Source organism: Neofelis nebulosa, chromosome 3 (genome assembly GCF_028018385.1).
Source record: "Neofelis nebulosa isolate mNeoNeb1 chromosome 3, mNeoNeb1.pri, whole genome shotgun sequence".
In the NCBI taxonomy this organism is placed as follows: domain Eukaryota; kingdom Metazoa; phylum Chordata; class Mammalia; order Carnivora; family Felidae; genus Neofelis; species Neofelis nebulosa.
The window spans coordinates 120,982,003-121,103,898 of NC_080784.1; the positions used below are offsets into that span (position 1 = coordinate 120,982,003).

The 121,896-nt window shown below is 39.2% G+C and overlaps 1 protein-coding gene across 4 annotated transcripts; it reads left to right on the forward strand.

Moving 5' to 3' along the window:
- Positions 1-5,664: 5,664 nt before the first annotated feature.
- On the forward strand, positions 5,665-120,208 carry MANBA (mannosidase beta). 4 transcript variants are annotated; one of them, XM_058721778.1, is made up of 17 exons: positions 5,665-5,913; positions 23,879-23,973; positions 27,888-27,993; positions 28,825-28,995; positions 36,406-36,529; positions 52,503-52,678; positions 53,977-54,087; positions 71,738-71,889; positions 76,387-76,504; positions 77,748-77,834; positions 81,144-81,311; positions 90,655-90,873; positions 97,935-98,099; positions 110,681-110,825; positions 114,666-114,808; positions 115,605-115,862; positions 118,889-120,208. In XM_058721778.1, exons 1-17 carry the CDS (start codon positions 5,737-5,739, stop codon positions 119,111-119,113), a joined length of 2,640 nt encoding a protein of 879 aa, XP_058577761.1. In that variant the 5' UTR covers positions 5,665-5,736; the 3' UTR covers positions 119,114-120,208. The 4 variants fall into 4 exon arrangements, with proteins under 4 accessions (XP_058577761.1, XP_058577763.1, XP_058577762.1 ...); XM_058721781.1 differs by lacking the exon at positions 5,665-5,913 and adding an exon at positions 13,847-14,618; XM_058721780.1 differs by lacking the exon at positions 90,655-90,873.
- The last annotated feature ends 1,688 nt before the right edge of the window (positions 120,209-121,896 follow it).

Sequence of the window (121,896 nt, forward strand, 5' to 3'; positions counted from 1 at the left end):
GGTATATATATTGCTTTTTTAGATATAATAGTGTTGCATATAAAATAGACTACGGCATAGTGTAAACATAACTTTTATATGCACTAGGAAACCAAAAAGTTAATTTGACTTGCTTTCTTGAGATACTAACTTTATTGTGGTGTTCTGGAACAAAACCCACAATATCTTTGAGGTATGTGGTGATAACTAACTGAGTTCCTTTAAGCATTTCTCCTTTAAAATGAAAATGTTAAGATTTCTCAGTAGAGGGTATTGGAGGGATATTGTGGGAAAAAAGAGGCTCTCTAGAAATTCCTGGTGTGGGCTGGTGGTTGGCTGGTATGGATGTGAAGACATTCACATTTCGTACAGGGCTAGAAACAATTCGTACGTGACCTTGCAGCCTTGGCCAGTGATGATCTTTTTGCAGGCCTCTTGACATGGAAACCAATATTTCTGTATGGCCTGTACACAGCTTCCTGTGTCCTGGAGGGTCATACACCAGAACTCACTTCTACAAGTCTCTGCACAGCCTGTGTGCATCCCCCCTGTGGTCCAGGGGTCCAGATAGAGCTGCTACTCCCTCTGTTGTAAAGTAGATTACTGCAAAGAAACAATAAGTAGACTGACTCAAGAGCAAAAATGAAAGATTTCTCAATAAATCTTAGAAACAGAAGATGGTGGAATATTATCTTCAATGCACTGAGAAAAGATAATTATCACCCTAGAAGACTACACCAAGAAAAAGATTTTTCAAGAATAAGAATGAATTACATGGATAGATTTGAAGAACATTATATTGAACAAAAGAAGTATATATATATATATATATATATATATATATATATATATATATATATATATAGTGTGTGTGTGTGTGTGTAATTCCATTTGCAAGACATTCAAAGAGAGACAAAATTAAACTATGGTGATAGAAATCAGAAAAGTGGCTACCTGGGATGGGGAGCATTTGATTAGAAAGAAGCACAAAGAAACTTTCCAGGATTAAATGTCCTATATCTTAATGGGGGTAGTGATTATACAAGTATATACATTTGCCCAACTCACTGAACTGTGATGGTTAATTTTATGCATCACCTTGACCAGGCCACAGGATGCCCACATAACTGATTAAACATTTTTTCTGGGTATGTCTGTGAGGATGTTTCCAGAAGAGATTAGCATTTGAATCGGTAGGCTAAGTAAATCAGATTGTCCTCCTGGATTTCAATCAGCATCATCTATTCCACTGGGGGCCTAAATAGAACGAAAAGGCATCTATTCCACTGGGGGCCTAAATAGAACAAAAAGGCAGAGGAAGGGAGAATTTGCTCTCTGCCTGACTACCTGAGCTAAGACATGGACATCCTTCTTCCAAGGGTGTTTGAAATACAAATATCCTTTCCAAGATAGTCCAGAAACAAAAGTATCTAGTGCCATTGCTCATAAGATGTTCAGAAATGTGAGATCCATGGAGAATCATCCCCCAATATTTCAGAACAAATTTGGTATGTGAATTTTTTTTAGGGTAAAACATAGGAAATTGAATACAGATGAAAAGTCAGCATTCAAATTGAGATGTGCTGTAATTATAAAATGCACAAAAGATTTTAAAACCTTATATTAGGGGCACCTGGCTGGCTCAGTTGGCAGAACGTGCAAGTCTTGATCTCAGGGTTATAAATTCGAGCCCCACGTTTGGATGTAGAGATTACTTAAAAATAAAAATTCATCAAAAAAAAAAAGAAGAAGAAATGTGATTACAGACATTGTAAAATTACTTATGAGTTGTACATTATATTTCTATTGAATAGCTCTGGATGTCTAATTTTCATTGGACCCCCTAGAATGATTGAGTAATCTAATGAATAGAAATTGGGAGAGAATATTGTCCTTGTTGGAGTTCCCTAGCAAACAGAGATGGAGGCAAAGCTTAACTTTTAATGTTTTGCAGGGAGGTACAATCCCAGAATAGTGAGAGTGTAGGAAAAAGGAAGTGAGTCAGAGACAGTGGGAAAGTACCTTTGGGCAGATGCTGGGAAAGTCTGATGCTAGGTTCTGTGGCATGATGTCTCATCTGAGATTTAAAGTGATGATAGGAGCCAGAATAACCATGGGACTGATTGGATTTGGCCTCAGTCCTGGGGCTGCAAGGCCCATGTGGGTTGCCATGCTAGGCTGTTTTGGTTCTGTTCGATTATGGTTACTGTAATTTCCCATTGATAATTAATATTGGGCATGGAACTGGTAGAAGATATTCCACTGACTACTCAAGGTTCCAAACATAATCCTCCCTGCCTTCATTAGGTTGTAGCAACTCTAGCTTCACCTGGTAATCAGAATTCATTACCCCAGCCAGTACATTAGCTCCATTTTTTACCTGTTTGTCCAATAGAGTAAGGAACCCAAAATGACTCCAAAATACTAGTCACAACTTCCAATTGGGTGGAACCCTGTATATTCCCTACATCTGGAACCAAGACTTCTGACCTAACAGAGTCAACAGTTTCAGGGATAAGAAACACAAATTCCATTAGTGAGTCACTGATAATGATGACAAGAGAGGCAACAGCTATTTCTACATCTGGTTCCTATACCTGTATACTCTAGTTCTGGGGCACACACCACTTTATATTGGCCAGAGTTTAGTGCATATACTGCATTCTAAAGGAAGGGGTCCAACCCCATTAGGTGCTGCCCTCCAGCTGATACCTAAGCTGAGACTTCCACCGGCCATTGCACTGTTTTGTTATTATTGTTATTGTTTGTTTTGTTTTAGGTTGGCTGCTCTTGGGTGATTGGGTACTCGGTAAAACCAGTGATTCTCAAGTTCATGAGCTCATCTTCACATTTCCTTTGACATCGAGTGGATCTATTTTCCTTTTAAATTTTATTTTATTTTATTTAATTATTATTTTTTGAGTGGGTCTATTGTTTAAGACAATGCTGTAGGGATACCATTTCAAGAGAATGAATTCTATAACTCTAGGATGGTGCTAGTGGATACACTGCAGTCAAGGAAGGCAGAACATTTTCAGAATATGTATTAATTTCAGTAAATCAATTTGATGGCCCCACCAAGGAGGAAGGGGTCCAGTGTAATCAATCTGCCAACAGGTGGCTGGCCAGTACCATTGTCCAGAGCTCAGCAAAGAGCATTGATAAAGGATGTAGAAGGCTAGACCACCTATTCATATAGTTTACTCTAGTTTACTGTCTAGAGCTCAGTAAGATCGCCCTTGGTGAAAGAAATCCCATGTTGCTGGGTACGTGCATGCCTTTCATCTTTGCTACTGTGGACACTTTCCTCATGTGCTCAATGCCAAATACTGGAGTGGTGCACAGACAGGCTGGCTAAAATCCACCAGAGTGGATCAAGTATATAGAAAGGACCAGTCTTTCTATATACTTGATTGTCAAGACCCTCCTCTGTGGTACATGTTCTCTTGTGAGCCTTCACGTGAGACACAACAAAACTGCATATGTTGTGTCCACTCCTACAGGGTCCATCCACATATTATCTACTCAGACCTCCATATCCCCCATCTTCCATCTTCATTTCTTTTAAGGCTGTTTTAAGCAAGACTTGACTCTACGCAGCTGTCAATATATAACTGTATCTCAGGCTACCTCTCCTTTCACATGAGGTGAAAAATCCAACATAAGTCTCCTAACTCTGTGTGCTGAGATTTTCTTTTACTAAATGTCATTCAGGGCCATTCCGGAATGGGGCTGTAATGTGGCAGCTAACCTTTTATGGCTATTTCCAATATATATTGCACCAGCCTACATGTGAATCAGGCCTCTGTCAGTTGATCATAAGGGACTCCCCATGAGGTCATCAGTGCAGCACTGATTCATGATGTAGAAGGCTATTGTAGTTTACTTGAGTCCTCTGGGCTTTGCTCAAGTTTGAATATATCACTTCCTACATACAATGGGACATTGGTGCCCCTGCCCAGTTCTATGACTTGGTTGATTTGATAATCCTCAGTTGAGGCTTCATAGTCCTTTAATGTACCACAGTCAGGTGTTTGGTCTTTGTTAAGACCTAGTAGCATACTAGGACCTATTTTTCAGAGTAGTTCTTTATGGTGAATTGCATAGCTTTGTTTTAGGATATAAGGATCTGTACTGTGACTCTTCTATTGGAGTTTGCCCCAAACTCTATATAACCTCCATGGATAAATCTCTAGCACTAGAAGATCTGTTGGATCACATGACGTAAGTGTAATTTTTCAGGTCTGACTATAGGCAATTACAAAGGCTTTACCTGACAGGTGTTGTGGGAAAAAGCCATCCCTTCATCCCATGCTTGGTATACAGCCAAAGTATTACAATCTCTAAAAGAAGTTGCAGTGAAGGACTGATGTCCCTCTGGCTCTTCATGCTCTTCACATATTTACATTCCTAGCTCCAGTAACGTCATTCCTAGTCATTCCTAGGTCTCTTTATCTGAGGCCTTGGGCAGAGATCTTGTTCAGGTGACTCTGCTCCTATCTCCTTCCTTATTGGGCAGGACAAGTGGGAAACCTTGAACACATTTATTCCTACTCAGGCTCAGTACCCAGTAACTTCCTATTCCCAACCCTTCCTCCACCCCATCATCTACAGGGTCCATACAGCAGCTAGAGCCTTTTGTTCAGGGTTCCCTCAACAGTGAGACAACCCCACATCTCTGCTGATCCACCTGACCCTCAACTGGCATGTCATTTTATGGGGGAAACGAAGCAGGGGGGAGTTGACATCTGGTCTCTTTTAGCCTTTTGTTTATACCATCACAGTAAGTGATTAAAGGCTTCACTGTTACCTTCATTATGGCTCCTCTCCTTCTGGTATTCAAATGAAGTGTTTGTTCCACGTTTTTAAGTTCTCCCACAGTCCTCGAATACATGTCAACTCATTTTATGCTTATAACAACCTGAAAACAAGGTGCACTGTCCACATTTTTTAGTTCAGGACACTTTCCAGTTCAAGTCCCACACTTGGTGAGCAGCAGAGAATTTTACATTTGCCTGCACATTTAGTGCAGGTTTCTGAAACCTCAGGAGGCCGCCTCTGTGAGGCTTTATAAAACACAGGGTCGTAGTCCACTAACATTAACGAAGGTGCTGTTCTATCTCTGGGCCAGGCTTTATGCTGCACGCTGTACATGGATTTTCTCAGCGCTCACAATGACCCTACGAATTAGGCAATTTTAGTTATTGTTTACTCTTTGAAGGGTGGGAGTACGCCCGGAGACCAACCTATGGAGGTGCAGGAGGTGAGCGTTACCACCTCCAGGCAGACACCTGCAGCGTGGATGAGGGTCTGGGGAAGTTTGGGGGGAATGAGGTGGTGAGTGTCTCAGGGTTTCGGTTCTCTGAAGCAGTCAGGAGCCTCTCTAGCTGTGTCTTGTCATCCTACTCTGTGTTCTTGAGCTTTCCGAGGCTTTGCGCGCCACTTTGTGCCCAGGAAACTGGGTGTCCCAATTACCGTGCACAGTTCTCGCCTCTCGTTAAGACACCGGAGCGGCAGGTAAAAGCGCGGAGCAGTGCTCAGACTGTAGAGGTACCAGCCCAGGACCGGCTTCTGCCGGTCTGCCGGGGATCTGCGCTCTCCGCCCACCCGCGTTGCCGCGGGAGCCGGGGCGGGTCCCCATAGCTCAGCTGACCTGGGGGCGGGGCCGGGCGGGGGAGCGCCAGAGCCCCGGCCTCTTCCGAGGGGACCCGTGCTTCCGCGGCCTCCTGTCTGGGGATCGCGGCTGCTGCTCGCGGTATGCGCCTCCGCCTGCTTCTGCTGCTCGCCCTGTGCGGGGCGGGGCCCACTGCCGCAGCCCGCAGCCTCAGCTTGCGGGGAAGCTGGAGGATCCGCAGCGGGAACGGCTCGCTGGAGCTGCCGGGGAGGGTCCCCGGTTGCGTGCACAGCGCCCTGTTCCAGCGGGGCCTCATCCAGGTACTGCGTGCGGCCGCCCCGCCAGAGCCAGCACCGCGTGCCCCTCGTGGTGAGAGGGGCCAAGGAACCGCTTGGCAGCCCCCAATCCTTGGGCTTTGTTCCCGGGTTTAGATCTAACTTTACTTTTGCCTCTTCTGGTCTGTGGCAGGGAAATGCTGAAGCAGTTTGCCTTCTGTTGGCTCTGTTGGCAGAGAGCACCGTTGGCTTCCGGGCTTGGTGGAAATGGGCTTGGTGGAAATAAGACGGAGCCAGTCAGGCACGTCGATGATTCTGGAAAGCGGAAGTTCATACAGGGCAAACAGAATTTCTACTGGCGGTTTTCCTATTGCCATAGCTCTCCACTGAAGAGTGTGTAGAAAGGTCCTGTTACTGACAAAGCATAAGGCGGGGATTCCTGTTTTACTGTGTGGACACTTCAGGGGACAATAGTTTTGCCAACTGTTAACTATATTGAGTAATGTCTCAGTTTTTCTCTTTTGCTTGTAGGCCTCAGGGAGTCAGATTTGGGAATGATGCAGCATGTTGGGTGAGGAGAATGAGAGATGTACAAGTAAGTGTAAGGTTGGATTACTAGTGCCAGTGTAAAGGCTAAATAATTTTTAAGGCTGATTGGGATATGAAGAAAGATGTTTCTTAGGGCATGTGATGCGTGTGTGAGTGTGTCTTAATAGTTGCTCCAATTTATAGACCACTTGTTGAGGACAAGAGGTTTGTTGTGTGTAAACAACTTTTCCACCCTCTGCTGTTTTTATGGTTCCGTCAGCTGCATGTGGCTTTCCCATTCTTTAATTGTTCTTGCTCTGATAGAGGGTCACCTGGGGGGCTCAAATCATGATCTCATAGTTGGTGAGTTCCAGCCCAGCACAGAGCCCACTTCAGATCCTCTGTCCCCCTCTCTCTCCACCCCTCCCTCTGCTTGCTCTCGCTCTCTCTCAAAAATAAATAAAAACATTTAAAAAATTAAAATCGTTCTTGCTTGGGAAAAGATGTACTTGATGAATATCTTTCAGTTGTGTTTACCTGGGACAAGATGTACTTGACGCATTGTCCCAGTTCCCATAACAACTCTACAGAGTAGATCTTCTTATTTGCATTTTATGGATGATATGGAGTTATGGAGCCCAGAGAAGTTAGAGGATTTACCTAAGATCACACAACAATTAGGTGGCAGAAGTAGAAATCTATCCCAGGCTGGCCTGTCTCCCTTTCGTAGCCTGGATTCTCAACGGTGCTACTCTTACCGCAGTGTTTTGAAAAATTGTTTTTGAAGCACTGTGGTTGACTTTCAGGAGTGTCATTAACAGTATACTTAAATGACGCGATTGTCAACTGGGGTTATGCAAAATTTACGATCTGGTACACATTAGCTTTTTTTCAAGAAATAAGTATCAGAAAGGAAGTGAATGTTGTAAATGAATGACACTGACCACAGTCCAGTTTATTTTTTAAAACAAGTAATTCTCAAATTTAGGTACTTCCACTATTTTTAGTTAACAAACTGCTTGTGACATAGACCACAGCCTACGTTGGTACTCTGAGGCTTCACTCATATATCTTGAGAATTCCTGTGTCTGTTTGGCAGGGTCTCCCCTTGCCTCATTTCACTGATAAAATTAAGGCAATGGGAAATACTGGTTTTAGCAAGTAGGATGATTGTTCCATTTTATGAGGCTACATATTAAGAAACAATGTTTGGTTACCAGCTAATGAGAAGGAGGTTGCTCACAGCGTGAAATAACTGACTTTTCCTCCTGAAAATAATTTACATTGTTTGCCAAATATTTCAAATTCGTAGAACTTTAAGTTTAGTAAGGTGGATGTGGGTTTTATTTATTTATTTTAAATATTCATTTATTTATTAAGTTTTTTAAAATGTTTATTTTATTTTTGAAAGAGAGAGTGTGAGTGGGGGAGGGGCAGAGAGAGAGAGAGAGAGAGAGAGAGAGAGAGAGAGACAGGGAGACACAGAATCTGAAACAGGTTCCAGGCTCTGAGCTGTCAGCACAGAGCCCGACACAGGGCTCAAACTTGGGAATGGCAAGATCATGACCTAGGCAGAAGTCGAACACTTAACCGACTGAGCCACCCAGGTGCCCCTGTTTATTTATTTTTAAGAGAGAGAGAGAGAGCACAAGCAGAGTAAGGGGCAGAGAGAGAGAGAGGGAGACGGAATCTGAAACAAGCTCCAGGCTCTGAGCTGTCAGCACAGAGTCTGATGTGGGGCTCGAACCCATGAACCATGGGCTGAAGTTGGATGCTCAACTGACTGAGCCACCTAGGCGCCCCTGGATGTGGGTTTTAAATGGTAGTGGGATGAGAAATGGGGAAGGCTTTTGGGAATTGGAGAACTCCAAGCCTAATCATCAGCAACATCAGTATTATTACTGAATAATATGCTACTTTTATTCCACCTGCTTTATTACAACATTGCCATCCTTTTTTGGTGTTGGCCCTCAGGAAATATTCTATAGTTTAGAGCAGGCAGTGGCCCCCATACTGTGTTTACACAAGAACTTGAAACATATCTTACCAAAGTCACTTACTTATTCATTTACCTAATTATCTCATAAGTCTTTATTTAGTACTTCCAACATAGCAGGCACTATTCAAAGTGCTTGAAATTGTGTGGTGAAGAAACAAACTCTGTGCCAATAGACATTCTAGTGGAGGAGATAGACAATAAGCAAATTAATAGGTAACATAATGTCGCGTGGTGCACCTAAGAGAAATAAAGCCGATTAAAGGAAGGGAGCGTAGGAGGCTGGTTGGGAAGGATTCCTATTAAAATAAAGTGGTTAAAGATGGCCATTTTGATAAAGTGACTTTTAAACAGAGATCTTTTTGATAAGGTCTGTTTTAAGAAGAAGTGCATTCTCAGCAAAGAGGGAAAAAAGAGTGGAGAGGGGAGAGGCCTTGAGGTGGAAGCATGCTTGACAAGTTCCAGGATTAGTGAGCTGGCCAGTGTAAGCCAGAGAAAGGGAATGTGTTCAAAGAAGGCATCAAGGGCAGACCATGCAGGGCTTATAAACTATGGGAAACACCTTGGATTTTATTCTGCATATGATGGGACTTTATTGGGAGTTTTGAGCTTAGACTTGCATAAATGGATCTGCCTATTAGAAAATCATTCTGGCTATGTGAAGACTGCTGCAGAATGAAAGCATGGACACTAAGTACAGGACTATTACTTTTGAATGGACAGGAGATAACTTCCTGCTTGGACCAAGGTGGCAGCAGCAAACTGGTGAGAAATCTTGGGAGAACACTTTTTTTTTTCTTGGTGTAGAATCTTAGTTTATCTGTTTACACATGTGGCTTGTATGAGTGTAGATATATTTTTTTTTTTTTTGCATTTCATAACTTGTTTTATTTTTTATTTTTTAAAATTTACATCCAAATTAGTTAGCATGTAGTGCAACAGTGATTTCAGGAGTAGATTCCTTAGTGTCTCTTACCCATTTAGCCCATCCCCCCCACCCACAACCCCTTCCCGTAACCCTCAGTTTGTTCTCCATATTTATGAGTCTCTTCTGTTTTGTCCCCCTCCGTTTTTATATTATTTTTGTTTCCCTTCCCTTATGTTCATCTGTTTTGTCTCTTAAAGTCCTCATATGAGTGAAGTCATATGATTTTTGTCTTTCTCTGACTAATTTCACTTAGCATAATACCGTCTAGTTCCATCCACGTAGTTGCAAATGGCAAGATTTCATTCTTTTGATTGCCGAGTAAATACTCCATTGTATATATATACCACACCTTCTTTACCCATTCATCCATCGATGGACATTTGGGCTCTTTCCATACTTTGGCTATTGTTGATAGTGCTGTTATAAACATGGGGGTGCATGTGTCCCTTTGAAACAGCACGCCTGTATCCCGTGGATAAATGCCTAGTAGTGCAATTGCTGGGTCATAGGGTAGTTCTGTTTTTAGTTTTTTGAGGATTGTAAGAATACATTTTATATATATGTATGTGTGTGTGTGTGTGTGTGTGTGTGTGTATGTATATATATGTGTGTACGTATATATATGAATATATGTATATATTTTTTGTAAGTTTATTTATTTTAAAAGAGAGAGTATAGGGGAGGGCCAGAGAGAATGGGAGAGAGAAAATCCCAAGCAGGCTCTGCACTGTCAGCGCAGAGCCCGATGTGGGGCTCGAACCCACAAATAGTGAGATCATGCCCTGAGCCAAAATCAAGAGTCAGATGCTTAGCTCTCTGAGCCAGCCAGGTGCCATGAGAACACATTTAAATGTAGAACCAGTAGGATTACTTCAGTTTGATTTGTTGATGGATTGGGCATAAGGTGTGAAAGAGGAGTCAAGGAAAAGTTAAGGATTTTTCGGTCTGAACAGTTGATTAAATGGAATTCATATTTACTGAGAGGCTCCTGTGGCCAGCATGGGTGTTTCATAGGTGACTGTATTTCCTATACAGAATCTAAATCTTAGGTGTCTTGGAGAGTCTTTTGAGCTTCCTGCTAAAGGTTATCATTCATCATTCAGCCTACTATTATACCACACACTAAAGTGTGCATTACAGTAAAAAAGAAATGAGTAAGACTCAGTTCCTATTTTGTAGGAGGTCACATTCTTGTGAGGCAGATGATAAGATATAAGTGCTTAGATAAGGGGACTCTTGTTAGGAAAGGTCTCAGCTTTCCTATTCAATTCCTCAGTAGCGCAAGTTTGAAAAGCTTTTTTTTTTTTCCTTTTTAAATAAAAGATACTCTCAAATTAGAGAGTCTGTGCCAAAATTAGAAAATATAGGTAGTAAGAAGAAGAAAACTTGGAAACCTGGCTTTCAGAGATAACTATTAAAATTTTTAAATGTACTATATCCATTCAGAATTTGTCTGTATGCACTTTTGATAATTATTTAAATACACAGTTTAACAACTTTTTTGTATAGTGTTTTTGATAGTTTTACATACAATAAACATATTTCTAACAAACCATATTTAACGGCTTTTTTATTTCATTGTGTACGTTTGCTACCATTTATAATCAGTCACTTACTGTTGGATTCTTATCTTACTTATTTTTTTCTATTCTTTGGTGAAGATCCTTTTAGCTAAATTTTAGTTAGTGTATATCCTTATTTTCTTAGACAATTCTTAGAAGTGAAATTGCTGATTCAAAGGGTATGCACATTTTTAGTGTTATAATATGTACTTCTCAGTTTTTTTTCAATAAAAATTGTAATAGTTTTATGCTCCCATTATTATTTTATCCCAGTGCTCATTTTAAGTGCTAGATTTGGATATTATTTAAAAAAGCAGAAACAGGGGCACCTGGGTGGCTCAGTCAGTTGGGTGGCCAACTTCGGCTCAGGTCATGATCTCAACAGTTCGCGAGTTTAAGCCCGGCTTTGCGCTCTGTGCTGACAGCTCGGAGCCTGGAGCCTGCTTCAGATTCTGTGTCTCGCTCTCTGCCTCTCCCCACTCTCGCTGTTTCTCTGTCTCTCAAAAATAAATAAACATTAAAAAATGTTTAAAAAATAAAAGACAAGAACAATTTACTTTGTAGTAAGGTTGAACAATTTTTATCATGTTTATTGGTGATTTGCGGTTATTCATGTTCTTTATTTTTCTATTAGCTATTAATCTTTTAAAATATAGATTTGTTAGACCTCTTTATTTGTTACATATTTTCAAAAATGTCCCATTCATTAATGATGTATTTTATCACATAGATGTTTTAAAGTTTTATATATTGAAATCTTATAAGGTTTTTTCCTTTTATGATTGTTTCTTTGTTTGATATTATGCTTTCAAAGTAATTCCCTCTCTCTCAATTAAATAAATATTTACAAATATTTCTTTTTTTGTAACTTTATAATTCCTTTTCATATTTAAAATATTGATCCATTTTAATTTTTTTCAAATGGTTAATTAGTTTTTTATATCCCATAATTTAACAATTTCTCTTTTGTTCATTGATATAAAACATTAGTTTTTCATGTATGAAATTCTCATATACTGATACTTTTCTCATTCCCTCTTTTAAAATTACTTTTTAAAGCATTATAAATATTTAATGCTTAAAAAAATTTTTTTAAATGTTTATTTTTGAGAGAGAGAGGGAGAGATAGAGCATGAGCAAGGTGGGGCAGAGAGACAGAGGGAGACACAGAATCTGAAGCAGGATCCAGGCTCTGAGCTATCAGCACAGAATCCGATGCAGGGCTCAAATTGATGAGCTGCAAAATCATGATCTGAGCCGAAGTCAGATGTTTAACTTACTGAGCCACCCAGGCACTCCAAATATTTAATGCTTATTGAATAACAACAACAAAATTGATGCACAAAAATATAAAATATAAAGAACAAGGAAAAAATAATGAAAAGCATACTACAAAGCAGGAGTAATCACTGTAAAATTTTTCATGTGTATCTTTCCAGATTTTTCTAAGTATATACAAATACAATAATATAAAAATTAAATCAATTTCTGAAATAGTTTTGTAAGTACTTCATTTAAAATATATGGTGAACATCTTTCTCCATCCACAAGTGTCTATAAATATAGATCTAGAATAATTTTTAATAACTATATAGATTCCATTTTGAAGATGTGTTCTACACTTAAATCTACACTTAAAAATAGAAGAAAATATATTATAAATATATGAATATCTACATGTACTAAAAAATGGTAGACACCAAATGCTTAGAACTTTTTCTCTAAATTTTATTACTGCCTTCTATCCTTCATAATGTAACTGGGACAGATGGTCAGAGAAGAAGATTTTGTATATTCTTGTACTCTGAAAGTAGCCAAGAGGAAATTGCCATGTGAATATACTTCTAAAGCTTTTTGTTATGGTGAATTTCAAACAAACAAGTAAAAAAAAAAAAGTAACTCAATGAACCCCCATTTATCCATCACCTGGTTTCAGCACAGTCCATTTTGTTTCTTTGTCCAGTCATTATACTACCCCTTACTTGAAGCAGTCCCAGATATCACATCATTTCATTCTCAAACATTTCACTGTGGGTCTCTAACTATAATACCATTATCACCATTTTAATATTTTTGTTGGGTTTCAGAGAAGGAGTGTCACAATGATGGTCCAAAATGGCCAAACATAATTAAAGAAGAGGTACTTTTTCTGGTTGCCGTACTCACCTTCTACAAAAGATTTAAAAATGGGATACTTGGTTTTATTGGACCATTTTATGTGAAGTGATTTCAAAATCTTTTAGAAAGGAATCATTTAAAGATCTATAGGGTTTCTAGAAGTTCGACTGCTTAAACAATGTGTGGCATTGAGGAGATAAATTAGCTAAGGACTCTGCATTTGAAGTTTAAATTTGAGCAGAAATAGTCATTCAGTTTTGAGGAAGAGAAAATCACAAGGTTTTTAAGCCTTTTTTCTTTTATTTTTTAAGCCTTTTTTTTTTTTCGTTTTTTTTAAATTTATTTTTGGGACAGAGAGAGACAGAGCATGAACGGGGGAGGGGCAGAGAGAGAGGGAGACACAGAATCGGAAACAGGCTCCAGGCTCCGAGCCATCAGCCCAGAGCCTGACGCGGGGCTCGAACTCACGGACCGCGAGATCGTGACCTGGCTGAAGTCGAACGCCCAACCGACTGAGCCACCCAGGCGCCCCTTTAAGCCTTTTTTTTTTTTTTTTTTTTTTTTTTCAACGTTTTTTATTTATTTTTGGGACAGAGAGAGACAGAGCATGAACAGGGGAGGGGCAGAGAGAGAGGGAGACACAGAATCGGAAACAGGCTCCAGGCTCCGAGCCATCGGCCCAGAGCCCGACCCGGGGCTCGAACTCACGGACCGCGAGATCGTGACCTGGCTGAAGTCGGACGCTTAACCGACTGCGCCACCCAGGCGCCCCTAAGCCTTTTTTTTAAAGTTTATTCATTTATTATTTCTGAGAGATAAAGAGAGCACAGTGGGGGAGGGGCAGAGAGCAAGAGAGGGAAACACAGAATCCCAAGCAGGTTCCAGGCTCTGAGCTGTCAGCACAGAGCCTGATGTGGGCTCGAAGTCAGATGCTTAACTGACTGAGCCACCCAGGTGCCCCAAGCCTTTTTTTTTAAAGATAGCTTTAGAAAATCCTGATTCTTGGGGTGCCTGGGTGGCTCAGTTGAACACCCCACTCTTGTCTCACAATTTGTAGGTTCAAGCCCTGCGTCCAGCTCTGCACTGACAGCACAGAGCAGAGCCTGCTTGGGATCCTCTCTCTCCTTCTCTCTCTGCTTTTCCCCTGCTCATGCTCTCTATCTCAAATAAACTTAAAAAAAAAAAAAAAAAAGAAAATCCTGATCCTTAAACCTGGACACATGCTTCCTCGTTTGATGCCTTGTCAAGTGTATTTAGGGCATAGGAGGATTTGCTTCTCATGGCCCAACACTGGGAATCAAAGCATCATCTGAGAGTTCAATCTTTAGGCTGGCTGGTCTTCATCACCCATAGGTATATATAGTCAACCTAGACTGTGAAATTCATCTGCATGTAATAATTATTTAATATTTTCCATGTGCAATGCACTCTCTTTGACCCTTTCAGGTGCACCTGTTCACATAATTCCCACCGCAACCCTGTAGAGAAGGTATCATTACTTATACTGACTGAGGGTCACACAAGTTATGGCCTAAGAGCATGCATGTAATAAATGGTGGGACAAGGATTCAACCCGCATCTTTTCATGGCCCACGCTGCCTGTTGGCAAGAATAAATAGTAAGCAAAGAGAATAATTACTGTTTTAATTTAAAGATGTCCAGTAAACACAGTGATGAGCACAGCATACTACTGTTCAAAATATATCACTAGAAGCATCCCATTTGCCCGAAGTTCTTGATAAATGCAATAATTCCTGAGGGTCAGTCCACACATCACTTCCTTATTCTCTGTGTCTCAGAAGTCTCTGAGTTTCAGCCATTACCTCTGTGCCACAACTGGTCCAGTGCCTTCATCTCTAACTCTGTCCTCCTGATTTGTGTCTGGAGATTTGGCTCCACTCTTCTACCTGAATGTCTTCATGGAGTATTGAAACTCGATATATGCAGATACCTCTTCTCTCAACTCTCCCAATCCTTAGTTTTTCTTCTTTTATCTATTTCCTTTTTTTTTTTTTCTATTTATTTTTGAGACAGAGACAGAGCATGAACGGGGGAGGGGCGGAGAGAGAGGGAGATACAGAATGGGAAGCAGGCTCCAGGCTCTGAGCCATCAGCCCAGAGCCCGACGCGGGGCTCGAACTCACGGACCGCGAGATCGTGACCTGAGCCGAAGTCGGCCGCTCAACCGACTGAGCCACCCAGGCGCCCCATCTATTTCCTTTTTTTTATGTTTACTTATTTATTTTTGAGACAGAGAGAGAGTGGGAGAGCACAAGTGGGGAAAGGGCAGAGAGAGAGAGAGGGAGGGAGAGAGAGAGAGAGAGAGAGAGAGAGAGAGAGAGAGAATTTGAAACAGGTTGCAGACTCTGAGCTGTCAGCACAGAGTCCAATGTGGGGCTCGAACCCACAAACCATGAGATCATGACCTAGGCTGAAGTCAGATGCTTAACCAACTAAGCCACCCAGCCGCCTCTACCTATTTCTGGTAAGAGCACCAACATTTTCTCAGTAAATGAAGCCTGGAATTTTGGTGCCATTTTTGTTTCTTCTCACATATGTTGCAACTTGTGCAACTTGTAGGTCCAGCCTACAACAACATCTTATAACCATTCTGGCCAAGTCATTTGTACTGTTATCAACCTCGCTTATTGTTTTCTTTTTAAAAAAGAGGTCAACTGATTTTAGAAACAGATAAAGGAAATACAATTGATCCTTGAACAACGTGGGTTTAAATTTACACATGAATTTTTTTCAGTAAATACAGCACAATACTATAAATGTGTTTTCCTTATGATTTTCTTAACAACATTTTCTTTTCTCTAGCGTAGTTTATTGTAAGAATACAGTATATAATCCACATAACATACACAATATGTTAATTATGTTATTGGTAAAGTTTCTGGTCAATAGTAGGCTATTAGTAGTTAAGTTTTTGGGGAGCCAAAAGTTAATCAGATTTTTGACCATGCAGGGTTTAGGGGCACTTATTGTTAACTGTACCCCTGAGGGTTAACTGTAATGATAAAAAAAAATTTGAAGGTAGGGGGCACCTGGGTGGCTAAGTCGGTTAAGAGTCTGACTCTTGATTTCAGCTCAGGTCATGATCTCATGGTCATGAAATCAAGCCTGGGATCAGGCTCTGGGCTGGGCATGGAGCCTGCATTAGATTCAGTCTCTCTCTCTCTCTCTCTCTCTCTCTCTCTCTCTCTCTCTCTCTCTCTCTCTCTCTCTTTCTCCCCCTCTTCCCCCTCCCCTGCTTGTGTGCATGATCTCTTTCTCAAAAAAAAAAAAAAAAGAAAAAAAATTACAAGTGGGAAACATAATCAAAGCAAGTATCCTTCCGTCCCTGTCTCCTAGTTTTCTAGTTCCCTTCTACAGAAACAACTACAGTTAACCAGATTCTTGTGTATATTCATGTATCTTATGATATATGTCTATATACATATAGAGTTATCTGTATTTCCCTTCATAAATGATAGCATTCTATGTATGTTGTTTTTTCTTTCACTTGACATCTCATAGAAGTCATTTCAGATCCGTACGTGTAACAGTAATGACAGCTATCATTTGTTGAATGTTTGCAATGAGTAATGAATGGTTCTGAGCACCTTCCACATGTTTCCTCTTGCAATGTTCATCCTGATCCTGGGAGGTACTATTATTATCTCTGTTCTAGAACTGAGAAAACAGAAGTATAGGGGTGTTGTATGAGCTTCACAAGCTCCCACAGGTATTAGGGCCAAGCTAGGGCTTGAACTCATGTGAACAAGATTGCTCCCCACTGCTGCTCTTACCTGTCAGCTCCATCCACACCCCTAGCTTCGTCTCAGAGGCAAGAACTATGGTTGCGCAGCTGTTCAACTGCCCACCCTTGCTCCTGAGCAAGTGTGATTTCCAACTCCTCTGACCCTCATGTCAGTCAAGAATCTCTCTCCAGGCATTTATGCTAATCTTTCATGAGTGCTACCCTGCACTGTGGAGTGGGCTAAGCAAATCATTTTGTTTCTCCTTTTAAATTCCCCTTTTAATCCTCTTTGGTCAGGAAATAAGGAGTTTCCTTAACTCACAACCCCTTTTTACCTAGAGCTGTGTTAGTTGTGAAGCAGTATTTACTAGTTTAAGGATTTTAAGCAAAAATAACATTAAGGCCAATCAAAATGTTTTGACTTATGAGGGTGCTTAGATGGCTCAGTCGGTTAAGCGTCCGACTCTTGATTTCAGCTCAGGTCATGATCCCAGGGTCGTGAGTTGGAGCCCCACGTTGGGCTTTATGCTGATAGCACGCGGAGCCTGCTTGGAAGTCTCTCCTCTCTCTCTCTGCCCTTCTCCTTGCTCGCATGTGTACTTTCTTGCTCTCAAAATAAATCAACTTAAAAACATGTTTTGACTTATGGATTTGGGATCTCTTGTATATATGAAGCTGCTGAAGTAAGAATCATAGCTGAGCTCATTTTGACAATGAATAAACAAGTTTGGAGAGTGCAGCTTCTTCTGAATGGAACACATCAATATCCCTATGTGGGTTAGGGTAGATCAGCTTCCTATGAAAGTCTGTCTTCTTTTTCTTTTTATTATATGGTATCTAGTACATGGAAAGTTTTATGCACATGTGCATTTGTGACTTTTAAAGCCTATGATTAAATGAAGACCCATGCACCTGCCATCCAGTTTATGAACCTGCACATTGCCAACACTATTGCAGTTACCTTGCCTCTCCCAATCCTATCACTTGCCTCCCCCTAAGGTAACCGCTATTCTGAGTTATCACTTTCTTGCTTTTTACAAATTAAGGTTTTATATATCTGTGTATCTTTTTTAAAAGTTTATTTATTTTGAGAGAGAGACAGCACGAGTGGGGGAGGGGCAGAGAGAGGGAGAGAGAGAGAATCCCAAGCAGGCTCCGCACTGACAATGCAGAGCCCAACGTGGGGCTCAAACTCACGAAACTGTGAGATCATGACCTGAGCTGAAACCAAGAGTCAGATGCTTAGCCGACTGAACCACCCAGGCACTTCCAAATATCTGTGTATCTTAATATATTGGTTACTTTTGCTTATTTTTAAATGAATGTTTTCTTAAACTTTATTTATTTTTTTTGCCTAAGTGTCCAAGAATATATCTGTGTGTGAAACAGTTGCGAAGACTTCCTTTTCTGTATTTAACTCCATTTGAAGTAATTATGTCTGGGATGGAATCAGGCATTGGATTGAAGCAGAACTGGGGAGTGGAAATGCTATACCTGGTTAAGGAATTTATGTATCTCTAAATGGATGTAATAGATGAAGTTCAGAAGCTTACAGAGAAAATGGGACTGATAATGTTGTTTGCATGGCGTGGGGCCACATAGTCTGTTGATGTACAGCAGGTATGGTAAATGAAAATGATAAATAACCAGCCCTACATAGCATGTTTATCCCCTGGTTCCCACTTGGTAGTAGCACTGACTTTGTAACTGTTGATGACGTTTGTGACATTAATGGCAGTATTAGGGAATGATTGAGAGTGTGGACTCTGGAGCCAGATGTCTTGGGTCTGAATCAGTGCTGCACCACTTCATAGCCATTTGACTTTGAGCTTTGGACTCTTTGTCAGTAAAGGGGAATGAAGATAATACCTGCCCCATTGGGTCATGGGCAATAGGGTAGCTATCAGCTATTGTTGCTGTGATCATCTGGTATAAAAGTGTACATGTATTTGGCATGAGGCATTGTAGAATAGTTGAAAAAATGTTAGACTGCCTTGATTTAGTTCCTGGATGTACTGCTTAGTTGGGGGACCTCAGGAGTGGAATCTTTTGGAACTTTCGTTTCTTTCTCTATAAATGTACTGCATGTGTTGGTTATGAAGACAAAAGCATGTGAGTGGCTATCTCGGTTAACAAATGATACTTCTGTTGTTTTTTAGGGTTCGTGGGTTTGCGTAACAACTCAGTGACTTACGTGGTTTCTTAGTCATCAGGTGTAACACTGAACTGCTGTTAGCTTTATTTTATTTAATTTTTGTTTGTTTTCAGGTTTCAACTTTTTAAAGTTTATTTATTTATTTATTTATTTATTTATTTATTTATTTATAATGAGAGAGAAAGAAAGAGAGTGAGCATGAGCGGGGGGGGGGGGGGTGGTGGGCAGAGAGAGAGAGGGAAAGAGAGAGAGCAGGCTCTGCTCTGTCAGCGAGAAGCCCCATGTGGGGCTAGAACTAACGAACCGTGAGATCATGACCTAAGCCGAAACCAAGAGTTGGGCGCTTAACTGACTGAGCCACCCAGGCACCCCCAGGTTTCAACTTTTTAATAAGTTCTGTGAAGGATATCCTGAATGCTGGATAAGACACAACAGAGTATTTTTTTTCTTCCAGTATTAAAAAAAAAGTGACATTCACAAATGTCATTTTTTAAAGAAAGTTTTATGTAGTTAAGGTGATGACCTTGAATTAAAAAACACCTCTAATCATGTTCTTGATTTCTTGTAGTTGCATTTGGAAATTGCTTCCTGGTCATGATAAACATTATGTACAGGCTCTTAAAATGTCTCTAAGTGTACATTATTATTATTATTATTTTTTTAATTTTTTTTTAAGGTTTTATTTATTTTTGAGACAGAGAGAGACAGAGCATGAACGGGGGAGGGGCAGAGAGACAGGGAGACACAGAATCGGAAGCAGGCTCCAGGCTCCGAGCCATCAGCCCAGAGCCCGACACGGGGCTCGAACTCAGGGACCTCGAGATCGTGACCTGAGCCGAAGTCGGTCGCCCAACCGACTGAGCCACCCAGGCGCCCCTATTATTTTTTTTTAAAAGCACTCTGGCCAAACTTTTTTTTTTTTTTTACCAGAATCAGTAATCCTGAGAGCCCAAACTAAAAACGTGGTAAAAGGAAAATACCCAAACTTAATAAATGTCCTAGGATTTGTCTTTAAGTGGGAGAAGATTTTTAAAAAACACATGAAGCTTTCTAAAAGGTCTTTAACAAGCTACCTTGGGAGCTCAGTTTAAAAATAGAAGTTGATGCACTAACACAGATGTTTCAGTGCAGCTCTAAAAATCTTTATAAGTACAGCCATTTGGAAGGATGATCCTGGATCAGAAGTTTTATTCCTTGTGTCGCTACCACATTAGGTGCACATGCCTGAACTTGGAGGTCAAAATTGTCTCTGTCGTTTCCTCCTGAGTAGCGGTCATAACCACCCGGCTTCTACCACCAGTCTCTGGGCCTTCCACATCCATATCCATATCCTCCAGGCCGCTGTCATATCTGCCACTCCCATAGCTCTGGTCCCTACCACCTCTAGAGTAGCTGCAACCACGCCCGTGGGCCCCAAAGGCACCGCCTCCAGTTCCCCTAGCTAACTTGCCCAGGTGATCCACACAGATCTGGCGACCATCCAGAGACTCTCCATTCATGGCTCCCATGGCATCTGAGGCATGCTCTGGACTGGTGAAGGTGGTAAAACCAAAACCCCAGAATCGCTGAATCTCACGGCCCTTGACAATGACCCCCTCAGAAATAGGACCAAACCGGGGCGCCTGGGTGGCGCAGTCGGTTAAGCGTCCGACTTCAGCCAGGTCACGATCTCGCGGTCCGTGAGTTCGAGCCCCGCGTCAGGCTCTGGGCTGATGGCTCGGAGCCTGGAGCCTGTTTCCGATTCTGTGTCTCCCTCTCTCTCTGCCCCTCCCCCATTCATGCTCTGTCTCTCTCTGTCCCAAAAATAAATAAAAAACGTTGAAAAAAAAATTAAAAAAAAAAAAAAAAAAAAAAAAGAAATAGGACCAAACCTACTGAAGTGGTCTTCCAGAGTCTGCTCGTCAGAGTTGAAGTTGAGCCCTCCCACAAAAAGCGTCCCTTGTTCAGAAGACATGGCAATGAGTTCAAGTACGGCAAATTAAGCGAAAGGACCAGAAGAACAGCTACCATCGAGGAGCTTATGAACGAAGGGAGTCAAACCATTCTAGAATCAAATTAAGTTGGTTGCTTAGCATTTGGAATAATGATTAGAAAGATAATATAAGCTTCTGCAACCTTTATTTTAGGGAGGTTAAAATATTTTCCCTTAGTAAGAGGAACTTTTGTTAGTAGACTTTATTTTTTGGAGCAATTTTAGGTTCACAGCAAAATTGAAAGAAAAATACAGACGGCTCCCATATATCACCCCCACCCCACATGCACAGCCCTCCCATTATCAACACCCCCCTGCCCCCGCCACCAGAGTGGTACATTTGTTATCATCAGTGAATCTATACTGACACATCATTATCACCCAAAGTCTATAGTTTCCATTAGAATCCACTCTTGGTATTATATATTCTATGGATTTTGACAAATGTATAATGATATGTATTCACTATTATAGTATCATTTAGAGAAGTTTCACTGCCTTCAAAATCCTCTGTGCTCTGCCTATTCACCCCTCTCTCCCTTAATCCCTGGCAACCACTGATCTTTTTACTGTCACCACAGTTTTACCTTCTCCAGAACACCATGTATTTGGAATCATGTAGTATGTAGCCTTTTCAGATTGGCTTCTTTCAAGTAAAAGAAAAATTTTAACCTCTAAATTCTGTTTGTCTAGGGGTGCCTGGATGGCTCAGTCGGTTGAGCGTCTGACTCTTGTTTTTGGCTCAGGTCATGATCTCACAGTTTATGGGATGAGCCCTGTGTCGTCAGCATAGACACTGTTTGTGATTCTCTTTCTCCCTCTCTTTCTGCTCTTACCCTGCTTGCACACACATGCGCTCATTCTCTCTCTCTCTCTCTCAAAAAACAAAATAAACATTTAAATTCTGTTTGTCTAGAAAAAATATATCTCAGCAGCTTGCCCTCTCGAACTCAATAGGCAGTTTCCTTCAAGGGGCTGGGAGACAGGAAGGGGAATTGTGCCCTGCAAACCAGATCATCAGCCGGCTCCAAGGCTTAGCAGGCTGACATGTTGCAACCACATTCGCCTTCACACCTTCCTTCTCATGATATTTTTAACTGTATTGGACTAAGTCCACAGTGTAGAGTTATAAATAAGGCTGGGTGGAGACACATGGACAAGCTAATGATTAGGTACCTCTTCAAACCTGTGTCCTTAAATATTTATTCCATGCTTATTCATTGGAGAGGCTGAGTGGTGTGTGTGTGTGGGAAGACAGAAAAGGAAGCAAGTTGGCTGGGCCTGGCACAGCCCATTTAGCAGGATAAAACTCACTGTTAATCAGTCCTTAAAAATCAGCTTGGCGATATCAGTTGTTACTAAATCTCATCAACTACACCCTCCCCTGGTAGCTTATTAAAACATTTCTTCCAGTCAGGAGCAATTTCTGACTTGATATACACCCCACCATCTTGATATACATCCCACCGTTTTATAGTATGTCTTACAGATTTGTGCTCCCAGCAAGTGCCCAACCGACTATTGCTCACCCAACGTGGTCATTGGTGGAAGTTAGGCAAAATTGGCTTTTCTTTCTCTATCTGGAGTTGCAGTGCAACTTGGCCCTGTCCCAGTTGGAGAAGACCGCACTGTTTCCATCTAGGTGGCTGTGATGTTGTTCACAGAAAGATGACTGAAAAGCTTCACTTACCACTTTCTTTTCTGCCTCCTCGTCTGGGAGATAAAGGGTGGAAAATGAGTAGGAGAAGAAAGACCTAAGTATTACAAAAGGAAGGACCTGGGGCTGGACGCTCAGCCAGAACAGTATCTCTGAACACCCGGCAGGCCAGTCGCCTAGGGCAGAGAAATTGGCAACCATTTTCAGTAAAAGCCTGGACACTATTTTAGGCCTTATGGGTCAAATGGCCTCAGTCACACCTACTCAACTCGGCAATTTAAAAAAAAATTTAAATGTTTATTTATTTTTAATGTTTATTTGTTTTTGAGAGAGAGAGAGAGGCAGAGCGTGAGCAGGGGAGGGGCAGAGAGAGAGAGAGAGAGAGACAGAATCCGAAGCAGGCTCCAGGCTCTGAGCTGTCCGCACAGAGCCCAACGTGGGGCTCGAACTCACGAACCATGAGATCATGACCTGAGCCAAAGTTGGACGCTCAACCGACTGAGCCACCCAGGTGCCCCTCAACTCTATTATAGCATGAAAGCTGCCATATATGATTTGTAAAGGAATGGGCATGGTTGTGCTCCAATGAAACTTCATTTATTGACACATGTCCATTCTTAGCTCCCTGGCCAGACGAAATCAGGCAATGAGCTGCATTTGACCCATGGGTTGTAGTTTGCTGACCTTGTCTAGGAAAATATAGGCAACCTGAAGTTGGTCAGTGTGACAGTGTCTGTGCTGCCTGCGTATTCTCTGCGGAGATCCTTTTTGTGCTCACTTGGTAAAGCTCAGTGGAAAATAACTTTGGAAATGCTAGGTGAATCCAAGGAGTGGGAATTTTGCTGAGGTTTGGGTAGTACAGGAGAAGCATTCCCCCTGGAGGCCAGCTGGGATAGTGGCAGAAATGAGCACGGCGAGGATGACAGGGCTATGGGAGACTGAGGGCCTCACTCGGGAATTGCTGACTTTCATTCTCTGCTAATACCTCGGAGGTTCTGTGTTTGGTTTTAACAAAGGCAGCCGGTCTTAATCTCCACACATGTTCTTACTGATAATGAAACTATATGATTTCTATCTCTAAGAACTTTCATTGAGGCATTTTGTTGGCATTTTTAAAAAACATTTTTTGGTATATTTTAGTTATGTGAATGTTGTTAACTTTGTTGGAAGGGTAATGGTCTCTTAAATGGATGGAGCTTTTAACCTTGAGGATGAGATGTGCCTGCAAATGCATACTCCTAGGCCCACGATTCATTAATTTTTAGGTGGCAAATAGTTATTGTTAATAATTTATTTCATGTTTATTTATTTTTGCATATTTGATCATCTGCCATGATTTTGATCACCAGGATCCTTACTACAGATTTAATGACCTTAAGTACAGATGGATCTCCTTGGATAACTGGACCTATAGCAAGAAATTTCAAATCCCCTTTAACATTAGGTATGTATGTGTGTGTGTCTATATCTACATCTGTATTTATTTAGTTATTGTTATTGAGCTTTCCTTCTTTCTGTCTCTGGAATAATCTTTTGTTTGTTTAGGCTGCATGTAAGAGAATTGTCAGACTAAAGCCTTGACCTATAAAAGTGAATATATAATTTATGTTTTGATTTGTATATAATGGTGCCACTGATCATTAGTCATGAAATTATGTCTTGTTCAGTGGTTTTAATGGAGTCACCTACACCTAGTCAGTTCTCTTATTTGCATTTCCTTCTATGTGTACCCTCCCCTCCCTATGATCAATAGAATGTGTATATTTACAATTTGTCAAGTAGGATCAGAGATCCGTCATTTATTCCATGTGGTGTTAACCAGCCATCAAGGCCGTGGCATTGGCCTTATATTATGTTGTGAAGCCACGAGGAAAAACAGTATAATTTCAGTAATGTTCCACGTAGCAGAATGTAACCCAGTTATATCTACCACCATTATTGCTAAATAAAAAAAAATCCTCTGTCCCTTTTGTATGACTTTTTTTGGGTAATTATTTAACAGCCTGCTAAAAGAGAAATAAAACCAGAATATGGTGCTCAACATCAACATTGCTGTGCTCCATGTTCGCGTTTGCAGATAATACTTAAAATATCTCTGTTAAGGGTCCTCTTTCATTTGAATTCAGCATTTCCAAAATGTAAGCAATTGACTGTCCCACTTAAAGCTTCCTTTATATTCTAACAGTCTCATTGCTTCTCTTAATGTAACAACCCTTTTCTGATCCTCTATGCCTGAGGTGTTTTGGCTTATAATATCTTTTCTGCATCTCTGTATTCAATCTTCTTCTGCGTTCTGTTAATTTCTGCCTATCATTTCTCTCTTTAAGTTTATTTATTTATTTTGAGAGAGACAGAGACAGTGTGAGCAGGGCAGGCGCACAGAGAGAGAGAGAGAGAGAGAGAGAAAGAGAGAGAGCCCCAAGCAGGCTCTGCACTGCAACACAGAGCCTGCTGTGGGACTTAAACCCATGACACCCTGAGATCATGACCTGAGCCGAAACCAAGAGTCAGACGCTTAACTGACTGAGCTACCCAGGGACCCCATCTTTTAAAAAAAATTTTATTTTAGAGAGAGAAAGAGTGAGCAGGGGAGAGGCACAGAGAGAGAATTTTAAGCAGGATCCATGCTCAGCATAGACCCTGACTTGGGACTCGATCCCACAACCCTGGCTGGAATCATGACCTGAGCTGAAATCAAAGTCAGATGCTCACCCGACTGAGCCACCCAGGTGTCCCTCATTTTTCTTGATTCAGCCCCTTTCTCCTCATTTCCAGTTACCATGTTTGCCTAGGCCTTTGTTAGTAAGTGCCTGCAGTTAGGCCAAAGCTGCATAACTAAATTTCTTGCTTTGTCTTTTTATTCTTCACTCTTTTTTTAAAAAAAAAATTTTTTTTTAACGTTTTATTTATTTTTGAGACAGGGAGAGACAGAGCATGAACAGGGGAGGGTCAGAGAGAGGGAGACACAGAATCTGAAACAGGCTCCAGGCTCCGAGCTGTCAGCACAGAGCCTGACGCGGGGCTCGAACTCACGGACCGTGAGATCATGACCTGAGCTGAAGTCGGCCGCTTAACTGACTGAGCCACCCAGGCGCCCCTATTCTTCACTCTTGTATATAGAAACATTAGACTTATCTTCCCCAAATATTGGTTTTGCCCATGACATTCTTGCTCAAGAACGACAGTGTCTTCCTTTTAATTGGTAAAGCCAATTTAATCTTATTTGCTTGTGTGTGAAAATACTGCTTAATGTTGCCTATTCCTGTTCCACTTCCTGTGCCCTGCTGCCCTCTTGCCCTGCTGACTTGACCAGATTTCTCCCTTTAGCGCTCCTAGCACAAGTCCTGCACCTGCACCTACCATGTTATCTTAATGTTGATGTCGTTTGCACTTCCTTGTTTGGAGTTTGCTCTTCCTCCAGGGTCTACCTTTTACCTAGACATTTTCTACTCATTAAAAAAAAAAAAAAGGAACAACTTTATTGAGACCTAATTCACACACTATACATTCACCCTTTTAAAGGATACAATTCAGGGGTGCCTGGGTGGCTCAGTCAGTTAGGTGTCTGACTTAAGCTCAGGTCAGGATCTCATGGTTCATGAGTTTGAGCCCTGTGTCGGACTCTTGCTGACAACTCAGAGCCTGGATCCTGCCTTGAATTCTGTATCTTTCCCTCTCTCGCACTTGTGCTGTCTCTTTCTCTCAAAAATAAATAAACCTTTAAAAAAAGTATACAATTCAGTAGTTTTTAGTATATTCAAAGAGTTGTGCCACCATTGATCACTATAATCAGTTTTAGAATTTTCCTCACTTCAAAGAGAAAATCGTACCCATTACCAGTCATTCCCCATTCCCAACGTCCCCACCCCCTCATCCCTATCCCAGCACTAGGCAGCTGCCAATTTATTTTCTGTGGATTTATCTCTTCTGGAAATCTCATATAAATGGAATTATACAATATGTGGACCTTTGTGACTTCCTTCTTTCACTTAGCATAATGTTTTCAAAGTTCATCCATGTCGTCACATTCACCAGTACTTTATTTCTTTTTATTGCTAAATAATATTTTATTGCACGGTTATACTACATTTATCCTATTCTTTAAGTTCTTGTTTCTTTCTTGAAGTCTTTCCTTGTGACATAAGCTCCGATAGCACATATAGTCTGTCCAACAAGACTGTACTATAAACCAGAAGAGATGGAAAATTTTCTCTTTTTTTTCCCTGTGTTTTTGGCTTGAATGGCAACTAGACTGCAGATTCCTTAAATTCAGAGAGTGTTTTAGTTCCCTGTAAAGCTTAGCAGAGTGCCGAGCCCATAATAGGTATTCATAGATACTTGTTAGTTTGTTAATGTTTTCTCTTAGTGTCAGTAAATGTAATGGTTTGTGAAAAAAAATTTTTTTAATGCTGATTTTTGACAGAGGGAGAGCGTGGGGAGGGGCAGAGAGAGAGGGAGACAGAATCCCAAGCAGGCTCTGTGTTGTCAGCACAGAGCCCGATGCAGGGCTCGAATTCATGGACTGCGAGATCATGACCTGAGCAGAAATCAAGAGTTGGACACTTAACCGACTGAGCCACTCAGATGCTCCTGTGAAAATGTCTTATGTCTACTATTTAACTTGATTCTCATAAGTACTTTGTGAAGTCCTAAAAAAAGTCAGTGCATTCGGAAATTATAAGCTATGCTCGTGACTTTATAAGGCAATTGAAACATTATGGAGAAAGATAAACCAGAGCACTCAACAGAAAAATGTATTAAACCAATACTTATGAAAATTTCATTGAAAATTGAATTTTAAGAATGTGTATTTTCAGGGGTGTCTGGATGGCTCAGTGGGTTGAACATCCGACTTTGGCTCAGGTCATGATCTCATGGTTTGTGAGTTCGAGCCCTGCCTTGGACTCTGTGCTGACAGCGCAGAGCCAGGAGCTTACTTCAGATTCTGTGTGTGTCTCTCTCTCTGCCTCTCCTCTGCTCTGCCTCTCTCAAAAATAAACATTAAATTTTTTTTAAAAAAGAATGTTTATTTTCTGTGAAATATTTATACCTTTAGTTTTAACCAATAAAAAAGATTTATCAGGGCACCTGGGTGGCTCAGTCAGTTGGTTAAGCATCCGACTTTGGCTCAGGTTATGATCTCGTGGTTCGTGAGTTCGAACTCCGCGTCAGGCTCTGTGCTAACAGCTCAGAGCTTGGAGCGTGCTTTGGATTCTGTGTTTCCCTCTCTCTCTGTCCCACCCCTGCTCATGTTCTCTCTCTTTCTGAAAAACAAATAAACATTAAAAAAATTAAAAAAAAGATTTATCTAAGCTAATGTTTTACACATCTTGTTTAAAATTTTTTCTCTTTTTTTAGCAAATGGCAAAAAGTAAACCTGATTTTTGAGGGTGTTGATACAGTTGCAAAAATCCTGCTAAATAGTGTTCCTATTGGGAAAACAGACAACATGTTCAAAAGATATGTAAGTATACAGTGACATCAAGTTAAAAGAAACCTCCCTGTATGTGTTTGTGTGTTAATTGTTGTGAGTAGAGAAAGGTAAGTGCATAATTAATTGCCCGTGCAGGTAGGTACAAGCTCTTTGAAGCACTGGGTAAATTACCTTCACACTTGCCACATTGTAGAATGATGAAAACACCACAGACCCTATAGAGTTGTGAAGATTTAATAAGCTAATTATATAAAATGATTGGCACAGTTCTTGGTTCTTGGCATGTGAGAAGTGTTCAACAAATGCTGTTCCCTTCTCTGTTATTTGGTGATCCAGAGTTTCATGAGAATTGACAATCGACAAACTATTAAAAAAGAAAATTCTCCATCCTGTCTGGAATGCTTACATTAAGGTATCATGTTCTCATCTCCCTGCAAGGGTCAACTTTTCAAAACAAAAATAACTTATGACTTAGAAATACATGCTGTTCATACCAGAGAGTCAGGTTGTCCTGAAGCATCTAGGAAATCCTTGGCAGTTCAAGGCCATATGTAAATAGCCAGAGCAGACATTCCAGGGCTAAAGATATTTTCTGCTTGCTCTCTTTGCCTAAGACCATTATCTGTCAGTAAAAATAGAAGGAGAAACCTAGAAATCTACTTTTGGGTAGGAGAATGTGCTCAGTTGTAACCGTAAGCAGGCAACTAAGTTACACTGTTTCAGTGAAGTGCTTTCTTCTGCAAAAAAGGCTAACCCTAAAGATTTCAATTATTTTATGCATCTTTCATACATTTTTGCATATCTATATCTAAAATTTTACACACGGGCCTACTTCCACATCTGTTCTTTCCTTTAATGCAGAGCTTTGATATTACCACTGTGGTTAGAAATGTGAACTCCCTTGAGCTGCGTTTCCAGTCCCCAGTGTTGTATGCGGCGCAGCGGAGCAAAGCTCACACTAGCTACTGGGTGCCTCCAGACTGCCCTCCGCCTGTGCAGAAGGGCCAATGCCACGTCAACTTCATTCGAAAGGTAACAGTCTTGCCAATGGAGGGGGCTTTAGCCTTGATGATGGGAGGTGCTGGTGTGGAAAATGCTTGTTTGAAGACACCCGTCGTATTTCAGAATTTGGGCATCTCTTTCCTGTCTGCTTCATGGTATTGAAAACTTGAAATCAGAACCAGAAGGTTTATGAATTTTTGTGGAGAATCTTTGCCTTCCTAGGTTTCCATCCTGAAGCATGCTTCAGAACTTAGGTAACAACAGAAAAAGAAGAAAAATAGGTGACTGATACTGTAAGTGCACAAAGTATTTTTTAACATTTAGGTTTATCAAACTTTTCACCAGAATGTGAGGTTCATATGTATTAGTGACTCTTGTTACTGGGAAGCCTTCTGCAAATATTAATATATTTGCTGATGTATTCCACATTTTAGTGCTAGGTTCTCATATAATCTAACAAAAATGACAAAATCCACAAGGTGATTATTATTATTATTTTTTTTAGTTTCATCTGACTTTAAATGACTTGAGTTTATTCCAATATGTAGTTGGATTTTCTATGTGGCATTTAGTTTTTGGTTTTTTGTTCTTTACAGTTTATTTATTTATTTTGAGAGAGACAGAGACAGTGCAAGTGGAGGAGGGGCAGAGAGAGGGAAAGAGAGAATCCCAAGCGCAGAGCCCGATTCAAGGCTCGAACTCATGAACTGTGAGACCATGACCTGAGCCGAAACCAAGAGTCAGACATTTAACCAACTGAGCCACCCGGGCGTCCCTGTGGCATTTAGTTTTTGATTTTATTTTTATTTAAGAAATTTTTAATTGTGGTAAAATACGCACAACACACAGCTTGCCATCTTAGCCATTTTTAAGTGTGTAGTTCACTAGTATTAAGTATATTCACTTTGCTGTGAAACCAATCTCAAGAATTGTTTCATGTGGCAAAACTGAAAGCCTATACCCATTAAAAACAGCTCCTTATTTTCCCCTCCAGCCAGCCCCTGGAAACCACCATTCTTTCTGTTTCTGTGAGTTTCACTACTCATCTAAGAGGAATCATACTGTCCTATTCGTCACACAAATCCTATTTGGCTTGTTATGCCTGGCTTATTTCACTTAGTGTGCCGTTCTCCATGTTGTAGCATGTGTCTGAATTTCCTTCCTTTTTAAGCCTGAATAATATTCCATTCTATGGAATGGGTCACTGGAGCCTCCGGTGCCCCAGTGCCCGCGGGTCTCTTTGAGACCCTGCTTTCAGTTCTTTTGCATATATCCCAAGAAGTGGGATACTGGAGTATATGGTAATTCTATTTTTAACTTCTTCAGAAATTGGCATGTAGTTTTAACAACAAATATAATCCTTGGTTTCATTGTGAAGATACAAACTGTATTTTTCCAGTACTTGTTGGCAAAAACCTCAGTTGATAAATTCTGATTATTTACATTAGGTGGCTCTCTTCAGAATGGATGGATTAATCATTAGGTTGTGTTTCCGTAATATAAGTACTAAGGTCAAAATTATACCCCCTCTTGTTTAACTCAACCTAGCTAAAGTTGTGTCAGTACCTTTTTTTTATTTTTTATTTTTATTTATTTATTTTTAAAATTTACATCCAAGTTAGTTAGCATATAATGCAGTAATGTTTTCAGGAGTAGATTCCAGTGATTCATCCCCTATGTATAACACCCAGTACTCATCCCAACAAGTGTCCCCCTTAATGCCCCTTACCCACTTAGCCCATACCCCCCCACAACCCCTCTAGCAACCCTCAGTTTGTTCTCTGTATTTAAGAGTCTCTTATGTTTTGTCCCCCTCCCTGTTTTTATATTATTTTTGCTTTCCTTCCTTTATGTTCATCTGTTTTGTATCTTAAATTCTCATTTGAATGAAGTCATATGATTTTTGTCTTTCTCTGACTGACTAATTTCACTTAGCATAATACCCTCCAGTTCCAGCCACGTAGTTGCAAATGGCAAGATTTCATTCTTTTTGATTGCCGAGTAATACTCCATTGTATGTATATACCACATCTTCTTTACCCATTCATCCATCGATGGACATTTGGGCTCTTTCCATACGTGGCTACTGTTGATAGTGCTGCTATAAACATTGGGGCACATGTGCCCCTTTGAAAGAGCACACCTGTATCCCGTCTTTAAGGACACTTTTAAATTTCAGTTCTGACCTCTATATGGTCTTTCTTTAATCACTTCAAATATTTGGTAGCAATTTGCTTGACTATTTTAGGTGTAGTATCAGTCTCTTAATATAAGCATTTGCTCCTGTTACTATAAAGGAATCATCTGTAACTGAATACTCAGGTATTCAATGGAATACTATGTACTTATACTTCTGTTTATAATTCATCTCTTGTTTCTGGTCTTCGGCATCAAATGGCACAATGGTTTGAATACTTAAGTTTGCACTTTTTCTCTCTCCTTTTCTATCTCTTATCTTCTATCAGAATGAGGACTTCCTGAATCCTAATTTACTTTTCATGTCTTCAATAAAATGATATATATGTTATGCATATATCCATGTAGTATTTTTCCTCTGCCCCTCATTCAATCTGTGGCATTTAAAACACACAGTTTCAGGCTATCCTGATAGAACAAAGCCTTCGTCACTTAAATCAAGAATCAGACCCATGACTCTGCCCTCACAGTGTGTGGAGCACTAACCCTGGGGCAGACTTGCCAGAAGAGTGAATTGTGTCTTATTGTTTCTGGCTATACTGACATGGTCCAGTGGGAAGAGACCTGAATTGGGAGAGCAAGGCAGGAATCTTAGATCTGAATTCTGGATTTATGACCCATAAAGATCTTAGGGAAGTCCATCGTTTGTGAATGGAGCTAATCCCTTCTCTTCTTGACTGTGTCGGTAAGAGCATATAGTGAAATAATAATGTGAATGCACTTTGCATACTGTAGAGTGCTATACAGATATTCAAAATGTAGAGTGGGAGGGGGCTCCTGGGTGGCTCAGTATATTAAGCATCTAATTCTTTATTTCAGCTCAGGTTATGATCTTGCAGTTGTGAGATCCAGCTCCATGTCAGGCTCTTCACTGACAGCGCAGAGCCTGCTTGGGATTCTCTCTCTCTCTCTCTCTCTCTCTCTCTCTGTCCTCTCTCTCCCTCTCTCTCTCTGCCCCTCCCCTGTTCAAGAGCATGCTCTCTCTCTCTCTTTTTCTCTGTCTCTCTCTCAAAGTAAATAAACATTAAAAAAACAAAATGTAGGGTGGTGTTACTACTTATTTTGGAGACTTACTTCTATAATTATAGACTTCTAAGTGTGTAACTGATTATATGCAGTTAGTGGAGTAGAGATATCAGCACAAACCCCCTCTTGTCTCTGCTTCCTTCTCTGTCCTGCCTGGATGGTGGGACCTCTCACTTCAGCTACTCTCTTAGCTATATTCTCCACCATCCTCCTTGTTTTCTACCTACATCTCTGGACATTCCTTCTAAGTTGCTTTATCCAGATCAACCTCCCCCTCTTGGAAGTTATATTATTCATGATTCTTTCTGTTATAGACACTTTCCTTCTCTCATTTTATACCCTGTCTAGACTATCTCATTTAGCTTCACTTCTTCAATAACCAGTCGAATTTCTAATGACTTCTAATATTGTATCTTCAGTCCAGACTTCTCTTCAATTCCAGACCTTATACTGGATTGCCTATCTGGCATCTTCACCTGCCCGATTCCCGGGGACCTAAAGATTCAGGATGTCCAACACTGTGCTTGGATCTAAACCCTTCTCCCAGGGCTCCCTGTCTGGCTGAATGGAATGCCATCCAGAACAGTTGCTAAAGCCAGAAACCTAAGAGTTATTTTTGGTAACTCCCTCTCTCTCTTTTCCCTCCTCCAACACACCACTGAGTCATTTTGACCATGTGGACATTATGACTTTAATAGTTCCTAAATCTTCCCATGCTGTATTTCTACTACCATGCTTGAGTTCAATCTATAATAATTTCTTGCATGAAATATTGCCCTGACCACCTAACTGGTATCCTGCAACCTCATTTGCCTTCCTCCAATTAATTTTCTACAGGACAGCCAGAATGTTCTTTTCAGACAAAAATCATTACAGTACTCCCTTCTTAAAACTCTTCAACAGCTTCTCATTGCCTTTAGGCTAAAGTAATGGGTCTTAGTTCTGTCTGGCTCATGCCCACTTCTCCAGTTTTCTCTCTGTCTCTTCCCATCATTCCCTCTTCATCTCTTGCAACGTACCATAGTTTCTTGCACCTCAAGGCTTTTGTACATGCTGTTCCTTCTGAAAAGGATGCTTTTACTTCCTTCTCCCTTAAACACACTGGACAAATGGTACTTACCCTTCAGATCACCATGTAAAAGTCACTATTATTCAGGGAAACTTGTTCTGACACCCCCACCCCTGCCATTATACTGTCCCCTGTCGACGTCTTTTGCGTTTGTGATTGTTTATTCAATACCTGAGTTTCCTGCTATACTGTGAGCACTGTAAACAGAAGGACTGTCTGTTTTGTGTACTGATGTACTTCCAGCCTGAAACAAAGAAGGCAGTTCACAAACATTTTTTGAATAAGTGAAAACTTTTATTTGGAGAAGTTGTATGAATAGGAGTGATTTGTAGCCCTTGGTGGGGAAAATAGTCTGCCTTATAAGATGTTGAATATTTTTGCCCTCCTCCTTATTCCTGTCTCTAAGAAAGGAATTGTGTACCTGAATGAACTTATAAACTCTTCAGTAAATAACCCCAAGATGATTTTCATTCCAAACATGAGAATCTGATACAAATGTGGATGCTATGAAGTAGTTTTAATTCTTTGTTTGTCTCTGTAGTGGAAACTAATTTATCTCTCTCTTAGATAAATACAGATCTTATGAAATAATACTTTTTTTTTTTTTTGAGAGAGAGAGGGCGCAAGCCAGGGGGAGAGTGGCAGAGGGGGAGAGAGACAGAGACAGAGACAGAGACAGAGAATCTAAAGAGGCTCAGTGCTGAGCATGGGGCTTGATCCCACTACCTTCAGATCATGACCTGAGCTGAAATCAAGAGTCAGAGTTGGATGTTCAACTGAATGAGCCACCCAGGCGCCCCAGCAAATAATACTTTAAATGAGAACAGTTTGCCAATTCCTCGGGCTCTGTTCTGCAAATGTTCCATTCAGAAAAATCTCAGTACTCCCTCTTCCTCTGGTGCTTATTTCTTTTTATTTATTATTATTATTTTTAATTTTTTTACACTTTTTATGTTAAATATAATTTATTGTCAAATTGGTTTCCATACAACACCCAGTGCTCATCCCAACAGGTGTGCTTATTCCTTTTTTAAAGCTGAGCTCATAACCTCACATATTTGATTATCTTTATTTTTAAATGTTTCCTCATTTTTTTTTTTTTTAATTTTTTTTTTTCAACGTTTTTTATTTATTTTTGGGACAGAGAGAGACAGAGCATGAACGGGGGAGGGGCAGAGAGAGAGGGAGACACAGAATCGGAAACAGGCTCCAGGCTCCGAGCCATCAGCCCAGAGCCTGACGCGGGGCTCGAACTCACGGACCGCGAGATCGTGACCTGGCTGAAGTCGGACGCTTAACCGACTGCGCCACCCAGGCGCCCCAATGTTTCCTCATTTTTTATAGTTATTGCATTTAAATAGAATATTCTTTATGGTATTAAATTTAAATACAATGCTAGGTTCAGAGATATTTTGGAGAAGTTTAAAGAGTGACTAATTGTGTTGCTTCAGTATCATATGCTTTTGAAGAATAAATATACATAATCAGATTTTATGTTCTTAAAACATTTCTGCCAAATTTAACTATGTTGCATAGGTTCCTATATGAGTTATTGTATTAGTTACCTACTGGTGTATAACAAATTATGCCCAAACTTACCAGCTTAAAATAACATTTTTTTTTTTTTTTTTAATTTATTTATTTTTTTTTTATTTTTATTTTTTTCAACGTTTATTTATTTTTGGGACAGAGAGAGACAGAGCATGAACGGGGGAGGGACAGAGAGAGGGAGACACAGAATCGGAAACAGGCTCCAGGCTCTGAGCCATCAGCCCAGAGCCTGACGCGGGGCTCGAACTCACGGACCGTGAGATCGTGACCTAGCTGAAGCCGGACGCTTAACCGACTGCGCCACCCAGGCGCCCCTAAAATAACATTTTTTATCATAGTTTCTATCAGTCAGGAATCTGAAAGTGACTTAGCTGGGTGCCTCTGGTTCAAGGCCAGTCATGAGGTTACAGTCAAGCCAAGAAAGGACCAGGGCTGTGGTGATCTCATGGCTCTACTAGGTCTGAAGTGTCTGTGCCTAAGTTCACACATGTGGTCATCAGTAGGCCTCAGATTGGCTTCTAAACTCGCCATGTGGGCCTCTCCACTGAGCTGCCTCACAACATGGCAGCTGGCTTCCCTCATGGCTAGGAGAGAGCAACAGTGAGCACCCAAAACAGAAACTGCAGTTTTTTTTATAACTTGGTTTTGGAAACGATGTCACCTCTGCTGTATTCTCTTGGTTGGAAGTGATTCACTAGGTCTAATCCATACTCGAGGAGAGGGGATTGCATAGGGCATGAATACCAGGAGGGAATCATTGTAGGCCATTAAAAAAATTTTTTTTTAACGTTTATTCATTTTTGAGAGACAGAGTGTGAGGGGGTGGAGGGCCAGAGAGAGAGACACACACAGAATCCGAAGTGGGCTCCAGGCCCTGAGCTGTCAGCACAGAGCCCGATGCGGGGCTCAAACTCACAAATTGTGAGACCATGACCTGAGCCGAAGTTGGACGCTTAACTGACTGCGCCACCGAGCACCCCAATTGTAGGCCATTTTAGATGCTCCATATGGGACACACACATGTACACAGAGTATGGACTTAATTGTATGTCTCCCCTGAGTTTTTATGTTGAAGTCCTAATCCTCAGTGGCTGAAAAATCTACCTTGTTTGGAGATAAGGTCTTTAAAGAGGTGATGAAGTTAAAGTGAGACCTTTAGGGTGGGAGATAGTCCAGTATGAATGATGTCCTTGTTTGGAGATAAGATCTTTAAAGAGGTGATGAAGTTAAAGTGAGACCTTTAGGGTGGGAGATAGTCTAGTATGAATGATGTCCTTGCAAGAAGAGGAAATGCATGTGTGTGTGTGTGCATGGAAAAAGACTGTGAAAATACAGTGAGAAGGTGACCCTCTGTAAGCCCAGGAGAGAGGCTTCAGAGGAAACCAAAGCTTCCCCCACTTTGATGTTGGATTTGCCAGGCTCTAGAACGGTGGAAGAGTAAATTTCTGTTGTTGAAGCCACTGGTCTGTAGTATTTTGTTATGGCCACCCTAGCAAACTAATATGCATGCATATAATATTTTAAAAGAAAAAGCTTTTCACAGTTGTTTAAATGTCATGGTAATTGGAATGCATCTTTTCCCCCCCTGGAAATTACAGGAGCAGAGTTCCTTTAGTTGGGACTGGGGGCCGTCCTTCCCTACCCAGGGCATCTGGAAAGATGTCAGAATCGAAGCCTATAATATTTGTCATCTGAACTTCTTCACGTTTTCCCCTATCTACGGTAAGCTAAGAGATGTGCTTTCTTGTTTGTCTTTTTTGAGCCTCCTTTATGTTATAAGAATTGGGTTTATAATCTGAAGATATAGATATACTTTCCAGAAATTCATTTAAAAAGAATTGGGGGGCACATTAAATTTCTATGTGTGAAAAATATACACAGACTGTGATTTGTCATGAAAATTTACAGTATAAAGCAGGAAGGAGGTAGATAGATACTTTTAAACATATTTTGAAAAGAAGATGAGAGAAAGCCAGAGTAGCTCTGGGTTTTTCTGAGCTAAGTGTTCCTTCTAAAAGGCCTGCTGTTTTGTGCTCCTCCCTGCGGCCTCTGTCCCCGCTTTGAGAACTTCACTGTGCTGAGGTCTTGATTTGCTTCGATCACTGCGCGTTTTCTCCTCTGAAGGCCATGCCGCACTAGCCTTGTTAAGAGTTGAAAATAAACCGGTATGCACACAGAGCATACAGAAAATTTTGTAAGATAAAGAATACTACTTTCTCAGCCAAAGGAATGATTCCCAAGACAGGAGCACTGAATAAACTGTCAGAAATTTCACTGAGGTCCACGAATCCATGAAAAGCCGGTCAGATATTTTTGTTGTAGTGTTTGCCCAGCACTGTGTTTGTTTGTTTGTTTGTTTAGAAAGGAACTAGAGTTAGTATACTCGTGCCTGCACATTGGTGGAGATAAGGGAGGGAAGATATGAACAGTTACACCAAACAAGACTGTGTAATAACCTTGTGGGGTGGGACGCTGGTAGTTCAGAAGATCAAAGATCAGTGAGGATTTGAGAAGTCAGGGAAATCGGTGAATGGGGATCTTGAGTGATACCTTGCGAGGCTCGGTCCAGTTACGTGCAGGCCTAACTGGATGGAATCAGCAAGCAAGAATGTGGCGGTGTGTCCGTGTAAGAGTCCTGGTAACCTGACATTGCTGTTCCATCCAGCCAAATCAGTCTTGTAAAGGCAGAAGACAAAAAAAAAAAAGCAAATCAGAGATGGTTGATAATTGAGGTTGTTAGGTGCTGCTGGCATTTTTAAATGTTAAAAAGGCATGAAAAGCGGGGCGCCTGGGTGGCTCAGTCGGTTGAGCGTCCGACTTCAGCTCAGGTCACGATCTCGCGGTCCATGAGTTCGAGCCCCGCGTCGGGCTCTGGGCTGATGGCTCAGAGCCTGGAGCCTGCTTCCGATTGTGTGTCTCCCTCTCTCTCTGCCCCTCCCCCATTCATGCTGTGTCTCTCTCTGTCTCAAAAATAAATAAACGTTAAAAAAAAATTTGAAAAAAAGGCATGAAAAGATGCAGTTTAAATTGTGCGTGCAAATGTGGCTGCCCACAGCTCTCTAGTTTAGTGCTTCTAAAGTATTCAGAGGTATGACTTGAACTGAGTTCTGCTACTAAAATCAAAGGATGGTTCATTCTTCCCCATCCCCACCAATATTTTTTTCTCAGGTATATAATAAAATCCAGTGTGAGGAGAGGTCTGATTTCTCAAGAAGTTATTTATTTCATTGTTTTGAAGCTTAATCAGTGTTTTGGGTGGTTTGCAAGAAGTGCTATGAATACTAAATACCCTGATATCTGAAAACATTTGAATAACACTGCTCTAGTTTAATTTAAAATTTTGAATATGAAGCTAAACATTTCTTCCTGAGTATGAGTCATTAGAGTTCAGTTTATTAGTCACTAGCGACTGGGTGAATTTTGTCTGGATTAAATCAACTTAAATGAGGTTTAAAATTTCATTTAGATTCAGTGTAATCAATTCCCCGTGTCAACTACATTTTTCCTGTTTTGTGACTGCAGTATATTTTATACTTAACATATAGAAAAATGTTTCCTGTTCATAGGATATGCCCTGTGCATATGAAGCAGTAATTCTTATATTTCTGATTAATTTTATAGACTTCAATTTGGTTATTTGATGTAATAAAGACAATTGAAGCATAAACACGTAAAAGTGAGGTGAAGAACTTCCTTTAGGAATTTTTTCCAGAATTTTTTTTTTCAATTTTTCTTTGAAAGACAGCAATCATCCCTGAAACCAATAGATATTTAAAAGTTGAAAAATAATGGGATGCCTGGGTGGCTCTGTTGGTTAAGTGTCTGACTTCGGCTCAGGTCATGATTTCATGGTTCGTTTGTGAGTTTGAACCCCATATGGGGCTCTCTACTGTCAGTGCAGAGCCTGCCTGGGATCCTCAGTCCTCTCTCTGCCCTCCCGCCCCCCCCCCCCAATCATGCACACACACTTTCTCTCTCTCAAAATAAAAAACACGTTTAAAAAAAGAGAAAGTTGGAAAATAATAAAGAGAATAAGCTAATATTTTTATGCATTCATTTGGTACATAATTTGAGGCAGGCATTGTGAGAGGCACTAAAAGTTTTTTATATTTATTTTTAATTTTTTAATGTTTTATTTTTGAGAGAGAGACAGAGTGCGAGCGGGGAGGGGCAGAGAGAGAGGGAGACAGAATCTGAAGCAGGCTCCGGGCTCTGGGCTGTCAGCACAGAGCCTGAGGAGGGGCTCAAACTCACGGACTGTGAGATCATGACCTGAACTGAAGTCGGACGCTTAACCGACTGAGCCACCGAGGCGCCCCAAGTTTTCTTAAAAGGATTAGTTTGTAGTTAAAACCAGATACATGTATTTTTTCTTTAAAATCACATCTGTTAATTTTTAAAATTTAAGCATGAAATGAGGTTGGTCAGAACCAAAGCAAACAGTGGCTATCTCTGGGTAATAGTGCTACACACAGTTTGTATTTTATTCTTCTGCTCAACTGTCTTTTCCAGATTTCTATGCTGAGCTTATATTGTTTCTGTAGTAAGGGAAGAAAGCAGTTAAAAGACTCTATTTAGTAATTTCAGCCAACTCATTAGGAAACGCTAAACGAATTTGACTGTGTGGCACTTTCTGCTTTCTCCCTGCTGAGGCTACAAAAAGATCACCTTTTTGCTTCTCCAAATGTTCAAATTATTTCTGAATTTAAAATTGGTGAGTTTACCACTGAAGAGCAAATGACCAACCACACTCCCCAGTTTAACTGTGTGCAGAAAAAAGGCTCTTTGATTTTTTGAAAATTAACTTGAAATTCTTGTGAGTTAACTTTATGTATATAATAAATGTATTGTTATATATATATTTTTTTCTTCTCTGCATTCTCAGTCCTTATGATGGAGGTTTCTAAACTTTTCATTTTTCAGTATTCTGTAGTCATTTGTTTGATTTTGCCCTAACCTCAGCTTCCTCAATGATTTTCACATATTCTTAATCTTTAAGATAGTAAGAACAAATTTATATTTGAAAAAAATACTGAGGTCAAAGGAAAGCAAGAATTACTCCTGTTATATCTTAACTCTTGCCAGTTGTCTAGATATTTAGAGATACCAATTCATTGATGTGACTTTCTTTAAAACCTTATTAGAAAATATTTATTTGAATAATTCCTCCTTAGCCCTGAAATATTCTAATTCAGGTTTTATTATTTTTTTATCATTAAAAAATATTTTTTTCAATGTTTATTTATTTTTTTGAGAAAGAGAGAGACAGAGTGTGAGCAGGGGAGGGGCAGAGAGAGAGAGAGGGAGACACAGAATCAGAAGCAGGCTCCAGGCTCTGAGCTGTCAGCACAGAGCCCAATGTGGGGCTCGAACGCATGAGCTATAAGATCATGACCTGAGCTGAAGTCGGCCGCTCAACCACTGAGCTGCCCAGGAGCCCCTCTAGCTCAGGTTTTAAATAGCAGTAGCTGTTCTAGGCACCCACATTTTCAGTGTTCCGGTGAACACTGACTGACGGTGAAAGACTGACTCTGGTACAGAAAAGAGAAGCTCAGATGTTTTTTACTGGGTGTAGAAACCCAGCAAGATTCTCCTGTTCTTTTCTCTAGGGAAGGGGTGGAAGAATGCCCTGCTGGGGGAGGGGAGGGGAGGGGAAAGTCTGGCTGGACCTGGGTTTCCAAGGGGTGTGGGAAGGAGAGTTAGGGAGAAGATAGCTGGTAGGGGTGGATGCCCCAATTCCAAAGATTAGGACATTTATAAGCGAATGATGTGGCCCAAACTGCAGGCCCTGCGTGGCAGCGGTGGGTGCTGGTGGTGGTGTCTGTGCAAGAGACCCAGAGACAAAGTGAGAGAGGGGGAGAGAAAGAGATACATATATTCATTTGTTGATCATCTTCTCCATGCTAGGTCTTTCATATGTGTAATCATATTTGTAATATTTGTGAATCGTTCCCATTATGCCCCAAAATTTATTAGGCAAGGATGATCATCTGGTCTTACGAGCTTTTCATAAGCTTACTTACACACATTAAGTCCAAATTATATAAGTGTGTTCTGGTGAAATGCTACATTGTTTAATCTTTCATTACCACAGTCAGAAAAAAAAAAAAAAACAAACAGCACAGAGGTGTTTTCAGTATGTGAACCCTCCTCTTGAGCTGAGGTGAGCTGTACATCTTTGACCTGTGTGTAGGCGGTTCCATCCTACCCAGAAATACTGCCATCTCCCACCCTATCCAAATTTACTTGCTGCCTCAGCCTAAAGCACCCACTCCTTCCAACTCAGAAACCTAGCCTGTGAGTTGGAGAGGTGAGTTTAGCTTTCGGTTTGACCTCGGCCTGCCCAGCAGAAGCCTGTGTTGAAGGTCATTGCAGCCCTTTGCCTATAGTGAATATAATATTGCAATAAAGCAAAGATTTGTCAATCTTGGTTAATGCAATCTTTTTGAATGCATTCATTTTGCATCACTTTCTCATTCATCTTTGAATTACTTTATTCATCAAATAACAGCATTTACCCTTGAAAATATCTTTATGGGTAGGTAGGTTGCTTGAATGATCTCTCCTGTGATTAGCTACCTTGTTGCCTGAGTAGATTTTTTTGCCCTGGAATTTACCAATTTATCCTTGTTTGGGGGAGATTTTGCTTTGCGTCTCTTTTGCTTTAGTTTTTCCTCTTTGAGGATTTTGTCCTGCTGAGTAAGCAAGGAGATCTTGCTGCTTGGTAAAGAAGGGGAAGACAGCTGTTGTAACTAACTGTGAGCCTGCCTTTCTGGCTAATGCAAGCTGTTCGCTCTTTGAAAAGCAGCTGCGGAAGGCTGTCCTATAATCCTAGCAGGAACACAGGAAAATATCCTATGTTTGAATTTAAATATTCGGCGGCTTGGTCATTTCAGCTTGTTGTCATTACTGTTTCTTCACTGCAGCTTTTCATCACCTATTAAAGATGTAAGGAGCAAGCGGGCAGAAGGAGGAGCTGTTAAATGCTCAGCAGGGTGAAGCTAATCAAGGCAGCTATCTTTGAATAGCTTTTTCCCCCCAATGAGATGAAGCATCGTTTTTCATCTTACATAAGCAACCTATCATCCTTTGCAGATCCTTCCCATGCTGACCCGAATGTTCTCCCACTTCATTGCTAGTTCTTAACCCCCCAGATGCCATCGTGTGTTCCTAACCATGACCTTTGGATATATTTTGTTCCTCTAAGTAGGTTTACCATCTTGCATTTTTTGGTTGGGGTGTAATTTATAGGGCCTGTCAAGGTTTGCAGACAGTACATAATTCAAGAAATATACTTCTACTGTTGGATGCTCCCATAACTGTTGTTATGCTTTTATGAGATAGTTTAGGTTACAAAGATGGTATTTTGACAAATGAAGAAACTGTGGCAACATGTAATTATGAATTAGGAGAGGGTCAGACACATTCTCTATGTTTGTAGATTTCAGTGTTCTTTTTCACAGACCCTTTTTTTATTAAGAGGCTAACATTTTAATGTTACATTCTCCCCCAAATGCTTTGTTTCACATTGAATGTACCTTATATCTCGACTTAAGATTCTGAAAGGCCTTTGCTTTGTTTTTTTTATCATTTTATTTTATTTTCTTCATTATGATAAGTGTACTCTTTAATCCCCATCACCTATTTCACATATTCCCCCACCCACCTCCCCTCTGGTAGCCATCAGTTTGTTCTTTATAGTTAAGAGTCTGTTTTTTGGTTTGTCTCTCTCTCTCTCTCTCTCTCTTTTTTCCTTTGCTCGCTTGTTATGTTTCTTAAATTCCACATATGAGTAAGATCATATGGTATTTGTCTTTTTCTGCCTGACTTATTGTGCCTAGCTCCATCCATGTTGTTGCAGTTGGCAAGATTTCATTCTTTTTATGGCTGAGTAATATTCCAGTGTGTGTGTGTGTGTGTGTGTGTGTGTGAGAGAGAGAGAGAGAGAGAGAGAGAGAGAGAGAGAGAGAGAGACCACCTTTTCTTTATTCATCTGTCGATGGACACTTGATCTGCTTCCATAGTTTGGCTGTTGTAAATAATGCTGCTATAAACATAGGGGTGCTTGTATCCTTTGAATTAGTGTTTTTGTATTTTTTGGGTAAATACCCAGTAGTGTGATTCCTGGATCATAAAAGTACTTTTGCTTTTGGTTTTCCTCATTGCTCATATACAGATTTCAATCCGTGCGTGCCTGCTAGTGTCTTTCTCTTTGGCAGGTGTTTCTGTGAGAGATGTATGCAAGGTGGAGAACATTATACTAGGAAACATGGGCCCTCTATTTGTCCTTTGACTCTGGAGCTTTTGAGCTAGGTTCTACAGGTCTCAGGAACCTCATCTACAAAGTGATGAGGAGATTGCCAAGTTTCTTCTGCCTTTAACATTCCATGGTTCTTTTTCTGTGATTTGTAAGTTATGGCAGTAATTACAACCAAGTGAGGGTATAAGTATGGAAGAATTCAGTTTTTCTTGAAGCTAGACACATAACTACATAAAGACATTGATACTTGCAGCTTAATTATAATCAGTTAAAGTTTAGGATATGGTTTTAGAATCTTTTTGGTAGTTGTGTACGCACTTGAATTAAAATAACTCAGCTATCTCTTATTTTTCTTTTTTTAAAAATGGTTTAATGTTCATTTATTTTTGAGAGAGAGAGAAACAAAGCATGAATGGGGAAGGGCAGAGAGACAGAGAGGGAGACACAGAATCTGAAGCAAGCTCCAGGCTTTGAGCTGGCAGCACAGAGCCCGATGTGGGGCTCAAACTCGGGAACGAGGAGATCATGACCTAGGCTGAAGTTGGACCCTCAACCAACTGAGCCACCCAGGCGCCCCAGCTATGTCTTATTTTTCTACTTCCATGTCGTGTTATACTTCTTTTTCCCTCTTAGACAACTGTGAATAAAGCTGTTTTCTTGCTTTTTTTAAAAAAAAGATACTATTTTTAAGTAATCTCTACACCCAACAGGGGCTTGAATTCACAACGCTGAGATCCAGGGTTGCACGCTCTATTGACTGAGCCAGCCAGGCAACCCAAGCTGTCTTCTTTTTTTTCTGACCACATCTTGACAAAGAAGTAGACCATATAGGAATATAAAAGGAGCTGGCATATTTTAGAGAATTTTAAGGTTAACGTATTGGCCACGTTTACACAAATTGGAGTTGTCTTGAAGGTTGTTTGCATGAAGAAGCAGCACACATCATTCTGGGTGTGTAGCTGCCTATGCTTTGTACAAATTTCCACCCAAATCAGACTCATGTTTGTTTTTTTTTTATTAAAAAAATTTTTTTTAGTGTTTATTTTTGAGAGAGAGAGAGAGACAGAACACAAATGGGGGAGGGGCAGAGAGAGAGGGAGACAGAGAATCGGAAGCAGGCTCAAGGCTCTGAGCTGTCAGCAGAGAGCCTGACACAGGGCTCGAGCCTGACACAGGGCTCGAACCTGAGCCATGAGCTCAAGACCCGAGCTGAAGTCAGCCGCTTAACTGACTGAGCCACCCAGGTGCCCTGTTTGTTTGTTTGTTTGTTTTTAAAGAGGCCTCCCCGGGGGCGCCTGGGTGGCTCAGTCAGTTAAGCGTCTGACCCTTGGTTTCTGCTCAGGTCATGATCTCATGGTTTGTGAGATTGAGCCCTGCATTGGCTCTGTGTGCTGACAGCATGGAGCCTGCTTGGGATTCTCTCTCTGTCCCGCTTTCTCTGCCCCTCCCCTGCTCATTCTCTCTCTCTCTCTCAAAATAAATAAATAAACTTACAATAAAAAGGTAAAGAGACCTCGCTGAATCAGCTTTGGAAAAATTTGAAAATGAGGCAGTGGCCAGAACCACACTGCCTGCCATCCTCTGGGTTGCTGCCTGATTGAGGTTACATGGAACACACCCTAGACTGCAGTCTCTTCTTCAGGGAGCAGGACATCAGCGAGGGCATCACTGAGTCTTTAGGCCTGGGAAGGCCTCAAGTTGTAGAGAAAACAGGTCAGTCTTGCCTGTCTACCCTGTTTTAATAGAATTCCCCTATTGTTTGGGCCCAGAGTTGATTCGTCAGGATGGGGAGAGGATATACAACTGACTTGGTGTGATAGGGAAGGAGACCTGATTTGGAGGCAGTTAATAGTTTTTCTTCTTAACTGTCCCCATCCCGGTACTTTCCGTTTTTGGAATTATTTGCATTCCACTTCAGGAGAGCTGGGGAGTCATAGGCATCGTTCGGCATTTTTTTAGTCTCCTTCTTTTGTTGATTTTTGTTTTACTTTTTATTTTATTTTTTGATCGGAGTATAGTTGACACACATGTTACATTATTTTTACGTGTACAGCATTGTGATTCAGTAAGTCTGTATGTTATGCTATGCTCCCCACAAGTGTGGCTGCCATCTGCCACTCTTCCACACTATTACAGTACTATTGACCATATTTCCCATGCCGTACCTTTTCTCCTGTGACTTACTCATTTTATGATGGGAAGCCTGTCTCTCCCACTCCCCTTTATCCACTTTGCAACCCCCCCTACGCACCCCTGCCCCTCTGGGGACCATCAGTTTGTTCTCTGTATTTATGTATCTGTTTTTGCCTTTTGTTTTGTGTTTTAGATTCCACATATAAATGAAGTCATACAGTATTTGTTTTGCTCTGTCTGATTCATTTCACTTAGCATGGTGCCCACCAGGTCCATTCTTTTTTGTGGCTGAGTAGTATTCCATTATACACACATACATACAATGTCTTCTTTGTCTATTCATCCATCAGTGGACATTTAGATTGCTCCCATATCTTGGCTGTTGCTCCCAATGCTGCAGTAAACATAGGGTGCATATATATTTTCAAATTAGTGATTTTGTCTTCTTTGGGTAAATACCCAGTAGTGGAATTATTGGATCTTATGGTATTTATATTTTCAACTGTTTGAGGAAACTCCATACAGTTTTCCACAGTGGCTTCACCAATTTACATTCCCACCAACAGTGCACGAGGTTCCTTTTTGTCTACATCCTCACCAACACTTGTTATTGCTTGTCTTTTTGATTCTAGCCATTCTGACAGGTGTGAGATGATACCTCATTGTGTTTTATTTGCATTACCATGGTGATGAGTGATGTTGACCATCTTTTCATGTGCCCATTGGCCATCTGTATGTCTTTTTTTGAAAAATGTCTGTTTGGGTCCTCTGCTTGTTTTTAATTGGATTATTTCTTCTTTTTTGGTGTTGAGTTGTATATGTTCTTTATATATTTTGGATATTGACCCCTGATAGGAGATTTCATTTGTGAATATCTTTTCACATTCAGTAGCTTGCTTTTTTATTTTTGTGCAAAAGTTTTTTATTTTTATTTATTTTTCCAAGTTTTTATTTAAGTATTAGTTAACATGTAGTGTAATATTAATTTCAGGAGTATTATTTAGTGATTTATCACTTACATGTAATACCCAGTGCTCATCACCCACTTAGCCCATCCCCCACCCACCTCCCCTCCAGCCCTCCAGCAGCCTTCAGTTTGATCTCTATAGTTAGTGTCTTGGGGTGTCTGGGTGGCTCAGTCAGCTAAACGTCCAGCTCCTGATTTTGACTCAGGTCAGGATCTCAGGGTTGTGGAATTGAGCCCTGCATCTGGCTCTGCACTGAGTGTGGAGCCTCCTTGGGATTCCTTCTCCCCCTCTCTTTCTGCCCTCCCCCCAAAATAAATAAATAAACACTAAAAAAAGGAAGAGTCTCTTATGGTTTATTTCCCTCTCATTTTTTTCCTTTCGCCTACGTTCATCTGTTTTGTTTCTTAAATTCCACATATGAGTGAAATCATATGATATTTGTCTTTCTTTGACTGACTTGTTTTGCTTAGCATAATTTACTCTAGCTCCATCCACATTGTTTCAGATGGGAAGATTTCATTCTTTTTGATAGCTAAGTAATATTCCATTGTACATATATGTGTATGACTGAGCCACCCAAGTGCCCCTAAAAATGGGTCTTAGTTTATAAAAGGGAGCTCCTCTTAACTAGAAAGTTTCTAGAAACTAGAAACAGGATTATATATTTTTAAAGTAGCAAGTAGGGGCACCTCGGTGGCTCAGTTAGTTAAGTGTCTGACTTTGGCTTAGGTCATGATCTCACATTTCGGGGGTTCAGCCCCCATGTCGGGCTCTATGCTGAAAGTTCAGAGCCTGGAGCCTGCTCTCCTGGAGCCCGGATTCTGTGTCTTCCTCTCTTTCTGCCTGTCCCCTGATTGCGCCCTGTCTCTCTCTCTCAAAATCAAATAAACATTAAAAAAAAAAAGTTTGTTTTTAAAAAAAATTTTTTTTTAAGGTTAATTTATTTTTGAGACAGAGAGAGACAGAGCATGAACAGGGGAGGGGCAGAGAGAGAGGGAGACACAGAATCTGAAACAGGCTCCAGGCTCTGAGCTGTCAGCACAGAGCCCAACGCAGGGCTTGAACTCACGGACCGTGAGATCATGACCTGAGCCGAAGTTGGACGCTTAACCGACTGAGCTACCCAGGCGCCCCAAAAAGTTTTTTTTTTTTAAAGTAGCAAGTAAAAAGAAGTGACCAGGTAATACCAGGAAAATTATTGATGATTTAAGACTCTACATGTGCTTTGTGAAACTAAATTACTTAAATTCTCCAGGGCTTCTGGAAGGAAAGTTTGTATTCCATTTGTAAGAAAAGGAGAGGGCAAAATATGTTAGTATAGTGTATCTGCTGATAACACAATAGGCTTGTAAGTCTTCATATTGGGTTTTTACATTCTGCAGCCTTAGTTTTTTCAGTTAGTGGCACCTAAGGAACTTAACTAGATGAGCCCCAGAGAACTGATGATTTACTTTAGAGCTTTCTGTGTTAGAAGCAATAGAGACTGCCAGTAACCTTTGGGAATGACACTATTTGTCTTCCTGTCAGAGGCCCTTACAAGCAGCTGATTTTCCACTGAACAGGAAGTAATAGGAAATGTCCAAGGAGTCAGCTCAAACTTGGTGGTTATTAGTTGGTAGGAGGTACCTAGAGGGCAGAACTAAAATCTTCAGGTGGAAATTAAAGAAAAGGGGATTTCAAATCAATGTGAAGAATGACTTTACAATAGTCAAGGCTAGCAAAAGGGAAGGCTATTTTGTGAGGCAGAGGCTTTTTTTTTTTCATTACAGATATTAGATTAGAATAGTCTTTTGGGGGAAATATTTTAGGTGAACTTTTTCTGTAAAGATTCAGATAGTAAACGCTGTAGTCTTTTGGGGGGCCAAATGTCTTTGTTGTAACTACTTAACTCAGCCATTGTAGTGCAAAGGCAACAGAAGACAACATGTACACAAATGAGCGTGGCTATTGTCATAGCCTGCTTGGCCTGTCTTAACAAAATACCATAGACCGGGTGGCCTCAACAAGACATTGAAAGCTGGGAAAGTGAAGATCAAGGTGCTGGCTGGTGGGTTTGTAGCGATGGCTCTCTTCCTGGTTTGTGTCCTCACATGATTGGGGTGCTGGAAAGAAAGGAAAGGAAGGAAGGAGGGAAGGAAGGAACGAAGGAACGAAGGAAGGAAAACGAAGGAAGGAAGGGAGGGAGGAAAGGAAAGAGGGAGGAAGGAAGGAAGGAAGGAAGGAAGGAAGGAAAGAAGGAAGGAAGGAGAGATGGAGGGAGGACAAGAAGGAGGTAGATCTTTTTCTCTTATAAGGCCATAGACCTATCAGATTAGGTCCTCAGCCTTGTGACTTCATTTAACTTAATTACTTCCTAAAGACCTTACTTCCAGATACAATCATATTGGGGGGTTAGGGCTTCCACCTATGAATTTTGGGGAGGTGGGGAACACAATTCAGTCCAATAAAGTTTTATTTTTAAAACAGGAGGTAGGTTATATTTTGCCCAAGGACCAGTTATTTGCCAGCCGGTAGTCTAGAGGGAATCAAACACTAATCAGAAAGTAGACTAGGTGATCTGTCAACATATTTCTAGTTCAAAAGTTTTATGAATCTGTGCTGTTATGGTTAAAGACTCACCAAAAGATATATTTGCTGTCTATCATCACTTGATATCATTAAAAAAAATGCTCCCCTATATAATTAAACCTCCTCCCTACTGTAAAAATCTTGAACACCAATAAGACATGGTTTTTGGGGAAATTGTTTGGATATGATTGGCATAACTTAGAGGTTAACTATATAGTCTCTATATAGACTCTCTATATAGACAGTTTCAGACTGTCCATATCCAAGCTCTGCAGCTTACTAGCTGTGTGACCTTGGGCAAGTTACTTAACTCCTCTGTGCTTCAGTTTTCTCATTTATAGAATGATTATAATAATAGAGTTTACCTTATAGCAGTGTTGTGATGTTTAAATAAGTTAATACATGTTGAGAGCATAAAACAGTGCCTAGTTCGTAGGAAGTGCTGGGTCAATGTTATCTGTTATTATTTCTTGAAATAAGAGATAGTAAGGGAAGCCAGACGGAATATGATGGGGAGGTCATGTAGTTGTCAAAGATTTAGGGATATTTTAGAAAATCAATATATTCAGATAAGATTGTAGTGTGTGGTTCTGTTTAAAAACAATAAAGGTGCTGTAAAGGGAAAATTGAGAGACTTCATATGTTCTTGGTAGGAGAAAAGTATCTTTAACAAATAAGCGTGGTTGTCTTGATATATTTTACTGTATCTTAGAAAAACTTGGAGGCTGTGGGTGTGTAAACTACAGAATTGGCTGGATCAGAACAAATTAATTCAGGGCTCATTGAGTAATGTTCCTAAGAATGAATCATTTAATAAGTAAAAATAGTTCTTAAGTCCAGGATTAGTTTTACTTCTGTGCACATCCAACCCCTCTGTACTTTAGGCTGATATGAGATGCAGATGATGAGATGTGGTATGACCATCTTTACAATAGGTCTGGTGTGGTTGTACATTTGTAAAGAATGTCAGTTATAGAGTCTTTGGTCATTGATCAGCATACATGTTTTTTCTTCATTTGTGGCAGAGCCATGATTATCGAACCCTCCTCCTTATTTGTGGGAGAAGGGTCTCTAAGATATTTCTCAGCTGATAACCTTTTCCTGGCCCTTTTTCACAGAGGAAAACGGAAGCCCTCAAGCAGGAACTTCTTCAGTCTCTTGCCATAGATCATAGAAAGCTAATTGCATCTGTACCAGTCATGTCCTCCCTTTCTGTGGCAGGAAGGAATGAGAACTTTCGTTGGTGGCTCTGACAGCCTGCCTATCCAACCTTTTTGGATACTTCATCCCTGGTGTCTCCTGTGTAACCAAAAAAATATGGGTCTGCTTTTCTACTTTGCTCTCGCCCAAACCCTGCTTTGGCATACTGTCTTATTTTAAAATGCACAGATTCAATTCTGGAGACATTAAACAATATGAATTTAATGGATGATAGAGGAAGGTGTTATATTGCACATAATATAACATGCTACTTCTAAACCTCCTGAAACATTCTAACCCATTCTCAGACTCCACTCCCTAAGTCTCATTCCTCAGGGCAGCTGTCTCATCTTTTCTCCCCATGACCTTCCTTTTCAGCCTTGCTACCTTTTCTTTTTCTTTTCCTGGTCTCCATTCCAAGATTTTCCAAGTGGCACTTTCTATCCCTTTCGCACAGATAGAAATTTCACGTCTCTCTGCTTCTTCCATTTTTATCCTGCTGTATCATTGTCATTTTTTAAAAAGATTTTTTTAAATGTTTTATTTATTTTGGAAAGAGAGAGAGACAGAGTGTGAGCAAGGGAGAGGCAGAGAGAGAGGGAGACACAGAATCTGAAGCAGGCTCCAGGCTCTGAGCTGTCAGCACAGAGCCGGACAGGGGGTTCGAACTCACAAACTGTGAGATCATGACCTGAGCTGAAGTCCCGCGCTTAACCGGCTGAGTGACCCAGGCGCCCCTCATTGTAAATTAAAAAAAAAAAATTTTTTTTAACGTTTATTTATTTTTGAGACAGAGAGAGACAGAGCATGAACGGGGGAGGGTCAGAGAGAGAGGGAGACACAGAATGTGAAACAGGCTCCAGGCTCTGAGCAGTCAGCACAGAGCCTGACGCGGGGCTGGAACTCACGGACCGTGAGATCGTGACCTGAGCCGAAGTCGGATGCTCAACCGACTGAGCCACCCAGGCGCCCCATGTAATTTTTTTAAAATGCAGATCTGATCGTGTTACCCTTTTTGATGAAAAATCTCCAGTGGGTCCTCATTGATCTAGGGTGAAGTTCCCAAACTCCTCACACGACCCAGCATGAGCTGGACCCTGCTTACTTCCTCAGTCACACTGATCTCCCTTACCAGTTTCATTATTGCTCAAGTTTTTGTTAATGGCATTGTTCTTCCTCACTCATGGCTCTTCACCCTTGCTTCTCATAGTGCCTAGAATACTTGTCATCTGCCTCTGAGCTTGACGTACTTCTGGGCTCTGCTACATACTGCTTTTTCACAAAGGCCTTCCCTCACCCTCTATAAGTTAGGTGACCTTTCTTCCTGTGAATGTTTTCTCAGAATAACCTCATATTTCTCCCATCCTGGTATAATCTCACCATTGTACTTGTCTATATCCCATTAGACTCTTAGACATGAAGACATGTCTAAGACATGAAGTCGAAGACATGAAGACCCATTAGACATGAAGTCAGGGGCCATATTTATCCTGGCCACGATTTAATTCTCATCACTTAGCAGAGTACATGGCACATACAAATATTTCTTGATTAAATAACACTTGACCATTGAACAACATGGAGACTAGGGTGCTGACCCCCCTGCACCGTTGAAAATTCACATGTAACTTTTTTTTTTTTTTTTCACATGTAACTTTTTAAAAAAGTAATCCCTAAGCCCAATGTGAGGCTTGAACTCACAACCCCGAGATCAAGAGTCACATGCTCTATTGACTGAGCCAGTCAGGAGCCCCAGTGACTCCCCCAGAATTTCACTACCAATAGCCTAGTGTTGGCCAGAAGCCTTACCAATAACATAAAGAGTTGATTAAAACGTATTTTGTATATGTATTATATACTGTACTCTTACAATAGTGCCTAACTTTTTTTTGTATTTCTAAGCTGGTTCAATTATGAGTTTTTTCAAATTGTCACAAATCTCAAAAACATTTTCCAATATATTTATTGAAAAAAATCCTCATATAAGTGGACCCATGCAGTTTAAACCAATGTTGTTCAAGGCTCAACTGTGTATCTCTGTTTTTTCACATTTGGTTAATTCTACTACATCTAAGTTTATACCTTATTATATGCCTTAAGAAACTCTGTATTTTTACTTTATAAAAAGGAGCAAACATGTATCAGTCTTAGAAAATTTATGTTATATTTTCATTTGTGATACTCTATTTATAAAGTTTTTTATGACTTATGATTGTAACATTTTTAGAGGTATCTATAAAATCTATAATTTTGGTTATTCTTCAAAATGAATGATGAAAAAAAACCAAAACTGAATGAATGAAGATCAAATGAGAATTTCCACTGAACTTTTTATCATGACAGCATCTGTGGAATGCTTACTAGTTTAGAAGCTGCTTTAGTATTTTCTTCAGTGAATCCTAAGGAGTACAGCAATAATGCTTAGCATATTATTTATATATATTCATATATATATATATAAGTGTTATATATATGTGTGTGTGTGTGTGTGTATATATATATATATATATATATATATATATATATATATATATGTTTCTTTTCTTTTTTTTTCTCTATGTCTTAGATAACCATACCCAGGGGTGGAATCTTGAAATAGAGTCTTCTTTTGATGTTGTCAGCCCAAAGCCAATTTCTGGTCAAGTGATAGTAGCCATTCCTAAACTGCAAACACAGCAGACGTACAGCATTGAACTTCAACCTGGGGAAAGGATTGTTGAGCTATTTGTGAAAATTAATAAGGTGAATGATGGTACTTCCTCAGAACCACTAGATGAAGAGCAATACTGTTCAGAAGAAATGACTAGAAAGAAGGGACTGAGTATGAAAGAAAAATGTACTTTTCCCATTTTTCCTTCACTTTTAACCTCTCACATTTGTGTGTGTGTTATGAGCTAAGGAATGATTTTTCCAAATTTTAAGATTAAGAAAATGGAGAATATGTGATTTGACATCCTTTCCTCTCAAGAAGGCAAGTGTGTTGTGTTTTAACTTTTCTGCACTGTTTGTGGCATCCTGAATCCAAAATACATTCTAAGCATTATATTTATTTAAAAAAATTTTTTTTTCAACGTTTTTTATTTATTTTTGGGACAGAGAGAGACAGAGCATGAACGGGGGAGGGGCAGAGAGAGAGGGAGACACAGAACCGGAAACAGGCTCCAGGTTCCGAGCCATCAGCCCAGAGCCTGACGCGGGGCTCGAACTCACGGACCTCTAAGCATTATATTTAAACACAGTGATTATAATTGGTACTTGTAAATTATTTTGAATATTGGCGCTATTTTACAAACAGAATTTTAATTCTAAACTCATGATCTTTCACCAGTAAAAGTGGGCTGTTTTTTTTCCTTTTCTTTTTCCTTTTGTTATTACTGGAATTGATCATTGTGAACTGAATAGGATGGAGTAAATCAACATTCAGTTACTGTTTGGATACAGTAAGAACTCAAAACAGTTTCTAGTTCTGGGTTTAAAAGGAGAGTCAACCTCAAAGTCCAGTTCTAAATGTTAAGAATACAAAATAAAATAAGCTTCAGTATTAGAAATGAAAAGAATTGTTTTTCTGATAACCCATGTTATTCTGTTATTTCCTTTCCTTTCTGTAATATCCTTTGGTATATTAATCCATGCTAAACACCTAGCACGTTGATTTTTTTTAATTTTTTAAAAATGTTTATTTATTTTTGAGAGAGAGAGCGTGAGCGGGGAAGGGGCAGAGAGAGAGGGAGACAAGAATCTGAAGCAGGCTTCAGGCTCTGAGCTGTCAGTACAGAGCCTGACATGGGGCTTGAACTCATGAACTCTGAGTTCATGACCTGAGCCGAAGTTGGACACTTAACTGATTGAGCCACCAAGGCGCCCCTAGCCTGTTGATTTTTAAGTATTATCTATGGGTTGGTATAATTTGGCATAACATAGAACCTAGAATTTCTGTGCTTGACTCTATGATACATTGATATAATGTTCTGAATGACTATATTATTTTGCTGAAAATATGCCACAGATTACTTAGAATGACTTAAATTGTTTCTTGAAAGAATGCTACTGTAGAAACTTGGTGGCCTCATGGACATGGAAACCAGACTGGATATAATATGACAGTTCTTTTTAAGTTGGATGGAGGCTTAAGTATTGAAAAATCAGCTAAGGTAAGCAAATACTTTAAAATATTTTGTCAAGAAAAAGTGTATTTCTTGTTAAAATAACAATACAAATCTTTGTAGGAAAAGAAGAAACCAGCAAAACTCCTATAACCTTATCACTCAGAGAGAGTCACTAGTAACAGTTATATGCATTCCAAAACTTCTCTGTGTGTATATTTATATATTTATAAATGGATTAGACTTTACAAATTATTTTAATATAAATATTATATAGTATATATATAATATATAATATAAATATTCTATTGTTTTTAAATTGCACAATTATTATATCAAAGTAATACATATGTATAATTTTAATTAAAAATTTTTTTAATGTTTATTTTTTGAGAGACAGAGCATGAGTGGGGGAAGGGCAGAGAGAAAGGGAGACACAGAATCTGAAGCAGGCTCCAGGCTCTGAGCTGTCAGCACAGAGCCCAAATTGGGGTTCGAACTCACGAACCACGAGATCATGACCTCAGCTGAAGTCGGACGCTTAACCGACTGAGCCACCCGGGTGCCCCACATATGAATAATTTTAAAGCTCAGATATTACCAGAAAGTAATAGAATCCCTTGCCCAGCTCTTCCTATTTCTATTCCTATTTTCTATTCCTCAGAATCAATCATTTTTAACTTTTACTTATTTCTTCTATTTATCTTTATTTTCCCAAATAACATGCTTCTACTGATGTTTTCTAATTTTGCAGTTTGATGTATTGCCTATTGACTTCAAACCTAGAGGATGAGGATATTTCTCTTCTACATGATTCTCTCTGATGACCCCTGCTTGCCCCCCAACACACACATTTTTGCCTCCCTCTGCCCTTGCAGTGTTGTCCAATGGCCATTTTTGTTAACTCAGTATTCAGTGTTTACATTTAATATTATGAAAATACTACTCAAAGCTGAATCACATAGTATGCTGAAATCATATTTCCTTTCTTGTACAACTTTCTGTATTACTCAGAGTAATAATTGCTTCATGTACCGCTTGCTTTGTTTTTCTTTTGTCTTCCTCTAAATCCTGTACAAACTTTCTGACATATTTGAAATACCTTTTACATTTAGTCACACTCACTAGGTGTTCTATCCCTTGTTTATTGTTACTATTATTATTCTTTTAATTTTTGCTATCTCCCAAAACGCTCTCTCCTAGAGCCATTTTTTTTATCTCCCTGATCTTGCTAGTCACTCTCTAGAACTTCTACTTAGCTGTTGACCTGGAACTTCCTTTTATTATTATTCTTGGAATTTTCTTCATCTGTCTTCTAGGAATTCTAAGTATTCCCTTCTTTTTTCTTCTGGATTAAATATAGAACTCTGTTTCTTTGGACCCATGTTTTTCTTTTTTTTAATTTGACTTTCCACTTTTGCTGATATACTTTCTCCGATAGATTCCTGAGAATGGGTATGTAGAAGATAACATTTTGGAGAACTTGTAAGCATGCAAATACATAAAGTCTGTCTTCACAGTTACTTGATAGTTTGGCTGTGTATGGAAGTCTAGGTTGGAAATCATTTTCCCTCAGAATCTTGAAAACATTTTTTCATTATCTTTTAGCTTTTAATATTTTGTTTTAAAATGTAATTACATTCTAATTGTTGTTTTCTTGTATAGGACTATTTTTGTTTGCTTCTGGAAGCTTTTAGGATTTATTTCTGATAATCTAAAATTTAAAAATTTGAAAATGAGTGGATTTTATTGTGGTTATTGTTGTTATGCTAGTTATACTTGTGAGCACTTCCAATCTAGAAACTCAACCTGGAAATTTTCTTTTATTATATCTTTTATAATTTTTCATTTATTATCTTTGTTTTATTATTTTTTTTTTTGATACAACTGTTAATCAGATATTGGACCTCGTGGATTGAGCAATATTCTTAGGTTTGCCCTTCCGCATTCCATCTTGTCTTTTTATTTGGTCTTTTGGGAGATTTACTTAATTTTATTTTCAGTTTTTAAAATTAGATACTTTATTTTTGTTATCACCTAAAAATTTTCTAAAAAGGTTTTTTATTTTTAAATTGCATCCTATTTTAATTTTATAATTATAATATTTTCTCATTTCTCTTGGAATATTAATTATTACTATAAGTATTTTTGAAGTTTTCTCTGCATTGTTTTGTTTTCCGTATTTCTTTATTTTTCTTATTTGTTTTGGTTTCTGTCTTGGTGTCCATTCATTCTGAAGATTAAGTCACAAAAATGCAGATAAGAAATCCTAGATGAGGTTCGATATTCATTATATAGGTGGAAACCCAGCTCTATCATGTAGTGGTGCCCACATGTCAGTAGCTATAGATCGTGAGTGTGTGTGTGTGTGTGTGTGTGTGTGTGTGTGTGTTTAGCTTTGCCAGTGAGGACATTCTCCACTCTCTTGCCTGAGGAATATAAGATTGGTTGTTACCATTCAGGGCGTCTGGTGGCAGAAGGGGACTAAAATTCTGACCATTGAGCATACACTTTCATCCATTTCCCCTTTTGCAGTGTGCTTTATATCCTCAAGCCTCTCTGATTCTGAAAGGCAAAATGATAGGTGAGCCTCAGGATCCCTTTTCCAAAGCAGTGTACTTGAGTTCTGCTTTTCGAATTAAAACATATTAGGGACTCCTGGGTGCCTTGGTCAGTTAAGCATCTGACTCTTGGTTTCAGCTCAGGTCATGATCTCATGGTTGTCAGATGGAGTCTCACATGGGGATCCCTGCTGGGCATGGAATCTGCTTAAGAGTCTCTTTATCACTCTCTCTCAGCTCCTTCACCACTCATGCTGTCTCCCTCCCTCCCTCCCTCCCTCCCTCCCTCCCTCCCTCCCTCCCTCCCTCTTTTTCTAAGTAAAAAATAAAATAAAATCTCTCTAAAATAAAAAAAAACAACAAAACATCTTATACATACATTATATGTACATATACATCATACCTTATATTGGTCATATATATTTATATATATATGGGTGTATACACACACACATACACACACACACACACACACACACACACACACACACACACTATATGCCTTTCCATATCACTTTAAAAATTCCAAAATTGAGTCAAGATTGAAACTGGAGCTATCTAGAGAGGACAATGGGAAAAAATAGCCCCTGTACTCCAACGTATTGCAATCAAAGTACCTGTAGAGAGAGATCTTGCCCACCCCCATCTGTCAGGGACCATTAATTAAAAAAAATACAATAAAAATATTTCCCCTTGAAGCCATAACCATCTGTTTTATTTCTAAATCTGTGAATAAGCCTTATGGTAACCTCAGCTAGAGGATATTGAAAAGAAAATTTGACTTTAAAGGAATGACTAAGTCCTGCCTGGTTTGGGGTACAGCACTAAGGACTGGAAAGAACTACACTTTGGTATTTATTAGCTGTAGGCTACTTATTTAGTCCTTTAAGTGCCATTTCTTTATATATAAAATAGGACAGTGAAGATGAAGTTACTTGAATCTGGCTTATAATAGTGTATAGTAAGTAGTAGCAATCTTGATCCCCTTCATAGGTTTTCTCCTTTCCCCAACATCAACCTTTGGTGTTTGCAGTTGGCTGGGGCTATGCTCTGGTGTCCTCTCTCACATTTGGTGTTACCTCTCCTTTGGGCCAGACACCATGCTAAATTTGGAAATATACCTTTTAAAGGCTCATTATCTATTTTTCCTTTGTTTAATCATGCTCTATATTTCCTGAGACACTGTGTATGTGAGTGTGTGTGCGTGTGTCTGTAGCGTAGATAGGGAGAATGTCCTAGAGCTGTCTAAAGGGCCAAAACATTCATGCTTATTCTAACCCTTTTGGTAGAAGATGTCTGCTCCCTCAAATGTTGAATTTGTTGTGTGTTATTTTCACGAAAGTGTGAAAAATAATGAGTCATTTCAACTTACTTTAGAGAAGGAAAAGGAACTTCTGTGCTTTTCTAACTGTGGGAAGTAATTCTTTTCATTCAATCTGGTATGGTTGCATTATTGTTTATTACATTTAAAGATGCCATTTTTTAAATTGACCAGCAACAGGAGTGAAGGAAGATGTGTTTCCCCATGCCTGTGTTAATGTGTGTCTGTGAAGTGTACCATTTGGTTGTGGCTGCTATAGAGTTTGTTACTTTTGAGAGTCATTCATTACTAAAAACTTAGGGAGCATCTACTGTGTTTCAGCCACTTTTCTAGGCTCTGGTGATAGAGCAGCGAATAAGACATTTCTCTCTGAAGCCTTAATGAAGCTAATAATTTGGTTGGGAAATTAAATAAGTAAGCAAGCAATTGCAATAAAGTGTACTAAGGATTCTAGAGAAATATGGAGTACTGTAGAAGCACAGAGCAGGAGCATTCTGGGGAGATTCCAGAGGAGGTAATGTCTATGGTCTAAGGGATGAGTAGAATTTGACCAAGCAATGTAGCAAAGAGGCAGAAGGACAAGAATATGTCAGGGCCCAGGGACTCAAAGGAATATGGTGTGTTTTTGGAGGTGAAAGTCATTTCACTGTGGCTGCATTTGAGTTTAAAGTAGAACAGGAGATGGTATCATAAAGGTAGGCTAAGGCAAGATCATGTAGGGCCTAGTAAGCCGTGTGAAGGAACTGGGCTGCCCTCAGGGCCGTGGGAATTCTCTGAAGGGTTTTAAGGAAAGAGCCATAATGATATTTGTTTTACAAAGATTGTGCAGATCAGATTGGAAGAATGACAAGAATGGGGGCCAGTTAGAAGACTGTGATGGTGATTGAGTGAGGCCCAAAATGATGATGGCTCAGTCTACAGAATTGCTGAGGAAATAAGTTTGAGAGGGATTTAGGAGTTGATACCATCAGACTTGTTGATGTGAGAATGGGAGAGAAGAATGAATTAAGAATGGTTCTTGGGGCACCTGGGTGGCTCAGTTGGTTAAGCTCCCAACTCCTGATCTTGGCTCAGGTCATGATCTCACAGTTTGGGCTCTGTGCTGACAGTGTGGAGCCTGCTTGGGATTCTTTCCCTCTCTGTCTGTCTCTCTCTCTGCTCTTGCTCCTCTCTCCCTGTCTCTCTCTGTCTCTCCCAAAATAAATACACTTAAAAAAAAATAAAGAATAGTTCTTAAGTTGTTGGTTTGGCCCACTGAACAGGTTGTATTTATGGTCTTTGAACTCAATTACTCAGAAAGAAGAGGTTTGAGAGATGGGATGGAGTGGAAATTATTTCTGTGTTAGATGTGTTTTGTATGGAATGATTGAGAGATAGCCAAGGAATAACATTTGATGGGCATTTCATTATATAGGTCTGAATCTTAAGAATTACATGTGGATTAAAGACAGAGATGTGTAAGTCAACAGAATAAGTTCATTTTAGCCATGGGAGGGGATGAGCTACTTGGGGACTGCATGGGGAGGAGTGCTAAGACAAAACCCCAGGGAATCATGATAATTAAATGTGGGAGGAGAAAAGAAGCCCATAAAGGAATTGAAGAAGAAATGACCAAAGAAGGAGAAGCAAAACCAGTTGAGGGGGGAGTCACAGAAGCCAGAGGAAGAAAGTATGTTCAAAGAGTGTCAAATGCTATAAGGAACTCAAGTTGGAAAAGGAGTAAGAAATATTCTTTGGATTTGGTAATAAGGAAATGACTGTAAGACCTGACCAGAATGGAAGTCAGATTGCGGTGGGTCAAAAAATGACTCAAGGTGAGGAAGTAGAGCCAGTGAGTATAGGAGACTCTTAGAAATGGTGTGGGACCCACACCTGAGCCAAGTGGTAATGATGGCCGGTTGGGGTCAGAAGATTGGTTACATACAGGAGAGTGTGCACATAAGTAAGTATATTGAACTACTGAGATCCAGCTTTTTCATGGATGGAGGAAGGTGGTATAGATACAGAAAAGAGAAAAGCTAGAATGGGTTGGAATTGGAGCTAATAGTATAAACTCATGATTTTCAGCATACATAGAGAATAATAGAAATAAATACAGATGTAAATGCATGTGTGTGTGTTTATTTTCAGTCAGACACACACACACACACACACACACACACACACACACACATTTCCTAGCTCTTTCCAGGCCTTCCCACAGGTACTGTAACAGTGGTGCTATAGTAACAATCAACAGAGTAGTGTTCAGATCTTGGTAAAGCGGTCTACTTAAAGGGATCAGGGCTCTTCGGAGAGCTGAGTAATGCTGGGGCTGGCACTTAAAATATCTTGCTGCACTACAAAGTAAGAAGGTACTCAACAATGATGGGATAAGTCAGAAGGACCCAGGAACCAGTTTAATGTGCTCCTGGTGGCCAAATCTGAGAATACTTGAACGTTAAAATGAAGAGTAGTAGAGCTGAGGACATGTTTGCTAATTCTGTAACTTGTTATTTATGAAATTTTTCCTTTACTGTAATAGGATAGAGGTGGAGAATGAAGAGAACTTAAGGTAGAGCATGTGAGACCAAGGTCACCCACAGGAGAGGTTATGTGGTGGTCAAGGTTGTGCACGCTAGAATGAGCAACTGAGGAACAAACACCTCAGCATCCATTTGCAGTGGGGACTTTGAAGAGTATTTATGTCCATTTGTTCACTTGGCTTGGAAGGTAGAAGTTGGATCAGATGATCTTTGTGCCTCCCCACAATTCTGTGTTTGCCCAAAAGAGGAAACTAGAAGGAAACAAAAATTTGAGCTCTTTGGAAGTTTCAGGAATCGGTGTTTGTTTTGAAATTTAGATTATAAGTATAGATTAGTGACAGATTTGGTAAGTGAGAGATAATACCTGATTCACCTTTGTTTCCAGGGTAGTTCTTACAGGGAATTCGGTATCTTGCCAGTCCTAAAGTTCTTTATGTTTTCGGATGGTTTCAGACTTACCAGTGTTTCAACAAGCAAAGAATTTGATAGCTACTTGCCATCATTATCTGTGTCTTGGCAGGAATCTCAGTCTTATTTCTTCCCAGCTTTTATGTGGTGGGAGTATGTCAGAGTGGGACTTCTTTTCTTTTCTCCTTTGTTCTTAATTGAAGAATAGTTGACACACAAAGTTACATTAGTTTTAGGTGTACAATATAGTAATGGGACAACTATGCTCACAAGTGTACCTACCATCTGCCACACTATTGCAAAACCATTAACTATATTCCCTATGCTGTGCTTTTTATGCCCACGACATACTTATTCCATAAGTGGAAGCCTATACCTCCCACTCCCCTTCCACCCATTTTGCCCAACCTCACACCCCCTCCTGACTGACAACCATCAGTTTGTTCTCTGTATTTACGGGTTTGTTTCCGCTTTAGTTTGCTTTGTTCTTTGGATTCCACACGTACGTAAGTGAAATCATATGGTATTTGTCTTTTTCTATCTGACTTATTTCACTTAACATAATGCCCTCCAGGCGCCTGGTTGGCTTAGTTGGTTAAGCCTCTGACTGGCTCAGGTCATGATCTTGCAGTCGGTGAGTTCGAGCCCTATGTCAGGCTCTGTGCTGACAGCTCAGAGCCTGGAGCCTGCTTCAGATTCTGAGTCTCCCTTTCTCCCTGCCCCTCCCCAGCTCGTGCTCTGTCTCTCTGTCTCTCTGTCTCTCTGTCTCTCTGTCTCTCTCTTTCTCAAAATTAAATAAACATTAAAAAAACACGCATAATACCCTCTAAGTCCATCCATGCTGTCGGATTGGAATTTCTTTTATTTTCTATTTATCGTGAAGTATGACACATATATAGAAAAATACACAGAACATATGTGAAATGCTTAATGAATGATTAGAAAAAGAACAGTCATCCTGATTAACAAATAGAGCATTGCTAGCACTTCAGAAGCTCCCCCCATCCTCTGTGAGCCTCTCCAATCACTGCCCCTTCCTCTTTCCCAAAGATCCACTGTCCTGCCTTCTGACACTATAGTGTATTTTTGTCTGCCTGTGTACATAGAACCACATAGCGTGTATTCTTTTGTGTTTAGCTAATTTGGCTCAACATTATATTTGTAACATTTACCTAGGTTGTTGTGTGTAGCTATAGTTTGTTTATATTGGTGTATGATATTTCATCGTATTATACATTCTGCTCTTGAAATTTAGGTAGTTTCCAATTTTGGCTACTCTGAATAATGCTACTATGAACATTATTGATTATCAGTTGGAGCACATATGCTCCCAACAGCATTTCTGCTGGAAGTGGTATCACCGGATCATAGGGCATGTGTAGGTCAGCTCTGATCGAGCATGTAAACGTGCCTGCCAGAGTGCTTATATTTCACTTTTACTCCACATGCCCACATGCTCCCCAACACTAGCTTTTGTAGCAGGACTTTTTTTTTTCTCATTATTGGCTCCTCCTTATCTCACCTCTCTCACTCTTATATTCTGATGGTTCCGTTTGTATCCTGGGCTTGCCTTATGTAAAACTATTCCGATTTTTAAAACATCTCATTTGAAATCTATCTTGCTTCAGTTTTATATCTTTCTTGTCTCTCTTCCATTGAGGTTAGACATACACATTTTAATTTTTTGTTTACTGAGTATGTCCCAAGACAGCAGCGCAGTTGACTTAGGCAAAAGGTGTTGGGGGAGTTACAAATTGTGGATACGGCCAATGCAGCAGAGATGGACTGGATCTCGTAAGAAGGGACTACATTTCTTTGTGAACAGGAAAGTGTATCTTGATGACTGAAAAAAAAATTTTTTCATTGTTGAAAGAAGTAACTTTGAGGCACATACTGTAAGTATGAAGGGAGGTAATATAAAAAAAGTAGCAGGTCCTTTAAAAATAAATTAAAAAATAAAAAGATAAGTGTTGTGATATTATAAATTCTGTCCAACAAGTCCTTTCAAACGGACCCTAGAATGCAAGTCTGGTGGAGTCAGCTTTCTTTTAACAAAGAAAGTTTTGTGTATAAGTGTAGTGGGGGAGGCTGCTTGGGGTAAATGGAATAAAAAAATCTTCCTAATCACTGTTTTGCCATTTTATGCCCAGGTTAATTGATTATTTTTATCCTACAAATTGATTATACTTGAATTACCTACCTAATATGTGTTAAAGGCACAATAAGTATTTTTGAAGGGCTACCATGGTTTGCCTTTCTGGAAAAATAGGAAATCAATTAGTTGATATTTCTCTTTAGCGTAATTTACAGTAAAACCTTGGATTGTGCGTAACTTGTTCTGTGAGTGTTCCCCCAGACGAGCAAACATTTCTAATAAATTTTAATTTGATGAATGAGCGATGCCTTGCGATACGAGCAGTACGTGATGCCAAATGTCCCATGATCACAACTGAGCCAATGGTTCTTGAAATTCGCTTTGACATACAAGTGCTTTGGATTACAAGCATGTTCTCAGAATGAAATTATGCTTGCAAACCAAGATTTTACTGTATTGTATAAGATTCTCCCATGTATTCGCCCCCAAAACTAAATCTTCTTGCTAAAAGCAACAGAAGGTAGTTGTTTGTATTTGACCTGGCATCAAGATTCTCCAATTAAATTATTGTAGGGAAATAGAAAAAATAATGTAATAATATGTATTCCACAATTAGAAATTGCGTTGCATATTTCCCAAGCAAGAAGAGGTTAATGATTGCCTCTAGCTAGTATAATTAGAAAAATAATGGAAATTTATTCCTCTCTCTTCTTTTTTCAAACTTTGCTTTGTTCTTTGTTTCTTAAGTTCCCAGTTTCATCTTTGCAGTATCTACAGGGCAGAAGGAGAGCACAATGCCAGTGAGATTTCTTTCTTTTTCTTTCTAAGTGCTGCTCTTGGCTCTCTAAAGTCCTTAAAAGTACATAGCCAAAAAAATAGGGAAATCAGAATAATCACGCTATATTTCTGACCGCTCTGTACTTCTGATCAATACAGAGAATTCACAGAGATTGTCAAGTGTGTCTCCTTCTGTATGTCCTCTGTTCCCTAGGGCAGCCATAACAAATGGAATAGCTTAGAACAAAAATAACTTAACTTTCTCACGATCCTGGAGGCTAGAATTCCAAAATCAAGATGTTGGCAGGCCATGTTCCTTCCGTGCCTCTTCCGGCTTCCGGTGGTTGTAGGTAATCCTTGGCATTTCTTGGCTTGTAGATGCGTTACTTCAGTCTCTGCCCCTGTCATCATATGGCCTTCTCTCCACGTGTGTCTCTGCTTTACTTACATAGATGCCAGCCATTGGATTAAGGCCCATCCTAATCCAGTAAAATTTCATTTTAATAACTAATTGTCTATGTAAAGACCCTATTTCCAAATAAGATCACATTCTGAATTTCTGAGTGACAGGAATTTTGAAGGACACTGTTCATCTCAGTACATTTCCCTTTTGTCTTTCTTCCTGTCGAATTTTAGTCAAACATTTCCAAAATGGCTATGGGCAGTGGCTTATCCAAGCTGGGCAATGGGAGCAGTTAGCCCTGCTAACTATCTGCAGGCAGTTAAGTGGGTACACTATGTGTAGACTACAGATTGGCCTATATTTTATTAGTAGTATGTCTGACAATTCTATATAATGTCAGTGATTAAATACTCCTCCCCACAAAATGTTTTGTTGGTCTAAGTTTTACCCATCTGTGTGATTGTTCTTGAGTTTCAATAACATATATGTATGCTTCAATTTAGCACATTTTTATTATTAACCCTTTAATAAATGTTATATTCTACATGGAAGTAAATTTGGAGAACTCTTAGTTATATAGTTGTCCCCAGGTTCATGGAGACTCTGCTGCATATAGTCATTTTGAAAGTAAGTTTATAACAGTTTAAAATAGTTGTGCACATAGTTTACACCCTCAGTCCCTGTCTTATTACTATTGCATTTAGAAGTAGATTAGAAACAGCAACAGCATAGTGATTATAAAAAAGAAAAAACTCAGCATGAGTTACTTTACTGTGACCTTTTTGGAGTTTTATTTTTATGCTTAAAGTTGTAAATAGAAATAATTGATAGGCTGAACTTTATTAAAATTAAAAACTTCTGCTCTGCCAAAGACAATGTCAAGAGAATGAGAAGACAAGTCACAGATGGGAGAAAATAGTTGTAAAAGATATATCTTGTTACATGAAATACAGGAAAGGGGAGCCTGGGTGGCTCAATTGGTTAAGCATCCAACTCTTGATTTCAGCTCAGGTCATGATGTCACAGTTCATGGTTTGAGCCCCGCATCAGGCTCTGCGCTGACAGTGCAAAGCCTGCTTGGGATTCTCTCTCTCCTCTCTGCTTCTCCCCCACTTGCACGGGTGCGTGTCTGTCTCTTTCTCTCAATAAATAAATAAATAAATAAATAAATAAATAAATAAATAAACTTTAAAAATATATCCAGGTAGAACTCTTAAAATTCAATAGTAAGAAAATAATTCAATTAAAAAATGGGCCAAAGACCTTAACAGAAACCTCACCAGTGAGGAGATACAGATGACAAATAAGTATATGAAAAGTTATTCATATCACATGTCATCAGGAAATGAAAATTAACACAAGATGGCACTGCACACCTATTAGAACGGCCAAAACCTGGAACACTAACAATTCTAAGTGCTGACAAGGATGTGAAGCAACAAGAACTCTCATTCGTGCTGGTGGGAATGCAGAATGGTACAGCCAGTCACTTCGGAACACAGTCTGGTAGTTTCTTACAAAACTAAACATACTCCTGCCATATGATCCAGCAATCAATTTGCTCAGTATTTACCTACATGAGTGAGAACTTACGTCCACACAAAATCTGTACATGGATGTTTACAGCAGCTTTATTCCTAATTGCCAAAAATTGGAAGCAATCAAGGTGTCCTTCAGTAAGTGAGGTGGTAAATAGACCTGGTGGATCCAGACGGTGGAATATTAGTGAATGCTGAAAAGAAATGAGCTCTGAAGCCCTGAAAAGACTTGGAGGAAGCTTAAGAAGCCAATCTGAAAAGACTACATATGGTATGATTCCAACTATATGACATTCTGTGAAAGACAAAACTTTGGAGGCAGTGAAAAGGTAAGTGGTAGCCAGGGGCTGTGAAGAGGAGGGACCAATGAATAGGTGAAGCATACTGGATTGTGAGGGCAGTGAAATGACTCTGTATGATACCGTGATGATACATACATTTCAAGTTATACGTTTGTCCAAACCTATACAGTGTAACGCACCACAAGTGAAGTATGATGTAACGTATGGTTCTTGGGTGATAATGATGTGTCAGCCCAGGTTCATCAGTTGGAACAAATGTACCACTGTAGTGGAGGATGCTGGTAATGGGGGAGGCTGTGCATTTTGGGGGCAAAGGGGATATGGGAAGTTTCTGTACCTTCCCCTCAATTTTGTTAAGATCTCAACTGCTCTAAAAAAATAACCTATGTTAAAAAAAAACTTAGAGGACAGTGTGAACTGTGATGTGCAGTATGTAATATTTTGTTCAGTAAGTGCATATTTGAATTCATATATGAAATATTTTACTAATCTTAATGTCTCTGGAATTGAAATTCTTGATTTGTTGTTAATTGTTTTAAAATTAAAGAAAGAATCAAAGTGAAACATGACACCAGTGGTGTGCTTTAGTTGTGGCAGATATTAAACAAAAACCCCACATACCTTGGATTTCTTTGTTGATAGCACTTCAGATGTTTCATAGAAATTAAATATGTCAGGTAATCAGATTTGCTGTGTAAAAGGTGGTAAGAGTTGAAGTAAAGAAGTCCTTCTTCTATTTCTGGAAAGACTGCAGCTGAACTCACAGAAGGTATCTTGAAACAAGTGGATGGTTGTTTCATAAACCTCTGTTGTGGTCAGCAAAATAAGAGTGCTGCATATCTGGCCAGTATTCACAGCGGAATTCATACAAAAATCAAATAGATTGATCTCAGATTTTATTTCTGTCTTCTGGAAATCATTCTTTCAACCTTGTGGAATTTTCTTTTTTGGAAAGATTTCTTCATGTGTGATGTTTTCTGGAACTTTGGAAAAATTTTATTCATTCTTTTTAATCTCACCTCATTGTTGGAAAAAGCTACAGAAAGTCTTTCCTAGACAAGATGGAATGCTCATTATGAAGCTAGGGCACAGTAAATTTTGAAAAGTTGATCTCAACTTGGAAGTACTGTGTGATACAAAGAAATGTGGACAAATGAGAATCAACTCAGATTATGTTCTTGGCTACCGCAGTTTTTCCCTTTTCACTCATCTCCACCCCCCCCCACCCCCCCACCCCCGTATAGAAGTTTAGATGAGGTTAATCAGATACAAACATATTTTCAGATAGCCAGAATCTGCCTTGAACAATGTACAGTGAAATACCAAGCTTTCAAACTTTTCTTTGGAGTGCACAGAAAGGCAAAGCCTATTTACTATGCAACAAAAAAATGAAAGGAAATGAACATTTACATAGAAAAAAAAATCAAATTCTGAAGAAGAGTGTCAAGAGGAATAACAAAAGATTCTAGTCTTACAAAGCAAAATAACAATGTTGAATAGCCCAATCATTTTCTTTTCTTTAAAAAAAAATTTTTTTAATGTTTATTTTTGAGAGAAAGAGGGAGAGAGAGAGAGAGAGAGAGAGAGAGAGAGAGAGAGAGAGAGGAGAGAGAGCGAGCAGGGGAGGGGCAGAGAGAAGGAGACACAGAATCTGAAGCAGGCTCCAGGCTCTGAGCTGTCAGCACAGAGCCTGACGCGGGGCTTGAGCTCACGAACTGCGAGATGAGCTGAAGTCGGACCCTTAACGGACTGAGCCACCCAGGTGCCCCTAGCCCAATCATTTTCACCAAGAACTGGACAGTTGTTCTAAAGCCATGGATCAAATAATGTCTGTGTTCACTATCATTCAGCCATTCTCTCTAATTCTGTTACTTTCAGAAGACATACTTGGGATGTGGAAATTTTTCACTCCAGAAGCATTTGTAAACACTTTGAGTGGATCTAAATAAACAAAGGCATGGGTACTACTGCATTTTTTGGGATTTAATGAGAAATGGAACTTTTATAAATCTCTGTCAAACTTGCCTTTATGTCTAATACTTTCCCAAAATATTTGTATATTTTGGGCTTCATTTGAAAAAACATGTTTCTAGGGGTGCTTGGGTGGCTCAGTTGGCTGAGCATCTGACTCTTGATATTGGCTCGGTTCATGATCCCAGGAGTTTTGGAATTGAGACCTGTTTTGGGCTCCACACCGAGTGTGGAGACTGCTTAAAATTCTCTCTCTCTCTCTCTCTCTCTCTCTCTCTCTCTCTCTCTCTCTCTCTCTCTTTTCCTCTGCCCCTCTTCCCCACTTGTGCTCTCTCTCTCTCTCAAATAAAAAAAAATACTAATAATTTAAAAATTAAAAAAAGAAAACATATTTCTAAATTAAATTATAAAAGGGGTTTTTCTATCAACTATGCAAGGATAGATTGACAAATCTGGCTATAGTCTTTATAAAACATATACATACAAAGAAGATCAATTTTGACAAAGTTCTTGACATGTTTAGAAGTTAAGACTCAAAATAGCAAATATTCATGTCTATAATGAACCAATATACAGATACATTATTTACTTTTTTTTTTTTAATTTTTTTTTTCAACGTTTTTAATTTATTTTGGGGACAGAGAGAGACAGAGCATGAACGGGGAGGGGCAAAGAGAGAGGGAGGCACAGAATCGGAAACAGGCTCCAGGCTCCGAGCCATCAGCCCAGAGCCTGACGCGGGGCTCGAACTCACGGACTGCGAGATGGTGACCTGGCTGAAGTCGGACGCTTAACCGACTACGCCACCCAGGCGCCCCATTTACTTTTTTAAAAAACACATTAACATAATCAAATACATGAATCCATTACTTTTCCTTTTTTATACTCTAATATTTATTTTATTTAAAAATGGCATGATTGTTCATATAAAGTTAAATGAAAGAAAACTTTCAGTATCTGCATTTCTTTTTTGGATATTATCACTATTTCATTTCGTTATTATTACTGAAAATCATTTTGTCATATAGAAGTGGAGGGTTGTTCAAAAGTGTTTCTGTTGGGGTGCCTGGGTGGCTCAGTCGGTTAAGTGTCCAACTCTTCATTTTGGCTCAGGTCATGATCTCATGGTTCATGAGTTTGAGCCCCACGTGGGGACAATGCAGAGCCTACTTAGGATTCTCTCTCTCTCTCTCTCTCTCTCTCTCTCTCTCTCTCTGCCCCTCCCCTATTCATACTGTCTCTCATTCTTTCTCTCAAAATAAATAAACATTAAAAAAAATGTGTTTCTGTCTTCTGTCAGTTACAGTAAATACACCTCTGGTTACCAAAATACCAAATAGCTCTGCTGGTGTAAACTTTAATCTGTTAACTTCTGGTTGTGCTATCTGCACATTTTAGGGCACAACAGAAAGAGACTCTCCTGTCTAATCTCAATTCATCCTTAAGAAAAAGTGTATTATAAATAATTTTTTAGAATAAAATAAAACATTGAACTCTAAAATGAGTTTCAATTAAAATTTATTTTCATTTGAAAAATTTAAAATACCACTGTGAAATAAATTTTAAAAAGGTACCTAATACTTTTGCATTTCCGTGTAGCTTGCAAGGGAAACTTTGAGATTCAAAAGAAGAATTTATTGAACGACAGTAGGTTACAGAGATTATAGTAGAAATAACCAGACACCGCTACTAATAACACAGTAGAAGCTGAGAACAAATGGAGTTAATCTCTGAAAACACATCTTTTTATTTTTTTTAATTTTTAAAATGAGTTTTATTTTTTAAGTTTATTTATTTATTTTGAGAGAGATAGAGCATGTGCGTGTGCACGCATGAAGGGGGAAGGGGCAGAGAGAAAGGGAGAAAGAGAATCCCAAGCAGGCTATGTGCTGTCACTGTGGAGCTGGAGGCAGGGCTGGATCCCACGAACTGTGAGATCATGACCTGAGCCGAAATCAAGAGTTGGATGCTTAACTAACTGAGCCACCCAGGCACCCCAAAACACACTTTATATACTAGACCTCTACTGTAGAATTAGAACACACCAGAGTATGCAAGCATGCATTCTATTGACCAACAGAGTGATGATGTCATCACACACATATAACTTCTGGAAAATTCCATCATATAGTCAAAAGAGAGTGACAGTGAAAAGGGCAAATGATGTTGTAGGTTTACTATGAAGATCGTTTTGAACACAAGGACCCCCTGCAGGATGCCCGGGGATCCCCTTGTCCCTGGCCACATGTAAAGAATTACTGTTCTAGATGTTTGGATCTATGTTAAAAGTTATCTGTGAAAATCATTGTACACTTTTTACATTTTGCAACCCTAAAGCAGGTATTGGTAATTCCACATCAAGATCTTCCTCAGCCAAGACTTAATCTGTGTCTTCTCATAAAGTTAACTCTTATCAGTTTGTCCTGTCATATTAATAATGGCAAGGGTAAGAAAGTGGAAGAATGGTGGGCACTTTGATTTCATGAAATTAATTAATTAATTAAAATTAGAGAGGAAATACACAATCTTGGTTCAAGGCTAGACTTTGTTGGTGTAGAATCAAATTCCTCATTCCTTGATCCAGTTTATGACTGGAAGGAATGAAGATTTGGATGAGAACATCAACCTTCCCTATCTAGGGTCTTACTGCTCCAGCTTAATTATGGGAAAACCTAGCTAAAGTGTCACAGGGACAAAGGTCTCAGCTTCCTCTCACATTGCAATTATAACACTGCAGGGTGTGTTCCTGTTCCGTCTTCTGGTTGGAACTGCGCGTCTCCAGAGCTCTCTCAAACATTGGGTTTAATGTGATAATTAGCTACAATTACATTGCCATTTAACAAATCACTACTAATGTGCACTAATGTGCCATTAAGATTGGAAAGTTGTTAAATTGTGAAATACCTTGTGCTGAATGTCTTTGATTCTAAGATGCACATTTGGACACATTTTAACAACACTGAAATGAGAATGTGTTTTTCTTTCTTTTTTAAAAAATTTTTTTAAAGATTTATTTATTATTTTTGAGAGAGAGCACACAAGCAGGGAAGGGGCAGAGAGAGAGGGGGACAGAAGATCTAAAGCGGGCCCTGTGCTGACAGCAGTGGGCCCCATGTGGGGCTCGACCCATGAACCACGAGATCATGACCTGAACCGAAGTCAGACGCTCAGGTGCTTGAGAATGTGTTTTTCAATCAAAGATGCATCAGTTTAACTGGTGGGATTTCCTCCCCCATTTTTGTGAAATATGTTTTTGTTTATATTTCTTTTGATATAATTACAAATGCTTATTTCATGAGGAAGACTAGAATGTATTTCCTCTTTAATACTTTCTATATTTTTTCTATTAAAAGATTTACAGAATCTGGTGATAATTTATTTTATATATATATATATATATTTTTTTTTTTTCTGAAATGTGCATTTCCACATTAAGTGCCTCGTAGCAAATAGGAAATCAACATTAAATTATTTTCATGTAAATTGTTCAAAAGTTTGCTTTCCTTTTCAAAAAAAATCTCTTTTGGGGCTCCTGTGTAGCTCAGTGGGTTAAGCATCCAGCTTCAGCTCAGGTCATGATCTCATGATTGGTGAGTTCAAACCCAGCGTCAGGCTCTGTGCTGACAACTCAGAGCCTGGAGCCTCCTTCAGATTCTGTGTCTCCCTCTCTGTGCCCCTCCCCTGCTCCCACTCTCTCTCTTTCTTTCAAGAATAAAATCAACATAAAAAACCCTCCAAAATCCTCTTTTGCTTATGTTTTCAATTTGATATTGAGTATTTAATTTTGTTCATAATAGGTTTATTTTAGGACAGTGGAACTTATAGAAGAGTCCATTGAAGGGTCTCAAGGTCTGAGTTTCTACTTCAAAATTAATGGATTGCCCATATTTCTGAAAGGCTCAAACTGGATCCCAGCAGATTCATTCCAGGATCGAGTAACCTCTGACTTGTAAGTTATTGTTTTTTTGTTTCTTCTTTTTCTTTTTATTAACGGTCCCACAAAGCTAAAGAGTTACTCATTTTTTACTTTCTTTGGTTCCAGTGAAAGGAACTCAGAGAAAAGACAGAATTCTGGGATGGTGGAAACTTTAGAATGGAAAGGATTTTTAAATCATATATTCAACTCTCATGAGCTATAGATAGTCTTAACAGCTAAACTACTAGAGACTGCTGAAACCATCCAATTTTTAAAAAACTATTATATATTTCCTCTGGAGGAACAAGAAAGTGTCTCGTGCACATTTTGGATAGTTAGTTCCTGGAAAAAAAATGATTAAGTTTGGCTTTTTTTAAAAAAACAAAAACCTTAAATATTTCTGTGCATTCTTTTTAAAAAATGGAAACCCATATTTACCTCTTCATTCTGAGCTCTTTGCATATTCTTTTACTTTTACCTTAATAAAAAGAACATTAAAAACTTTACAAATTGAAATCTAGAAAAAAAATGTAAAGTGTTTATCTGAAGCTTTGAGAAGAGCATTTTACAAGAAAATATTTCCTGATTGTGATTATAAGCTTTGTGATAGTAAAAATGAACTTTGTGAAGTGAGAATAAACACATCTAACTTACTTACATATGGATAGATATGCATTGTAGCGTATTATTCGGTGTTTAGAATTTGCCAAAAATTGTAGTAATTTGCTTTTACTTTAAACTGTGTAAAAAAAAAAGAGAGAGAGAGAGAGAGAGGCAAACTGTAAGACAGACTCTTAACTATAGAGAACAAACTGAGGGTTGCTGGAGGGGAGGAGGATGGGCTGGATGGATGAGGGATGTTAAGGAGGGCACTTGTTGGGATGAACATTGGTGCTATATATAAGTGATGAATCACTAAATTCTATTACTGAAACCAATATTCTTTTATATGTTAGCCAACTAGAGTTTAAATAAAAACTTGAAACAAGAAAAAAAATAAAAATAAAAAGATAGAGAAAGGCAAACCTAGAATCAGACTCTCAACTATAGAGAACAAACTGATGGTTGGTTACCAGAGGAGAGGTGGGTGGACTCACGGATTAAATAGTTGATGGGTATTAGAGAGGGCACTTGTGATGGGCGCAGGGTGTTGTACTTTTTTTATAATTAATTTTTTTTAATGTTTATTTATTTTTGGGGCGCCTGGGTGGCGCAGTTGGTTAAGCGTCCGACTTCAGCCAGGTCACGATCTCGCGGTCCGTGAGTTCGAGCCCCGCGTCAGGCTCTGGGCTGATGGCTCAGAGCCTGGAGCCTGTTTCCGATTCTGTGTCTCCCTCTCTCTCTGCCCCTCCCCCGTTCATGCTCTGTCTCTCTCTGTCCCAAAAGTAAATAAAAACCGTTGAAAAAAAAATGTTTATTTATTTTTGAAATCAAGAAATGTGAGATCATGACCTGACCTGAAGTCAGATGTTTAGCTGACTGAGCCACCCAGGAGCCCCAGGGTATTGTACTTAAGTGCTGAATCACTATATCATAAACCTGAAACTAACAAGACACTGTATGTTAACTAACTAGAATTTCAATAAAAATGTATACAAAAAGAAAAAAGAAAAAGAAAGCCCAGAAATGGACTCACGACTGTATGATCAACTAATCCTTGACAAAGTGGGAAAGAATATCCAATGGAAAAAAGACAGTCCCTTCAACCAATGATGTTGAGAAAACTGGACAGCAATGTACAAAAGAATGAAACTGGACCACTTTCTTATAGCACACACAAAAATAAATAAATTCAAAATGGATGAAAGACCTAAATGTGAGACAAGAAACCTTTAAAATCCTAGAGAAGTCAGGCAGCAATCTCTTTGACCTCGGCCATAGCAACTTCTTACTAGACACATCTCTGGAGGAAAGGAAAACAAAAGCAAAAATGAACTATTGTGACTTCATCAATATAAGAAATTTCTGCACAGTGAAGGAAACAATCAGCAAAACTAAAAGGCAACCTTTGGAATTGGAGAAGATATTTGCACATGAGATATCCGATAAAGGGTTAGTATCCAAAATCTGCCATCAAACTCAACTCCTCACACTCAACACCGAAAAAACAAATAATCCAGTTAAGAAATGGGCAGAAGACGTGAATAGACACTTTTTCAAAGAAGACATACAGATGGCCAACAGACACATGAAAAAATGCTCAGTCACTCATCATCAGGGAAATACAAATCAAAACTATGATGAGATATTACCTCACACCAGTCAGAATGGCTAAAATTAAGAACATGGGAAACAACAAGTGTTGGCGATGATGCAGAGAAACGGGAACCCTCTTACACTGCTGGTAGGAATGCAAACTGGTGCAGCCACTCTGGAAAACAGTGTGGAGGTTCCTCAAAAAGTTAAAACTAGAACTACCCTATGACCCAGCAGTTGCACTACTAGGTATTTACCCAAAGGATACAAAAATACTGATTCGAAGGGGAAACATGCACCCCAATGTTTATGGCAGCACTATCGACAATAGCCAAAAAATGGAAAGAGCCCAAATGTCCAAATGTCCGTGGACTGATGAATGGGTAAAGAAGTGTGTGTGTGTGTGTGTGTGTGTGTGTGTGTATGTGTATGTGTACATATATATAATGGAATATTAAGGAGCCATAAAAAGAATGAAGTCTTGCCAGTTGAAATGACGTGGATGGAACTAGAGTATATTTTGCTAAGCAAAATAAGTCAGTCAGAGACAATACTGTATGATTTCACGCATAAGTGGAATTTGAGAAACAAAATGGATGAAAGTGGAGGGGAAAAAAGAGGCAAAGCATAAAACAGACTCTTAACTATAGAGAACAAACTGAGGGTTGATGGAGGGAAGTGGGTGGGAGATGGGTTAAATGGGTGATGGGTATTAAAGAGGGCACTTGTGATGAGCACTGGGTGTTGTATTAAGTGATGAATCACAAAATTCTACTCCTGAAACTAATATTACACTGTATGTTACCTAACTGGAATTTAAATATAAACTTAGAAAAAAAGAGTTAAAACAAGCAAACAGACAAAAATGAACTGTGTATATCGTCTTGAATTTCATATGAAAGTGAAGTTATTCTCCAGACATAGACACAGATAATTTACTGCCTCTTTTGCTTTTCAAAGTTCCTCTCCTAGCTGGCTTTGGCAGTGGCTGTTCACCATAGCTACGCCAGTTAGTGAACCTGCCCATGGATGCCTTTGCTGAAGCACAATGCTCTGGGTTGTTGGTCAGCCTGTTATTGGGCTTCTTGGTTCCTCCCTGGGCTCTGTTCTGGAAATGCAGGTAGATGTTCTCAAAGTAGCTGTTAATTGCTAGATTTTCCTGTGGCTCATGTAAATAGGAATTGGAAAGATGAGAAAGGAAACTTACTAGAGAAAGAAGCATAGCAGGTGCCCTACTTATGATGGTTCAGCATGATTTTTTGACTTTACCATGGTGTAAGAGTAATACACATTCAGTAGAAATTATACTTTGAATTTTAAATTTGGATCTATTCCTGGGCAAGTGATCTGTCCAACAGTAATCTCTCATGATCCTGGGCCGTGGTGGCGGCTTCAGCTCCCAGTCAGCCACATGACACTGAGGGTGATCAACCGATACACTCACGATCCTTCTGTTCCCATGTAACCATTGGTTTTTCACGTTCACTATAGTATTCAGTAAATTACAGGAAATATTTAGTACTTTATTCTAAACTAGTCTATGTGTTAGATGATTTTGCCCAACTGTAGGCTAATGTACGTGTTCTGAGCACATCTAAGGTAGGTTAGGCTAAGCTAGGATGTTCAACAGGTTAAGGTGTATTGAATTCATTTTCTAATTAACAATACTTTCAACTTATGATGGGCTAATTGGGATATAATCCCATCATAAGTTGAGGAAGATATGGACTCGAAGAATTGAAAAAACAAGATAAAAGTAAGCTAGGTACTGGGATGCCTGGGTGGCTCGTTTGGGCGTCCGACTGTTGGTTTTGGCTCAGGTCATGATCTCATGGTTTGTGAGATGGAGCCCCACTCTGACAGCACAGAGCCTGCTTGGGATTCCCTCTTCACCCCACCCCCCACCTCTCTCCCTTCCCTGCTTGTGTTCTCTCTCCAAATAAATAACCTTAAAAAAAAAAGGCATGCCAGGAACTAATATGCAAAATTTGATTTTTTGTCTTATAATTTGCAATGGTTATATAAAATTAGCTCATACTTTCTAAGATTTTACAACTATTTTAAAAACAGTATAATAATAACTGTTAATTTAGAAGGCAGAGAAAAGGTGTAGCCCATAATTTTTCTAGATTTGCTTATGTGGTTACAGTTAATGTGTATATAATTTCCACTTTCTCCACTTAGCACTGTATCCAAACCATCAAAATTTCAAAATGTGTTTTTCTAACAGAGGTTTGAAATGTATTTATCAACCAGGATGCGTTTTTTAAAATATTTTTTTTAGCACCCCCAGATTTCCAAATTAACATTTGTTTTTTAAAATTTCTTCTATAGGCTACGGCTCCTTTTGCAGTCTGCTGTGGATGCTAACATGAATACTCTCCGGGTTTGGGGAGGAGGAATATATGAGCAAGATGAATTCTATCGACTCTGTGATGAACTGGGAATAATGGTGGGTAGCTGACAGCATTTTATTGGTTGATATGTTACTGTATCCTCACTTTGACCTCCTGTGTTCTAAGTGGGTGATATTGCTCGTTCCTTCTTTTCTCAGAGCTGGAAATGATATTCCACTTTTTGTAGAGGAATAAATGGCATCTTGCAAGACCTGAACCATAGCTGATGGCGAATATCATAATTATGTAATTATTTTTAAGTGGTAGACATTCTATATATTTATATATTTGTAATTTTCTTTGTGATATGAGGGTATGATTAAATCTATTAAAATGTTTTACTTTAAGGAGATCCAGCAAGACCTATAGAGAAGAAAAATAATAAATGAAGAAAAGCTATGTTTCATATTGTATTTAAGTATCCCAAGGATGTTTTGCATTGGTGAGGGTTAAGCAAAGGAAATACATTCTTTTAGTTCTAGTATTACAGGTCTAACATAGAAAGCACTCCAGAGAGGAATAGTAATTATAATAATATTGAAAATACTGATGGTCATAATATGACAATATTCTATCATATTTATTGAATGTCAAGCATTGTTCTCAGTGGTCTGCATTTATTATTTTATTTCATATTCATGTCTATCCTATGAAGTAATTTCTGTTGTTCTCCATCCCCAACAACCGATAAGGAAACTGACACGTGGAGGAGAGGTTAAATAACCTGAAATCAAGGTTGTGACTCAGGTTGACTGGTTTGGGGCCTGTGCTTTTAACCACCGCGTCATAACAACCTCCCTAGAAATGAACTTATGTGGTTTCATTATGAAAATGTCCATGTAGCAATCCTTTTGGCCATGAAAAGTTAATTCCTTTATAAACAAAGACTGTTTCTTAACAGTCTGGTCCATCTCTCGATATCAAATTCCCAGTGAAAATTAGAGTATTGCAGTGTGGAGGGGCAGGGGGGAGGTTCTTTTTTGAATTTCATATTCCTCTCAACACGCTCACTGTTTCCTGAGTTGAATACCCCTCTCTTCACTTTCTTTTCTCCCTACTTAACACTTTCTCCTCTCAGATTCCCACCCCCCCAGTTTTGTGCAATTCTGGAAGGTCGTGCAGTCTATGAGAGACTTTCCCACTGCTTGAATCGCAGTATTGCTCAAATGATCCCACTCATCAGGCTAACTTGATTTTTCATTTGCCTGAAGGGTAATTCCCAAAGTTCTAAATGAAGAATTTCTTTCAGTGTAATAAAATTTATGGAAGTGCTTCATTGCCTTTTATTTGATTTGATAGGTATGGCAGGATTTTATGTTTGCCTGTGCTCTTTATCCGACTGATCAGGGCTTCCTGGATTCAGTGAGAACAGAAGTTGCTCACCAGGTATGTTATTACCATTCCAAGAAGAAGGAAAATGCTCATGTTTCATTTTGCTTTTTATTAAAACTCTCTTTGTTTTTTCTTTTTCTTTTCTTTTCTTTTCTTTTCTTTTCTTTTCTTTTCTTTTCTTTTTCCTTTTCTTTCTTTTTTGGTTGTTGTTCTCTTCACTAAATCGCATGAAAATCACAATCATATAATTGACTTCCCTGGTCTAATAGCTTTAACATCACTTACATGCTGATAACGCTCAGGTTTATCCCCAGCTCTGACTTCTCTGCTTGAATTCCTAGTTCTTCTATCCCGCTGCCTGATTGGCACTTCTACTTGTAGGCTTCAGAGTCCTCTCAAATGTAACATGTCCAAACCAAATTTGCATTACCTTCTCCAAACCTGCTTTTCCTGCAGTTTTCCTCACCTCAATAAATGGCAAAGCCGGTCTTTGCAACTCTCAGGTCAAAAAGTTAAAGTGATTCTTGACTCCTTGATTTCTTCTGCATTCCATATGTATACACCTATATTTATAGATCTATAAGTGCAAGGAAGTGATTGTAATGTAACTCTGTCCGCTGAAAAGGACTAGAAACAATGAACAACCTAATAATACTGAGTATCCTTTTATTGAAATAATTTTTCCTATTAAGAGAAGGGCTTTGGGGGAGGGGCCAACATGGTAGAGAAGTAGGAGGATCCAAACTTTCCTCATCTCTCAAACAAAATAGTGTTGAAGCCAAAGGACTTTGAACCCCAAGGGTCCGGGAAGAAAAGAAAAGTGCTTCTTAGAGAAATGGCTGATTCCGGGTCTGAGACAGGAAATATACTAGATAATCCCGGAATATTTTGACATAAGATAACAAGGAAACTATCAAAGATATGTCATAAAGAACTTGGACAAGGTTATCACCAACCAATAGCAGTACAATTTGAGCTCAATAAGGATAAGGGCGTCAGTGGATTGAAATCCATCAAGTATGTTAAATTCCGTGATTTCATCATTATAATGTCTGTGGATGTACATTTGTGTGGAAAACCAAAAGAAACGCAAGGAAGTGATTAGTATAATACTCAAGATAGTGGTTACTGTTGGAAGGAGGAAAGCATTGTAATTAAAAGGAGCGCACGAGGGAGGTGCCTGGGTGGCTCAGTCGGTTAAGTGTCTGACTCTTGATCTCAGCCCAGGTCATGATCTCATGGTTCCTGGGTTCGAGTCCCACCTCGGGCTCTGCACTGATGGTGACGGCACAGAGCCTTCTTGGGGTTCTGTCTCTCCTTCTCTCTGCCCCTCCCCCACTTGTGCTCGCTCTCTCTCCTTCCCTCTCTCTCGCTCTCAAAATAAATAAACTTAAAAAAATAAATATAAGGGGTGCATGATGGCTTCTGGGTTTCTCTTTCTTGGTCTACCTTGTGGTTACAAGGCTGATTGCCTTATAATAATTCACTGTGTCATAATTTTTTTTTATGTCTGTGTTTTATTTTTTTAGAAAAAGATTTAGAAAGTACAAATGAATCCTCCCTTGCTCCGAGCCCTCCAGATAAAGATCCTCATCATGCCCTATCCTGTCTCTGCCTGCCTCCTGGCCCCATCAAGCATTCTCTTCCTGTGCCATCCTTGCTCTGGAGTACTTTCTCCCTGTGGACCTCTCATTTTTTTCTGGCACACTTGAGCAGGACTTTCTCTGGGAAGAAAGCCTTTCTATATTTGCAAGTCTGGATCATATCATTTGCCCTTTGTGACATATATCACACTTTGAATTTCTTGTTCCATGTTTTGTTTTCCCTGCAAGACTGTAGTCTCCCTGAGGCCCAGGGGCTTGTTCCTCTGTGTATCCCCACTAGCTGGGTTATTTATCAGGAACATAGATAGATGGATGAATGAACTTTAGAAATATTAATTATAGTTATGTAGGTTGCAAACATTTCAGTTTTTTAAACTTTTTTCATACAAATAAATAAAATATGATATCAGTGTGCCTTCCTTTCTTTTATGTATTATTAAAGAGAAGGAGAACATTTTTTTGCAGAGTTCGTTAAAATTTTAAAGCAGAGCTTGCCACAAAATTCTAGGTCAGCTTGAAGGGTATGTGTAGAACAGAGTCACTGCAGCTTTTTGCCTCTTCAGTATTTGTGTTTTCAGTAGCACCATAAACATGCCATTCATAGTTGGTAGCAGCCCTCACTTCCTGGGGATGCGCAAAGGCAAATAAAGGAAATAGTGTTTGTAAGGCTAGTTTAGAAAAACACAAGACTGTAATTTTTGAGAATGAGATAAATCTCTTTAATGCATCCTTAATGCATCTCTGTTTCGTATAGGAGATACTTAGCATCTTGAATGGAGGCCACACGGAGAACATCAGCTGGGATCCATCACTGTAACCATGTGTTACATGGAAGAGAAGTTATAAATACCAATGAGGTTATATTGCTAAAATGAGTTCGAAAGGAATTTCTCTTGATCATTGACTCACTCCGCTGTCAAAGAGATTTCATTACCTTCTTTTGATGGAGTCCATCTTCTAGTGTGTCAGAAGAAATGGATCCTTCCACCTTTATGTAGGGCTGGTCCACAGAGAGCCCAGTTCATGCAGGTTCAATTCTTAAGGCTGGCAGGATTTTTAGATAGATTGCTGATTTCTTCCTCTATGTTTGGATATATTCAGTAACTTGCATAACCTTAGTTGATTTCTCAAGGCATAACATTGATAGTTATTTCTGGAGCTGTCCTCTTGATGCCCAAATCCTTTTTCCGTTAGAATATTCCATATATTTGTCTTTAACTTACGGAATATCTCTGGGACTCACTTGCTTTGTGAAACCCTCTCTAGTTGTCTTTGTGGTTTTCTGAATTCAGGGGAGACTGTGACAACCTCAATCCCTCTTTCAGCAGAAGTGGTCATTCTACCTCATTTGTTTCTTCACACAAAACTCCCAACTTGTTCTTGAGAAACTCCTCTGTGATTAATGTCTCCTGCCTTTTGTATTTCTTAGAACCTTTTTGTGGCAAGTCAGATAATGATGAGGTTGATTTATTTTTCTTTTTTAATAAAAGGGATTATGTTTTCTTCAGTTTTTATACAATAGAGGAGAAGAACCCCATCTTATTGGTGTTTATAAAATCTAGGCAAAAAGAATCAGAGATTGCTTAAAATGTATCCCTATAGGTAATGTTACAAGCCATTTTCTAATCAGTTTTCTGACACATAAGAATTTATGTGCAGAAATGCAATGGCTATACTTTTGTGAATAATTATATTTCTGAGGTTTTTTTTTTTTCGTATTGGTCATTTGAAAATTATTTTATGTTTTTTGAAATTTTAGATCAGGAGACTGAAATTTCATCCTTCCATCATCATATGGGGTGGAAATAATGAAAATGAAGCAGCGCTGATGATGAATTGGTTTAATATACACACCAGTGAACTGCATACCTACATCAATGACTATGTGGTTCTGTATGTGAAAAATATTCGACAGATTGTTTTGGCAGTAAGTAATGATTTTTCATGCAGTAGAATTTAAGAAACTCTTTTGAAAGTGGATCAGTTTGAATATTGGTATAGTATACTTTTGTGTCCTTTTTTAGGTCAACCTTCAACATTATCATTTTAATACAGAGCTGCATGTGAATGGATTATAATGCTGCAGCATGTGAATGGGCTCGTGGGTTATGGACTTCTTTAGGAATTAACTTATCTATGGAACTCACCACACATACACCAATATTGTGTTTATACTTGCATATTGTCATAGACTCTTTCTGGAGCCCATCCATGGAACCCCAAAGGTTGAGAATTTCTACTTTAGATGGTTTACTGATATGCCACTTCTTTTTTTCTTTCTTTCTTTTTGTTCCTCAATATATTAATATGGTGAATTCTGGGAATTAATTTTCTTTTTTTTTTTTTTTCTTTTTTTTAATTTTTGAGACAGAGAGAGACAGAGCATGAGTGAGGGAGGGTCAGAGAGAGGGAGACACAGAATCTGAAACAGGTTCCAGGCTCTGAGCTGTCAGCACAGAGCCTGACGCAGGGCTCGAACTCACAGACCGCGAGATCATGACCTGAGAAGAAGTCGGATGCTTAACCGACTGAGCCACCCAGGCACCCCTGGGAATTAATTTTCTAATAATAAACTAGTTCTAGTATAAGCTCTGTTTAGTTACAACTTCTTGTTCTTGTATTCTGTGTTAGATTTGGTTTGCTAATATTTTAGTTAGACTTTAAAAATTTATATTCATGAGCAAATTTGGTCTGTGGTAAGAATGGTAAACTCAAATGCCTAGAGGAGCCAAATTTGTTTTAAAAAAGTAAGTAGAGTAGATGAGGCTCACAGAGAGAAGAGGGGACTGTGGTAATAGGAAAATGGATGTTGGGTCTCATTTATATTGAGAGTTTTTTCTTAAACCTTATTTATTTATTTTGAGAGAGACAGTGACAGCACAAGTGGGGGAGGGGCAGAGAGAGAGAGGGAGAGAGAGAATCCCAAGCAGGCTCTGCACTGCCAGCAGACAGCCTGATGCAGGGCTTGAACCCACAAAGCTGTGAGATCATGACCTGAGCTGAAACCAAGAGTTGGTTAGTTAACTGACTGGGCCACCCAGGCGCTCCAGCATTTTTTTTTATTAGAGACAGAGCACGAGCTGGGGGAAAGGAGCAAAGGGAGGAAGAGAGAGAATCCCAAGCAGGCTCCAGACTCGGTGCAAAGGCCAACATGGGGTTTGATCCCACCACTTGGGATCATGACCTGAGCTGGAATCAAGAGCCAGATGCTCAATGGACTGAGCCATCCAAGCACCCTTCTTATCTTTTTGATGATAGCCATCCTCACAGGTGTGAGGTGATCCCTCATTGTGGTTTTGATTTGCATTTCTGTGATGATTAGTTAAGCACCTTTTCATGTACTTATTGGCTATCTGTATGTTTTTGGAAAAATGTTTGTTTAGATCCTTGACTCATTTTTTAGTTGAATTGTTTGGTTTTTGCTATTGAATTGTATGAGTGCTTTAATGTATTTTGGATATTAACCTGTTAGCAGGTATATGATTTGGAAATATTTCCTCCCATTCAGTATTTTGCTTTTTCATTTTATTGATGGTCTTCTTTGCTGTGCAGAACCTTTTTAGTTTGATGTAGTCCCACTTGTTTATTTTTGTTGCCTTTGTTTTGGTGTCAAATCCAAAGAATCAAAGCCAAGACCAATGTCAAGGAGCTTACCACCTGTGTTTTCTTCTAGGAGTTTTATGATTTCAGATCTTACATTCAAGTCTTTAATCCATTTTGCATTGATTTTTGTGCATGATTGAAGAGAGTTGTTCAGTTTCATTCTCTTGCCTGGGACTGTCCAATTTTTCTAACACCATTTATTGAAGAGACTGTCCTTTCCCCATTGTATATTCTTGTCTTCTTTGTCATAAATTAATTGACCATGCATATATGAATTTAATTTCTGGGTTCTCTGTTCTTTTTTTTTTTTTTTAATTTTTTTTCAACATTTTTTATTTATTTTTGGGACAGAGAGAGACAGAGCATGAACGGGGGAGGGGCAGAGAGAGAGGGAGACACAGAATCGGAAGCAGGCTCCAGGCTCTGAGCCATCAGCCCAGAGCCCGACGCGGGGCTCGAACTCACGGACCGCGAGATCATGACCTGGCTGAAGTCGGACGCTTAACCGACTGCGCCACCCAGGCGCCCCGTCTGGGTTCTCTGTTCTATTCTATTGATCTATGTGTCTATTTTTATGACAATACCATAATGTTTTAATTTTGCTTTATAATGTATTTTGAAGTCAGAAAGCATGATGTCTCCAGCTTTGTTCTTCTTTCTCAAGATTGCTTCGACTATTCTGGGTCTTTTGTGGTTTCCTAAAAATTTTTGGATTATTCATTCTGTTTCATTGCAGTTTTGATAGGGATTGCATTGAATCTGTAGATAGGTTTAAATAGTATGGACAGTTTAGCAATATCAGTTCTAATCCATGAGCACAGAATATATTTCCATTTACTTGTGTCTTCTTCAGTGTCTTATAATTTTCAATAATAATTTCAGTTTTTCACTTCCTTGGTTAAATTTATTCCTAGATATTTTATTCTTTTTGATGCAGTGGTGAATAAGATGGTTTTCTTAATTTCTCTTTCTAATAGTTAATTATTAGTGTACAGAAATGCAATAGATGTCTGTGTATTGATTTTGTGTCCTGAAATTTTACTGAATTCATTTATTCTAACAGTTTTTTGTGAAGTCTTTAGAATTTTCTACATATAATATCATGTCATCTGCAAACAGTGCCAGCTTTACTTTTTCCTTTACAATTAAGATACCTTCTGTTTCTTTCTCTTGTGTAATTGCTCTGAGTAGGACTTCCAGTACTATGTTGAACAAATATGGTGAGAGTGGACATCCTGGTCTTGTTCCTGATTTTAGAAGGAAAAGTTTTGAGTTTTTCACCATTGGGTATGATGTTAGCTATGGGCTTGTCATATATGGCCTTTATTATGTGGAGGTATGTTCCCTCTGTAGTTACTTTGTTGAGAGTTTTTGTAATAAATGGATGTTGAATTTTGTCAAATGCTCTTTCTGCATTTGTTGACATGATAATATGATTTTTTAAAAGTAGGCTTCACACCCATCAAGGAAGCCAATGTGTGACTTGAACTCATGACCCCTGAGATCAAGACCTGAGCTGAGATCAAGAGTCAGACCCTTAACCAACTGAGTCACCCAGGCACCCTGTTCATGATTTTTATCCTTCGTTTTATTAATGATACAAGATGTGGTGTATCATCTTGATTGATTTGTAGATGTTGAACTGTCCTTGTATCCCTAGAATAAATTCCTTTTGATCATGATATATGATTTTTTTTACTTATATGAGTTTCTTTGTTAATATTTTGTTGAGAATTTTTGCATCTATGTTCACCAAGGATATTGGCCTGCAATTTTCTTGTGGTGACTCTATTTGGTTTTGGTATCAAGATAATGCTTGCCTTGTAAGATGAGTTTGGAAGTTTTCCCTCCTCTTTTGTTTTTTGGAAAAGTTTCAGAAAGATTGGTATTAATTCTTCTTTGAATGTTTGGTAGAATTCACCAGTGAAGATGTGTGGTCCTGGACTGTTGTTTGTTGGGAGGTTTTTGATTATTGGTGCAATCTCCTTGCTAGTTAATTGGCCTGTTCATGTTTTCTGTTTCTTCATGATTCCATTTTGGAAGGTTGTATGTTTTTAGGAATTTATCCATTTCTCCTAGGTTGTCCAATTTGTTGGTGTATAGTTGTTCACAGTAGTCTCTTACGATCCTTTGTATTTCTGAGGTATCAGTTTTAACATCTTTTTCATTTCTGACTTTGAGTCATTTCTCTTTTTTTTTCTCAGCAAGTCTAGCTAAAGTTCTGCCATTTTGTTTGTCTTTTTTTAAATTAATTAATTAATTAATGTATTTATTTTAATGTTTTTGTTTTTTGGGTTTTTTTGAGTGAGGGAGAGAGAAACACAATGTGTGAGTGGGGGAGGGGCACAGAGAGAGAGAGAGAGAGAGAGAGAGAGAGAATCCAAAGCAGGTTCCAGGTTCTGAGCTGTCAGCACAGAGCCTGATGTGGGGCTCAAACTCTTGAACTGCAAGATCATGACCTGGGCTGAAGTCGGACATTCAACTGACTGAGCCACCCAGGCGCTCGTTGTTTATCTGTTTTAAAGAACCAGTTCTTGGTTTCATTGATCTTTTCTATTGTCTTTTTAGTCTTTATTTCATTTATTTCTCCTTTGATCTTTGTTATATCCTTCCTTCTACTAACTTTGGGTGACATTTGTTCTTTTTCTAGTTTATTAAGGTGTAAAGTTAGATTCTTTCTTTATTTGAAATTTTTGTTTTTTTGTTTCTTGAAATGGTCATTTATCTCTCTTATCTTTCCTCTTAAACTGCTTTTCCTGCATCTCATAATTTTTGGTATGTTGTATTTCCATTGTCATTTGTCTCAAGGTATGTTTTAATTTCTCTTTTGATGTCCTTGTTGATTCATTTGTTGTTCCGTGGCATATTCCTTAATCATCACATATTTGTCAATTTTCCAGCTTTCTTCTTATAATTGATTTCTAGTTTCATACCCTTGGGGTCCAAAAATCTGCCTGATGTGAGTTCAGTCTTCTCAAATTGGTTAAGATTTGTTTTGTGGCCTGACATATGATCTATATTGGAGAACGTTCAATGTGCACCTGAGAAGAATGTGTATTCTGTTGCTTTTGGATGGTATGTACTGTGTTTATCTGTTAAGTCCATCTGGTCTAAAGTGTCATTTAAAATTCTATAATTATAAATGCTAAAACAGAACTTGATATATATCATATATGAATATGTTCATAGGTGAAATAAGGGAAAAGGGAGAGGAAAGAGCTTGTTCCCAACTCCACTGTAGAGCCCTTCCTTTATGGTGGTTCTTTTTGCATTACTGCATTCTAATAGGCATATTATACTTGTATTTACTACATGCATAAACATTATATAATAATATAAATTAGCTTTTTTTTTTGCAGGGAGAGGAAGCAGCACTTTATTTTTTGTAGTAATGTAACTTTTCAAAAGATGAAACTTTTAAAAGCTTTAATGGTTAATATGTGATTTAGTAATCTGATTGTCTTTATAATTTTTTGATCTATAATTAGATATTTTAAATATTTGGGTATCTCTTGAACCAACATAAAAAGGGACATATTTAAAAGAATAGTATGTGATTTTGGCACCCAAATATGTTCAGTTCATGAGACTCTTCATTTATGTGAAGAAACTTCAGTGAGAATTCATGAAAAACTTAGGTTCACATTTTTTTAGCTTATCTGATATGCTAAGTCATGTGTCATGAAGAATTTTTTTATCCACAAATGGTGATGGTATAAGCTTTAATTAATATTTATAGAACATTTATTTTATAATCTTTTTTCTCATAGTGTTGGTATTACATTTTTCATATCTGATGGATTTAAGAAATGGATTTTAATATTTGAGGATTTTCATTTCGCAGCTCAGTGGTTGAGAGCTTATAATTCCAAGAGGAAGCGAATGAGGCATGTGGCCCCATAGTGGTGCAAATTGGTTAGGAAACTACTTCCTAGGAACAGCTCTGTATTATGGAAATGGGAACATGAATTTTGGTGGATATTTAGCCATATCTTCCACACATGGGTTATTTACCATTTACTGTGGTCCTATGAAGGAGTAGTTATTATCCCCATTTTGCAGATAAGTCTATTGAGGCTTAGACCTGTCCAAAAATAATAAGGTTCTGATATGATATTTAAACTCAGCCCATCTGACTCAATAGCCTCTATTCTTTTCTTTTTTTTTTTTTTCTCCTGCTGTGCCTTTTATTCCCATGACCTGTCCATTCCAGGAACTTGTATCTCCCGCTCCCCTTCTCCCATTTTGCCCAACTGCTGACCCAACCCCTTCTGGCAACCATCAGTTTGTTTTGTGTATTTATAGGTCTGATTCTGCTTTTTGTTTATTCATTTGTTTTTGTTTTAGATTCCACTATGAGTAAAATCATATATTATTATGTGTTTCTCAGTCTGACTTATTTCACCTACCATAATATCCTCTAGGTGCATCCATCCATAATGCCCTCTGGGTCCATCTCAAATGACACAATTTCATCTTTTTTTGGCTGTAAAAGATTCCACTATATAGATATAGATATAGATATAGATATAGATATAGATATAGATATAGATATAGATATATAGATCTGACATCTTCCTTATCCATTTGTCCATTGATGGACACTTAGATTGCTTCAATATATTGGTTGTTGTAAATAATGCTGCAATAAACACAGAGGCACACATATCTTTTTGAATTAGTATGTTCCTTTTCTTTGGGTGGTAGATATCCAGTAGTAGACTTACTGGATTATATGGTATTTCTATATTTAGTTTTTCAAAGCACTTCCATACTGTTTTCCACTGTGGCTGCACCAATTTACATTCCTACCAGCAGTATGCAAGGGTTACCTTTTTCCCATACCCTTGTCAACACCTGTTTCTTGTCTTTTTGATTTTATCCATTCTGATAGGTGTAAAATGGTATTTCATTTTAGTTTTGGGTTGCATTTCCATTATGATGAGTGATGTTGAGAATGTTTTCATGTGTTCATTGGCCATCTGTATGTCCTTTTTGGAAAAATGTCTGTCCAAGTCCTCTGCCCATTTTTTAATTGGATTATTTGGTTTTTTTGGTGTTGAGTCGTATATGTTCTTTATATATTTTGGATATACATTTATATATATCCCCTTATCAGATATATCATTTGCAAGTATCTTCTCCCATTCAGTAAGTTGTCTTCTTATTTTGTTGATGGCTTCCTTTGCTGTGCAAAAGCTTTTTTCTTTTGATGTCCTCCAAATAGTTTATTTTTGCTTTTGTTCTTCTTGCCTGAGGGGACATATCTAGAAAAATGTTGCTATGTCTAATGTCAGAGAAATTACTGCCTGTGTTTTTTATGGTTTTTAGGATTTTTATGATTTCAGCCCTCACATTTAGGTATTTAATTCATTTTGAGTCTATTTTTGTTTTGTTTTTTTTGTGTGTTTATTTTATTTTATTTTTTCCAATGTATGAAATTTATTGTCAAATTAGTTTCCATACAACACCCAGTGCTCATCCCAAAAGGTGCCCTCCTCAATACCCATCGAGTCTATTTTTGTTTATTGTGTTAAAAGGTGGTACAGTTTAATTCTTTGGCATATAGCTGTCCAGTTTTCCCAGTACCGTTTATTAAGGAGACTGTCTTTTTCCCACTGCATATTCTTGCCTCTTTTGTCATATTAGTTGACTGTATAGTTGTCGGTTTATTCCTGGGCTCTCTATTCTGTTCCACTGATCTATGTATTGATTTTTATGTCAGTACCATACTATTTTGATTACTACAGCTTTGTAGTGTATCTTGAGTTGAATTTTTATAACCTCCAAACCTTGTTTCTCTTTTTCAAGATGTCTTTGGCTGTTTGGGGATCTTCTGTAGTTACATACAAATTGTAGTATTATTTGTTCTAGTTTTGTAAAAAATGCTATTGGTATTTTGATAGGGATGCATTGAATCTGTGGATTGGTTTGAGTAGTATGGACATTTAAATAATACTGATTCTTCCAATCCACGAGCATGAATATCTTTCTATGTGTTTGGGTCATCTCCAGTTTCTTTCACCAGTGTTTTATAGTTTTCAGAGAGGAGATTGTTCACCTCTTTGGTTAAGTTTATACCTAGGTATTTTATTCTTTTTTTTTTTTTTGGTGTAATTGTAAATGGTATTGTTTTTAAATTTCTTTTTCTGCCATTTTATTAGTGTATAGAAACACTACTGATTTCTGGGTACTAATTTTGTATCCTGCAACTTAGCCTCTTATTCTTAAGCACTACATCTGTGTTTCTTAAGTGGAGGAAATTTTGTCCTCCAAGGGACAGGGGAACATTTGGCACTGTCTGTAGACATTTTTTGGTGTGTGTAGGGGTACCACTGGCATCTAGTAGGAGAAGGGCAGGGATGCTGCTAAACATTCACTCTCCTCCTGCCCCCTTTCCAAAACTTATCAAGCCCAAAATGTCAGTGTTGCCAAGGTTGAGAAATTCTGCACTAGACTTTGTACTACCCATGTTGGTAGAAGGTAATGTAAAGGCATGACATGATGGGAAAAGAGTAGGAGAAGGTGCTGAGGAATAAGCTGAGTTTTAATAATGACAGGATATAAAGGATTGGCGAATAGCAGAAAGGTGCTGGTGGTTGTTGAATGCAGAAGGCAAATGGTTCTTTTTTTTTCCTATCAGCCACTTGGCATTTCGGAGACTTGACAATATTTTTTTAAAAAAGTAAATGGTCTGACACAAACAGACATTTCTCCAAAGAAGACATACAGATGGCCAGACGTGGGAAAAGATGCTGAACATCACTCATCATTAGGGAAATGCAAATCAAACCTACAAGGAGACATCATCTCCTTCTTGTCAGAATGGCTAAAAGTGTAGGTGAGGATGTGAAGAAAAGGGAACCCTTGCCTACTGTTGTTGGGAATGCAAACTGGTGCAGCCACTGTGGAAAACAGTATGGAGTTTCCTCAAAAAGCTAAAAATAGAACTACCTTAGGATCTAGTAATCACACTACTGGATGTTTGCCCCCAAATTACAAAAACACTAATTCAAAGGGATACATGCATCCCTGTGTTTATAGCAGCATTATTTACAATAGCCAAATTATGGAAGCAGCCCAAATGTCCAGCAATAGATGAGTGGGTAAAGAAGATGGTGTGTGTGTGTGTGTGTGTGTGTGTGTGTATACATAATATTCCATTGTTAATGGAATATTACTCAGCTATAAGAAAGAATGCAATCTTGCTATTTGCAACAATGTGGCTGGATCTAGAGAGTATAATGCTAAGTGAAATAAATCAGTTAGGGAAAGACAAATACCATATGATCTCACATTTATGTGGAGTTTACACAAACAAAAAAAACAAAAAAAAATGAGTAAAGGAAAAGAAGAGAAAGAGAGAGAGAGAGAGAGAAACCAAGAAACAGGCTCTTAACTATAGAGAACAAACTGATGGTTACCAGAGGGGAGGTGGGTGTGGGGTGATGGATGGAGTAGCGATAGGATTAAGGAGTACACTTGTCATGATGAGCACTGGGTGGTGTTGAATGAAGTGTTGCATCACTAGAGTGTACACCTGAAACTAATTTTACACTGTATGTTAACTATGTTGAAATTAAAATAAAAACTTAATTTAAAAAGGTAAGTGGTTTGTATTTTACTGAGTGAATATGCCTTTTAAACCATTTTATTTCTGAACTCAGAGAGACAAGACTCGTCCTTTTATCACATCCAGTCCTACAAATGGGGCCGAATCTATTGAAGAAGGCTGGCTGTCTGCCAACCCCTATGACGAGAATTTTGGTGACGTACATTTTTATGACTATAGCAATGATTGCTGGAATTGGAAAATTTTCCCCAAAGCTCGATTTGTATCTGAATATGGATATCAGTCCTGGCCTTCCTTCAGTACATTAGAAAAGGTAAGCCACTTTTGATTTCCCAGTGATTCAAAATGGTAGGCTGTGGGCCTATGTCACTTTCTCAACAGTGGTTCAGAAAGTCAAATGAAATCTACTTATTTAAATGAAAGTTTAGGAAGATCATAGAACTTTTGTTTCTTTATACTTTGGGAAACTAAATTTCTTGCAGTCATCATTTTGGGGGTTAATACTTTTCTATATTGCTTTTAATTATGTTCCTTCACAAATACTTAAAAATTAAATGGGAACCAGGGGTTGCTTAAGCCTGACTTCTTATCACGCATGAAAGTAACTCTTACTTGCTATTTTCCCTATATCCTACAACTGTTTTTTTTTAAAGCTTATTTACTTATTTTGAGAGAGAGAGAAAGAGAGAGAGCATGAGCACACGTGTGTGTGTGAGAAGGGGCAGAGAGGGGGAGAGAGAGAATCCCAAGCAGGGGGGATTCTCACGTGGGGCTCGATCTCATGGACCATGAGATCATGACCTGTCCTGAAATTAAGAGTCAGATGCTTAACCAGCTGAGCCACCCAGGCACCCCTAGCCTACACCTGTTTTATCATTTATAGCTATTCAGAATTGGATGGTTTGCTACAGTAAGAAAAAATAATATGATAAACTTTCGTTTAATGTTATCAGGTCATATTATTTCTTTTCTTTCATCTCCTCTTCTACCTCTTCTATATCCTCCTCCACTTCCTCCTCTTTTTATTTCATGTTGGTATATTTGATTTTCACTATGGCATTTCACTTTCCTTATTCCTACAGATTCAGTTGCACAAATGGATTCAATTTCAGAGTTGTGTGTATTCTTTTTTGAAGAATTTTATTGAGATATAATTCACTGACCATACAACGCACCCATTTAAAGTATATGCTTTAATGATTTTCAGTATATTCACAGAGTTGTGCAAGCATCACCACGACCTAGTTTTGGAGCATTTTCATCACCCCAAAGAAACTCTGTTCCCACTAGTAGTCACTCCCCACTCTCTCAGTCCCTTCTCCCCTGCTCTAGGCACCACTAGTCTGCTTTGTTTGTCTATTTGTTTGCCTGTTTTTCACATTTCATATTTTGGAATCATAAAATATGTTATCTTTGTAGGCTGGCTTCTTTCCCTCATCATAAAGTTTTCCAGACTCATCCATGTTGTAGCATGTCTTAGTTTTTATTCTTTTTTATTGCTGAATAATATTCCATCGTATGGATATACCACATGTTTATCCATTCATCAGTTGATGTACGTTTGTGCTATTCCCACTTTTTTGGCTATTATGAATAATGCTGCTGTGAACATTTGTATACATTTTTTTTGGTGAACATATGTTTTCAGTTCTATTAAGTATATACCTAGGAGTGGATTGCCCGGTCATATGGTAACTGTTTAACATTCTGAGGAATTGCCAAACTGTTTCCCATAGTTTGCAATGGCTGTGCCATTTTACATTCCCACCAGAAAATGTATGAGGGTTCCAATTTCTCTACATCTTTACCAACACTTATCCCCCCCCTTTTTCACATTTCCCTGGAAATTTGCATTTACAGGAAATTTGCATTTCCTTGAGAGCTAATGATGTTGAGCCTCTTTTCATGTGGTTGTTGGCCGTTTGTATATTTTCCTTAAAGAAGTGTCTATTCACATCCTTTGCTGATTTTTTAATTGGTATGTTTTATATCAGATATATGATTTGCAAATATTTTCTCTTAATTTGTAGATGTTCTTTTTACTTACTTGATGGTTTCATTTAAGACACAAAAGTTTTAAATTTTCAAGTTATCAAAAATACTTATCAATCTTCCCTGTTATCTCTTGTGCTTTTGGTATTTTGCTTTCTTTCTAAGTTTTTAAAATGTTTATTTATTTCTTAGAGAGAGACAGACAGAGTGCAAGCAGGGGAGGAGCAGAGAGAGGGAGACGCAGAATTCGAAGCAGCTCCAGGCTCTGAGCTGTCCGCACACAGTCCAACGTGGGGCTTGAACCCACGAACTATGAAAACATGACCTGAGCCAAAGTCGGAGGCTTAACCAACTGAGCCACCCAGGCACCCCTAAGAAAACATTTTCTAATCTAAGATCACAAAGTTATATTCCCGTGTTGTCTTCTAGTTTTAGCTCTTACATTGAGATCTGTGATCTGTTTTGAGTTAATTATTCTATATGGTATGAGGTAGGCATCCAGGTTCATTTTTTTCTGCATGTGGCTATCCAAATATCCAAACACCAGTTATTGAAAACATTATTCTTTCCTCCATTGCTTGTCTTGACCCCTTTGTCAAAGTCAATCAACCATAACTTTTAAAGTTTATTTCTGGATTCTCAATTTGTTTCTAATTGAACTGTCTCTCTCTTTTTTTTTTTTTTTAACGTTTATTTATTTTTGAGACAGAGAGAGACAGAGCATGAACGGGGGAGGGTCAGAGAGAGAGAGGGACACACAGAATCCGAAACAGGCTCCAGGCTCTGAGCTGTCAGCACAGAGCCCGACGCGGGGCTGGAACTCACGAACTGCGAGATCATGACCTGAGCCGAAGTCGGACGCTTAACCGACTGAGCCACCCAGGCGCCCCTGAACTGTCTCTTTTATGCCAGTATGCACTGTCATCCTTACTGTAGCTTTGTAGTAAGTTTCGAAAGCAGGAAGTGTGAGTCCACCAACTTTGTTCTTCTTTTAAAGATTGTTTTGGCTGTTCTGAGTGCCCTCCACTGACGTACCAATTTTAGGATCACCTTCCCAGTTTCTGCAAAAAAGTCAGCTGGGATTTTGATAGGGTTTGTGTTGAGTCAGTAGGTCAGTTTGCAAAGTATTGCCATCCTAACAATATGAAGTCTGATCCACAAACATGTAATGTCTTCTTTCATTATTTTGTAGTTTCAGTGTACAAAGTGTATACTTCTTTAGTTCAATTTATTCCTAAGTGTTTTATTCTTTCTGTAAATGGAATTATTTTCTTAATTTATTTTCAAATTGTTCATTACTGGTATATAAAGAGACAATTGATTTTTTTTTTATTGAACTTATATTCTGCAACCTTGCAGAACTTATTATCTTTAGTTTTTGTGAATCCTTTAGAGTTTTCTATATATAAGAGCATCTGTGGATAGAATTAGTTCTACTTCCTCCTTTCCAGTATGGATGCCATTTATTAACTTTTCTTGACTAATTGCCCTGGCTAGAACCTCTAGTACAATGTAGAATAGAAATGGTGAGAACAGACATCTTTGTCTCATTGCTTATCTTAGAGAGAAAGCTTTGAGTCTTTTACTGTTTAGTAAGATGTTAACTCTAAGTTTTTTGTAGATGCCTTTTTTCAGGTTGAGCAAGTTCTCTTTTATTCCTAGTTGGTTGAGTGCTTGTATCATAAAAGGGTATTGGTGGGGCATCTGGGTGGCTCAGTCAGTTAAGTATCTGACTTAGGCTCAGGTCATGGTCTCATGGTTTGTGGGTTTGAGCCCCGCGTTGGGCTCTGTGCTGACAGCTCGGAGCCTGGAGCCTCTTCAGATTCTGTGTCTCCCTCTCTCTCTGCCCTTCCCCCACTCACGCTCCATCTCTGTCTCTCAAAAATAAATAAATGTTAAAAAAATTATTTTTAAAAAAAACGGTGTTGGATTTTGTCAAGTGTGTTCTTTCTTCATTTACTGAAATAATCATGTGCCTGTAGTTTTTGTTTCCCCTCGCCTATCACTTGTGTCAAGTAACCCCCCAAAATTTTAAGACAATTTCAAAATCTCCCTCAGTTTTGCCACTTAAACCCAACTATATTTGCTTCTACACATTGAAGTTACGTTGTATTTTTAATTGTAATAAATAATGTTATCACCTTAGATCTACCCTTATTTTTTTTTATTACTCCTATATTACGGGGTAGACTTTGGGGGAATACTCTTGTTTCAAAATGAAGGAGGATGCAGTTGAGTGTCCTGAGTCAGGTAGGAACAAGTATTAGAAAAGGAAGGAAGGAATGAAAGAGGCAAAAATATTTACTGAGCAGATGCTCTGTACCAGAGACTCATTGTTTCATTTAACAATAATCTCCCCCACACCCCCACTTTGAGGCCAAGAAGGAAACAAAGGTCCTAGAGGGTGAGAGTTCCATCATTATCCCCAGACAGCAAGTAGCATATGTGGATTCAGACTTATTATCTAACACCAGAGCTGATCCATTTTCCTTTCACTACATTTCAGGAAGGTGAGTGTTATGAATTGCTAAACCTTTTTTCTTAAATCTGTTAACATTTCTATTTACATCCTGACAATAATGCAATTGCTGTGTTTTTGTGAAATGCCTGATGTTGTTCAAAGATACTAAACACTATGTTTTAAAATAGGAAAAGGTGAAGCCAAGTTCTATAAGTTCTGTTCATTATGAATCCTTGATTTAGTTATTACCTCTTTTTGAATTACATTGCTCAGTTGAGGTTGAATTGGGTAATTGGGAAAATAAAAGAAACCAAAAGAGTAACTTTACATAAAGCTTAGGTTCTTTGATTTAGAGTTTTTTCATGTATTTAACAAAAAATTAAAATGTCCCTTTCTAGTTTGGGATGCATCACTTCTTTGTAAAATAATTATGTTTTCAACAGGCCATTATCAATATTGCACACCGATTAAAAGCTTGGGCTATGGAATAAACAGATCTGGATTTGAATACTAAGAACTGCCACTCACTAGCTATATTGCCTCGGACAAATTAGTTAATCATTTTGAATGTTAGTGTCTTCGTCTGTAAATTGGGTTTAATAGTAGTAAAATACCTCTTAGGGGAGGGTTGGGGGAAGAGAGAGAGAGAAAAAGAATGTGTGTGTATGTGTTTGTGTGTGTTTCTACATGCAGGTACTCGTGTGTGCATGTGATCACATGTAAAGGTTAAGTTAATTTATACATTGAAGCACTTAGCAGCAGTTCCTGGCACATAGCAACAGGCCATAAAATGTAAGCTGTTGTTAGTATTGTTGTTAGTATTGATGATCCATTCTAGCCATAGGATTTGTATGAAAGTTTTATTTTCTCCAGAGCCATCTAGGTTTAAAGAACTAGAAGCTGGAGCTGGACTGTGCCAAGTAACTTAGGAACTTGGGCAAGTCACTGAACCTTTCTGAGCCTCATCTCTAAAACAGAGCGATAATAATACCAACTCATAGATTGTTATGAGGATTAAATGAGTTAATATTCTTTTTTTTTTAAGTTTATTTATTTATTTTGAGACAGCAAGAGAGAGCAGGGGAAGGTCAGAGAGAGAGAGAGAGACAGACAGACAGACAGACAGAATCCTAAGCAGGCCCTGTGCTGTTAGCAAGAAGCCCGATGCAGGGTGCGAACTCACAAACTGTGAGATCATGACCTGAACTGAAATCAACAGTCAGACGCTTAACCAACTGAACCACCCAGCCGCCCCTAAATGAATCGATATTCTTAAAACAATTAGAGCCCTACCTGGCACTTTCTAATTCCTTTTGATAACATTGTTAGAGCTGAAATGTATAAGACTCTCAAACCATGGCTGTTACAAGTTAGAAAGCTTTCTGCATAACAGATCAGGTTTACCAATTGTGGGATACATTCAAATCATTACCCATCATAGGGCTGAGAAGCCTGAAGGTGTGGTTTAGACTTTCGAAAGGAAGAAACATAGAAAGCAGGGGAAGGCTGGTAAAGGTGTGTACGTCTCAAATGTGTACAAGATGACTGTAAATACTAATACCTGTATTTTAAGAAACTGAAGCAATTAGTGTTCTCTAAACTGTCTGGTGGTAATAGTTTTGAAAAATAGACATAATAATAAGAAATAGTAATTTGGAAAAACTTCCACTTTAAACATGGCTAATGTACACTACTTACATTTTAGTATAAATAAATTCCTAAAGAATGTTTTTCCTTTGAAGGTGATTGGTCTGTGCATTGCATGATTATAGGGAATTAAAGTCATATTTTGTGAACAGAGATAAGATTTTTATTTTTTATTTAAAAAAATTTTTTTTTTACATTGATTTATTTTTGAGAAACAGAGTGAGACAAAGCGTGAGTGGAGGAGGGGCAGAGAGAGAAGGAGACACAGAATCTGAAGCAGGCTCCAGGCTCCGAGCAAGCGGTCAGCACAGAGCCTGATGCAGGGTTCGAACTCACAAACTGTGAGATCATGACCTGAGTTGAAGTCGGACGCTCAACCAAATGAGCCACCCAGGCGCCCCAAGATTTTTAATTTTCAAGGATTTTTGAGGGTGGGGTAGACTATGTTTTTCAAAGTTTCTGTGTAACTTGGATTAAAACTGATGTCTTCAAATGTAGGCAGCAATTGTCTTCTATCCTTCTCAAATGCTAACAGAGCATTAAATCATAAAAGCCAGAATTATGGTCTATTTTTCTGTAAAAGGTACAGTATTAACATATGCATGGTACTTGTTTTTGTTTTTTACTTTGACCTGATGATAGCTTCTCCAAGAGATGAAGGAATAAATAGTATAAATTGTGCCTAGTTAAAAAAAAATTATTATTAGGGGAAAAGAATATCATTGTTTGGTTTGTGTCTTCAACTATATAAAAATTAAACACATGTGTAGATCAAATATATTTAGTAGTCATTGAGAAACAAATGAGCAAGTGACCACAAAACATTTACCATCACAGCAGTGATATTTTAGTTTTGTTAAAGAATTGACAGTTTTAACAGAATGCTGATTTCAGTCCATTGTTCAATTTTGACAATTTATTTACCTGAATAAATAAAATGGCATTGAAAACTAAACATAATAAATGTTTTAAAAACAGGAATAATGTTTTGAGAAGACAAGACTTTTGACAGAAATGCCAAAGTGTAACTTTCTAAAGGTTTGAGTAAGAGGACTGTGTAGATGCCAAGTCCTGGATTTGTGATTCAGCTTTGCACAGGGCTAGTCTTTCACCAATAATAAGGATGATGGCAAAAACATCTCACATCTGTGAAATTAGAGTCGCAGAACAAACCTTGAGCTCTTTTCCAGTATGTAGAATACTTTTCAAGTTTGTCAGAAATGTTGTTTCACTCCTGACTTCCCAATTTGTACCTCTTATTCTCTGCTCCAAAGGTTTCATCTAAAAAGGACTGGTCTTACAACAGCGAATTTTCACTTCATCGACAACATCATGCAGGTGGAAATAATGAAATGCTGCTTCAGATTGGATTTCATTTCAAACTCCCAAAAAACACAGATCCATTACAGACATTCAAAGATACCATTTACCTTACTCAGGTAAGGCATTTTCATTCTGGAGTTCAACAGGTTCCTGCAGTTAACATAAGGGATCATGTAGAGTCCGTAAGCCTTACGTGGTGAAAAAATACTCAAGTTTTTATTTCGCCAGTTGAGATTATCTTCTTCAAAATAGATACATGATGACATGCAGTGCTTTTGCATTCGCCTCTCTTACAAATTCTTGGCATTTGCCTCTCTTACAAAGAACAGCTCACAAAGCTCTACAACAAATTGTGCATTAAAATGTTCCCTAGCTCAAGATTACTATAAAGGTTTAGTAATTAAGACAATAGCATTTTCCAAGGACAAAATGGAACAATAGAACACAATAGAGTCCAGAAACAGACTTGTGTGTAATATAGTTACTTGACTGATGGCGATGATGCCATTGCAATTCTGTGGGAAAGGATAGTTTTATCAATAAACAGTGCTGTATCAAGTGGGTATCTTTATAGGAATTTAAGGAAATGAACTTTGATGCCATATACAAAAATTAATTGGTCAGTGATCAGAGACTCAATTGTGAAAGGTAGTATAATAACACTTTTAGGAAAAAAAACTTATTTTCATGATCTTGGCAAAGATTTCGTAAACAGGACATTTAAAAAACACTAACTGTGAGGGGTGTCTGGGTGACTCAGTTGGTTGAGCCTCTGACTCTTGATTTCAGCTCAGGTCATGATCCTGGGGTCATGGGATTGAGCCTCTGTGCTTAGTGTGGAGCCTGCTTAATATTCTCTCTCTCTCTCTCTCTCTCTCTCTCTCTCTCTCTCCCTCTCCCTCTCTCCCTCTGCCCCTCTCCTCCACTCTCTCTGTCTCTTTCTCTCTAAAAAAACAAAGCAAACAAGCAAACAAAAAAATCACTATGAAAGAAAATAATGATAAATTGGACTTCATTAAAATTACAGACTCTTGTAAATCAAGTCACAATTAAGAGAGGGAAAAGACAAGCCACAGATTGGGAACCATATTTGTAATACATGTATCTGCTAAAAGATTTGTATTCTGAATAAAGAACTTCTATAAAGTAACAAGAAAAAGACATAACCTATTAAAAACGGACAAAAACCTTGAACAGGCACTTCACCAAAGAAGATATCCAAATGGTCAGTAAATATATGAAAATGTGTTCGATTTGATTCTGAATCGAGGAAATGCAAATTGAAATCATGCCAGGGTACCCCTACGCAAGGCACACGATGTCATTTTAGCACAATGGCTAAAATTAAATAGACTAACAATACCAGCTGTTGGTGAGGATGCGTGACACCTGGAACTTTTAGACATTGTTAGTAGGAATAGAATTTTTTAAACCACTTTGGAAAATTTTATGGCAGTTTCTATCCAAGCTAAACATTTGCTTCCTCTTTGAATCAGCATTTGTACTCTTAGCTATATACCCAAGAAAAATGAGTGCATATGTCTGCCAACAGATATCTAAAATATGTTCATAGCAGCTTTATTCATAATAGCTCCAAAGTGGAAACAGCCTAGATGTTCTCTAACAGAAGAATTTATAAACAAATTATGGTATATTTCTATACCATAGAAATATATTCTATGGTATATTTCTATAATAGAATACTCCACAGCAATACAAAAGAATAAACTGCTGAAATCAGAATCAATTTGGATGATTCTCACAAACATGTTGAGCAAAAGAAACACTGACATTTCAGTATAGACTAGATAAATCGATTAGTGGTAACCCCTGTTGTGGAGGGCGTGATGAATTATGGTTAGAAAAGGGTATAAGAAAACTTTCTGGATTGCTAAAAAAAAGCTTTATATCTTGATCTGGGTGCTGGTTACATGGGTGTATACACATGATAAAAATCACTGAGGCGTACATGTTCCATTATGCACTTTACTGGATTATTTTTTAAAACAGCTCTATTGAGATATTGACATACCATAAGATTCACTCATTTTAAGTGTAGTATATTTATCAAGTTATGCAACCGTGACCATAATCCAATTTTAGAACATTTCTGACATTCCAAAAAGGTCTCTTGCACCTATTTGCAGTTACTTTCCTTTCTCACCTTCAGCCCCAGGCAAACATTAATCTCCTTTCTGTCTCTATAGATTTTCCTTTTCTCAACGTTTCATATAACTAGACTCATACAATGTGTGATGTTTGCATCAGCCATCGGGCTTCTTTCACCTAGCACGCTGTTTTTGAAGTGCTTCCATGTTGTGGCGTGTACCTGTACTTCATTCCTCTTTCTTGCTCGATGGCATTCTGTTGTAATGGATATACCATGTTTTATATATACATTCATCAGTTGGTGGACATTGGATTATTATCAATCTTTGACTTACGAATAGCACTACTGTGAATATTTGCATACAAATCTTTGTGCACGTATTTTCATTTCCTTTGGGTTGAAATACACAAGTGAAATTGCTCAGTTATATGGTAAATTTATGTTTAACTTTGTAAGAAACTATCAAAACTGTAAGACTGTATTAAAGCCACTGCTTATTAAAATTTTGTAAATATTTATTTATTTTTGAGAGAGAGAAGCAGAGCGTGAGTGGGGAAGCAGCAGAGAGAGAGGGAAACGCAGAATGTGAAGCAGGCTCTGGCCTCTGAGCTGTCAGCACAAAGTGCGACGTGGGACTTGAACTCATGAACCATGAGATCATGACCTGAGCCAAAGTCAGACGCTTAACCAACTGAGCCACCCAGGTGCTCCAAGCCACTGCTTTTTTATCTGATGTTTTTTCCATACTTGTTTCAAGTTTGGAGAGATAAGGCAGGAGCCTAATCCCAATCATAAGAGTTGATCTGAATTAGATTAGAGGTTTTTGTTAAATATGATCACATTTTAAGTTTTGCATCTTAACACCCAAAAATATGCCAGTTTTTATCCAGACTCTTGCTTACCCTCATCAGTTTTCTCCTGTATAAAAACATAAAATTCTGGATGGAAGCTGAAGCAGAAAACTGTTAGCCAAAAGAACACTCTTTTTTGGAAGGTGATAAACCGATAAAGAGAATTTTATTGTTTTATTAAAAAAATTTTTTTTTTTAACATTTATTTATTTTTGAGACAGAGAGCATGAATGAGGGAGGGTCAGAGAGAGAGGGAGACACAGAATCTGAAACAGGCTCCAGGCTCTGAAGCAGTCAGCACAGAGGCCGATGCGGGGCTTGAACTCACGGACTGTGAGATCATGACCTGAGCCGAAGTCGGCCATCTAACCGACTGAGCCACCCAGGCGCCCCTGAGAATTTTATTGTTTTAACCATCAGCTTATCAGTTAGGGAAGTTTTACCAGTGTGATGTGTAATTTGTGAACTTACCTCACAGAATACAAGTTAAAAGGTAAAGTTGGTATCTGTCCCTTTTAAAGTGTTGAAGTTCATCATGATTAGCTTTTCACAGCCACTATTCTATAAAAGTGTCTCAGTTTTGGTATATGAAATAGGATGATCCTTATTTGTGTGTATACACATGTGAACCTTTTCAGCTGCTGTTTTTCATGCTGGCTGTCCTCCTCCCAGCTGTTCATTTTATTACTATTACTATTACTTTATTCTATTTCCTCAAAACCACGTTCAAGGTAAAATTTTTTAAGTTTGTTAATTAATTAATTAATTTTTATTTTTTATCTTTTATTTTTTGAGAGAGAGTGTGTGTACGACCAGAGGGGAGAGGCAGAGAGAGAGGGAGAGAGAGGGATTCCCAAGTAGGTGCCATGCTGTCAGCACAGAGCCCAATGCAGGGCTCTATCTCATGAAGTGTGAGATCATGACCTGAGGTGAAATCAAGAATCAGTGCTTAACCAACTGAGCTACCCAGGCGCCCCCTCCTCAAAACCACATTCAGAGAACTGAGAGAAATAATTGTTCTTTTTGAACTCATTAGCATCAGAGGCACATATTAGGAGCTGGTTTTTGTTGGTGATGGCTTTCATCTGATAATTTAGCACCTGGATGGCTCAGTTGGCTAAGCGTCCGACTCTTAATTTTGGCTCACATCATGATCTCATGGCTCATGGGATTGAGTCCCAAGTCAGGCTCTGCACTGACAACATGAAGCCTGCTTGGGATTCTCTCTCTCTCTCTCTCTTACCCTGCTTGCTTGCATGCTCTCTCTCTCTCTCAAAATAAACAAGTAAACTTAAAAAAAAAACTAGCACTGGTGTCTTATCAGGCATTGGCTTGGAATTGGATTTGTCCTTGTTAGTTCTACCTTGGAAGCTTCTGATGTACTAGCTGGGATCTGAGATGAAAAAAATTAAAATTATGATTTTTTTTTGTTTTTATTGTTGGATTTTCTTGACTGAAAGATAGACAGGAAATGTTAGAGTAAAATGTTCTTTCTCCCCTTGCTCATTTGACTTTAGAACAATCATCTTTGACCTGTGCATTAGAAATAAAAACCTTGGGGCACCTGGGTGGCTCAGTCGGTTGAGCGTCCGACTTCGGCTCAGGTCATGATCTTGCAGTTCGTGAGTTCAAGCCCCGCATCAGGCTCTGTGCTGATGGCTCAGAGCCTGGAGCCTGTTTCAGATTCTGTGTCTCCCTCTCTCTCTGACCCTCCCCCGTTCATGCTCTGTCTCTCTCTGTCGCAAAAATAAATAAATGTTAAAAAAAATTTTAAAAAGAAATAAAAACCTTTCTTAGGTCCATTTTCTCTGTTCCTACTTCCACCCCCTGTTCTTTTTGTCATTGTCTGTCCTACTATTCTGAAGAACAGGGTATCTGCATGTGTACCATGTTTTAAGACATTCTATTAAGCATTTTTTTTGCAACTTTCAGAAAAATCTTGGCTGAGAAAGCTATGCAGTACATTCCTTCACATTTAGATCTGTCCCTATCTTATCTTCTAACAGCAAAAGTATCCTAGGATTTTACTTCTTTAACTCTTCTAATATTCCAAAATAATCTTGCCTCACCTTTCCATCTCCTACCTTATCCTGTTATATTGTATTCCAAATAGCCTACTTACCTAGGCATACTCTCTTAAGCTGTGTCACACAGGCCTCACTGCCTTGTTTGAGGACTGTTTGTACTAACACTTCTGAACTGTTAAGGCAACTTACTCTGCCAGCATGGCCTCTTAACTAGCCTAAGACTCAGAGAGCAAGCTGGGCTGGAGATAGTCTTTACTAACCCCTTAGCTTATAGCTCCCTCTAGTGCCTTCATTTGTTCTTCACATATTTGTTGAGCATGCAATGAAGGCTAGATGCTTGGGGATATCCTTAAGAGATTCATATATATATTTTTAGGTTTATTTATTTTGAGAGAGACAGAGCCAGCATGAGTGGGGGAGGGGCAGCGAGAGGGAGAGAGAGAATCCCAAGCAGATTCTGCACTGCCAGTACAGGGCCTGATACGGGCTGTGAGATCATGACATAAGCTGAAAGCAAGAGTTGGACGCTTAACCAGCTGAGCCACCCAGGCACCTCAAGAGATTCATATTCTTTAGGGTCCATTTTATATTCCTGTGTTGCATGTAACTTGATCACAAGAATGAGAAAAAAGGCATTCTATGTTGTAGGCCCAGGTGTTGATGATACTTGCCACCCTGGAACAGTTATTTGTTTGGTAAGCAGCACTGAGATGTGATAGAAGATCCAAGCCATGCTGAGCTTCTAAGATGAATGGGATGGGTAAAGAAGGGGAATGAATGTGATATTATTAATAGAGTACATTACATACTAATATATATGCAACATGTAATTTAGCAGGCTAGTAGACTGTCAGAATTCTTTGGGTATCTACGACATGACTGGCCCTGGGCCATGAGATGCTTTGTATATCTTCTCATGTAATCCTAACAACATATCTGTGTTACTGTTTTCATTTTATAGTTGAGTAAACAGGCTCAGAAGGGTTAAGTATTTTGCCCAAGTTCTCAGGCAATGAATGCAGCAAGTTTCTGCCTTTTAAACTACGATATTATATCCCTTCACAATTAAGATAAGGAAAGTTCTTTAACTACTGAGGTGTTCGGTTGAATTATAACATCAATTTGTAGCAGTTAAATAAAGCAGACATCAGAAATTTGGCACATTAAAAAAAGGCCTTATTGGAACAATAGAGAAAGTCAATAAAACCAAAAGTTAGTTCTTTGAAATGCTCAACAAAATTGAAAAAACTATAGCTATACTGGCCAAGAAAAAAAAAAAAGAGAAGATTCCAATTACTAAATTAGAAATGAAAGGGGCAACACTACTGTTGACCTTAAAGAAATAAAAAGATTGATAAGAGAATACTGTAAATAATTGTATGACAGTAAGTCATTTAACCTAGATGAAACAGCAAGTTCTTTTCATAGAAAGACACAAATTATGTAAACTGACTCAAGAAGAAATAGAAAATCTGAGTAGACCTATGACAACTAAAAAGATTGAATTCATAATAAAAAAACTTCCCCCTACAAAGATAGCTTCACTTGTGAATTCTAAAAAAAAATATTTAAAGAAGAATTAATACCAGTCTTTCACAAATTCTTCCCAAAAAATGGAAGAGGGGAAAACACTTCCTAACTCATTCTGCAAAACCAGTTTTGTTCTGATACTAAAACCAGACAAAGATATAAGAAAAGCAAACAGAGACTATTATCTTTTATGAGTATAGATGGAAAGAAATCTTCAATAAAATACTAACAATCCAAATCCAGCAGTATATACACTATACACTATACTCTATATACCATAATCAAGTGGGATTTATCCCAGAATGCAAGATTGGTTCAACATGTGAAAGTCAATCAATGTAATATACCATATTAATAGAATAAAGGACAAATAACTACATGATAATCTTGGTAGATGAAGAAAAAGCATTAGACAAAGTCCAATACATTTTTGTGATAAAATTTTTTTTCAACAAACTAGGACAAGAAGAGGGCTTCCTCAACCTGGTGTGACAACTTATGGAGAACCCATCGCTAATATCATTGAATAGTGAAAGACAGAAAGACAAAGTTTTCTTCCTAAGATAAGAAGCAAGATAGTCTTGCCACTTCTATTCAATATTGTACTGAAGATTCTAGCCAAAATAATTAAGCAAGAAAATCAAATAAAAGACATCCAAATTGGAAAGGAAGAAATAACACTATCTCTGTCTGCAGATAACATGATCTTATGTATGGAAAAACATTAAAAAATCCACCTAAAAACCTAGGAGAGCAAATAAGTTAATTCAACAACATTGTAGGGTAGGAGATCAATATACAAATATCAGTTATATTCTAAGCATGAACAGTTTGAAAATGAAATTAAACAATAACATTTACAATAGTATCACAAAGAATAAAATATTTTGGAATATATGTAACCAAATAGATACAGGATTTGCACTATGAAAATTAGGAAACATTATTGAAAGAAATTAAAGAAATAGAGACATCTGTGTTCATGGATTGGAAGACTTAATATTGTTAAGATGGCAGGACTCCCCAAATTGATATACAGATTCACCATAATCCCTATCAAAATTCCTACTGCCATTTTCAGAGAAATGGGGAAAATGATCTTAAAATACATATGGAAATGCAAAGTATCCAAAATGGAAAAAAAAATCTGGAAAAAGAACAAATTTGGAAGATTCACATTCCCTGCTTTGAAAACATAACTACAAAGCTACAGTAATCAAGATAGTGTGGTATTGACCTAAGGCCAGACATGTAGGTTGATTGAATAGAATTCAGAGTCCAGAAATAAACAATTAAGTCCATGATCAAATGATTTTCTATAAGGGTGCCAAGACAATAAAATGGAGACAGAATAGTGTTTTGAACAAATGGTGCTGGAAAAAAGATATCCACATGTAGAAGAATGAATGTGGAGCCCGACCTCATATCATATACAAGAATTAACTTAAAATGGTTGAAATCTAAATATAAGAGTTACAATTATAGGGGTGCCTGGGTGGTTCAGTCGCTTAAGCGTCCATCTTTGGCTCAGGTCATGATCTCGCAGTTTGTGAGTTCGAGCCCCGCATCGGGCTCTGTGCTGACGGCTTGGAGCCTGGAGCCTGCTTCATATTCTCTGTTTCCCTCTCTCTCTGACCCTCCCTGCTTGCACTCTGACTCTCTCTGTCTCAAAAATAAATCAATACTAAAAAAAAAAGAGCTGAATTTATAAAATTCTTAGAAAACATAGGTGTAAATCGTTGTGAATTTTGATTTGGCAACAGTTTCTTAGATATGACACCTAAAACACAAGCAACCAATGAAAAAATAGGTAAGTTGTACTTCATCAAAATTAGAGACTTTTGTGTGTCAGAGGTCAATATCACAATAGTGAAAAGATAATCCACAGGATGGGAGAAAAATTTTGTGAGTCATATATGTAATAAGGATACATAATATGTATAAAAACTCTTAAATTCACTAATGAAAAAGACACCTAGATTAAAAAACAAGCAAAAGATTCAAATAAACATTTCTCCAAAGAAAATGGCCAATAAGTACCATAAAAATATTCTTAACATCGTTAGTCACTAGGGAAATGCAAATCAAAACCACAGATAACCACTCATACCCACTGGAATATCTATAATATAAATAATAAAGAATTATTGGTAAGTGTATTGTTCAGGGTTCTCCAGGGAAACAGAACCAATAAGATATACACACAAATATATATGAGATTTATTGTAGGAATTGGCTCACATAGTTATGGAAGCTGAGAAGTCCTACAATTCATCCACAAGATGGAAAACCAGAAAAGCCAGTGGTGTAATGCAATTTGACTCTAACGGTCTGAGAACTCAGGGGCCACTGGTGTAAGTTCTGGAGTCCAAAGGCCCAAGAACCAGGAGCCCCATTGTCTGAGAGCAGAAGATGGATATCCCAAGTCAAAAAAGAAAGAGAAATGGTCTTCCTCTGCTTTTTGTTTAATTCAGGCCCTCAACTGATTGGATGATGCCCACCCACATTGGTGAGGATGTGAGATTTGGTGAGATTATTTAATCTTCTGAATCCCTAGAAACATCCTGACAGGTACACTCAGAAATCATTTTACCAGCCATTTGGGCATCCCTTAGCTCAGTCAAGTTCACACGTAAAGTTAACCATCACAGTAAGGATGTAGAGAAATTGGAACCCTCGTATGGTTGCTGGTGGGAATGTAAAGTGATGCAGCTGCTGTGGAAAAACTTGTCAGTTTCTCAAAAAGTTAAACATTGAGTTACCATAGGACTCAGAAGTTCTACTTTTAGGTATATATCTGAGAATATTGAAACACGTGTTCACGCAAAAACTTGTGCACAAATGTTCCTAGCATTTTTCAGAGCCAACAAGTTAAAACAATCCAAATGTTTATCAACTCGTGAATGGATAAATAAAATGTGGCATACCTATACAATGAAATATTACTCAGCAATAAAAAGGAATTGAATAATGATACATGCTACAACATGGATGAACCTTGAAAACATTATGCTAAGTGAAGAAAGCCAGTCACAAAGGCCGTATATTGTATCATCCCACTGATATGAAATGTCCAGAATAGGTAAATCCATAGAGACAAAAAGGAGATGAGTAGTTTTCACATAAGGAGGAGAAGGGAGAATGAGGAGTGGCTGTTAACCAGTACAGTACTGTGTTTCCTTTTGGGGTGATAACATTCTGGAATTAGGTAGTGGCGGGAGTGCACAACCTGTGCCTACATTATAAGCCAATGAATTGGAAAACACACAGGAGAATTGTATGGTATAAATTGTATCAGTTTATAACATGGCTAGATTGGAAGATTCTTATCCTCAGGATACTTTTAAGTATATAAAGAATATAAGTCACATTCTGTCAGGAGGGCTTAGTCACATGGCTACCCCTAGTTCCAAGGGCAAGGGGTGTGCTTCTGGAGCATGTAGCCCTCCTACAGCTCTGTCACCCTGGAGGACAGGGGTAATGGGTTTTTGTAAACAGTTGGCAATCTCCATCACAGTGGCAAAGCTGGAATTGGAACCTAGGTCTTGGTGTCCTGGTCCAATTTCTTTTTACCCTACCATCTGTTTCTCCAAGGAGACTGATTTCATAAGTGTAATCAAGCAAGCTGCTGAAAATAGACTTTTTTGAAACTAAAATAAGATTTGTCTGCTAACAGAGGGACTGAGTAGCCTAGGAAATGACTAAGCACTTATCCTTCTTATGTGCAAAGGCTGTCCTCTTTAGGGAAGGATGCAGGAGTATATACATACAGGTCCAGTTTTGAAAAGGAAAGAGGCAATTCCAGGGATTTTCTAGGGAAGTGCGATTGTACAACGTCCCATTAAGAAGCATAGTGGGCAATGGCCTTCTGCATCTTTATGAACAAAGGTGTCATTCATTAGCCCTGATTGGCATCCACCGATTTGGGTAAACCCAGATCCACGATACTGGCATGAAACCGTCTGTCTGTGGTGTCCACTGCACTGTGCCAGAGCCGGAGCACTAGAGTCTCGATTATCCTCCTTCACACCAAGTTCAGATGTGACAGGCCACTAGTTAGGGCTTGCCTAGTGCCATTTGCCTTTCGTTGCTAGCCCTAAGGGGTAGGCAATCCTGCATGCTTGTAAACAAGGTTTTTAAGTTTAAAAATTCTCAAAGACTGTAAATATTTACCTGTTAAACCAGAAAAGATAAACTACAGCGAGGAAATTGTTAGAATAGATAGACCAAAATAAATATATCTTGCAAGTATAGTTCTGAAAATTGAAATAGAGACTGGAAATTCAGATGTTTGGGGGGACCAGGCAGGTATTTTATTTTTTTTTTTATTAAAAAAAATTTTTTTTTTAACGTTTATTTATTTTTGAGACAGAGAGAGACAGAGCATGAACAGGGGAGGGGCAGAGAGAGAGGGAGACACAGAATCTGAAACAGGCTCCAGGCTCTGAGCTGTCAGCACAGAGCCCGACGCGGGGCTCGAACTCACGGACCGCGAGATCGTGACCTGGGCCGAAGTCGGCCACTTAACTGACTGAGCCACCCAGGCACCCCATCAGGCAGGTATTTTAAATGCATGGGAGTATGGCTATTGGGAATTGTGGCAAAATGGAACATATAAACCCTGACTTAAGACATTAAATAACATCCAAATAAGAAACAAAAAACACCTGCTTCAAAACAAAACAAAACAAAACAAAACAAAACAAGAACCCCTGCCTCAGGGCCAATTAAAATCTGTGTGGGGCAAAGGTCAGCTTGGGGGCCACCAATTTATAGCAACCTCTTGACTGGAATCTAATATACCAATATGCAGTAAGGAGTCCAACATTTGTTGCATAAAGAACACAAGAACGTAAAATGTTCTTAGCTCCTGCATTTAAAGAAACAAAACTGGAAACCATTCAAATGCCTAATAATTGAGGAATGATTAATCACACAGTGGTAAAACTGTATAGCCATTTAAAGCACAGCGATGCTAGCCAGTGAGGGGCATGGAAATGTACACATGTGAAAACTAAGTTACACTAAGTTACAAATGTATATGTTACCACATGTGTTAACAAAGATTGGAAAAGAATTTGGAGCAATGTAAATAATTGGATGCCCCTGAGATTTTTTTTCCCCCTGAAAAGAAGCTTAAATTCACCATGGAGAAAAAGAAAATCCAAATCACCTCTACCAAGGCTATGAGTAAAATATCTAGGTGTCCTCTGAATTAGATCCAGTTAAGCACAAGCATGACTATTTTATAGGTTATGGCTTTGTCCTAGAAGTTTTCTTTTTTGCCGGAAAGAGATAATTTCCTACTCTGGTTATACACTGATATTTTGTTCCCACTTCAGAATTCTGTTTTTACTTCTTTCTTATTTATCTTTCCTGTTTCCTATTTAACCTCTTTCCTATTTTACTTCTTTCCTACTTTATAAATGTGGATCCTAGGAAAGAGTCCAGTCCCACATTGAATGGTCTCCCACTCCTAGCCCCTGCAGTCCGTTCTTCTTTCAGTCAGTAGTGTCTTCTTGTGGGCATGCAAATCTGGTCACTTCACCTGTCAGCATACAGGCTTTCTGTGACTTCCAGTTGCCTCTAGGGCACACACCAAAACGTTCCCAGGTCTGATCCTGGAATCTCACCGGCCTCTCTTCCATTGCTCCGGGCTTTTTGCTCTCTGGCCACCCTGGCCTTTCATTCTGGGCCTGTGCATTTTCCCCTCACTACATACATCCTCTTTGGCTGCTAGGTTCTGTCCTCTCTCTTTTTGTCTTCTCCTTTTTCTCAAATGTTTATTTATTTTTGAGAGAGAGAGAGAGAGCAGGGGAGGGGCAGAGAGGGGCAGTGGCAAAGGAGCGGGGAGAGCAGAAAGAGAGAGAGGGAAGGGGTGCCTAGGTGGCTCAGTTGGTTAAACGTCTGACTTCAACTCAGCTCATGATCTCGTGGTTCGTGGGTTTGAGCCCCACGTCAGGCTCTGTGCTGACAGCTGGGAGCCTGGAGCCTGCTTCGGATTCTGTGTCTCCCTCTCTCTGCTCCTCCCCTGCTCGTGCTCTGTCTCTCTCTGTCTCTCAAAAAATAAAACGCTTACACACAACTTTAAAAAACACCCTCAAGCCTGCTGTTTTCTCAGACCTAAACACTCACATCGAACAATAACACCCGTGCTTCAATGCTCTCCCCTGAATCAGGTGATGCAGGCTCAGTGTGTCAAAATAGAGACTGAATTCTACCGCCGCAGTCGCAGCGAGATAGTGGATGGAAAAGGACACACCATGGGCGCACTTTATTGGCAGCTGAATGATATCTGGCAGGCTCCCTCCTGGGCTTCCCTAGGTAAGTGTTTCAGCATCTTTGTGCATGCGAGAGAAAACAATACCTGTGTGGAGAGGCACTGAGAAAGCACAGGGCCTGAGGGGTCAAATTAACCCAAGTAGAACCCCTTCGCAGGGGAGGGGAGGTTCCCCAGTAGCCTATGAACCAACCCGCCCCCCTTCCTAGTCTTTCGGGGGGAGCCTCAGAGGCAGCCCGATTTGAGTTCTGGGCTGTGCAAAGTCACAAAAGCGAGCTAATCCAGGGGATAGATTCATGCATGAAGATCTCAGCCATGTGTCTCATCATTATTGCTTAAAAATTTGAATTTAATTACGAGGACTTTCCAAGCAAAAGAAGTATTTACTTAAGCATCTTTTCTTCCAAATTATTTAGTTGAATTCAACCATGTGGAAGGCTGACCCAAGTAAGTGTTAGAATATCCTTTTCCTAGATTCCCCTTTAAGCACCCCCCCCAACCACCACCACTTAAGACTTCTAAGGTCTTATTTTTGCCTTATTTATCTCTAGGAGAAAGGTAATAGAGTCAGAAATCCAAGTAGGAAGAGTTATCAGTTGAACCCGTTTAGTTGGCAACACATAAGACTGGCATGGTGCCTGCAGTTGAATTATTCTGTTTTGATACATTTTTAAAAGTATGGAGTAATAATGATTCTTTGGCGTTCACTAGAGGTGGTTTGAAGCAAAGTTCAGTCAGAAATATAAACAAATGTTTTGGGTCAAAAATGAGGCAAGGCCATAAAGTAAAAAAGCCACTTTGCTGGGGGAGGCTCTTAAATTAGCTGTGGAAGTAAATCCAAAGGAGTCCATTGCCTGCATGCTTTGATTAGTGCTGAATCACCTCTTGCAGGAAATTGGAGTTTTGATCCAGTTTCTCTGACCAAAGTCTTTATCAACACCAACCAGATAAAAGAGTATTGAATGAGAATCAGGGGTAGACGCGGGGGGAGTAGCCTTTCTGGGACGCTTAAAGCTGGACAAAGAGATATTGTTCAGAGACACTTAGACCCTGACCCTGCCTTCTGTATGTCGCTGAGCTTGTGGACTCCTGGAGCAGAGTTTAGTTCAAGAACTGGAAGAGTCCAGTCTTTGTAACTCTTCCCTTAAATGACTGCATGCAGATTCTTTGAATGAGTTCTTTATTTAAAAAAAAAAAAATTTTTTTTTTAACGTTTTATTTATTTTTGAGACAGGGAGAGACAGAGCATGAACAGGGGAGGGTCAGAGAGAGGGAGACACAGAATCTGAAACAGGCTCCAGGCTCTGAGCCGTCAGCACAGAGCCCGACGTGGGGCTCGAACTCACGGACCGCGAGGTCATGACCTGAGCCGAAGTCGGCCGCTTAACCGACTGAGCCACCCAGGCGCTCCTGAATGAGTTCTTTAGAAAGGGTGACTAAACCCAAGTACAGGTGTATGATGGCAGAGCAAGAATTTGTTTTCTAAACTCTTGCAGGATGGTGCCTCCATGGAGAGGCTCACCATCTTCTTCTACCTGTTACCGAAAGCAAGAGCCTGGGAGAAGGTGTGACAGGTTATGCTGTGTGTGTTCTTGCTCTGGGCAGCCTCATAGCCTCTGTTTAATTCTGCTTCAATGGCTCAACAAATCTGGTGTGCAGGTGGGGTAGGGAAAAGTATGTGTCGCCTCTTATCACCTGAAATACTGATACCTCAAAGGTATCATAGCTGCTTGGAACCGAAAGATTCTTATATATTTCCTTTCAAAAAATAAGCCTCATTTTTAGTTACAATTTTGCAAATACAGAAATCCACCTGGACATTTTATTTTGCTTGGCTCATCAACTTGGACAGTTACAGAGCTAATGGAAAAGCCAGAAATCACATAGCATTTTTAGCTGATTATGTAGGATATTATATTGGTATCCATACTTTGTCACTGATTAGCAACTAGTGTGTGTCCTAGTGAGACCTTTTGTTTCCATTGCTGTTCTCCTGTATTCTGCGTGTGACCATGAAGTTAGAACTGTGCACGTGAGGTCTCCCCTGTAATGAATACCACATGTGAGAGTGTGCAAGTCACCTCAGGTCTGAGCCATCTTCCATTTATGAGAAAGCTTTCCAAATACAGTTGACCCTTGAACAACATGGGGTTGAACTGTGTGGGTCCAGTAATATTAGGATTTTTTTGGTAAATACAGTACAGTACTATAAACGTATTTTGTCTTCCTTATGACTTTCTTAATATTTTCTTTTCCCTAGCTTGCTTTATAGTAAGAACACAGAATATAATATATACAACACACAAAATATGGTTAATTGAGTTTATGTTATTGGTAAGGCTTCTGGTCAATAGTAAGCTATTAGTAGTTAAATTTTGGGGGAGTCAAAATTACGCACAGATTTCTGACTGCACAGGGTTTGGTGCATATTAACCCCCATATTATTCAAGGTCAATTGTGTAAGTTCTAGTTCATTTTATAGATCTAATAGGAAAGGCCTGTCCACCCCTCCCTGTTTGTTGTTTTTAAGGGGAACTATTATGAGTTGTGACTGAAGGGCTGAGAGTTGAAATTTGCAAAATTGGAAGAAATTCTTTCTATTTGAACTTCAAACCACATTCCTACATGTCAGCAGCGTGCACTGTGAATTCTGGACATGACATCTCCCCCCCCACACCCCACCCCCTCACCCCTCCTCCCCGCTTCCCTTCCTGCCATCTCTCTTGAAGTTGTTCAGAAGTGCAGTGCTTTGTGGGGAAAGATCTTCTTTCTGAAATAGAGGCATGTTGAACATATATTTTAGTTTGTGGATTAAGCATACCACACATGCCAACAGGGCACAGAAATAATAGATTCTCAAAAGCTTCTAATTGTATCTGAGCAACTGCCATGAATTGTCATCTGTGTGTTCTCCAGTCTACATTTGCCAGAGGTATTTGTGATAATGGTGGTTTTATTTCACTCAGAGGATTTTGTGTGTATGGGAAAAGGAGACTGTGAGTTTTAAATAACTTTCTGTTACTTTTTAAATTTTTTTTCGGTGTTCTATGCTTTTTTCAGGCGTGCTGTGTAGTGATTCGACATTTGTGTACATTACAAAGTGCCCACCATGATTAAGTGTAGTTACGATCTGTCACCATATAAAGTTATTACAATATTATTGACTGTGTTCTCCATAACTCTTATAAATGAATATTTATAATATTTGATACAATTGTAACATTTTCTTACGATTACTAATATATGTAACATTTTTATTTTTTTTTTAAATTTTTTTTTTCAATGTTTTTTATTTTTTTTTATTTTTTGGGACAGAGAGAGACAGAGCATGAACGGGGGAGGGGCAGAGAGAGAGGGAGACACAGAATCGGAAACAGGCTCCAGGCTCCGAGCCATCAGCCCAGAGCCTGACGCGGGGCTCGAACTCACGGACCGCGAGATCGTGACCTGGCTGAAGTCGGACGCTTAACCGACTGCGCCACCCAGGCGCCCCTGTAACATTTTTATTACCGTCCTACTGATTTCCTTCTTCATGTGTATGTAGTAAAAAGGACCTTTGGTACACTGAGCTGGAAGCAGAATTATGTATGAGAAAGTGCTACCTAGGAGTCAGGTCTGGGCTCAAAGTACTGCCTGTGGCATGTTTGATTTAATGGCTTGAGCCTCCGTTTCCTCATTTGTAAGGTAGATGTTAAAGATGTAAGAATGCCATGAGGTAATGTCCAGAATGTTCCGAGCCCTCAACAAATGTGCGTTCCTGCCCCTGTGGACTCTCCCTCCTGTGCCCAGTCCCTGGAATCCTGACAAGTCAGACACAGCTGGACCACGGGCAGGATAACCCTGACTGTCTCACCCTGGCCATGTCTTAACTTTCCTATTTTTAGAATATGGAGGAAAGTGGAAAATGCTTCATTACTTTGCTCGACATTTCTTCGCTCCACTGTTGCCAGTGGGATTTGAGGATCAAGATGCGTTTTTCATCTATGGTGTGTCAGACCTTCACTCTGACTGTAAAGCGACGCTCACTGTAAGTTGCTTGGTTTTTTTTTCTCTTTAAGATGGAGAGTTTTTGATTATTTCTTGAGTGATTTGGTTATAGTTCTTGCAGGAAAAAGAAAAGAGAAAACAATGCTAGGCTAAAAGAGAGGGTAGAACCTCAAAGAAACCCTGGGGCACCTGGGTGACTCAGTTGGTTAAGCATCTGACTTCAGCTCGGGTCATGATCTCACAGTTTGTGAGAGTTCGAGCCCCGTGTCAGGCTCTGTGCTGATAGCTCAGAGCCTGGAGCCTGCTTCTGATTCTGTGTCTCCCTCTCTCTCTGCTCCTCCCCTACTCGTACTCTGTCTCTGTCTCTCAAAAATAAATAAACGTTAAAAAAATTTCTAAAAACAAAAAAATTAAAAAAAAAAAAGAACCTCAAAGCAGTCCTGGGAGGCTGCAATTTGGAGGACACTGTGAATAGGTGCCGGTTATAGAATAACAATAATACACCAGGTCGTGTGTGTTCCATGGATTACTTTGTTTAATTCTCACAACCGCCTGTGAAGCCAGTGCTGTTATTATTCTCATTTTACATGTGGAGAAACAGAGCCTTCGAGAAGTCGAGTCACTTGCTCAGTTACATGGTACTACATAGTAGGACTGGTCAAACCCTGTTCAACCCAGGGTTCATAGGCTCTTAACCAGTTCTGCTGTTTTGACTTGCATCTATTATTACTGGTGTTCTCTAAAAAAACAAAACAAAACAAAAACAAAAACAAAAAACACAATAGTAACCAAGTAACCAAGAATGTTTGGTTTTGCTCTGTCTTGTGTCTCCCTAGGTGAGAGTCCACACGTGGAGTTCCCTGGAGCCCTTGTGCTCCTCTGAGACCGAGCGTTTTGTCATGGAAGCAGGGAAGGCCATTCTCCTATACAAGGAGCAGGTGCCTGCATTGTTGGGGCATTGTGGGAACTGTACCCGGCAAAGCTGTGTGGTTTCCTTTTACCTTTCAACGGACAACCAACTTGTGAGCCCAACCAACCATCACTTCCTGTCTTCGCTGAATGAGACCGTGGGGCTCCAGAAGGCACACATCACCGTAAGTACCAGTGGCCTGGGGTCATGGTGGCCTTGCAGACCTGCCCTGCTTTGGGGGCAAGCATGCTGCATCCTGCATTTTGCAAAACTTCTCCTGGGTGCTGAGTTTACCTGGGACCTGGGAAAGGTCAGCCTCTTTCCACTAGAAGCAAAGACCAAATGACTTTTTTTCGAACTCAGTGTTTGTCAAAGTTTAGGGTTCCTGCCATCCTGCTATCCCTTGGCCCCTCCGGAGGGGGGCTGGAGCAGAGAGCAGGAAGCGGCAGTGGGAGTCATCACCGCTGATGGCTCCTGCACTGACTGCATTCCAGGCTCTGTCCCCGGGGCTCTGCTGCCTCATTCCTGAAGTATGAAGTGCTGCATTGACACTGGAGCAAACCTGTGTAGAGGGGAGGAGTAACATGCTGCAGCCAGGAAGCCCCAGGAGAAGCATGCTGATTTTGAGTGTTTAAGTAGAGTCTATGCATGTTTTTTAATGTTTAGTTTTGAGACACAGAGACAGAGCGTGAGCAGGGGAGGGGCAGAGAGAGCAGGAGACACAGAATCCAAAGCAGGCTTCAAGCTGTCAGCACGGAGCCCGACGCAGAGCTCGAACCCACGAGCCCTGAGATCATGACCTGAGCTGAAGTTGGACGCTTAACCGACTGAGCCACCCAGGCGCCCCGAGTCAATCAATTTTTAAAAACACTCCTCAAGGGCACCTGGGTAGCTCATTTGGTTGAACATCAGACTCTTGATTTTGGCTCAGGTCATAATCTCATGGTTCATGGGATCAAGCCCAACATCGACCTACCTAAGATTCTCTCCGTTTGCCCCTCCCCCCCTCGAAAATAGAAAAAAGAAATTCCCTCTACTCTCTTTGATTTACTGCTTCAAAGTAGCTTAATCACCAAATCTATAATTGCCAAGAAAAAAATGGGATGACCAGGATGCGTTGTTATAAAAATTGTGCAGCTGGGGACCTTGGAATCTGTATAGTTGATTTAAAACCTTTCCTACCCTTTCCCCCACACACCGTGATTAAATGTATTCTTCAAGAAAGTTTTATTCTCTAATTTTAGTGAAGTTTAAGCTTGTTTTACACCTTTACTTAAGCATTGAGAATGCTTTAGTGAGAGAGTTTTTATTGCATTTACTTAAGACTTTTTTTTTTTTTTTTTTTTTAAGAGAGAGAGCGAGAAATTGCATGAGAATGGTAGGGGCAGAGGTCGGGGGTGGGAATCTTAGCAGGCTCCACACTCAGTGTGGAGCCCAACGTGGGGCTTGATCTCATGACCATGAGATCACGACCTGAGCCGAAATGAAGAGTGGCTTCATTTCAGAGAAATGACTGAGCCGCTTGACTGAGCCACCCAGGCGTCACGCATTTACTTAATCATATAAAAACTCAGTCTTTGAACTGATCACATATCTTTCTTAATAGCGAAATATTCACATAACGAAATGCAAATTATCTATAATAACTGATGGGGAACAGCTATGAAGGGGATTATATACATTGATGTAGTTTCTTTCCAGAAAAAAAAAATGAACAAAACCAAAAAATATGTAGCAGATAAATTTGCAATCTCTAGACTTAGGATTTTGAAATCTCTTTCTCTTTCCTAAGCCAGGCCTTCATGAGCCTGGGACAAGTGGGTGTGAGAGAAAAGTGGGACTTGTTCCTTTGTCCTACCTCATTTGGATTTCAATGAGACCTGCCCTTCCTAAAGGGATGTAATAATAGTAACCATAGCTAACATTTGCTGCCTGCTTAATATAGGCCAGACGCTTGGGTGCGCTATCCCCAATAGGATGCTGGGAAATTGTTTTCCATGGCTCCCTGAAGCCAGGGTACAAGCTCCAACCTGGACTCGGCAGTGAGATTGAGATGCGACTTCTGATTGGAAGAAGGCAATACGAGGGAGCAGGCACCAGTGTGGCTTCTGGCTTTGGCTTTGGAGCAGCAGTAGCTGGGGCCTCCTGGCAGCTGTGTGGGCCGGATGTGGGGCCAGCCGTGTGAATTGCATGCCTGGGACTGACTGCTTTAGGGTCTTCACCGAACAGCTGGGCGGCATGATTTGGGAATGTAACCTCTTGCTTCAGTCCTGAATCTCTGACCCTCCGAGAGATACCTAAAACATCTTAAGTTTCTTTTCTGTTTTCTCCAAAGTACGGTTTCTTGTTTATAACTCAGGACCCTGCATGATACGTAAGGCCAAAATGATATATAGTAAAAACAGTGCCCTGAAATTCTTCATGCCACATATAACATGTAACGTCAGCCCTACCGTGTGGCATGTGTGCATGTTGAGGAGTCATGTTTCATGTCAAATGCACAGCTTTAAATACCAGATCACACTCAGCTGCAGGCTCACACTGAGAACCTCACAAACCCCTATCCTCAGGGCACAGCCCAACCTGGCCTCACTTTAGCATGTGCTAATTGGCTAGTTCATGGCAGGACTGAAACTGCACTGTCCTTTGCTGATATTGTGTGGGATTCACACATGTTAAAAGTGCTAATGATGTGACTTTATGGGACCATGCAATGAAAGAGAGAAAGCTCCAACGGTAGAGCTTTTGTAAGTGCCTGGCAGGCGGCTGTCTAGATTGCTGGATCTTTTCAGAAGACAAGCTTCATGGTTGTGCTCTGCAGCCAGCGCCGCATATATCCTGAGAAAGTCATTTCAGCTTCCCAGCCCTTATGCAAAAATGTTCCTCCCTTGATCCCCTGAGAAAAACTGTGAAGGACACAATGCTTTTGAGCTTCTTGTGAACCACTCTCCTTAATAATTAGAGACTGCATGTTTCTACACTTGGCTTGAGATTACAATTTGGTAATTTCCCACAGCCTTAAATAAATGTTCCGTGTTTTTTTTTCTTAGTATCTGACACAGTGCATGGAATATAAGACTTTGGCAACTGCAGGACCAAAGTTGTAGCGAATGTGCTCCTTGATGGGCCACAGAAATGTTCCGATAGGTATTGTGTGTAGAATAGATAGATCTCCCCTCATCGTTCACTTAATTTATCTTTTTCTTTCAGGCCAACATCTCCCAGCAAGGTGACACATTTGTGTTTGATCTGGAAACCTCGGCTGTCGCTCCCTTTGTTTGGTTAGATGTAGGAAGCATCCCCGGGAGATTCAGTGACAATGGTTTCCTCATGACTGAAAAGACACGGACTATATTATTTTACCCTTGGAAACCCACCAGCAAGAGTGAATTGGAGCAATCTTTTCACGTGACTTCCCTGACTGACACTTACTGAGGGGTTACAGGTTGTATTTTCAGCGAACTCTGGAATAAAGCATTTCGAAGGCACCGGCCGAAGCGGAAGACAAGTTGAAGAGGCTGAGAAATGTGTCTGCTTGCGGCCACACATCTGATTCATCGCTCTGTGAAGACTTTGTACAGAGCATTCTTTCGGGAAAGGTTGTTTACTCAGGTGATATCCTCCAGCAAGGCTGTGCATCGGTGTTCCTCTGTGCCAGGACCGTAGTTTTATCCCTGTCCCCACAGCTTTAGCAAAGCCATGACCCAGTTATGACCCAGTTATAACCCAGCCACCTCCTCCTACCCGGGAGAGGAAGTCCACACATAAAGTCCTCTCAGGGAATCACAGGAACATGACCATTGCGGTATCTGTGGAAGGTTGTGAGGTCACGTAGGCCTCTCCTAGTTAGCTTTGAAAAATAATGAATAATCACAGTGAAGCTGCTTTGTTATTATTCCCTGAGGAAATGGAGGTTCAACTGTCACAACAGAGAGAGATTTCTGGGTAGTAGCCACGTTGTTGTTTTTGTTTCTGGAAAGTTTGGGGTGTTGGCTGTCACCATTTGATTACTTTTTTGGGTAGGGTTCTTTTTTCCTTTGTAGGTTTTGTTATAAAATATTGTTTTGACAATAACAGCTTCTTTTTTTCAAAGGCCATTTAGAGTGGTTCTCCTTTGAAAAATAAGCTCACATTGAAATGGACATCACTGTGGTCACTCTGGAAACTTCTGCGTGTCATATGCTGCCACCTGTAATTATGTATGGGTTGTAGATGTGGCTAAATCCAATGAACTTTCCAATTCAAAGGCTGTGAGTTAGATTTATATTTGTTGACCCTGGCAACAAAGTGGTGTTTCTTTTAGCTTCGGTTTCAATCATTTTATATTAATATTGATTAATTGTAAATTGCTGTAAATTTGTTTTATTATACATGATCATGTTTATAAATTATATTGATAATGAAACAAATGGGTCAAAATGTTAATAGATGATGTGTGTAGGAATTCTTTTGGACTGCTTTTGCAACCTTTCCATAAGTTTGAAACTACATCAAAAATTAAAAGTTACGTAAATTGCACTGACAACATGATATTTCATCTGTGGCTTATTTAATCATTCCATAAACATTCATTTGTGCCCAGTATTGTGCTGGGCATGAATTTCCCTTTAGCTCTCAGCAACTTTTTATTCTGCTTGATAAACTGGGAGAGTTTAAAGAATCTAAATTAAGATGTTTGAAGGGTTTTCCCTGGGAAGAATCATGTAATTGGTTATGGAATGGACTGGCGGTGAGAGTCTGGCTTTAAAATCAAGACGAATTAGGGGTGCCTGGGTGGCTTAGTCGGTTTTGCCACTGACTTGGGCTCAGGTCATGATCTCACGGCTTGGCACAGGAGTTCGAGCCCCGTGTCAGGCTCTGCACTGACAGCTCGGAGCTGGGAGCCTGCTTCAGATTCTGTGTCTCCCTCTCTCTGCTTCTCCCCCACTCACGCTCTGCCTCTCTCTCTCAAAAATAAATAAGCATTAAAAAAAATTAAATTAAAAAATAAAAATAATAAAATGAAGACTAATTAGATAATAGATTGGTTTTAAGATGTGAGAAGATTTAGGCCACAGTTCAGTGACTAAGAAGAAAATAAATGCAGACAACCTGGCCTCTCCTTCAATATCGAGGAGTCTCCTCATTTTATGTGTTGAGTTATTTCAATATATATATATATATATATATAAAAGTCTTATGAAGGCCTGGGATTTGGGGATGCAACTCAGAAGCTTCTTACTTGATAAATATATAATTTTCTTGTCACTGTTGAAATTCTGTTTTATCAAACAGTTGCTGAAGGACAGGGACACTCTTCCGTATCAAACTAAAGAATTTTCTGGGCCGGGTGCTCTGTGAGGTAGGCTTTGAAATGCATGAGCCATAATTTACATCACAATTCTGCCCTTACTCACTCAATCAAGTTACTTAACTTCTGTGTTTAGTGTTCTCGTGGTGAGATGGGAATAATTACAGTCACCCTGTACCTTTGTTTTGAAGAATAAGTTTTAAATTTAGTTGGAGGGCGAGGCCCAGTGCTGGCAAGTAATGAGGGCTCTGTAAATGGAAGCACCATCCTGGGATGTGAGAGAAGGCAGGGTTTCCAACCACACTGACATGGGTTGCAAACCCCAGGTTCTGAGGCCTAATGGTTGTATAACCTGGGGTTACCACTTGACCTGTTCTTTAGCTAATCTGTAAAATGCAGATAATCTCTAACCTTCAAAGGTAGTTCTGTGGACTAAACAACAGGAGCAAAATAAATGCTGAATAAATGGTGGCTGCACTTTACTTTTTTTTAACATCATAATCATTTTTACCCAATTAATACATGAGGCAAGAGTAAAACTGAAGCAAATAAAGGCAGATGTCTTCCAGATGTATTTTTAAGAGGGGAAACAGACATCAGAACAGAATGAATTTGTAAAGGAAGAATAAATTAATGAACAGACAGAAATATAAGCTGACAACAACTGTTGAAAGGAGAGAAATATGCTACATACACATCATTTCTGTAGGAGAACGGTAACACTGGAAACATTCTTCCACACTCATGTGTGGCACTGTGGTTAGTCATTTCTACCATCTTAATAGATTTTATTTTGCCACATTTACTGGATTAGAGTCTGATGTGCTCACTCTTGGCTCTGGGTTTGAGAAGACTTTTCTGTTAGTAGTTATGCAAACATTAATAGAATGGAAGGAGCAGGATCCGGTCCTTCTGCTGCACTGGATGC

What these genes read in the sequence shown, in the direction of transcription:
- MANBA (XM_058721778.1), top strand. Translation starts at nt 5,737, where the DNA reads ATGCGCCTCCGCCTGCTTCTGCTGCTCGCCCTGTGCGGGGCGGGGCCC. An exon ending in GATCGAGTAACCTCTGACTT is followed by an intron (nt 71,890 to 76,386) that starts GTAAGTTATTGT and finishes TTTCTTCTATAG; the next exon opens with GCTACGGCTCCTTTTGCAGT. An exon ending in ATACCATTTACCTTACTCAG is followed by an intron (nt 98,100 to 110,680) that starts GTAAGGCATTTT and finishes CCCCTGAATCAG; the next exon opens with GTGATGCAGGCTCAGTGTGT.